The following is a 144179-nucleotide window of genomic DNA, read 5'->3' on the forward strand; positions in this document are numbered from 1 at the left end:
TGGGATTACTGGGTCAAATGGGAGTTCCATTTTCAGTTTTTTGAGGAAACTCCACACTGTTCTCCACAGTGGTTGCACCAGTCTGCATTCCCACCAGCAGTGCACGAGGGTTCCTTTTTCTCCGCAACCTCGCCAACACTTGTCGTTTGTCGATTTGTTGATGTTGGCCATTCTGACAGGTGTGAGATGGTACCGCATTGTTGTTTTGATTTGCATCTCTCGTATAATTAGTGACTTTGAGCATGTTTTCATGTGCCTTTTGGCCTTCCTTCTGTCTTCTTTTGAAAATATTCTATTTAGGTCCCTTGCCCATTTCTTAATTGGATCATTCATCTTCCTTTTATTTAGTTGTATCAGCTGTCTGTAGATGTTAGAGATTAAACCTTTATCAGTGGTGTTATTTGCAAATATGTTCTCCCACACCGTGGGCTTTCTTGTTGTTTTGTTGATGGTTTCTTTTGCTGTAAAAAAGCTTTTTATTTTGATGTAGTCCCATTTGTTTATTTTCTCTTTAGCTTCCATTGCCCTAGGGGCAGTATCAGTGAAGAAGTTCTTTTGGCATACGTCTGAGATTTTGCTGCCTGAAGATGCTTCTAGTATTTTTATGGTTTCCCGTCTGATGTTTAAGTCCTGTATCCATTTTGAGTTTATTTTTGTGTATGGTGTAAGTTGGTGATCTAGTTTCATTCTTTTGCATGTGTCTACCCAATTTTCCCAACACCATTTATTGAAGAAACTGTCTTGACTCCATTGTATATTCTTTCCTCCTTTGTCAAATATTAATTGGGCATATTGATTTGGGTTGATATCTGGGTTCTCGATTCTATTCCATTGATCTATATGTCTGTTCTTGCGCCAGTACCAGGCTGTTTTGAGAACAGTGGCTTTGTAATACAGTTTGAAGTCCGGTATTGAGATCCCTCCTACTTTACCCTTCTTTCTCAGGATTGCTGTGGCTATTCGGGGTCTTTTATTGTTCCAAATGAACTGTTGGAGAGTTCTTTCTAGGTCAGTGAAATATGCCCTTGGTATTTTAATGGGGAGTGCATTGAACCTATAGATTGCTTTAGGAAGTATGGACATTTTGATGATGTTGATTCTACCAATCCATGAACATGGTATGTTCTTCCATCTCCTTACATCATCCTCTATCTCTTTTTTCAGTGTCGTGTAATTTTCTGCATATAGATCCTTTACTTCCTTAGTTAAATTTATTCCTAGGTATCTTAATTTTTTTGGTGCGATGGTAAATGGAATTGCTTTTTTAGTCTCTGTTTCTGTAGTTTCACTGTTGGTGTATAGAAATGCCATGGATTTCTTGGCGTTAATTTTGTATCCTGCTACATTGCCAAATTCATTTATTAAGTCAATTAGTTTCTTAATGGAGTCTTTGGGGTTCTTTATGTACAATATCATGTCATCTGCAAATAAGGATAACTTTACTTCTTCTTTTCCAATTTGGATGCCTTTTATTTCGTCCTCTTGTCTAATTGCAATGGCTAGTACTTCCAGTACTATGTCAAACAGGAGTGGCGAAAGTGGGCATCCCTGTCTTGTTCCTGTTCTTAGAGGGAATGGTTTTAGTTTTTGCCCAGAGCACAGAAGTTTTTGTGTATAGAATGGCGCTCCAACCAATTGAGTTGCTCAGCCAGCCTGTCTCTATATATCTCTGATCTCACCTTTTATTTCTTCTTTGCTCAGTCATTTTTTTTTAGTAGTATGTTGTTTATTCTCCACATATTTGTGGGTTTCTTGACTTCCTTTTTGCAATTGATTTCTAATTTCAAGGCATTGTGGTCAGAGAATATGCTTGGTATGATTTCAGGCTTCTTGAATTTGTTGAGACTAGTTTTATGACCCAACATATAGTCTGTCCTTGAGACTGTTCCATGTGCATCAGAGGAGAATGTATGCTCTGATGTTATGGGGTGACAGGCTCTGTAAATGTCAGTTATGTCCATTTGGTCTAATGTGTCACTTACAACTGATATTTCTTTATTGATTTCCTGCTTGGATGATCTGTCTAGAGCTGTCAATGGAGGATTAAATTCCTCAACAATGATTGTGTTTTGGTCAGTGCTCCCTGGTTGAGTGTATGTATTTAAGAACGGTTATGTCTTCTTGATGTAGTGTTCCCTTTATCATTATAAAATGTCTCTGTGTGTCTCTTTCTACCTTTACTATCTTGAACTCTATTCTGTCAGGTATAAGTATGGCTACACCTGCTTCTCTATAGATATTATTTGCATAGGGAATCATTTCCCATCCTTTCATTTTGAATCTACCTTTCTCTTTGCAGCTTAGGTATCTCCTGAAGAGAGCATGTGGTGGGGTTTTGTTTTTGATCTACTCTGCTACACTGTGCCTCTTGATTGGTGTATTAGTTCATTTATAGTTAGGGTAATTATTGATGTATGAGAGTTTCCTATAGCCATTTTATCTTTTGTTTTCTAGTAGCTCTGTGCCTTCTTTGGTTCTTTTCCTTTGTGTTTTTATCTGTAATTTCTGTTTAGTGGTATTACCTACTCCTTTCCTCTTTGTTAAGTTGTTTCTCAGTTCTGGTGTTTTGTGTGTGGTTACCATTACATTTATGAAAAAGAAGTTTCATAAATACAGTAGTTTTTTCTTCTTTCGAATGCATCTGATCTTTACTCTCCTTTGCAAATTCAGACCTTTATCCTTTCCCCTTTTATATGTTTGTTGTCTCAAATTATCCCTGTTTATCTTGTAAGGTTGTTGGTAGTCTTACTTACAGTGTTGTGACCTTTCACTCTGTTTCAGATAGAATAAATTCCTTGAGTGTTTCCTGCAATGGAAGTCTTCTGGTGAAAAATTCCCTCAATGTCTGTATGTCTGAAAGAAGCCTTTATTTATCCTTCATATTTAAAGGATAACTTTACTCTTATGTATATTATTCTTGGCTTGTAATTTTTCTCTATTAGTAGTTTGAGTATTTGGTGCCACTATCTTCTTCTGACTTGTAGAATTTCTGCTGAGAAGTTTTATGATAACCTAAAGGACTTGCCTTTATAGGTTACTTTCTTCTTTTCTCTGTCTGCCTTGAGAATTCTGTCATTAATTTTTGGCAGTTTTAACACAGTGTGCCTTGGAGAAGGCCTCTTAGGACTGAGGTAACTAGGTGTTTTGTTTGCTTCTTGGATTTGAGGATTTACTCTTTACATGGGTTTGGGAAGTTTCCATCCACTATTTGTTTGAAAAATCTCTCTGTTTCCTTCTTCTTCTCTTCTTTTTCTGGTATGCCTATTATTCTTATTTTGATTTTTCTGATGTAGTTAGATAGTTCTCATAGAGATCTTTCACATTTTTTTATGCTCAAATCTCTCTCTTATTCCTTTTTTATCATTTCTAGATTTCTATCTTTAATATCATTAATTCTTCCCTACATGTGGCTGGCTCTATTTCCTATGCTCTCTATTTCATTCCTGACCTCTTTTATTGAGTTTTTCATCTCCAGAATTTCTGTTTGTTTCTTTTTTAAAGATTCAATATCTTTGCTAATGTACTCGTTGTGTTCATTAATTTGTTTTCTGAGTACATTAAATCACCAGTCTGTATTTTGTTACATCTTATCGAGTATTTTCAGAGCTGAAACCTTGAATTCTTTGTCATTAATTCATTTTACATATTTCCATTTATTCAAGTTTACTTTGTGGAAACCTCTTTCTTTTTCTTTTCTTTTCTTTTTTCTTTTCTTTTTCTTTTTTTTCTGCCTTGCTACCTTCTTTATTCATGATATTTGATGGGTTCCTTCTCCGTCTAGGCATCTATGTATAAGTGGCATTAGTCTAGCAGATTACTACAATGAGATCTTTCTTTTCTTTTCCAAAAGATGGCACTGAATCACAAGTTTTTTAGCTTTGTGGAATCCAAAAGCTGACCCCTCCTTACCCTCCCACCCTCCCTTGACTGCCATCAATGGTCAGTGTAGTCCCAATGCTTGGGAATGGGGTTGTCTGGGGGAAACCTGCTGCTTTTTTTTGTTTTGCCCTCTCATAAATGGTGATCTTAGAGGTCTGTGGGGGTCCTCCCTTCCCCATGTTCCCCAACCAAGGATCAGTCAAAGACTGCACCCTTTGCTCAGTGAAAATAGTGATTCTGTCATAACACTTCTTGGGTTTGCAGATTATGTGCTCTCCAACCCAATACTGAGAGCAGCAAGATGTGAGTTTTTGGGGTCTATAAGATGACAGGGTGCCCTGGCTTTTTTTCTTTGTCCAGAATTCCACTCGACAACCACGACAGAACCTATTCTCTGGGCAAGGACACAGCTGCACCTTGCACTACTCACTGCTGCAGGAGTGCTCATTGAGATTTTCTGATCCTCCTGGCTGAATAAAGCACCAGCCAAAACCAGCTTCCTCTGGGCTGAGCCCTGCCATGAGCTCTGGCTGCAGGGCTGCATCTGTGGCTAGTCTGATCCCTCCTCTGTGTCCCCCTCCCCTGTTTGTTCCTTCTTGCCCACTTTTAGATGCTTCAGTGCAGGGATCTTTGAGGCATGCCTGTATGTTGGGCAGGGGATCCTTGTTGAATTACAGCTGTTCAGATTGTTGAAATTTCACGGAGCAAGACCAAGGGGATTTCTCACACCGATTTCCTCTAGTAGTTTGTAAATTGCATTTTCTATTTGAGGAATCTTTGCCCAACAATTGTTATACATAATACAGCTGCATGTTAAAAAAATTGTCTTAATTATATGCTTTACTGGTTACTTGTTCTATTTCTTCTATTCTTGTTCTGTTGTATCCCATGTCATTCCATTTCTTGGATTACATTTTTACATTGAGTAATATTTTCAGAAGGTTATGTGGGTGAAAAATTTCTAAATTGCTTGCATATTTGAAATTATCTTCATTTTGCCTTCATTCTTAAATGGTAATTTGCCTGGGAGGAGTTTCCAAATGCTTTTTCACTCAGAATGTTTTGCCTGTTTCTCCATGGCTTTGTAGCTTTTCCTTTTGCCAATCAGTAGTCTGATGCCAGACTCATTCCACTTTTTAATTTTTCTTTCCTTCCACCTTCTCTGATTTTGAAACTTTGTGGCATTTTATTTTTATCTTTGGAAGTCATAAAAATCACCAAAAATGCATTGTTTCTTTATATTTTTATAAAGCACATGATCAGCCCTTTTAATCTGAACACACACTTCTTTCTTCAGCATATGGAAATTTCTTCCATTTTTTTTCTTTGATTTTATATTTCCTCTATGCTCTGTTCTCTCATTTTATTGGGTAAATATTAGTCCTCTGGATATTGCTCCATATTTATTAACTTTTCTCTCATTGTTTTCATTTTTCTTCTTTCCCCTGTGTTCTTGGTAAAGGTCTTATCTTAAACATCCAGGTTGCTAAGTATGCCTCCAGTCCTCTCCATTCTTCTAGTCAATCCTTCTACTGAATTTTCATTTGAGTAACGAGATTTTTTAATTTCCAAAGAATTATTTAGTGTTCTCATGCTTGAATTTCATAGCATTTTCTTATAATTTAATAGGATTTTCTTGAATTATCAGAAGACATTTCTGTAAATAACTTTTTAGTATTTACTTAATTTCTTGCATTAATTGTGCTTCCCTTGAAAGTAATTCCTCTGTTTATTCCACTAATTGACTTTCTTTTTTTTTTTTTTAATGTTGGGGCTTGGCTCTGTGGTGGTGGGGGGCCTGTGTGATGGGTAGGTTTCTCTGAAGGCTTGAATCTTTGGGGTTTCCGAAGGGGAGAGGTGGAGCATAAAGAGATGCCAAAATGTTAGACAAAAATTTAACCAGTCCTCTGATGATGGGGCCATATTTAGGGCTTCAGCAGTACAAGTTTGATTGTAGATCATGTTCCTACAAAATTCTTTCAAGAAGTCAAAGAATGTTTGGAAAATGATTTTCCCGTGAAATCCTGTGTGTAGTTCATGAAGTTATGAACTTCTTTCACAGATTGTATTGTATATGTGAATGTACTGTGAAGAACTAAAACTATGTAAGATTGGTATTAATCATGATGAAATTCTTTTGCCCTGTTTTTCTTTTTTATATTTCATTACCTAACTTTATAAAAGCTAATTAAAAAAAAAACTCTCCATATTGTAGGATTATGTCATACTTCACCCATGTACTTTCAAGTTCACAGACAGTAACACCACACTAAGCACTAAAGAGAAAATTCCAAATAACCTATAAAAATTATGGAATACTAATGTTATAATTTGATGAAAGATTATGAAAACAAAACAATACACTCAAATTTTTAAGCTGTAACTTTATTTGGAGCAGAATTATTTTTATAAAAAGTTAGCAGCTTTAAATACCTCAGAACAAACTATTCAAAAGGTAACATTTTATTTCAAAAGGGTCTTGCTGATGTGGTCTGCCCTCTTTTTGTTATTGTGAATATCTACTTTATAAATATATTCTCACTGTAATAAAATCAAATGACTACCTGTGCTGAGATATCTGATATCAGAAAACTTGGTTCAAGTCATTTAGGATTCACATCCGCACAATGTCTATAAAAACTGATAATACATATTAATGTGTAAAAAAAGAAACATTCACACAAAAAATGGCCAAAGAATATAAGCAAACAACTTTCCATAGGTTTTAAATATATCACTAAATATGTATTCAGATTTATGCTAATTAAAATAATGAAATACTATATTTGCTCACATAAAGGCAATTATTAAATAATAGGACTATCAAGAGTTATCAAATTATAGGAAAATGAGTACTCTTGTGTACTACTAGTGAGAAAATAAATTGATGCAGTGATTTTGAGAGTAAGTTGACAGTCATGTGTAGGCTGTATGACCCAGCTAGAAAAATATTTGCATATGTATATAAGAAGATGTGAATGATAGCTGCATAATTAATTGCAGCATTTTATGATAATAAAAATATTAGAAACAACAAATAACTCTGACTTGAGGAGTAGTTAAATGAAATGTGATAATTCATACACTGGAGTTACCATAATTAAAGCAATAAATGAAATCTTTATATAAATCAACAAAATATATCTTAAAAATTATACTGAATAAAAAGAAAGTTATAGAATAAATATACTATACAAATTTACATATTAAAAGGACACAAAACAATTTTATGTTTTATTTATGATATGAAAACATAGAAAAAGATCTGAAAGAGTCACGGAGAATGTGAAAGAAACTTCCATGTCTCTTAAGTGTCCAGAACTGGCATAGGATCATTTCAACTATTGGTCAAAGAAAGTCTCAAGGCCAGCTCAGATTCAAGGGGACTTCATTCCTTGATGGGAGGAGTGGCAAGTGTATGGACAGTGATGGTGGTGGTGTTGGTGGTGGTGGTGGAATTGATGGGACCCATCTTTGGAGACTATCTACCATATTTTCCTTTCCCTCTTTTAAGAAGTTAATATCCTCAAGTACTTGGCTCTTTAACTCTCCCCTATATCTCCATCAAAGCTAGCTTTGAAGAAGATTTTATAGGATTCTTTTACTTAAATTGTGAACTGGAAACAAGATAAACCATTCTAATGGAACATTTACATTTTATATTTCTCTCTGATTGTGGCAAGAAATGATTTATCTTTCTTAAGACAAGTTCAGGCATTAACAAGAGGGAAAAGTGCTTTTCAGAGTTTTTCATTTGAGTCACACGTCATGGTTTTCTAAGTGCTTCACCTCCTGCACCTTCTTAAAAGCTGGCTGGGATGAAAGGGTAACATTACCGTTCAGGGGCTGAGTTCTCCATTCACGGGTGCTGCCCAGACCTTGGCTCTGAGCTTCTGAAAGGTGTTCTGTTACCTGAAAGAGAAGTATACTGTAACCACTTTCCCATGACTTGCTGAGCCACAGACACTTATTGGCCATGTTAGATATCAAATGGAGGTGAGGGACCACAAGAAGTCAGTGAGTCATCTACTCAAAACTATTTGTTGAGGTCAATGTAGCTGGATTCTCTACATTATAAGGTGCTATGGGAAAACCGCAAAGGGATCTAAACAGTGGTATGCTGGTGTTCAACATCTAGCTCTACCAAAACAAATGCCCCCCAATCATCTGTAGCATTTGTCAACCAGTTTCAAGCAACCATCATGATGTCACTGATGGAGTTGTATAGAGGTACTTATCCTGAAAGCCAGCACAAGACCACTGTAGTACTCCACTGGATCTAAACGAGTTGGGGTAGGGGGAGAGGGACCTCAGCTGTCAGAAAGGATCTCTGAAGGAAGAACCGTCTAAGCCTTCAATTCTAAGGTGAGAACTGAAGGATGGAGAAGAATGTACCAGAAGGGAACAGCGTAGGTCAAGGCCTGAAAGGTGAGAGAGGGCATGGCACACTCGAGAATTACAGAGCATTAGTGTGGTTCAAGGGCATAGTACTGAGTAGTATGTATGTATGGGTCAGGGAGGGAAGGGGCACGTATGCATGTGTTGTGTGCAGTGTGATGTGTATGCATTCATGGTGTGGTGTGTATATGTATCTGTGTGCATGTGTATGCATGGGTGTTGTGTAGCAAATGTATCGATAAGTATACATGGTGCAGTAATGTGTGTGTATGAGTGTGTCTTGGCTCTAGCCACTACAGCAAAATACCATTGACTGGGTGGCTTAAACGGTAGACATTTATTTATCACAGTTCTGGAAGTAGGGAAGTCCAAGATCAAGGTTTCTGCAAATTTGGTATCTGAGAAAGGCCCTCTTCCTGGCTTGCAGAAGGCTGCCTTCTGGCTGGGCCCTCACATGTAAGAGAGAGAAAGAGTCCTGTTCTCTGTCTCCTTTTCCTAAGGCGCTGATCTCTTTATGGTGTTCATCCTCATGGCCTCAGTAGTGGAAGCCCTGAAAGTTGTTTTTGTTTGTTTGTTTGTAATGCAAGTGGCTGATTTAACACTTTGATCGCCAAAGCATCTATTTCAAAGAGGTATCCGCTTCTAATCAGGTATCTCAAACACACAGGAGCCAGGCGCTAAAAAAAAGAGCCAGGCTGCCTCCCTGCGCTAAGGATCCTTAGTTTTTAGACATCTTAGACAATTTCAATCTCTGATCATATGGAATTCTTGTGTGGTTTCTCTCTCTCTTCCCATGCTTTAAATTCCCACTCTTAATGTTTTAAATTCACAATAGAGAGTGACCTCACAAAAACTTAGTTTTTCACCCTTCACCCTAATAAAAAACAGAATCCCAGGCTCATCTATCTATCATCTATCTATCTATCTATCTATCTATCTATCTATCTATCCATCCATCCATCATCTACCTACCTTCCTTTCTACCTATCTCCCTCACTCTCTCTCCTCCCAGCCACCTCACTGTGTGGCCCCAGGTGTACTATGTAATTTTCAGATCCCATGATAATAAACGCTTTCCTTTCCTTTTAATTTTTTTTAATTTTTAAGTTTCCTGATGGTTACTTCTGAAGGGCCTCTTGCAATCATAATAAGAGTCACAAGGCTGGGCTGGCCACTACTTTGGTTATTGATAGGCTGAGACCAATACAAAACACCTCATCTAAACCTAATTACCTCCCAAAGGTCTAACCTCCAAATACCATCAGAATGGGAGTTTCAACATGTGCATTTGGCAGGGACACATTCAGTCCACAGCAGCATGTGTGTTGCTGATGAAAGAAACATGGGACTGGGATTTGAAGAGTTGTGTAAACCAGGACGTGATATCCTGGCCCTTGACTCTAACACAAGATTCTGCCCAAAGTGTGGGGCAATCTGTCTTTTAGGGAGATTTTGATAATATCACAAGAACCCAGCAATTTTACAACTTTTACTTGGTAGGTTTTCCTCCAGCTGAAGGCTCCTCTGTAGACTCAGAGGGTTCCTAGGGAGGATCCAGCTCAGTTCATTTGTGTTTTCTGTGGGGAGGACTGTGATGCAGGAATGGCCTTTCCAGGGTCGCCTGGCAGGGAGGAGAGAGATAGAGATAGATAGGTAGGTATGTAGGTAGGTAGGTAGATAGATAGATTTTTCTCAAACTTGCAACTCTCCCATGAGAGTTGGGGTTGGAAGTAAAATAATGTAATTTAGTTAGATCATGCTAAATAAATAGCCCAAATTCTTCCTAAGGCAGTACTTTATCTGATAGCATTATTAAATAGAAAACGATCCATGTGATAAGCATCCTTCATAGATATATAATCATTTGATGACATAGTCTGTCTTATCCTTTCTTTCCTGCAAGGCAAGGTGAGGACTATTGTCATCTTAGCAGCTACACCCTTTCAACAACCTATCAGTGGCTAACTAAGATTTGTACCTTTAGAAAAAAATATAATGCAAAATGGCAACTATTTTTGGCCTTCTTTAAATGTCAGAGTTTGCATAGGCTGAAAGAAATGCTGATTATACACCTGGGAATGGAAGTTTAGGCTACAGACCAGCTTTAGACAACCTCTTATTTTTTAAGTTTTACTTGGTGAGTTTCCAAAATTTTAAGTTAAAAAGCTGACAGTAATAGAAGAAATATGCCCATCACTTTATGGAGAACAGTCATGTTTTCCTGTTGAGACGATCATACCAGAGCCTGACTATAAAGTAATCACTCTCACATGATTTATTCACAGATAATCCTGATAAAATGCTCCATGACCCTGTGCCAGGGAAGCTTAACAAGAAAGAATTAGTTTTCTGTTTTTATCTCTCCAGAGCTGGTGGAAAAACCCCACCGTAGTGACACAAACGTAATGTCAAACTGAAGCAGGATAGTAAGAAGCTAGGGAAATGTCTTGACAAGTGAAATGAGGGAAACTGAGACAAAATAATTAAACAAGGCCTAACACTTTGAGTGATTTACAGCCTGCTGATGAGTCACAAGGTTTTGTCTTCCCAGACCAAGGTCACAAGGAGCAAATGGTTTACATATTCCAGACTCTCTCAGGGCAGACTAGCCTTGGTCAGGTTCCTCTTCAATATCTTTCTTTAAAAATGAAGCTAATCCTATCTAATAAAAGAATAATATGCAGATTGACCATCACTCCAACACACAAAATGGCTACCCCTATGTGGTCAAAGATCCTGCCCCCAAGTGAACACAAGATGGACAGGACAAGATGGCCAGAAGGGGAGGGCAGTTGGGAGGGACCAAGCCTGCAAGGGAGGGCAGTTGAGAGGGACCAGGCCTGTAAGGGAGGGCAGTTGGGGGCAATCAACCCTGTAGGGAAGGACAGTTAGGGGTGACCAAGCCAGCAGAAGAGGGAATTTGGGAGCAAACAGGCTCTCAGGGGAATAGTTAGGCATCAATCAGGCTGGCAGCAGAGTGGTTAGGGGGTTGGTCAGGTGGCAGGCAGAAGCGGTTAGGGGCAATCAGGAAGGCAGGAAAGTGAGCAGTTGGGAGCCAGCAGTCCCGGATTGTGAGAGGGATGTTTGACTGCCCTCGAGGGGTCCCAGAGTGGAGAGGGTGCAGACTAGGCTGAGGGCCCTCAAACATCTCCTCCTCCCTCCCCTCCCCCTCCCCCCCCCCCCCCCCCCCGTGCATGAATTTCGTGCATCAGGCCTCTAGTCATAAAACAACCCTGAACCCACACACATCATAGTGAATCAACATATGAAAGGACACACCTGGAAAGCTAATGAATATTCTGCTAAACCCTCCCCTGGACCTCCCCTAAGATTCCCAGGTGCCTCAAGACCAAGAATCACGGTGGAGCTCTCACTAGTGAGACATCCACCTTATATCTCTGCTCTCTTTCTCCTAAACTCTAAGGGTCACCATGAGACTTGTAACCAGGGGAGCAACTCATCCAGGCTAATCCCCTGAACCTGCCTTCGAGGCCCCCCTTTTTCTCTGGCTCTCCAATGAGATGACAGCAGCCCTGCCTTGGCTCACTTTTTCTTTTACTTCTCAGTGACTTTTACTTCTCAGTGAGCCAAAGCAGCCCCGCCCAGGGTCTCTCCTGCTGCTTCTTCTATCTTCAGCCTTTTCTTGGTTTCACTGTCCCCAGCTTTAATACACATCCTCTCAAAATCACATGGACTCATATTATAAAATCTTTCCTGCTTAAAGTCAAGAATCCACACATGATTGGCCCGCCTGAGGCATTCCTGCTCTGGGTCCAGTTCCCATCCAGTAACAAAACCAGGGCAGTAACGATTGCTGCCACGGAGCCTATTGCCAGAACCACACACTGCCCTGGCCAGGCTTGGACTTAAGAGACCAGGAAGTCAATTGCAGTGTGGTGACCATTTTGCTATTACTTCTTTATTTCTGGCTTCCATTTTCCTTTTATACAATGGATATAATAATTTCTTTCTAATGGATATAGTAATTTTTTTTTTACTAAGCTAATCAATTAAGCTAAAATCAGATTGATTTGGAAAATAGTTCAAATTGCAGTGAGTTTATGTTTTATTGGGTTACCTTCTGTAACCCTCCTTTGGTCTGGCCTGGCCCCCTCAATCCCACCTCCAACACACACACACACACACACACACACACACACACACACACACACACTAGAATTAGAGTGGCATATGCTGATGGCTACTATACCATTTTGTACTTCTGTGTTCAGAAACTCTAGAAAAAATGAGTCCCATATTCTTTTGACCACAGAAAGCTAATACTTTTTTAAAATTGACTTTAAGAATTTTTCTTTTAAGATGAACCATTATTTTATATGCCACTAGAAAAGGAAAACTGCTGCCAATTAAAATGATATAAGATGCTGTCTTTCCTCTTTTTATTTTTGTCAGTCTTCCTAGAGGTTTATCATGTTTATTAAGTTTTACAAAGAAAACTTTTGCTTCATTGATTTTCTCAGTTGTTTCCTATTTTCTGTTTCCTTGATATATGCTTTTATCTTTATTAATTTTTTTCTTCTTCTTGCTCTGGGTTTATCTTGTTCCTCTTTTTCTGGTTTCTTAATGTAAGAATTTAAGATATGGATCTGAGAGCTTTCCTCTTTTGAAATGTAAGCATTTAGTACTATAAATTTCCCTCTCAACACTGCATTAAATGCATCCTACTTATTTTGACATATGTATTCATAATTACTTTTGTGACTTCTTCCATTCTTTCAGAGGCACCTATCAAATGGTTCTTTCTAAACTGTCTACTGGTTATGTCTTGATTTTCATATTGAATTTTTTTATTTTGATGTGTGCCGCAAAAGAAAATGGCAACTCTTTTTGTATAAAAGAAATATGTCAAAATAATCTCAAACAATTAAAATATACTAGAAGCCTGGTGCATGACATTCCTGCACTGGGGCAGGGAGGGGGGTTTCTTTCAGCCTGGCCTGTGCCCTCTCGCAGTATGGGACCCTTCAGAGGATGTCTGTGGGGAGTGGGACTAGCCAGCAGGTGAACATCCCCCAAGGGGTCGTTAGGGCTGCTGTGGAGAGGCTACCACTGTACTTACCAGCTGACAACCCAGCTTCTGGCTGAGCAGCGCTCCCCCTGTGGAAGCCCAATGACCACTGGGGCAGCTCCTACACTGAGCATCTGCCCCTGGTGGTCAGTGTGCATCATAACAACTGGTCATTCCACTGTTGGGTTGATTTATTTATTAGGGTTTTATTATATAGGATATTTAAAATTCCAGGCCCCAAAAGCTTATTTCTAAACTTATTTCTTTTTTCAATCAGTTTCTTCAATGTTGTTCAATAAATAGTTAGTGCAAAATTTTTATTGGGAAAAGACAGTCAGGAAGGTGCATCCTACAGAAGCCAAAGCTGTACTTACTGCTTCTGCACAGGAGACAAAATGCTGAGTCAAGAGAAAATGGCAAAACTTCCAATCTGGTAAATAAAAATCAAATGAAATAATTTCTCCTATTTCATTTATACGTATCTGCAACAAAGGCTGAGAAAGCTAATAAAGCTGATTACAAGGAGCCAGTAAAGTTTTTTTGCTATCCTGGGCCTGTCTATAATATATTGTACTGGGTCTCAACTAAGATTCAAAGTGATTTAGAAAAAGTTACTTTTAATGAAATAGCTGTATAAGATAAGAGTTATATTAGCATACATTAATAAAGCAAAAAAAGAAAAACCAACAGAAAAAAAAGACTCTTACACTCCAAATTTGAAAATTTCAACATTATTTACAATAGCATTCCAATTTATTGTATCTGGTTAGGCAGGAGTTGTAGAGCTCCAAGCTATGCACACCTGGCCTCAGAAAGATGTAAATGAGACACATTAGGAAAATGAGCAGCCTGCTGTCTACTGAGAACATATATGTGCAGTCTGACAAAGGACATAGATCCAGAATACAAAAAGAATGCTGGCAAATCAACAATGAAAAGACAAGCTTCCTCATTTCAAAAATAAACAAAATACTCGAACAGGTGCTTTACAGAACGAAATGTGAGCGGGCATGGAACACATGGACATCGCCAGCACTAAACCATCAGGGAAATGCAAATGAAAAATCACAACAACATTATAGGGTGTGCCCCCCAAAATGTATACACACTTTGCATGACTATAAAGTCAGTATTTATTAACATACAGTTCATTTTCAAAATGTAAAACAATCTACAGTTGTGAATAATTTTTTTTTTTTTTTTGTCCATGCCTGCTTTCAAATTGATGACTGTCCTGGTCCAATCTCTGCTACTAATGTGAAGCAATGGAATAGCAAACATCAAGAATCATTTCCTTCGGTATTTGTGACCCTCAATTCATCAACTGTTGCCAGTTTTATACCATAAACGTTATCTTTTATGTATCCCCATAAAAGAGTCTGGTGGATAAATGTTCTTTGTTCAAAGCTTAGTCTAGTTTCACCCATTAGTTCACCCAGTTAAACCTGAAAAGGAGTGAACATTAAGTGAGTTATCAGAATTGGTTATAATTATAAAGGAAGTGTTTGTACTTCAACTGTGCTTTCAAACTTCCAGGAGCCTTTTAGGATGAATTTCCTTTGTTCAAAGCTTAGTCTGGCTGAAAATAAAGAAACATCAATTCAACTCTCAGCTGTTAAAGTACGACACATGTTTCTGGGACACCCTGCAGTTCACACTAACTTGAAAGGCTATCAAGTACAAACTACAACAGTGAGCGTGGGGGTAAGGGGGAGAGGTCAACCAAAGGACTTGTGTGCATGCATTTAAGCCTACCCAGTGGCCATGGACAACAGGGGGGTGGGGACATATGTGGGGAGGAAATAGGGGGGATGAGGACAATTATGTGATACCATAATCAATCAATTAAAAAAAAAATACAACAGCGAATGTTAGGGATGTGGCACACCTGGAGCTTGTATATATTACTGGGGAAAGGAAAATGGTAGAACCACTTTGAGGAACTATTTGGAAGTTTCTTAGGAGATTAAGCAAACACTTTACCATTTGACCCATCATTCCCACGAACAGTCCATTTCTGCCCAAAACTCAACACTTGCGTGTTGCTTTCCTCTCTCCCAAATCTTCCATGTCTTCATCTTACTAGTCTCATGTTTCTTCTAGCCCCTCTTTTTTTTATTTTCATCTCAAATGAATTCTCCCTAATTAAGCATAAAGGGATTCATTTCTTCCACATTTATTCTAAGAGGTATATCTGTGATGATATAAAATAAAGATGATTTAGGATTAGCTGTGTATTTTGCCTAAATAAGATGGCAACTATTTTTGACAGCTGCAGATGTTAGTTCTATGCCAAGAGTAACAATGAATATAGAACAAAGACAATATTTAGATTAAAATTTTTTTTCTTATATAAATAATTCAGAATCTTTAGCAAATGGGAAAAAAATCACATCAGAGTCATTTCGAAAAGTTCATTTATTATATACCAATATACACTTTCTGTAATAAAAAAGCCTCCCAATACATTGAACCCTCTTATAAATGAAATAAGAAAATAAAATTTTCATCTGTTTACAAATGGGGTTAAATTAACCATATGTATGTCTGCCCTGCAGTCTGAATTCATCCTGAAATGGCCATGAGAGAGAAATGGTGCTTCACTATAGGGCACTGTAGTATTGCTCTTGAGTATTTATATAATTACATATGTGGACATTTTTAAGTTAGTCATTTCAAATGTAAAACATTCAAAATATATACAGATTTTACAGTTTCCCATTTTTTTTTGGTAAATCATTGATATTTACATTTGAAAACATTAAAATTAAAAGTTTTTTAACACTCAGAAAGTACCTTTTCCACTTGCTATCTCTTTGGATGAATGACAATACATCTTAAAGATGCTGTTTGGAAATTTTTTTCCCAATAATAGTAACTTAAAAGTTATGATAGTTTCTAGTAATGTTCAATTTTCATAACAAAGTGCACCATTTTACAGTATTGTGCCTCTAGAAAAAAATACATAAAACAAATATATATATATATATTTTCTTATAGAACATTCCAGAAAAACTATTGGAATATGATTTAATATTATCATACTTATATGATACTTGTATTTCATACTTGCCTTTACTAAAATATAAAATACAGAGCAAATGTTCTTGCTACTGATTTGAAAAAAAAAAGTAGCAAATCCAGAAATCCCAGTAATACTTTTAAAATCCATTTTATGTATGTTGTAGAATTGAGCAAAAGTAATAATTTGCTTCTCTTTGTAGTGTTAGCATTTATTTTTATGGAGAACCACTCAACATTGTATTAAATGGCAAATAAATGTCAGCAAACACCTGTCTAAGATATAATGAACTAAATGCTATTGTAGTTATACTAAATGAAAATTATTATTAATAATTATTTGCAAATAAGAACTTATTTTCTTATAGGTGATTATGATATTACTGTAAACTTGAAAAGGAACATTACTGAGCTATGTATAACTTTGGTTTCAAATTTAAAATATCCCCAACAGACAGATACATACAAATGGATTTTTGAGCCCATTGACTTAATTCCCTGCCCTCACCCCAAATAATATAAATGTTTTTACTGTAATGAGAGAAAAACATGTAAAAAATAAAAATCAAATGTACCATACATTAAAATTCTGATGACTACAGAATAAGATTATATACATAAACATATAGCAATCACAGTTTCCTGCACTGACTGTTTATCAAATAAAAATGTATCAAACAATACTGGGTAGTGTACCTCCACATGAATTGTGGTCTTCTAAAAATTCTGAATGAGAATGGAAGACGAGAGGGAGAGCATTGTTCAATGATAAAAGTATGAAAAGAAGACTAGGACTAATATGAAAAAGCAAATGCTTCCAGAACAGGCATTTTGGCTTTAAACATTATTTTTGTTGTTGCTCTATAATTTAAACAAGACCCCTCTCTTAATGTTTAAAAAAAAAAAAAAAAAGTCTAAATGAAGAAGGCATTAATTCAATGTTACCAAGAGGATGGGTAAATATCCTTTTACTATTGACAATATGATATTCTAGCCGGGTGTCTGATCATTCATGTATCTTACAGGGACGGTTTGTAAGACACGCCTTTTGCCTCTGTTATTAAATAGATCCAAAGTGTTTAGTGCAAGATCAGGGGAAGGCATTATGTGGTGATAGCTCTGCCACCAGGGCATTTCGTTTGATGCTCTAAGAATACAAGTAGTTGGTACTACGGGAAGGGGATGGGGACTCTTTGATGACCATTACACTTAGCTACCCTTACTCTGCTTGTACAACAGCAAAAAATACATCATCTGGCAAAACCTGGGTAGACATGTGCACCACAGATTTTAAACACATAAGCAGCCACTCTTGACAAAAATGATGATTTTCTCTTCTGAAGGTGCCTGGTGATGTTACCGGTGAACATCTTTGGAATCTTCCTGTTATTTCCTATGAATAACATTCCAATCGTTGGGGTAAAATCGCTCACATGTCCTTTGGAGCATAATTTGCAACCACGTCCAGCAGAAAAGGAAAGTTTTTTTTTTGGCGGGGGGGGGGGGGGGGGTGTTAGTGATGCTTGGAGTTCGGGGGGTTGTAAATCCAGTCGGTGATAATGAGTGCCATGCTCCCACTCATGAAGATGATGCCAACCACGAGGAAAATCAACGCCTGGAAGTCAGAGAGACCTTGTTAGGAACACAGAAACCATCCTTACTTGGCAAAGCTCGTGCTAAGTCAGTAAACAGTCAATTGTTGGCCTAAGCCACCAGCCTAGTTTGCCTATTGAATTGTATTCTTGTAGCTCAGCTACCCATGCCTAGCAGTTCAAGTCAATTTAGAACCCCAGTTCAGGAAAGGGAGTGAATACATAAGAGAGATTTTAACCCAAGTGTTCAAAATATGGGAACAGTTCATTGATTTGGTACATCAAAATGATAGGAATACCCTGTAATCATTAAAAAGTCAAGCAACAGAAAACAATTTAATGACCAGGGGAGAGCTCACAATGGTTTAGGTGATAAAAAGGCAGGTCATAAAGCAAACAAATAAAAATAAAATCCTAATATATGTTGCATATTCCTTGGGGGGAAAATGAAGTGTGTATGTGTGTAATACAATGTTTTAGAATAGCAACACCAGAAACAGCCTTAGTTAGTACCACACAGGTCCACCTCCCAATTCTATCTATGAGGAGGCAGCTGCTAATTTCCTTTTAACTTGAAAGAATCTAGCATATCATTTGACTCATTTTTACATCTGACAAGCTGAAAATGGGCCACAAAAAGGACAAGTAACTTGCCAAGGTCACGCTGCTAGAAAGCCCAAGGAAGATGACATAGAGTAGAAGCTTGGGGGTGAGATGATTGGAGGAGCTATTGATACCACATTGTCCTGAAAAACCCCAGAGGTGAATGGCTCCCAGGCAAAATTCAGGGTACTTCAGTAAGAGGCATTCTTTTCAAGTCTTAATATAGGACTTTATTAAGCAGTCATATAGATAATATGTAATTATTGCAAAAACAATTATTTCTAGTATTTATATTACAGAAAAGAAGTATATACTTTTTAGTTTTATTATATTACAGAAAAGAAGTATATACTTCTGTAGTTATATTACAGAAAAGAAGCACCTCCTCTCTAGTTTCATAAAGCTGTATTTTATATCTAAAGAGGTTGACTGGAAAAGGAGTGCTTCTGCTCTGGATCTCCGTCCTGCCGTGGGGAAAACAAAAGCCACGTCTTCTCTCTGGGCCTTCCAGACCTAACGAATACAGCCCAAAGGTTTACGTTCTTTCTTAACACTGTCCTTCCTGCATCATTTCCCATAAAACAGTGCCACCAAAGCTGAGCAGGGGAGACTTGGATGCATGTGTGCCTGTGGGAGCGCTCCATTAGCCTCTGACAGGGAGGAAGAACTCAGGTATTTGAAGAGAAGGAATCCTGGAATCATCTGAGCCAGAACTCCAACCCCCTTTCTCTCCATTGCATCGTTGATGGTTCATTCTTGTTCAGCAAATCATTTTTATTTTTATTTTGAATCATATGTATTTTCAGGTTTATTCCGAGTAGTCAAAGAACAACTTACAATGGGGAAAATTGCGAGCCTTACTTACCCCAACCTTTTGGGGTGACCGAAGTGGTTCTTTCTTGACGAGTTTAAGGTAAAAAGCTGCAGGGAGGATGAAGATCAGCATAGTGGCGGAAGATGCCCCTGAGGAGAGAAGCACCGGACAGGTCAGCATCTTACACAGCAGGTCTGACTCAGCAAGGCAGAGACCGGGGGCACACACTTTAAAGACACCAGATCTAAAGCTGCCCTAGTCTTAACCCTAAATCCACTAAAAGATCCTCTGGGTGCTTATTCAAAGAACATATGTTTATAAGGAAAATTAAACTGTACCTAACATCATTGCTGCATACTAAGTACACATAACCTATAGTCAATCATAAAACGACCAAATGTTACAAATTTTCAGGAAATTAATAATAGTATAAGCATCTACTAAGGAGGCTGAACTCATCACACACCCTTCCTATTTACTTCTAACTTTTCAAGTAGATTATACCTAAGTTTTAGAAGTTTTATACAGTGTTGTACTTAAAGTTGTAGTAAACCCCCAAATCAGCATAATAAAAATATCAAATACTAGAGGCCTGGTGCACGAAATTCAAGCATGGGAGGGTGAAGGGGGTGTCCCTCAGCCCAGCTTGCACCCTCTCCAATCTGGGACCCCTGAGTAATGTCCAACCGCAGTTGGATATCCCTCTCACAATCCTCTCCCAACCACTCACCTGCCTGCCTGTCTGATTATCTCTAATCACTTCTGCCTGCCAGCCTGATCACTCCCTAACCAGTCTCCTGCCAGCCTGATCAATGCCTAACTGCTTCCTGGCTGGCCTGATTGCCCCTAACTGCCCTTTCCAGCCAGCCTGGTCACCCCTAACTGCCCTCCCCTGACAGTTTGCCCCCCCCCCCCAACTGCCCTCCCTTGCTGGCCTGGTCTCCCCCAACTACCCTTCTCTGCAGGCCTGGGTCCCTCCCAACTGCCCTCCCTTGTTGGCCTGGTCACCCCCAACTGCTCTCCTCTGCTGGCCTGGTCACCCAAAACTGCTCACAACTGCCCTCCCCTGCAGGCCATCTTGTGGCGACCATCTTGTGTTCACATGGGGGCAACCATCTTTGACCACATGGAAGCAGCCATCTTGTGTCTTAAAGTGATGGTCAATTTGCATATTACTCTTTTATTAGATAGGATATTAGCAGACCACACAGTAAAGGGAAATAATATGCTTTACAAAATCAATATCCTCATCCATCAAAGATATCCTTAATTCTCAGCTAATCACAGACCTGAGAGAGCATCCTGAAGGTAAAATCTGTCTTTCTTACTTTTTTAAACAGAGTTAAGACCAAAGTACAAACCCTGGGTGCACTCCAAGGTATAGAACTTGACTTCTATGGGGCTTGATTTCCTCGGCTGTCAGAAAAGGCAGCTGGACTAGATGACCTATAAGGTAGCTTTTGGCACTAACATTTTCAGATCATGTGAGTAACTTCCAGTGTCACCTGGGAGGGAGGGAAGGTGACAACTGGCACCCAGGGGACTATTAGGAAGCCTGGGAGCCTGAGACAGATGGGGATTCTTGGCCTCCCAGAAGAGGCTCCCTGTCTGCCATTTAAAGGGCTATCAGCTTGAGTTAACTACATGAAAAGGTGGAGGGATTAGGAAGTATAAGTTGGTAGTTACAAAATAGTCACAGGGATATAAAGTACAACATAAGGAATACAGTAAAAAAAATATTGTGATAACTATGTATGATTTCAGATGGGTGCTAGAAATTTCAGGGGGAACACTTTGCAAAGTATATGGTTATCTAACCACTATATGGAACACCTAAAGCTAATACAAATTAATAGTGAGTATAAACTGTAATTGAACAATATTTTTTTAAAAAAAGTAGATGGAAGAAAATAAAAGCCTTTCTGAAACTTACCTATGAATCCAAAGATGTATTTTATAGTTGGCACAAGGATGACCAAAATATTGTTAAGTGCAATAAGCATGGCTGCAATCAGGATATGTCTTATCCAGCTGAAGGGCCTTCTGGGAAATAACAGTGTTGTCACTGATGTACGAATCTGTAGCGAGAAAGTTCAAAGGCAAGGTCACTGCTTTGTTTTTTGCTTTATTATTTAAAACTAGAGGCCTGGTGCACGAATTCGTGCAAGGGTGGGGTCCCTCAACCTGGCAGGCGATCGGGGGGGAGGGGAGGGGGGGGTTGGGGCCGTCTCACCCAGTCAGGGAGGAGGGACCGTGGGAGGTTGACTGGCTAGGGGAGGTTGGCTGTGGCAGCATGCTGACCACCAGGGGGCAGCTCCTGCATTGGGCGTGTGCCCCCTTGTGGTCAGTGTGTGTCATAGTGACAGGTCATTTGGTTGACCTGTTGTAACCATCATTTAAACTTTTATATATATAGATATTCTCATTGCTCTGGAGCATTTTCTTTGTTTCTCCTTTTTCTCCCAGAAAATATCTACCTTGATGCTGATTTTTATTTATTTATTTATTTACTTACTTAGAATTTTCTTACTGTGGAAAAATACAAACAACACAAAATTCACCATCTTAACAATTTTTAAGTGTGCAGTTCAGTCGTGATAAGTAAATTCATATTGTTTTTCAACCTTGATGCTTATTTTTAATGTGTTCTGTTTCCTTATTGATATATTTATCATGTGCTCACTTTCATAATTTTTTATTAAAATCTCATTCAGAAAAAGATAAAATAACAGGCAAGAGATAAAACTCAGAGACAGTAAAACCCTTGTTGACTTCTAATTATGTCTCCTCAGACTGGAGCAAGCATTAAGGGTAAGCACTGAATTGATTTGCATGGGATTGCAAACGGGATCTTTACAAACCTGGGTTTTTCTTAACTTTGCCTTGTACTTAATGTTTTTCTCGATCTGATTTTTTTAAATGATACTGTATTTACTTCTTTCTCTTTCTACCCATTTAGTCCCTCCCCCCAATTATAGATTATAAATGCACAAAGAACAGGACCTAATAATGTTACCATTCCTGAGTTTCTAGCTTAGGGTTTAGCACAGAGCAGGCACTCAGTAAATGTTGAATTAAATGGAACAGAACAAATCTTGCCCCTCCCCTCAGGGTCCTTGACAGATTTCGGCCCAATTTTAGTGACTGAAATAAGTAGGTGAAGGGTCAGGAGAGGCTCCTCTGGCAGCAGCTGCTCAAGTTGCTCTGATGTAACTGGATGAAAAGGTCCCTTTGAGGAGAGGGAGCGCCAGTTATGTTTGAACAGCTTAACAAAGTTGGAAATACTTTTATCTTTGGAATCTTAGAAGACACGTTTGACTTTGTAGAATGAGTCTATTGGCTTTTCAATAAGCGAGCCCTTCATTTAAGCCGGGACGTCACATTTTTAGAAATGCTGGGATTGATTTGCACGTTAAAATTTTACTTCTGAAGTCTCTTAATGGCATGGAGAGGGGAATCCACTTTAAAGAGAAAATGTAAAATGAAGTATTTTGAAACACATGTATGAACGACAAAAACTTCGAACTGGATTGCTTGCAGTTTCTAATGTGACATTCCTTGCATACCGCTCCGCCAAAATGAAAGCCATCTGTTCAGGTTTAAAAAGCAATTTCATTTCCAGAATGGCAAACCAGAGTCTCTGGAAATGGTTTAAGAGCGACTTTGTAACGGGTTTTAAAAATTGGATTAGCAAAAATTATGGCAGTCATTGTGAAAAGGACTGAGGAAAGCAAATGCCTTGCTTTTGTTTTCCCAGAAGCTTATAAATTCTATATTATGTCCTATTTAGTACTGTCCAGTCTGGTCTAATTAGTGGGCTTGAAATGAGCTTTCTATGGTACATACATAGCGCTGAAGGGTTTATTTGTCTGCAAGTGATAAATTTATAGACTAAACAACTAGAATAGAGGTTATTTCCGGGCAGAGATCACATCTACGTGCTTTTTAGTCCTTTGTTAAAATAATGCATTTTAGCTGAATAAGCTGAGTTAGAGGCAATCCTGTATGTACAGTAAGAATGGTTTCTTATGGTCATATGGCTCCCAGAAGGATGAAGGTTTAACATAATGAACACTGGCTGGGGTGAATGGTGAAAGCTTGCTCCTCATGGTGAATAAGGAGTAACAAAATCCAAATGGAGCTCAAGATGTATGGAGTTGCCAGTGTATTCTTGAAGAGGGCAACAGGGAGTCAGCAGGCTGCTGCTGATGGCAGGGCGAGGTGGAAAGAATAGAAGGAAACCTGCTCACCATTCCATATGAAAATGCAGCCTTGAGATGTGAGCCTGGGATCAAAAGATCCTCAGCAATTCCGTTTACCTATGTCAGGATAGAGATCACTCTGGCTTATTACCCACAAAGCACTGCCTGCTGTTTCGCTTATCTAAGTGCCCTTTTCTCTCCAGACACAAACTGATAAGAACCTGGAAATGTGGGTCAGATGCTATGGCTGGGGGAAGTCTCCAGCAACCGCCATAGCTTCCAACTCTGAATGATTCCAAGAAGTTCCAGAGCTAGAGAAAACTTGTTATTTCCAGAGAGAGTGTTCTGTACAGCAGCCTTACTTAGGTGCTGTGTCCTAATGTGGGAACCAAGGTGAAAGTCAGAAATGTGGAAGGAGAGGAGAAAATGGGAGCCTTAGGTCTAAATTCCAAAAAAAGGAAAGAAAAAAAAAAAAGAATTCTATTGCTTAGGAGTAAATCACAGTTTCACTTTGTAGGATTGCATAGGACAATACCTATGGATCACGATTTGATTCCAGTTTTCGCAGCAATATCTGCAATATTTCTTTTTTTTCCTTAAATATATATTTTATTGATTTTTTTACAGAGAGGAAGAGAGAGGGATAGAGAGTTAGAAACATCGATGAGAGAGAATCATCGATCAGCTGCCTCTTTCACACCCCCCACTGGGGATGTGCCTGCAACCAAGGTACATGCCCTTGACCAGAATTGAACCTGGCACCTTTCAGTCCACAGGCTGATGCTCTATCCACTGAGCCAAACCGTTTTGGCCATCTGCAATATTTCTATGCCTACATCTACAAACACTTAAAAACAAATCTGAAGGCAACAGACATGAAAAGAATGACTTTAGTATGGTAAAATTAAATAGAAATAGCTAGAGAATCTGAGACTTGATCTCTCTTTGTAAGGTGCGGCAGGTGGAATTTGAGTCTCTATGTTTTCTTTTTCTTCATTTTTTTATTAAGGTATTATATGTGTATATATCTTACCATTGCCCCCCCTCCCCGCCCCCCACAGCTGTGTTCTTGATAAAACTGTTAGAATCATTTGTTTTTCTGTTTTTCATGGTGCTGTGTGAATTGTACTATGTAAAGGTAAGTGTAAGCTAAGATGCATTATTAGTCCTTGGGGAGGACTAATAGACACCTGCCCCGTAGCATCTCCCTTCTACTGCTAAGAAAGAGAAATGCTGGTCTGCCAGTGAAAAAGCTTGTGTCTTAATTCACTTCATTTATTCATCTGCTCAACAAACACTACAAGCTCTTACTATGTGCATTTGACTAAGAAGGAAAAAAAAAACACTAATATAACTAGAGAAAAGAATGATAATAAATGGATTAATCAGCCAAAACCAATTTGGCTCAGTGGATAGAGCGTCGGTCTATGGACTGAAAGGTCCCAGGTTCCATTCCGGTAAAGGGCTTGTACCTTGGTGTGGGCATATCCCTAGTAGGGGGTGTGCAGAAGGCAGCTGGTCGATGTTTCTCTCTCATTGATGTTTCTAGCTCTCTATCCCTTTCCCTTTCTCTCTGTGGAAAATCAATAAAATATATATTTTTTAAAAATGGATTAATCAAAAGAAAAACCATCCAACTATCATACAGCAACAAAACCATTCTCATACCTTCCTGGGTTTGTAGGGAAGAGAGCCCAGTTACATGTTGAAAGAAAAATAAAAAAATTAAACACACACACACACACACACACACACACACACACAAAAAAAAAAAAAAAAAAAAAAAATTCCCAAAACCCAACCCTAAAATTGACATACTTTAATCCAGATGAGGTTTTATTTGCTTGTTTGTTTTATTATTTATATGGGGATATTGAGGCAAACTAAATAAACTTATTGGTCAAGAGTTTGTTAACACATAGACACCTGTCAAGTGAACCATGCTGAGACTCGGCATTGGACACATTGAAAATCCTGGCTCTAAATTGTAAGAAACAAATAAAAACAACACTAGTGACGTCCTCTGTCACCCCTTGTGGCACTTGGCTGGGACAAGAAGGCTGGACCCATCCATCACACCCGCAGGGCTGGGTTTGTTCTGCCCAGATCCTCACCCAAACTGGAACTGCTGGCAGATGTGTGCAAGGGGCCTGGCCTAACATTTTTGCTAGAAAAGGGTGTCCGTGCATCTCAGGAAAAGGCAGATTCATTTGAAGACAGTGTTCCTTGGAAAACATTGCTGATACTGTCCTCCGCAAGTCATTCCCTAACCTCCAAGGGTTTACAACCAGGAGAAAGGAGGACAAGAATACAGATCATCTCAGGGTAGCAGTGTAAGGGCAAAACAGAGTGACATGCACCGTGTTTCATGAATGCAAAGGTTGAGTGAAAATAAATCATGAAGGATAGCAGTTATTTTTCTGAAATTTGTTTCTAATAGTCAACTCTGGTTCCAAAGGCATCGGGGGATCTTTCCAACCTACTGCTCTTCCTGATGGTCTTGGTGCCTTATCGGTCACATAGAGGGAGAATTTCCATGGGGGTGTTGGGATTATTAACGTCAAGGTGAAATGGTCACCAGTATAGGAAAAGCTGGCTTTTACTTTCCATGGCCATGATCCAGCCATCACGGTCACGCTATGAGTGCTACATTAGTTTAACTGGTTCTGATGATCTGTGTGACCACAACCACGTCTGTTAATCCCCTGACACCAAGACTTAAAAGCACTGTGTTCGGGGTTTTTGCATAAAGCAATACAGAAGCACATGCTAGGTTTCTCTTACAAAATGCTTCGATTCAACAGTGATGTGCCTACAGTGTGCCAAAATGTAGTTAGTGATCTCTACATGCAGAAAGAAGGGCTCCCAATATTCTTTTCCCAGTGATGTGGTTTGCTTAGAAATTCTACCCTGTAATACACGTTCTGTTTACAGCTGTCTTCTGCCTTGTCTCCATGATGGAGCCGATTTTAGGCTAAAGCTGTGTACATGTCATTTGAAATACGAGAGGCAAGACATTATTTAACAGTAAATATTAGCCAACATAGTAATAAGGATCTGATTTCATGCACTCATGAAAAAGGAATGTGCCAAAAAAATATTTCAGCACACACACTGCATTTAAAGTGACCACAGAGTCATTATATGAGCAGTCCTCCTCTGCTTGGCCCGGTATGGAACATTCTGTACAGGACAGTGCCAGTTACTGTGGCACTTATTTCTCCCCCTACAATGAATGAGTAAATTCAGTGTGTATGAAAGGAGAAGAGTTGGCAGGAGAGCACAGACCCATGTTTATCCATAGGTGGTGGTTTTAACTCACACAGCCCAAATCTCTACAACCAGCCCTGCTCTATGATCCCAGAAAAACTGACGCCAATGCAGATGCCAGGAAGGGGCACACCAATGAGGACATGTGTCAGCTTCGGGGGAGGGGGGCAGGGCAGTAGAAGAGCTATATGAAGGATAATGTAACCTTTCCAAAAATTTTGGTTTTAGGATGCCATTTACTTCACACGAACCCCTTTTAATTCATCTTCAAGAAATTAGGTTAAATAATTCAACTTTTAGATGTTACTGTGTCACAATAAACTGGGGCAGATGGATGAAATGCCTTCAAAACTGTGGTGAAATGTAATATGAGTTGAAAGTTATTGTGGTTTTGGCTTTCAAGTGCCAGAAGTTATATGAACTCCTACTCATTTCTACTAACCCACATGGTAGGAGTTCAAGATCTGTTTTATTTTATTTTATTTTATTTGAATTTAAAAATAAATGTCAACCTCAATAAGGCTGGAAAATAAATAAAAATAAATTTCATGATTCCCCCCCCCACCCCCCCACACACACACGCTTTAAAAATATCTAACATCTAAAAATTCTGTCAATTTCGCCAAAACCGGTTTGGCTCAATGGATAGAGTGTCTGCCCATGGACTGAAAGGTCCCGGGTTCGATTCCGGGCAAGGGCATGTACCTTGGTTACGGGCACATCCCCAGTGGGGGGTGTGGAGGAGGCTGCTGATTGATGTTTCTCTCTCATCGATGTTTCTAACTCTCTATCCCTCTCTCTTCCTCTCTGTGAAAAATCAATAAAATATTTAAAAAAAAAAATTCTATCAATTTTAAGTGGCTCCCAAAATGCAATTGCAAACTCATGTTATAATTAAGCCCATATCAAGTCAGAACATCTGTACTAATCTACGGAGTCGAGCAGGATCCCTTCATCAAAGCTCCATGCACTTACCGGGAACAGGACGATGGGCACAGTTAGTGTCACTGCCACGAGGACTGCCAGGCGTACCATGAGGAGAGGGGTGTCAAAGGTGTACACTTTGATGTAAGCATGAAGTAATTCATCTTCAACTTCTCCTACAAAGAGGAAGAATAGAAGGAGTCCATTTGGTTACCTCTGGCAACATTCTACAGAGGGAACATAGCACAGTAGAAGCAGCTCATGTCAGCGAGTCCAGACACTTCTGTGTTTACCATGTCTCTGAGTTTATTAGCTGTGTGACCACTGACCAAAGGGCCCTGAAGCTTCTACATTGCAGAAGCTATTAAGAAGTTGCTGAGGGGCTTCTCTAGCTCATTTGCATGGTGATAAATTTATTTTTGCTCTACTGAGGCATCACAAAACAGATGCTAGACTGAGGCGCTTTGGTTCAAGGTCATGAAAGGCCCAAGCACCACCAGTGTCCCTCACATCTTGTCACCACCACCCCCTTCTGCCCCTACCTGCCCAGTCAGCCTGAGGCAGCTTATCCTAATCCAGTATAAAAACCCTAGTACAAATGATCTATCACATTTTTCAAGCTCAGTGATTATGACTCGATGACAACACTAATACACATACATTTGGATTTTTCAAGTTTTTGCTTGTCTTATGAAACTCAGAATCAATGTAAGTAAATGCAAGGATGAGTTAGTATGAGTTTTACAGGGTCTCTGAATGAAGATTAAGATGGTGCCCTCCTGGAAAATACAGTCATTTAGAATTTCAAGCACAAATGACAAGGAGATGCTGATAGAATCAGATTCAGTCTGTTTTTCCCATTACTCTCCTCAAAATCAGACAAAGAGGATAAAAAATATATATTCAATGGTATTGACCGGACTTTCATTAACTCACCACCAGCAAGGACTTAATGCCCACTCTAAAACAAGTACTTGATTAATAGTCAAATATTGGTCAAATAGAATAAAACTCAATCAAATGGTGCATTCCCTCCTCCTATCTTTCCCCCCAACTTGTCTTGCAAACAATTTGATTTATGAAGTCACTCAGAAAAATGCAAAAAGTTAAATTTATATGAAAAGCATATTTATGATTAGTTTGAACAATACTAGCAGGCCAATGTTTGACTCCCCGAAATTTGTCTGTAGGGCTATGCTTCGTGGAAGGGAATGACAATCCTGTACCTTTTGTGTTCTGTTAAGATGCCACAGAGGAAGTGTTTTAGGCATAATCTGATGGGGCCATGTAACATTTTGTTTTGATAGTACATTCCCAGATTGAAGGGAATTCTGTCATGTACTTTTCTTTCTTTAGGAAACCTTCATTATAACAGACTAGAATAGGATGAGCAGAAAATGTTGCCTAATACTCTTAAGCCCTCAGATTCAACGTAACTGGTAAATGAAAAACAGGTTCTAACTCTAGAATGTTGTACTTTTTCTGCTATTTGTTTGATGGGTAATTATTCTACCAGTAGAGCTTTACAACAGGCAACTGGATTCACTCTCATTGCTTCTAGCGTGATTCACTCTCATTGCTTCTAGGGAGTCAAGCCAAAGAAATACCACCTATCCCAGAAGGAAAATACTTAAATTTGAGGAATTAAAAAACTATGTGAATATACAAATTGTTGTAACTTGTTAGCCAAGCTGGTTCAGGTCCTGTTTGGGGGGATTAAGTGATGTGGTTAAGAGAGCATGTTAACCAAGTACTTGTATCTACAGTTCATGCTGCTTAAGAGGGTACTTAAAAGAATGATACCTACTAGGGTTAATGACCAGTTCAGCCAGGATTTGCACAGAAAATTACTTTGACAGAGTGACCTACCATAAAATGTCAGGTAACCAAAGAGGGCAGCAAGCAGGTACATGATAAGCATCCCTGTGATGGAAATATTTGACACTGACTGCATCTTCCTCCGGGACCGACTGGAAAAAAAAAATGAACACTGAGTTTTGTTTCTTTAAATTTAAGAACAGGTTGCTGTTTAAAACTAGGAAAATAGTGAAAGTATGCATATCTTTCTAAAGCCTCATTTCTGGTGCAGAAACATAGCTTATTTAAATTTGTTTTATAAAGGATTTGTCTCCATTTTTCTAAAACATTACTCCTTCAGTCTTAGAAACAATCACCTTTCTAAAAGAGGACAAGTTTATTTCCTGTTGATAAGTAAGCTTGTCTACTGAGAATTTAACAATGGAATTAACATGAAAGCCTTAATATTTCACAGTGAGGTGGGTTTAATGAGGACAAGGACCTACATGAATCAGCAAAATCCTACCTCTAGGAGTTCTGGTATTATTACCAGAATACTTGGTATTATTACCTAGACAGCTTCTAGAAACCATTCAGGAAGGCACCCAGTGGCTTAACATCAATTGTCAGGCCTCTAGAGTAACTGCTACCTGTGATTTTCCAAGTCAGCCAAAGACATCGAAATAATTTAAACTTCCAAAAAAAATTTTATGGACGTAAATCAGAATTTACGGGCAAAGTTATTGCCATTTTGTAAAAACAAAGACTGAGATTGTTGATGTCTGTGTCAAAAAAACTGAAAATTATTATATGGCATTGTCCCGTAAAGGCAAAGAGGGAAGCTGCTTTAGTGGGCTCAGATCCAACTCATCCTCAAGTGGATGCAACAACCTCAAAGGGCAGAGTATTAATGACATAGACTATCAGCTGGAAGAAACAAGATTGTCTAGCCAGTGTCTCCATTGTACAATTAAGACAATGGAGGCCAGATATTGGCACATCTCTGTGGTCAGTGTCTTCTAGACAAGGGTTAGGGACTGACTACAGGTGACATCAGTGGCCTAGTAAGGTCACCCTAACCATAATTTTTTATCTTTAAGAGTGTGGTAGTTTCCAGTTCAAGTGACATCACTTCTTTCCACCAAAATTAAAATTTGAATTCTCCATGCCTGCCAAAATCCTTACAGCAACTGGCTTCTCCCCTTCCCGGGATCCTCTCCTGGACCATTAGGGTGGAGGAATAGAAGAGTAGGATGCAGAGAAGGTAGTGCGGTGAGGTGTCTGACTCACACCTCTCTGAAGAGTAGTTATAGCACAGACTCTCTGAAGAGAAAGCTATAAGCCATGCTACTGAATGAAGCACCTTTGAATATATGAGCCCATTTTCAAAGCAAATTAGAATGCTGAAATGATGACTGCCTTACTCTTTAAGTTCACTGTAGATGGGAAGGACCTCAGGGTGGCACACAAAAGCAAATGCTAGGATGGGAATTGCATAGGCCGTCTGAAAAACAAAGACAACACCGCATGTTTAGCATTCCAACACGGATGGCAACCCTGGGCCACCTCAGCTTATGAAATAAATGCTCAGAGGCCACACTGCTAGGCTCCTGAGAGACCCAGGCCTCGCGCTTACCCGGGAATTGAACACAAAGTATTTGGGTTGACACTTGTCATCACTCTGAGCTTCATACTCTACTCCGCTGCCATGAAGAGAGTCCTTGGCCTGGTTGTCATTGAGCCTGGCAGGATTCTGGTCGGTGTAATCCATCAAATAATACATTTCAGTGCTCTCAGAGTTGTTGGGTAACATTACCATGTGCATTGGCAATGTATTGTTGAATGTCAGATTTCCAGCATTGTGATCCAGATTGGGCAGAGGACAGGGTATTTGGAACTTCTTATAAATTACCTAGACCCAATTATAAAAAAACAATGTTAGCCTTTTGAATAACAATGAAATGAAAATCTGTATGTGTGCCTTATGGGATGAAGGTGAGGGGCCTCTGAGGATTCCTTTTAGACTAATGGAGACTCCCTCTGGTCTCTGGCCTATGGAAAGAGCTGGAACTATGTTTGGAAACCCTACCCCTTAGATTCAACAAGACAGTATTCTGCACGAATCCATCCTAAGCTTCATTCATACTCTTCCATGAGAAAGATGATCATTTCCTTGCTCTGCTTCAGGTCTTTAATTTTTTTCAAACTAATAATAATATGGGTTATTAAAATCTCCCTTCCCCTCCTTTACCTCTTTGGAGAAATGCTGTATAAAATCTGGCACCCATGATATTACAAGACATTCCTTTCTGGTGGGGATTGTGGAGAGGTGAGGAGAGGGACTTCTTCAATCCCACTGTGGTTGCCCTCTCTTCATACGTAGGATGATTAAAAGAAAATGGCTAATTCATGCAGATATGGCTAATTCTGTAGCCTACTCATTTCTCTTCTGGGACTCTTCTGCTTCTTCTGCAACCTTCTAAATACTAGGTTATTGTCATGTTCCCACTTGAAGTATTCTTTTGGTCCAAATATACATTGTGTGCCTAAAACATACTATTAGCAATAGTCTTGACATTCTAACTCAACTATTTTTAAAATCATGACTGTTCTTTTCTCATTCCAAATTAGAATACAAAAAAATTATTGTTTGTGATGCAAGAACTATTTCATGCTAGTGAAGTGCTTGAACAACAACAACAACAACAACAAACACACGAATCCAAGCCCTGGGTGCATCTCATACTCCCCAAGTTATAAGAAGCATGTCAATAAATCACTTACCACACTGACAAAAAACACCATACAGGTAAGAGAAAATCCACTGGTATAACCAAGGTAACCTAGGAGTTAACAGAGAAATTCTGGAAGGTGAATTTGGCATCTACAATCATCTTGCTATAAATATAAAACAAAAAATTAAAATTAAAAACAACTTTACCTAAATTTTTAAGTAGAGAAAGTGGGAGAATGATTCCAACAGACACAAATATGACGAGGTAGTTGCCATTGAGGTACCATTCTCTAGAAGAGAAAGACAGACCAGAATATTGGGATTGAAAAAGAATTCTCTAGAATGAGACACTTGACATAACAGAGAGAACATCAGACCTACCCGGTATTTTCTTCAAGTCCCATGAATGCTTTAATTACTTCAGGTAGTTCGTATTTGATGATAAAGAGGTAGCTTGACATTGCTAAAAACGAAAAGCACGACAGCTTAGTAGAGGGCACAGCATTAACGTCACAGACCAGTAGTGAGACGTTCTTGAATTTGGGATACACATTCTTCCCCATAAGGTGCACATCTATTCCCCCAAGTGGCAAGGAAAGTTACGTACTGTGTGTATTCTGTACTGCTTCCAAGTTCTTTCCCAAAATAGCCCTTTGGCCCCCTGGCTCTGGCGCCTGGAACTTCGCAAACAGTATCAATACGATTCTGTGTTCATCCTGCTCTGAGGTTTTCAGTGAAGCTGCACTTTGAATATTTTCCCCTCAGTAGTTACAAGTCACCACTGCCTGCGCTGAGTGATCCCGTCTTAGTGTCTATAACCCGAGGAGGGGCCTGGCCACAAAAGGGCTGGGGGCATCAGGCAGACTGCGTGTCACTCTAGCTCTCCCCGGGTGATACCAGTCTAGTCCTCTGTATCTCCCTGAGGGGCACACCAAACCTCAGACCACTGTCTCAACATACTTGATTGATGAAAGAATACAGGAGTGGATGGCTCCTCCCCCCGTGGTCAATGAAGTTTTTCTCCTCTGCATCCTGGCCTTCCTTTGGCCAAATAAGAAATTATACAAAGTGGCAACATGTCTTGAGTTTTTAGAGAAGTGATAGATGTGTGATCATGCTACTTGTCTAAACCCCGAGAAAAATCTAAAAACCCAATCCCTGGAAAAACGTACAGTATATGTGCATATATGCACAATATATAATTTTGCCTACAACTGTAGGGATTTGTGCAACATCCCTTTCTCCATTCCATCCCCTCAGTGATTTGTTATTTGATCACACCGTCAAAAGTCTCAAAAATAAACCGACGGGTTTTACATTGGCAGCTTCAGTTGAATGCTACATCCTTCTGGTGAATTTTTGCTAACACATCTTAAAGCAGTTACTAAGTTGTAAATTAAACTATTAACATTAAACTAATGAGTATTAAAGATATCTCCTTAACTTCAAATGGAAGTAATAACGGGGATGATAATAATCCCCCACACTTTTAGTTCTGCACATCACTCATTTAAACAGCAAGAGGCACATTATTATCCCCATTCTGCAGCTGAGGGCAGAGGGCTTACATGGCATGTCTGAGACCATGTAGCTTGAAACTGACAGACCTCATCCAAAATGCAAGTTCCCTGCTTTCAAGCCAGCGCTTCTCCCCTGTTATGGAGTAAAGTGATTCTTACAATACCTGCTGTATCTTCTGCAAACACTATTTGGTTAATCTTTACAAAGCTTGGCTAAAGCGAAATCTTACAGAGAGTAAACAGAGGAGACATTTCTGATGAACTGGCTTTGTGTGGTCCCATTCAGTGTCAGAGAGCTATTATTGCTGACTTTCAGTGACGTTACCACTGTTAATGTGTTTGGTCTTCAAAAATTCAGAATGATCCCGACCTGTCTGGGTAATGTCAACATTATTCTGCCAGTGTTGAAACATCCATGGTAAATGTTAATTTTCAGGGGACTGAGAAAATTGAACGTTCTAAATGTGGAGTTGCTAAATACAGAAATACAAGTGATTCCCCTCAGGGCAAAATAACCACTCATCAAATAGAGTAACCAAAGTGAGAGCATTTTTAGGAACTATATATATAACATTTATCTTTTTCCCTTAAAGCCACACTTCTTGTCACGTGTGTGGCTTCATCATGAGACCACTTTATACTGATGCCATTATTTAGAAGCATAATGGTAGCTATACTTTGAACAATAGACGGTGCTATTGCCACTTAGCCTGTGGTAGTCAAGGCTAAATATGTGTGAGGTCATTTCCGTTGTCCAAACAAATACAATAGATCAACTGTAGCTAATCTTATGAAATGATTGATACTTTAAATCCTAATAAGGCTAAAAATTTGAACCAAATGTAGAGCAGTCTATTTGGTGGAGGATGGGGGGCTTACATGCTTATGACCCCAAACCAGTAAAATGAATGAAGCAATCCTGTCAACACTGCCAAATTCTGCCCAAGATTGTAGTCTTAATATATAAAAATATGAGAAGAAACAAATATAAATCAATATATCCCTGGATTTTATCTGCCTAACAACTAACCATTATCAGAAGCAGATATGGTTAGATAAGGTTATTAAAATAATGGCTGCATTCCAGAAATATTAGACAACTCGAGTGATTTTATTTGTCAAAAAGGGATGCCTATTTGCAAGATCTCTGTGCAAGTTTATTTACTGCAATATCATCTGTAAGAGTAAAAAACAGGAAACATCCAACTGTCCATCAATAAGGGATTCAGTAAGCCAATTAAGCTACACTGGCACGATGAAAAATGCAGAAGCCATTAAAAAGAATAATACGTGAATATAGTCAGGGCATATTGTTAAATAAAAAAAACAAACAAACCCTGCTAATCAGTATTATAAGGAGATCCAATTTTACCGTGTTTCCCTGAAAATAAGACATCCTCCGAAAATAAGACCTACTTACAGGGTTCCTTCTGAGTGAAATATAAGGAATCCCCAAAAAATAAGGCCCCCCCTCCCCCAGGCTAAACATGAGAGATTTGGTCCACTGATTCTGAAAGAAATGGAATCACAAGAAATTCACCAGGAAATTCAGGAATTGGATTGTTATGATGATGTTCCAGAAAATGATGACATGATTGTCATTGAATAAATGAGTAAATTCTTGATACTGTAGGATTCACAGTTTGTCTGGTTTGTATTGACAACTACCGTACTACCGTACCATATACAGGCAATAAATTTCCTTTATTTTCATTTAACAATAAATGTGTACCGTATTCTTCTTCATGGGAAAATAAGACATCCCCTGAAAATAAGACCTAGCGCATCTTTGGGAGCAAAAATTAATATAAGACACTGTTTTATTTTCGGGGAAACAGGGTAGCAGAAACAATATATTCATTAAATTTGGCATAGAGAAAAACCTGAAGTTGTTATTTCTAAGGGTAGCTTACATAAACATTTCCTGGTTATCTATATTTTTAAGTAATGTTTTAGTTTTTCACAGTTAGCATTTATTTGTTTTATAATAATTATAAAAATGCCCATTTAAAAAATAATCAGAAGGGCTCCAGAGACATGGACATCGGATCCGAGAACCAGGGAGGAAGGAAGCATGTGCCATATGTTGTCTTCTTTCTTTCACCCTTTCAGTGACCTTGTGAGGATGGAATATTACTCCCGTTTTCATAGACGGGAAATTAGACTCAAAGGAGCAACGTGACTTTCCCAAGGTCACAGAGAGTGACAGAAATGGACTCAAATTCAGGTGCATCAGAATCCAAAAGTCTATCATCTATGCAAGAGTTTTAAATACCTTTTAAAAATAGTAACAGACAAGTTACCTATAAAGAGGCTAAGGGAGCCCAGAGGACTAGGGAACACTAGTTCCTAAAAGTCTAAAAAAGTGGTGGGATGTGGAGGAGAGGGAGGGAGGGAGGGAGGGAGGGAGGGAGGGAGGGAGGGAGGGAGGGAGGGAGGGAGAGAGAGAGAGAGAGAGAGAGAGAGAGAGAGAGAGAGAGAGAGAGAGAGAGAATCTATGTAATTGTGTTTGTGTGTTAGGGTAGGGAACTACAAAAACAGGGGAACTAAATATAGTTTGTTATGGATGACACAGGACACATAGAAGATAGATAGGTAAGATATATGATAGATAGTAGATAGATAGATAGATAGATGGATAGATAGATAGATTTGAGGGGGTTGGCAGGAAAGGTATCAGAAAGGTAGAGGAAAGATGATGAAGGCCCTTATATATCAGGCCAAAGTGTTTAAATTTTACCTTGAAAATAATGAGGAAGAATTTTATGCACAGTAGAAGCAAGAATAGACTTGATCTGAGAAAGCTAATCTGTAGGATGAATTAGAGACAAGAGCAAGGGAAACTCAAGTTCAGGTGATCACTGTAGTGGCGAGAACAGAATAAGAGGAAAGGCTGGAGAGGTAGGTAAGAGATAAAATGAACAGGAGCTGGTTGGTATTTGACTGAATGTTCGGAGTTAGAGAAGGAGTGAAAAACTTAGGCTGACACCCAGATTTCAAGGAAGGTTTTACTCTATATTTTAATTCTAGAAGTCATCGGTAGGGTTTTACATAGTATTTCATTGTTACATATTGTTATTTTTAATTAAAAAGGGATAGCAAGTCTATTTTTAAAACTTATTTTTTTAATTTAGAAACTACAAATCAACTATTTTCTGTATATAAAGTGCTCTTGTATTGCCGTAAGAGTTTTCTTATATATTGTAGTAAACATTCTTTATAAAGTTTAAGTAGCCTGTTGAAGGCTATTTCTCCTTACCTCCAATGTTCTGCATTGTAATGGAAATAAAAGCTGCGAGTTTCCCAGGCCATCCAAATGCCTTTTCCCCCAATTTTTCATAAATCAAAGACCCTATAATCAAAGATAAAATAACCTTGTTTAAAAAAGATTGTTTTAATGGCTAAAATATTTCTGTAATATAATTCTACACTAGAGTCCCAACTGTATGAACAAGAACCATATATAAATGATAAACTCAAAAGGTATAATATAAAAAAAATGCAAAATATGTTAAAATATTCCCCACATAAGAAGCAGTGGCTTCATTCATGTGAGCTCCATGCAGCAAGTTGAAACTTTTATTATTTGGATTATTCACCAAAATCTTTTTATCTATTTGGCTTCAACTTGAGCCAGCTGACTTTTACTTTCTCAGTTGCTCAAATAACTAAAAACATTGAGAGACCATGTCATTGGCCTCAGGAGAAAATGAAATGTGAAATTGACCAAAATCATCCTATAGTTATGGAGCTATAGACTGAAATACCCTTTAAAGAGAATCAAAATAGGACATTTGGGCTTAATGGGTAACATACCTCCTTCCTTTGAAGTCTTCAATAGGAGGTGAACTGAATAGAGTGATAATATTGCCACTGCAAGCAGCATGATTCTGTGAGGAGAATAGAGAATAGGAATAAGTTTCTATAATGCATAAGACATAATAACAAATGTTACAATAAATTATCCCATTGGTCTTTTCAACCATTAACTTTCCAAAAGTATGGATTTGGGGGAAGCTTTAATGTTACAGAACTGAAATGTGTTATTACTTATTACCAAAACCTACTACTTTTTTTTTTTTTTTAATTCTACCCAGTAGTAAAATCTGGTTCATAACTTAGATGCTAAATTAGCAAATACCATATCTGCTTACTCAGCACATGGCCTATATACATCCTATTTGCATGATAATTGTACCAGCATTTATAGGGCTATTCAAGTCTGGCTAAAACTTAATCTAAAACCTAAAAAATAGAAAAGGCGAAGCGAGCAGAGTGTGAGCTCCATTACTACTATTCCCGCAATTAGGGGTCATGGGGTGAACGAGAGGGTCAGGCAATAGAGACACAGAAAGGTAAGTGTAGGGTGCAGGGAAATGGCTTTCTCATATTGAAAAACATCATTTCTGGTTCAGGACCCTCCACATGTCTACATGCATATGTGATTTCTTTATCGAGATAGTTACCAGTGTCTCTCCAAAAGCAAAAATAGTATAGAAGCATTAATGTAATAACAAAGAGCAGTGCTACATGTTATCTGACATTTAAAAAAAATCACATTATTTGTCTGTTTTCACATGAAGAGAGCACACTGTTCCCACCGTTGATCATGTCCTTTGGGAACTCCCGCTGCAGTCAGTGTGGCAACTGTACATTCAGGCCACAAGTTACTAATTTTTTAATGACTCTAACTTTGCTGTGCCGGAACTGACTAATCAATTACTTGTTTGTGTGCTTCTCTGTATGCCTTATGAACTTACCCATTCTTAAAGAATTATATAATGCAGATGACATTATTCTGTTTCTTGGGAAAATACTGGACATTCCCAGTATGCTAAACACAGGCTTGCTTTGGCAGGAAGTACTCAGAGCAAAATCAATGAAATACTGTGTCATTTGCTGTGAATTAAGGGAGAGAGCTGAATCCCATCTGTACTGCTTATACACAAAATGTACCCGCAATGTAGAGCAATTTAGCTTCTCTGGCCAAATTCATCTGCCACATGTTTGTAAGCCTGAAGGGAGGCCCTTGGTTCTAAAACTGAAATATTCTCCTCCCTTGAAAATGACCCGTGGCTCTAGCATTGGGGGAAATGTTTACTTTTTCTGTTCCTCGGATATCTGTGCTAACTTCCTAATTATTGATAGTATGTGTAATTAACAAGAAGACATTATATATGCAGCTATCTATGTGAATACATCTCTAGCTAGAAAGATTCAGAGAATTTTTTTAAAAAAATGAGTTTATTTCAAACATGGCTTATAAAAGTAAAGTGGATATAAAAACCCATTCAGTTAAAAAATATTATAACTAAAGCACTTCAATGAAAGCACTAACTCAATATAAATATTTATAGTCCTGCCTGATCCTTAGTCCTCAGATAGCTGTGCGATTATCTAATCATAAGTGATGTTCAGAACATAAATAGCATATATTTGTAATATAAATATTGCATTCTTAGACAGTTATTTAATGCTGTAGCATTGCATTAGAGATTGTGATCTGCATTCGCACTGATGCCTGACCCATATCAGACTGGACTCCTGTGAAGAATTCCAATGCTGCCAACTGTGTCTTGGAAAATGCCAGGCAGGACGTAATGCACACAAGCATCTGTGGCTGTCTGTCACCGACAGTGCCGTGTCCTTCCTCCGGGTCAGCTATGTAACATTACTAATCTTAGGCAGCTTTTAACCATGTTTAATTAAAGTGCAAAGGTTTAGGAATGAACTTGGGCCACTTCCCAAATATTCCCTGTGCCAGGTCTGTAACAGGTCTGGGGGTACAAATGTGTGATGAGCAAAAACAGACCTGGACTCTACTCTTTGGAGGTTATAGTGTAGCAAGGGAGATAGACATTAATCAAATAAATCATACAACTATACTGAAACATTGAAAATGGTGAGTAAGTGTATAATAAAGGTGGTAAGGTGGTTTGTCCCAGTCATGGAGGTCAGGGAAGGCAGCACGGATGTGAGGCTGAGCTGAGATACCAGGAGTTAACTACATGAAAAGGAAAGAGGATTTCCAAGAGCATGTGTAAAGGCCCTGTGGTAAGAGGAAACATGGCGCCTTCATGGAGTGGAGAGCAGGCTAGTGTGCCCAGTATATCTGGGGCCCAGGGACATGAGGGATGTGGTGTGACACAGAACCAGGGTATGCAAGGCTCTGGTTTAAGTGGGCCTTTTCCCCAAAAGTGTTATAAAGTCAGCTTTGCTTCTGAGAAAGATCTTTTGACTATTAAATATCAAATAATTTTAAGCATCCACTAAATAATGAATTAGTGGTGTGTGTTTTTTTAATGGTCCTATGGGCTGTGGTATGGAGATTCTCCATCGCTATGGTTGGTTGAGAGCATAAAGTTTCTGCCATTTGATTAGGGACAGTTGGTTGAACACATACCAGGATTTGACTACTCTGATTCTTCCTCAGGTTGCTGTTTTAGCTAAAAGCAAGAGGAATATGCTAACTTCCCAGATTATTTCTGTTCACAAAGATCAAACTTCCGATTGTTAATTAAAAGAACACCACGTAGATATGGGCTTCAAACCAAAAGTGGACATGTCCATGTACTTACACAAACAGTATGATCCCTGTGTTGGCCATGGCATAGGACAGGCCCAAGATTCCACTGCCCATGATGGCATTACTCAGGTTAAAAGAAGACATTCCAAACGAGGTGTGGCCAGGATGCTTGAAGAAAAAAGGGACACATTATAAGCAAATATCTTCCAGAGAATGAGCCAGTTTTGGATAAAAGCATGTAATTTTCAATGGAATTCAGTGCTTAGCTCCAGCAAGGATCTCAATAAAAAAAAAAAATAAAAAAAAAATACAGGTTGAGTAACACAAAGAAAGGAAAACATGTATGATTGCAGATTACATTTGGGTTATAATGATTTCTCCAAAAAACAAATAAATTTCATAAATGATTTATGTAGCCATATGGCGAACAGGAAAAACAAGCCTTTATTCCAGTAAGGGCCTGAATAAACAGAGAATGTGCTGATCAAGGCTTGGAAAATTTCAGTCACACTGTTTTCCCTCAGAGACCTGGGTAGATCAGACACCCTCGAGTCCTGTTTATTGCCTGTAAGCAGAGATTCACTTACATGTTCATCACCATAATCCGACAGCTTCTTCTTCCCCAAAAATCCATTTGTCAGGAATTTCTGACTTTCATCATCTTCATTAGTAAATTGACTGAATGAGAATATAAAAAGGGAAATAAGAAAATAAACACATCTAAGCAAATGCTCTGAATTATATATGTTTCAGGTGATTTGTGGAACTGAATAAGGGGAGAAAAAAACAGGATGCTTAAAACTTTTTTCTCTCTTCCTCCATACAAGTGTCCCTTCCAACCCAATGACTGAGCTCCAGTTAGGGGAGGGAAGGAGGAAGTTATGGAAGAAGAAATATTGGTGCTTTAGTTGGAATTTTTAAAGCCACATTTCTTCTCCTTATATTAATTATGCAATAAAAAGAATAATTAGAGCTCACTTTGTTCCCACTTAGACCTTTTCCAAAGAAAGATAAAGACCCATAATGGAGGTTTTTCAACTACTCCCACACTATAATCAAATCATTTTGTTAATTCAATAAATGCTTATTAACTGACTAGGCACTGTGGTCCTCAGCTCACTTGATGCTCAGATATACCCATGAGAGGGCTTTTTGTGCCCTGAGTCTAAGGACAAGGTGACTATGGCTCATATAAGTGAAGTCACATGCTTATACCCACCAGACCCCAAGTCCAGCACCTTCCACATGCCGTCCCAGGCAGGGGCCTGTAGCTGTTATTTTTCTCTTTTCTGTCTCTGCCTGTTTATTCATATAGCCCTCTCTAGAAAGTAGTTCAGTGGTAGCTCGATGTTGTGTATGGTTTTTGTTGTTGTGTGTGTTTGTATATTTTAGTCACTCTGAAAATAGGGTTGGGTGATTAGACAATGGATGAAACTAAGAAATCATTAAAGAAACCCAATGAATTATTAGATGAGTTGGTAGGAAAGCAGGCCATTAAAATGTCACTCTTGATAGAATACGCGATTATGGTTTACTTGTGCACAAGCTGGACGCCACACACCCCTAGCTGTGCTGGTTGGTTCCTATAGCTGCTTGCCTGGGGCTTTGAGGGTATGAACCTAGTACCAGCCAAAGGCTTGACTAATGAGTCAGTTGCCACCATTGCATATGGATGCTGCACAATATCACACAGGGTTGTTGTTGTTGTTTTTTTTTGTCATATGAAATGTTCAACTATGCATGCTTCTTCAAAGTGCCTTATAATGAAATTGCGAGTTTTAGGACATTTCTTACATATTAGAGTAAGATAAAACAACTGGAGAATATTTTATTAAAATAAACATTATAAATAAAAAAAGTGGAAAATAATTATTATGGGAGATCTATGCCAATTATCTAAACTACTAATAGAGGAATATGCAAATTATCTGAGACATCATCATGTAACGACCAATCAGAATGGGGACAGGGCCACAGTGGAGAGCTTTCAGCATGCCTACACTGGGGTCTGAAGAGCGCAGAGAAGAAGGGAGAGCAGATAGGCAGTTAGGAGAATCAGGCCAGGAGGAAACTGCAGATAGGCAGTTAGGTAGTTAGGAGGATCAGGCTGGTAGCGAAGAGCAGATAGGCAGTTAGGGCGATCAGACAAGGAGGGGAGCACAGATAGGCAGTTAGGGGGCTCAGGCCAGCAGGGAAGAGCAGTTAGGCAGTTAGGGTGACCAGGCTTGTAGGGGATGGCAGTTAGGGCCATCAGGCCAGCAGGGGAGCAATTAAGGGCATCAGGCAGACAGGCAGGGGAGTAGTTAGGAGCCAGTGGTTCGGGATTGTGAGAGGGGTCCCAGATTGGAGAGGGTGCAGCAGGCCAGGCTGAGGGACCTCCCCCCCATGCACAAATTTTGTGCACCAGACCTCTAGTATTTAATAATAGGAACTAATCCTGAAATGAACCTTGTGAGGAAGAGGGATGATGAGGTTACTTTTTGAGAATAGAGAACAATTATCACAGGTGTCGACAGAACAGCATACAAAAATCACAAAGTTCTATGTGCTTTCTAGAACCTAAGGCGTGGGTTTACAAAACCTTCAAGTGTACATCCAGGTTGGAACATTTCCTGGCATTCTCCTCCTATTTCCCATAGGAAGGGTAACTCCCTCAGATGCTGCCTTCTTCCATTTCTGTACTCCACCCCTTTGTGTGTGTGTTAGTCTGTAGTTAATATACTTGCTATGTGGAGACTGGTATATAATATTCATAATTGGAATATGAGACAATAAGATGAAAATGAGCCTAAAACGGGTGTAAGTATAAAAACAAAAGTGATTTAAACTCTGGAATACCCAGCATTGTACTTTTTACTTTAATCAATAAACTAGAATCCTTTAGTCTGTGAGTAGTTTTTAAAATTTAGAATGTGGAAGTAATTAGACTTTTCTCTAAGGCATTTGCATGCTCTTATTTTGGCATGGGATGAACTGTGCTCAAGAAACATGCCAAGATTGTACAAAATATGAGGAATGTCCCCAGTGTCTTAAATGTTTTGATACTGAACCCTGCATGTATTGAAAACACAGTGTAATGATTCCAAATAAATGTATTACGTTGAATTTATCAAAAAATTACATTTCAAACCAAATAAAAACAAACCCATTTTAAGGTGATTATAAAATTGGAAACCAATGACCCATGTTTGAATCAGAAGTGCAAAGGTAAGGCTCTGTGAGTGGTCCAGAACATGTTGTATGAAGCTTAACAAAAGTGCTCCTTCTCTTTCCATTATGGCTTTTAGAGGAGCAAATGGAATGGCTCCCAGGGGCTGTTCTGGGACAGTGTCTCTTTCAGCGTGGCCACCTCTGCAGAGCTCCTCTCTGTGTGCATCCTTCTCAGAAACAAAAGAGCCCTCAGACTTGAATCAGTTTACCAAGGGTGATGTAGTAGAGGAGAAAAAACAAGTTTGCTGAGTATCATCAATATTCTAGGCATTCATTTTATGCTCAGAAAAGTGGGTGTTTGTTGGCCATTCTGCATTTTCTACTAACACCCAAAGGAGATAAATACCTTCTCCAGTGTTAGGCAACTACTATGCAGACTCCAAAGCCCCATGCTTTATCACATTGTTTTTTCTGCTGTAGAAAATACCATCATTTACTTCTCCAAGGTCTTTCTTTTTTATTTATTATTAATAATCCTCACTCAAAAATATTTTCCCATTGATTTTTAGAGAGAGAGGAAAAAAGGAAGGGTAGGAGGGAGGGAGGGAGGAATGGGGAGGGAGAAGGAGAGAGAGAGGAGAGAGAGAGAGAGAGAGAGAGAGAGAGAGAGAGAGAGAGAGAGAAGAAAGAAGAGACTGTGAGAGAGAAATATCAATATGAGAGAGACACATCAATTGATTGCCTTTTGCACATGCCCCAACTAGGGCTGGGGATAGAAACTGCAACTAGGTTTGGCCCTTGAACTGGAATTGAATCCAAGATCCTTTGGTGTACAAGTCAACACTCTAACCACTGATCCCACTGGCCAGGGTTCCAGGGCCTTTCTAGTCCACCAACTAAACTTCACTGCATTGACTCCTTAGAGGAGTGGTTCTCAACCTTTCTAATGCCACAACCCTTTTCCTCATGTTGTGGTGACCCCCCAACCATAAAATTATTTTTGTTGCTACTTCATAACTGGAATTTTGCTACTGTTATGAATCATAATGCAAATAAATATCTGTGTTTTCCAATGGTCTTAGGCTCTACAGCCGCAGGGTCGCCTGGGGGAAGGCTTCATAGGAGACCTGCCCTTAAGCTGAATCTTGAAGGAGAGAGGAATCACTAGAGAGGAAGGGAAAGGTGGCTAGGTGATACTAAAAGAGGGCATTCCGGAGAGAAGGAGAAGAATGCACGAAGACACAAGGATCTGTGAGCGGCTCATCAAGGCGAGATAGGAGGGTCACACAGGGAGCAGGCAAGAGGGAAATAAGGAACAGATTACAAGGAGTTAACATGCCAAACAATGTATAGTCTCATCTTCATCTTATAGTTAATGGGGAGCCGTGGAGAGACTCTACCCAAGGTCGAAACATGAATCAATTTGCATTTGTAAAAGATTACTTTTGCCCTAGCTGATTTGGTTCAGTGGATAGAGCATTGTTCTCCGGACTGAAGAGTTCCAGGTTCACTTCCTGTCAAGGACACATGCCCAGGTTGTGGGCTTGATCCCAGTGGGGGGCATACAGGAGGCAGCCAATCAATGATTCTCTCTCATTGATATTTCTCTCTCTCTCTCCCTCTCCCTTCCTCTCTGAAATCATATATATACATATATATATAAATTTTAAAAGATTACTTTTGCAAGGAGGTGGAGGGCTAGTTTGAGGAGAACAAAATGTATAACAGGGAGCCCAATCAGGTGATAGACAGGTGAGAGAGGATGAGGGCCTATAGTAGGTAACAATAGAATGCATACAGAGAAGAGAGTGAATTTGAAACATTAATGAGGTGGATCCAACTGGATGTATTATTTGGGATCGGAGATGTGTGGTTTTACAACTGAGGTCTTTTGGTTGAGTTGTTGAATGACAGTGGGGCCTTTCACCAACATGGGAATTACTGGAAGAGGAGCAGGGTTTGAAAGGAATCGCAGGAGTTCCATGTTAGGCATTACAACTTTGACTTCATAAATAAGGCAGTTCAGATACATGAGTCATCTAGTCGAGATGTGTAATCGACGAGGGATATAATGATTTGGACTTCAATTAAGAAGTCTAACAGGCTAAAGATACAGCATTTAGTGGGTAAAAACCATGATAGTTATGAATGAGCTTCCTGATAGGGCACTTTTAGTGAGAAAAGAATCTTTACAGCACTCTGGAGATGGAGCAAATGTTAAAGGGTAGTCAAAGAAGAAGACTCTAAGATAGAATTGTTCAATAGGTAAAAGAAGTGTTAGGCTAATATCATTTAAGTTATTCTATATCATTAATGAGGATAAGAACAATGTAACTTCAATTCTAAATTAGCCACACAAAGGATTGACATATAAACATGGTGTAATAATCAGTACCTCAGGATGAGGGAGTTGATGTGTTAACATCAATAGCATTGTTCTCTCTCAAACAGGTAATGCATTCAATTCTTCCTGACAAACACCCTTGTTTTCCATGTCCATAAACCTGTCTGATTTTCCCATGGATCCTGATCATTTTTAACCTCATACCTGCTCATTACTGCCTTTTCCAAGTTTCCCATCTCGGAGTAGCTATCCTGAGCACTTTCTCCACTGCTGCTCTCGTCATCGCGTCCCATGTTGACATTTGTCAGTTCCACAGGATCCATTTGAGCCGTCAGTGCTTCCTTGTCAACACACGAGCTCCTTCAGTGTCAACAATATACTGTACCTCCAGCTCAAGGCTCTTCCTCTTTGAGTTGGTGTTCAGTACACTCTGTTCTGCAAATAGAACATAAAATAAATCATTATAATTTTCTTTCAATGATAAAAGAATATGAATAACCTATTTTGTGTATATTCTCTATACAAACATGAAAAGGAAATAAACTCCTGAAAACTTCACATAAATATTCACAGAAAGATTGACTTGAATTGCAGGAAGAAGGAAAATTATTAGTAAATTGCCAAGTCAGCACGTGTTTATATAGTGCTTATGTATGTGAACTTGGCAGGTGCTTTGCTAGTAACTGTGGGAAGAAATAAATAAATAAATCTTAAGATGTAGCAACAGTCTTCAAGAAGCTTTATCTATGTTTCTTTATTTTTATTGAATTTATTGGGGTGACATTGGTTAATAAGATTATATAGGTTTCAAGTGTACATTTCTACAATACATTGTATATTGCTTGTGTGTTCACCACCTAAAGTCAAGTCTCTTTCTGTCACCATTTATCCTCCCTTAACCCTCATCTACCTACAAACCTGTAGGTATTTGTAATGAGATTGCATGGCATTAAAGAAAGGAATACAAAAGTAAATTAATGACAAATGAGATCTACCAATGCAGAATCTATCAATGTCTCTACTAGGAGTAATATCCAGACATTACCATTTTAATTTGCTAATCATGCATGAAAGAATTAACACCACCAAAATGCTTGTTAACATGCAACCCAGCGTAGGATTGGGCTCAGGGAGCTACTTTCTAGGCACTTGGATCATGAAGCCAATGTTAAGAATAGAAACAAAAGGAAGCTCAAGTTTATCTTTGAATCAGCATCAGTCACCATCTACGCAAAATTAAAATATTTGAACAACAAAAATATTTAGCTTTTAGACTCCCCTCTATCTTTAATCCATGAGATTGCAGCACAAGTTATTTAACTATTTGCCCCTTAGTTTCCTCAGTTGTAACTGAAAAAGGATAGTCTGGCATTGAGTAAAAAAAAGAAAAGAAAACATGCTATGAATCCATCATGATGTTGATACAGTTTCATATGAAATTTCTGTCATTAGAATCATTCATTTCTTGTTGAACCATTATATTGGGGGAAATACTATTACTCTTGGAAGGTGTGGTTTTTGGATGTGCACTGCCGATTTGTAATGAAATCCTGAGCAGAGAAACAAACATAAAAATACTTCAGAACTCATTAAATCTATAAACCCCCTAACAAATATATGTATATATATAAGCACTTGGAAATGCTTACACAATGTGGTGTTGATGCTGCATATTTGTGAAAGGCAACTCATCTACCCAACACATATGGAAGCTCCTTGGGAGAGTGTCGTAGGCATGAGAACAATGGCATTCACACCTCAGTTAACTACAGATAGCAAAGCAATTAAAAAGGGACTTTAAATTAATATAATAAAAATAATAAAATATTCAAAATAATAAATACCATCTTTAGAATAGAAGATCAGGCTGGTTTTTAAAAGAGCCAAAAGAGAATTCTAAAAATAAAAAAATAAAAACATAGTCATTAAAATAAAGAAAACTCCACTGAAGGGAGAGTAAAGGAACTGGAAGATAGATCTCTGGAAATCACTCAAATTATATCACAAGGAGAGAAAGAAAAATATGACGTTAAGAGACATGGGGGTGGGGGTGGAAAACAAGAATAAGAAGTTTAAACACACTGTAACAGATATTCTAAATGTGAGACTAGAGAGTCACAAAATAAAAAGACACAATGGTAGAGAATTGTCTGGAACAGAGAAAAAGATGATAGTTCTTAGAGTTTAAAAATAACACATAGTACTTCAAGCAGGAGCAAAAATGAATATGTTCATTAATATGACGTAGTTCAAGACGTCATATAGAGAAACATCTTAAAAACCAAAAAGAATAGAAGTCAGAGGGTTGGAACTTTCAGCGCCACACCCTCAACCTCCTGGGTGTGGGAAGAGGCTGAAGGTCGAGTGAATCACCAGTGGCCCATGATTTGACCAATCCTGCCTAAGCAATGAAGTCTCCATAACAATCTTAAGGGATTGTTGCCAGGGTGGGACACCAGGAGAGAGTGTGGAAGCTTACACCCTTTCCCCATGCCTTGTCCTAGGCATCGATGCCATCCAGCTGATCTTGAATTCTATCTTTTTATAGTAATCCAGTAATCTAGTAAGTAAACTGTTTTCTGGAGCTTCTGTAAGCAACTCTAGCAAATAATTGATTCAATTTACAGCTGGTTTGTCAAAAGTACAGGATGCCTGGACTTGCAATATCATCTGAAGTAGGAGCAGTCTTGTGGAACTGAGCCCTTAACCTGGGGATCTGACAGTAATGCCTAGTAGATAGTGTCAGATTTGAATTGAACTGTAGGATATCCAGCTAGTATTAAAGAATTGATGAGTGTGAGGAAAACACACACACAGACACACACACACACACACACACACACACACACACACACACACTTAGTATCAGACAAAAGTATTGAGAATAGGAAAAAAAACATTATTTACTTTTAACCAGTATCCATTTTATTTTTCAACCTGCCCACTAATTATTTTTCACAATCATGTTTTTAACTTCTAATAATTTATTCCTACCCCCTTTCTCTTTTTTCATATTACCTTTGTTGTTTGTTTTCAGATGCAATTATTTTCTTAACTCTTTCTCAGAATATTGATTGGTAGTTTCCAAGGGTTCTTTTTGTCCCTTACATTATGTATTTTTTTTTCTTTCTGGAGTTAGTTATTCTGCTTGTTCATTCTCGGCTCTTCTCCTTCATGCTGCTGGTTTTCCTTACATTCTTAGTAATCCTCAGTTGTCTAGTCATATTTATGAATGGAGAGCGTACCGTTCAACCGCTGGTGCTCAGGCTGCTCTGTCTTGCAGGCGTGTCACGGATGGCTGCTCTCTTGGAGGGCCTGTCTGTGTGGAGTGCCCTTCGTGGAGCCCAGGCCCAGACACAGCTGGCCCTCTGGGAGAGAGAGGTTCCTCCGGGAGCAAAATGCTGTGACGTGTTTTCCTCTTGGTGGAGCTTCCAGTCCGCTTGTTACCCATCTTTGTCTGCTGCGGTGGCCCTTAGACCTATTCTAGAGTCCATCTTCAGATTTTCTTTACAACCAGCCTTATCCCATGGGCAAAAGCGGCAGCCCCAAACTGACCAAGATGTCCAAACAGAGCTTGCTTGGTGAATACTGGTCAGTGGGGAATACTGTGATCCAATCCTCCTCTTTGTATATATTGACTTAACTTGAACTGTTACCAGGCTCCCACGGTCCCTCACACTCCATACAGTGGTTTACCCTGGCCTTTTCTTTCACAGATTTCATAGATTTCCCAGCTCTTCTGGTTCAGAGGAAGTCTTCAGATTTTCTGTTCGTGAATAACACTGCTGTTATTTTTCAGAGCTTTTGTTTTGTTTTGCTTTTCTTTTTAAAAGTCTCATTTTTTTTTTTGAAGTTTCACTGCTTGAATTCCTCAAGGCTAGGTCCTGAGACCCCCTTCTTCCAATCCACTCCTAAGATTCCATACACAAAGGATTCCTCAAGGTCATCTTCCACCCAGGCCGCTACTCTTGTCTCTAGGTTAAGGTGACCAGACGTTCTTTCCAAAAATCGGGACTGTTTTAAAACACCGCTGGACGCGGGACAAATTGTTAAAAATCGGGACGTCTGGTCTCCTTACACTAGGTGCATGTGTCCTGGGGCCTAACTGATGTATACACTTTAGTATCTCAAAGGTAGTTTAAACTCAGTGGGTCCAAAATCTAACTGGTGCCAGTTTCTTCCTCTTCCAATGTTCCCTATCCAAAGAATGTTGTCACCCCTTATCCAGCAGCCTGCTATTATAATGTTTTCTTTCACAAAGTCTGTTTGACTTAACAAATAACTAAAGTATTTCTTAAATTAGTCTGCTTGCATTTCTTCCAATATCACTCTTGGCCAGTACTATTTTTGTCCTTATTCCCATTTTACAGCTGAGGTAATGGAGGCACAGAGAGATTAAGTAGCCTGCATGCTCTGCCACCTCTGGACTACTTGCTATCTCTGTGACAGAGAACTCAAGCCCACATCGGGGATAGAAACACTGGTTTTGATGATAAATAAAGTGGGTATAAACCCTGGCCAAATTAGCTAACTTCTTACTTGTGTCTTCCCACGTGTAAAATGAGGAAAATATCATTTACCGTGAAGCAGTACCCTGAGGGATTAAATTATACAATGCATGTCAAAGCTTGGTATGTAGTGGGCCCTTAATAAATGTAAATCCCCTTTCCCTCTTCCAATAATCAGTATTTTATACCCATATCTACACATGCATAGAACTATACCTTAGGCAATTACAAAAGGGAACTTTATAGTTCTCAGAACTCTCACAAACATTGTAAGAAAGGTAGGTACCCTTCACAAATAAGAGAATTGAGACCTAAATTTAAAGCTACTTTACCATATATAAAATACTTATTCCACTCTCTTTTGAGGTGATATAACATGATGTTATGCCCCTGGTAGTTTAAGACCTGGGCCCCTCATCCTAATTTTGGCCCCAGTCAAGAGATATCTTCTCACAAAAGTTGGAACACTTTTTCAGAGCTCACATATTTAGCTATGAAGATTCTATTACTGATCTATTTTAAGGGAACAACAGCTAAGAGCAAAATTTAAAAAAAAAATGAACATTAGGAGAAACGAGATATTCTGAACCATTTGCCTGCAGCACAAAGTACATGCTTTGAAGCATTTACACTACATCAGTGTTTTTCAACCTTTTTTGGGCAAAGGCACACTTGTTTCATGAAAAAAATCACGAGGCACACCACCATTTGAAAATGTTAAAAAATTTAACTCTGTGCCTATATTGACTATATATAAAGTAATTCTCTTGAATAGGAATCAAATAAACACAAAGAAAGTATTTTATAATTACTTTATTATGAAATATTAAGTAAACAAAATAGTGAAAAATTATAAAATTCTTGTCTTGTCTGCACCTACGGCACACCAGGCAACATCTCGCGGCACACTAGTGTGCCGCGGAACAGCGGTTGAAAAACGCTGCACTACATCATGATGGCTAAAATTTACTTTCATGATTAATTACACTATTCTAATTCAATGGAGAAGTATTTTACAGGTGGCATTTATTTATTCATTCAGCAAATATTGAGAATGAAACACGAGCCAGAAACTGGAATTTCCCATTCCACCTCAGGACCTTTTAACATTCTGTTCCCTCTGCCTGGGATGCTCTTCTGAACCCAGGTTTCTCCAAAAGTTAATGAAAAGAACCTGAACATCTCTAAATGCCACGTGGTCACAGAGGCCCCGCATTGAAACTAACGCCCCTGTTACACATTCTTATAGCATGTTCTCCTCTGCCTCAGAGCACTTGTCACACTTCGCACTTACATTTTTAGTTGTGCTTGTTTAATAAATAACTGTCTCTTCCTCTAGGCAGAAAGCTTTGTGAAGGTGGAAACCATGTCCAGTTTGTAGACTCTACATGTTCCCAATATCTAGCACGTTGCCTGGTGTTATATTCTACTAAGATCAATGCACCTTTACATGGTTTCCTTTGTAGATACAAGTGTGCATGGGTTAACATTTCAAAGCGATATGGAAAAGTTTTCCTCTAGTTACCAGAAGAATAGCTTTGTTGCACAATGAATGTTCAAAATTATTCTAAGAGAAAAATCAAATTTGATTTGGTGGAGCTTTGTGTAGTCTAGTCTTTCTTTCTGATGAAGTTGTTATTCTGAGATACAGAGATGTTTTGCAGAAACAGATTAGATAATCCAGTGCAGAATTATTGCTTCAGTTCACTCATTCACGGAGATGCAAAATCAAAACTTCAAAAAAAAGTATTTAGAATATTATCAGCATTAGAAGGTCTTGTTTCATGACATTTATTAAGAGATGTCTATATATCCCAACTAACTGATTCCTTATATTCAAGGTTTTGTTTTTTAAACACTATATTGTCCTGCTCTTTGAAAAGGTACTTAAGAAACTCAGTATAGAAGATTCTCAAAAAAGCAAATTTCTCATGTTTTTACTTATGTTGCTCAAAGAAGAACATCAACAATTTGGAAGCAAGCCTGTCCTTGAGTCAAGAGACAAAAGTTATGACCTTCCCTAGTTACTGCAAACATTTATTTTGCCTGATAAGTGAGAGTGAGAAGGGAGCTAATGTGGCCAGAGCATTTCCCACCATCCCTAGCTGTTCTGTCTTTCATGCCAACCAGCTCTGACGAATCTACCCTGAAATCTAGATTAAGGTAGCAGACAGCCTCACATGCCATGTACCCTTTGGCTGAGCAAACAGGGTGTAGCTAGTCATGCAACGTCTAAAAGCCAGCTATGTTGGATCCAAGGACCTGACTTAAATCCACATACAAAATGTATCTGAGATCTATGAACATAGCTTTGGCAATGAAATCAACCTAATATCCTTTTTTTTATTTTATTAAATTCTCTTAACCTCCCAAACAATACTGTTAGTCTCTGACATGATTTATCACAGAAATTAGCTTCCAGAGAAGCATTCACTACAGTCAGTCTGAGTTACATCTTAGAAAAGAAACGACGGCCAGTAACAGCAGAACTGTGTTCACTTGACTGCTCCCTATTGCTGGTGCTAATATTATAGCATTTTCATTCCTTTCCTCTACTTAGACACAGCTCAGAAACGATATCTAGGGAGAACTAGAAAAGTTAAAATAACCCCATATTGAGGTCTTTTTGCTAAGAATATTACATGCTTGCTAATATAAGATTTAAAGCAACCATTTGAAGAGGTATAAAGGACTGTTTATAAAATCTTAATATGTTGTTTTGCTTACAAACTTTCTAGATCTGTTCTTTAGAAACATGGATTCTTTAGTCATCCTAAACATGAAGAACCATCTTAAATTCCTGCTTAATTATAGTTCCTATTTCCCCAAACAGTAGTTTCCATAAATTTACAGGGATATGTAGCATATGTATTAACATAGTAAACAAACTCTATACATGCTAATGCATGATATTCAATTACTTATAATGAATTGTGGGTACAGTAAATTCCAAAATGTTCATTCTACATAATTGATAGTGAGCCACCCCTGGAGGTAGTTTTTCTTTATGAAAATAAATTAAATAACATGGTTAAAGAAAACTCAAGAGTTTAGCCACAATGTTATACACTGAATGGCCAGATTATTATGATCTCTGAATGTATAATAATCTGGCCACTCAGTATATATCCTCTATAATAAAAGGCTAATATGCAAATTTTCCCCTCGACCAGGAGTTTGACCAGCAGGCAGGCCATCCAACTGCCCATGTGCCCTCCCCATGGCTAGGCTGGCCAGACACCACCCATGCATGAATTCATGCACTGGACCTCTAAAATAAATAAATAAATAAATAAATATTGCACAAACACACACTGAGTGGCCAGATTATTATGTGTTCAGAGATAATAATAATCTGGCCACTCAGTGTAAGTATCAATACTTAAACATTGAAGTGTTTATACTTCTTAAAAATATAAATAGAAAGACTTGCAAGAAAAAACCCCAAAACATTATCTAAATATAAATCTGAATGAGCAGAAGAGGTTGACCTGTAAAATAAATGCCAATCTTTTCTAGAATACACACCTAAATTTCTTTACTTTGTCAAAAAATAAAATTTTCAACCAACTGTCCATGAATATGATGTAGGTCATAAGTCAAATTAAATTTTCACTGAGTTACAAAGCACTGTTCATTTTATCATCTGGGCATTTAATAAAAGTCATCACCATAGGCCCTATAAGATGCCCCAAATGCAAAGATACCCACATCCTCTGAGAATTCTCCCCCTGTCTAATTAATAAATGAGAGTATAGCTCTATTTTTAGATAATTGATTTCAGTCCTTCACAATCTAAAGCTGTGCTTCTATTCTATTCAATTTACCCATTTCTTCCAGTAAATAGCTCTAAAAATACTATATAAAATGGTCACACAAGAAGATAAGGTAAGACACACTCTTTTTCACTTAACAGTGACACCAGTCCAAGTCCTGACTTAGCCTTTCCCACCTGCTGCATGCAATGTCCTTTCTTTGTTACTCTTTTTGTTTTCAAGATAAAATCTTCAATGGTATAAGTTGAGAATATATTTTTAAAATTTTATATTTTTGCCTAAGGCAAATTGTGTTAACTCTTCACTTTATTCAGTGATTAACCAAAAGATCTAAACCTTTCTACCACTGGGTTTGGGCTGTTTTCCTTTCCTATTATCAACTGTCCGGATTTTATGCTCAAACTGAAAATTATCTGTACAAGAAGGCTGCAGTCACAATCTGAGTAAATAATTCCAATGTCTGACATTATATTAAGTGGGCCCTTTTTTTATATATTGAGAAAAAAAGTGACCCAAACAGTATCTTTAAACTTTTAAGTTTGTAGTAAACAATAAACACTATAAAAAGAAGAAAGGAAGCATTATTTTAACACTGCATATATTCATGTAAAAACAGCTTTACCTTAATTATTCATCCAGTCCTGGGCAGTCTTTCCAGAATTGTTTGGAATGCAGAACCCTGAAACAGAGTTGACTTATATGAACCTTTGGGCATCTAGACAATGATTTAAAAACCAGTGGGCGTAAAGGAGACAAGCCAATCACCACCACCACGTTGCCCCAACACCTCCCTCTGTCCAACTTGCGTCAGTTCTTTAAAAAAAAAAAAAAAAAGAAGAAGAAAAAAAGAAAGAAAAGCTAAATCCGTTTACTGTTTTTCATTTGGATTAAAGACTAGTTTTACCAATTTCTATTTGTTTTTAGAATTTTGGCTTTTATTCAACAAAATACCCATTTACTGAAAGTTCTACCTTGATCATTGTCATTCTGTATCAAGATTCTGTAATCTGGTTGAGTGATAAATCTAGAAATGTTAATTTTTCCAAAGGTTTATGAACTGAAGTCAAAATAAAACAATACACTACAGTTAGACTGTTAAATGAAATATTATAGCCTGAATACATAAAAAATTAATTACACAGCAGAAGAATGGTTTTCTTTTGAATTGTTGACTTATTTAGAGAAAATGTAATAGAATGACAGACACTTCCAAATGGCACAAGTTACTCAAGGTGCCCTGAGGTTGGAAATAAGCCCTCTCATTGCTGCTACCATTCCAAAGGAAGTGTGCTGAGTAAGCAAAACTTTACTTGGAGTTTTTAAAGAATTTTTAAACAGACATTTAAAAAAAACAAACAACAACTTAGTTTTCCACCTATCAGAGAAAGAATTAAAATATGTTGGCAAATAATTTGTTCTGTTACTAGAGGCCCAGTGCATGAAATTAGTGCACTTGGGGGGAGGGGAGGGTCCCTCAGCCCAGCCTGTACTGTCTCACAGTCCGGGAGCCTTCAGGGAATGTCCAACTGATGGCTTGGGCCCACAGGGAATGGGCCTAAGCTGTCAGTCAGACATTCTTAGTGTTGCCACGGAAGCGGGAGAGGCTCCCGCTGCTGTGCTCACTAGGATAGCTGGCTTTTCAAACTATAACCATTAATGTTAGTAGAATTGCACAATATTCCCAAGACTCAAAAATAGTCCCCAGGGGCTGAGGCCATCCACAAAGCTTTCAGGGAGCCCATGTACCTTGAAGAGGGCCTTAAAGTCCAGGTGAAATTCCAATTGATAGAGAGGAAAGGGAGAGGCATCCTGGATGAAAAATGCAGACAGGCTAAAAAGATATTCTGGCAGCAAAGAGAACCAGTCTGGCTGCAGTGCAGATTTTCTGGACCAAAGCAGAACCAAATGGAATCATCCAGACCATAAAAGGTATTAAGTCTAGGAAACCCAGATTTTTAGTGATGAGGATCTCTTGAAAGCTTCTAAAGGAAATCAGGGAAGGAATACAAGTGGGATGATGGGGTTGAGACAGAGGCTGAGACTGATAGATGGCCTTGGCAATGTTTGCCCGTCTGAGAATGATGGCCGAGGAAAAGGCACGTGGAAAGAATTTTAATTAGGCTCAAAGGTAGTTTGATTCTTTCTTGTAGTACTGTTTCTGTTTATCACTTTCACTAGCTATCCTAGTACATGCTATGAAAACTTTTATGTAACCATTCAATAAGAAACAGAAACTTCCAATAAAACCTTCATTTTTATTGATATAGAGAAAGAGAATATATGGTATGATTCATGCACTTCAGCACCCCTTTCCTCTGTCTCTGGTTGTCATTTTCATGTAGTCCAGAGAAGGTTCTAGAATGTAGATTCCAATATACTATCTATTGAATGTACAAAATTGTTTGCTCTAACTAACAAAGTGATTCAGATCATACCTATGCCCATATTTAAAAATTACTGATCATCTTGTTTAAAATTTCTACCTTCAATGATGTCCTCGAAGAGAACGTGCCAGCTGGACCAAGTCAAAATGAGTCAACAATTAAAAGTCCCTTAGCCAGACCATCATGGCATTTTGCAATGACACAGGGAAAGATAACCTCTTGTTCTAATCGCGACTGTACCCAAATTTCTAATTTTAGTCACAGAACAAAATAATACTTGGAAACAGAATCTAGTTATAGCCAAATTAGAAGAAAATAGGTAGAAATAATGATAACTAAGAAACCAAATTCCCTAATTTTTAAAAAATTTCATATCCCCTTTGTACCTGCATTCACTTGCTTATTTTATTTTTTTTTCCTTCTCCCACTTCAAATACCCTGTAGGTCACCTTCCTTTTTTCTCCTTTCTGTTTCTTTTTAACCTTTCTATACTCCCCTGTTTTATTATGCCTCACTAGAGGCCTGGTGCACAAAATTCATGCACCGGGGAGGAGGGTGTCCCTTAGCACAGCCTGCACCCTATCCAAACTGGGACCCCTCAAGGGATGTCCAACTGCCCGTTTAGGCCTGATCCTACTGGATATCCCTCTCACAATTCTAGACTCCTGGCTCCCAACTGCTTGTCTGCCTGCCTTCCTGATTGCCCCTAACCACTCCCCTGCCAGCCTGATCAATGCCTAACTGCTCCCCTGCCAGCCTGTTTGCCCCCAACTTCTCTCCTCTGTCGGCCTGGTCAACCCCAACTGCCCTCCCCTGAAGGCTTGGTCAGCCCCCGCAACTGTCCACCCCTCTTTCCCTCCCACTCTTTCTAAAAATCAATTTGGGGGGGGGGGGGGGGAAGATCCAAAACAGGATTACTAAGTTGTAGTACATTTTCAATGTTCCTATTTAACAAAACAACACCTTAACACACTTATACTACAAATGATGATACCTTCAAAAATTCTAAACTTGGGACCTTCCTGAATATGAGGCCCCTGTCCAGGCCCCTTGGGAGAGGCCTTGCTTTTCAGTTCTGAAAACTTCCCTATGAGAAATGTGATGACCCAGGTGCGCTGAGGACATTGCAAAGTGAATGGCATCCCCTCTCTTTAGCCCAGCCTACCCCACCTTTACAGTTATACAATGGTGCATTTGGGAAATGTTTGAATAGTCAATTGCTACGTTGCAAAATTAGCAAACAAGTTTGGTGAGGGTTGACAAACTTACTGACTTTGCCACAGACCTAAATAGAAAATTCCTTTTAGCCTCAGCTGACAAACAAAACAGCTCATGTTGTTGATGATCCTAGCTCTCTGCCTTTCCCTTTTCAAGCAACTCAGATCCTTCTGGTCAATTCCATTTCTTGATCCCACAACGAAAGGATGGAGAGGAAAGAGTGTCACAAGTTCATTCCCAGCATCTGCCTAAGCAGATAGACCCTGGTGAAGAAGGAAAACAAGGTCTGTAAGCCTCAAGGCTGAAGTAATGTACTAATTCTAGATGTTAAATTAGAGCTTTTAGAAGCTTGCTTTAAAGAATGATTCCTACCATTTAAAATGCCTGCTTGAGAAAATGCCACCACTAAGAGATATATAACTATACTGATAACTATAACAAAACTTCCTAAACAACTAAATCATCTTGTTAAGTTCTTCATATAAAATGCTATATGAATGCAGTGCTAGGTTGATGTAACTGCCTTGCTAATTCATAATAGCAATGGATGATTTTTTTTAAAAATTGGACACAGCACATTCATTTCCATCGCTCTCTTTCATGTTGCTACCCATCCCTTTCCTTTAAAACAAATTCCCTAACAGAATGGTGTCATTGCATTTTGATTTTGTAGGTTCATCGGTGATTGTACTTTGTAAACCTGCCATCTTGCTTAAATTCGGACCCCTGACAGTGTCTTGAGCTGTGACCTGCTAGGCTGAGTGGCTAGACTGGGATGAGACAGGGCACAAGCGAGGGAAAAGAGCACTCAGCAGGCTCTGTAATGGGGAGGCTCTCCTAGGAGGTGATAGCACAGGCCTATGCGGGAAAGAAGCAGTGTCACTGATAAGGGATGGTATGCTAGGCTGGCATTTTCAGCATCCTACTCAGAATGTTGAAATAAGGAATGCATGTCAACCATAAAGTGATCTTCAAAGGAATTTGAGCAGAATATATAGAATATATATTAGAGATTAACATTTCTTAATGGACTTTTTGGTGACTGTGAAGAAGGATTTCCTGAGTCAGGTCTCCTAACAAAGAGGCAGGTTTCCACCTGGCGTGCTTGCCTCTCCTGCTGGTCTGTAAGTGGTTCCAGGGCTGGGCCCTGCTGTGGGCGGAGCTCCAGGGCACTTTGCTACAAGGGTCAGCAGTGCCCAGCATGGCAAGGTTAACGGAGCTTGTCGTTGTCTATGGGTTGCACGAGTTGGGAAGTTTAATTCCTGGAGGGCTGTAAAGTTGGTAGTATATTCTTTCTGTAAATATAAAAAAGCTGACTCAGAAAAAGTAAATGTCTTGACCTCATTCAGGAGGACCATGGCAGAGGGGGACATCCGGGCAGATGGTATATTTAGTAGGACAGGGATGGATCCAAGCATTCCAGACAGCCAGTTTAGATCAGTGGTGAACAATATCTTTTGTCTGTTTACCTTGATTAGCATTAGGCCATGCCTGGTTCATAAGCAGGTACTTTATAAACATTGAATAAACGAAAGTCTTTATTAAAGGCACCGATTCAATCTGTACCTCCAAAACAATTCTTCAGAACTTATTTAAGGGTTTCAATAAGAAATATTCTAGTAAGTATCCCAATTGGTGGATTCGGCCTTGTATGAATGCGGTAGTCCCTCCTTATGCTCAGAGCCCACTGTGAGTTGATAGTGTGAAAGTTCCTGCTACATGCACGGAGCCATTAGTCCCTGTACAGAGACCTGCCTTCTCAGAATTCTAAGCAGTAATTACCAATTATGTGTTCAAAAAATATTCAACGACTAATAGAAGCATGGCAACGTTATAATTATAGTAAGGTTTTAAAAGCAAAATACAAAATCTAATAGTAAAATTATGCTCCTTTTTAAATTATGCATATGATATATAAAAGCATTTGCAAAGGGAAAAAAATTGACTGAAAGAACACATACCAAAACATAAATAGTGGTTATTTCCAGATTGTGAAAATGTGGATCTTTTTTTTCATCTTTATTTGTCAACTAACCTTTAAAAAGTATGAATTGCTTTTACTCCAAAAAAACAATATGTGTTGTTTTTTTTAAAAATCAACAAAACCAAAGAGTTCTCCCTTAGGTTTTATAACAATTGTTAATCAATCCCAGACATGAGCCACTAGCTAAATCCCCATTTTTAATGCGAATGTTTCACATGCTTGACCAGCAACAGCCAACTCTCTAAAATCATCTTCAATTCTGAGTGGGCATTTATGTTATTTAGAACCTACATAAAATTATATATGTCCAATTTGTTCTGGAAGATGGACTGTTTTTTCCATCAGCAAGAGGTACTCTAATCGATCTCAAAATATTACTAAGAAAAGTGGAGATTTTAAAATATATTTGGAGCCTCACTATTGTTCATACTGCTGTGAGATCATCAATTTTTATTATAGCATAAGGAATAATCCTCATTTATTCATTCAATACGTATGTGTCAAGCTTTACCGGAGGGACTAAAGCAAAAGAGACAATAAAACAAATAAGATACAGTCTCTGCTCTTAAGAATCTCTGGTCTCTCATTCTGCTGTAGTGTGGTGGGCGAAATGCCTGGAGTGTGGCACCCAAGTCAGAGTGAACAGGGCAGAGAAGACTGATCAGGAAGGTGATAGCTGGGCTCTGATTAAAGGAATACACAGAGCTGGCCAGGAGCAAAGGGGTGGGGAGCAGATCACATGTTAGAGGGGCAGCGTGAGCAAAGGCAAGGAGGAAGGGAGCCGCTCCTGGCCACCTGGTGTCCCCAGAATGCTGAGAAATGCGGTGTGAGAGGTCACTGGCGGGATCACAGGGTGGGTGGGTGCCATGTCCTGTCTTTGTTCTGTCAGTTCAAATCAGTTTAGAAAAAAGGCCAGGCGAGGGTGCCACATAGAGCTCCATATTTCAGATAGGTAAAGGAATGTGCTTGTTTGTTAACCACTGTGATAATAAAGAGTAACACAAACTAAAAATTAGCAAGAGGCAATTCTTGCCTGCATCGAGTCCATGGAGAGAATATCTACCTGGTATATGGGCTGGGTCTCTACTTTGTGCTTGGACCATTAGAATTGTTGTATTATGGTTTAGCTATGGGCAGAAAAGTTCAGGTCATGAGGTATTTTGCTTCAAATAATGTAAAATATATGAAGGGGAGCTAAGTACAAAATTTTAAAAAATTGAATTTTTAACTACAAAAATCTTGGCTCTTTCTCTAGTCCTTTCTAGATATTTGAAGGCTATTTTTAAGTTAAATTTTAAGGTTCAACATAGTTAAACTTTTCTTTATGATTTAAAATACATCTAAATAAAGATTGATGCCTAAATAAATAAATCATGAGTAATTTACTGAATAGTATTAATGTCTTAATTTGCAAACATTTATAGTCTCTAATTCTTTTTTATAGTGTCTAATGTAGTCTAATTCACAATTGAAAAAATGGTATGTGCTTTTTAATGATGTATGATTTTATGTGTGCATAAGACAATCTTATTGGTGCATATAATTTTGCTTATGCCCTCACCTACAGTTTAAAAGGCTGATGGCATGTCTTTTGAAGCTTGCTTAAGATTTTTAACATTAGCTTTTTCAGAGGAAACCTGAGAGCTCACTTTTTCATATTGAAAGTGTCTCTGTTTATCCCTTCTAACCGATATCTTTCAACACCCAAACGTTCTACTTGGCTGACCAGGGTCTTCCTCCTTTGTTATGCCAACACTTAGCAGTAGCTTTCCATTCCACAGATTTGAGTTCAAGTTCTAACTCCATCACTCACTAGCTATGGGACTATCAACAATGTGGTAAATTCTCTGGGCCTTCATACTCTCATTTATAGAGTATATAATTCCTGGGTTAAAACAGAACCACTGGGAGAAAGAAATGAAATTCACTCTTTCATTTATTGAGCATCTACTATGTGTCAAAAATACATTTATACACATTATAGATCAAACTGGAAAAATAGTCATTTCTGTATTCATGTGGGGCTTCTTTTGCCACTGTTTGGACTACAAAACTTAGAAATGTAATTAGGTGATAGCTATACTTAAAAGAGGTAAAAGAAACAGCAAAGTGGTTGTCCAATAGAGGTATGTTGGACATACAACTCTGATAATGCTGTCATAAAATTCTGATTCTAAATATTTCTTCATCAATATTTTTACCAAAGTTAAAAGGTGAACAATGGACTGAAATGTCTATAGGTGTTTTTTTTTTCTTTCCCTTTCCGGTTTTAATCAGTTAATTAAGCAAGTAATCACCATAAGTAATTGCTGAGCATTTATTGTGTCTGGTATGATGGTCACCAGTGATTCCGTGTCTTCAGGCTTTCCTTCTACTTGGAGACATCTGCCTTTGTTTTTTCTGACTGGCCATAAACTTTAGAATAACTGGGGAGCTATATAGTTGATTTGACACACAAAAGAGTTCTGTCCACATCTACATATATATTACATAGTATTTGCTACATATATGAAGAGAGAGATCTGCATACCTGTATTGATGTCTACATCTACATCAATTAGGAGTCATAGTGGTGATTTTTCCTATTCAAAGAAGCTCAACTTTTATCTGTTGGTTCATATTCTATGTTCCTATAAGTACAGTTTTGTTTTCTTACTGTGACTCCAAATTCCTCTTATCAAATACGGGGCTGCCCCATGAAATGGAGAGCGCACTGGAGTTCAAGCTCAAGAGTACAGATGTGATTCTCATCTTGCTGCCTACTCTCTGAGAGGATTAAACAGGCAGGATTAATCCCTCCCTCCCTTGAGCTGCACACTTTGCTATTGTGCTACGTGCTGAACTAACATATTTGCCAATAGGTCTGCCTTCTAGACTTGGAAGTCCTCAGGAGCAGGCATCGTGTCTTGTTCTGTATAGCACAGGGCCAACTAGTATAGATTCTGGAGCTCACATGACTAGACTTAACTCTGATTCCCATCACTTATTATTGTCTGGCTTCAGGCAAGTTGTTTGCCATCTCCACACCTCAGTGTCCTCCTCATCAGTAAAAAGAAGATAATAACAGTGCCTCCCTCATACTGCTATTATGAGGACTAACTACATTAATATTTGTAGAGCATTTAGAAGAGTGTCTGGCACACTGTAAACATTATATATTTATTGTACGTGTGTATTTAAAGAATTGTCTCCAAACCCTAATTATGGTTCTGATGTAGTAAGTCTTTTTTAAGTAAAACCATATAAATATTCTGGAATTCAGTTTTCTCTTTAAAATTGGGTCTAAGAAAAACCATGGTACAAAGTTACTGTGCGGGTTAGAGGAGGCCATGGATATTTACGCATTGTAAACATAAAAGGTATTCTCATTACTGTTCATTCTTAAGGGCATTATGACATTAGCAAAATTGATCCTAGAACTAAATTTGTTTCAAAGCTTTTTGCTTCAGAGGAGTATTGCCACTGTTCAACGGACCATTATTTCATGTGTTACACTATTGATTAGTGCTGCAGAAAGGCTAGAAAAACGACAGATTTTGACCCTGACCCATGGAATCTCAGAAAACAACCACGTAATAAAGACATGGTTTGCAATGTGTTTGTTTAACGTTACCCAAACTGTGAAGCTGGACAGCACCATGGTGCATATTTACCCCTGAACTTGTCCTCAGAGCCAGTGTTTACACATGAAAATGTGCTGGCAGATTTGGGGGGATTTGGTTAGGCTTTCTATGGTTCTTTTTCTTCTCAGTCAGATTGGCAAACACGAAGACCCAAAGATGTACCAAGGCACATTTTCCAAATGCCGAAGTAAGTGACCTACATTTTGCTTACATTCTAGGATTTTGGATTGCTGGGCATTTTAGTACTCGTTTCCAAGTTGGCCAGCCACATAATTTTGATCTAATCATAGTTTATTCAAGTGTAAAATCTTTTGAATCATCCATGGATTAGTGCATGGACAAACTGGAAATAGGAATGGATGACTGGCTCTCTTGGGGGCAGCTTGCTGATCATATAGGACTCTGTAATTGATGGGTGTCTTCCATCTTTCCATCTCTTAGATATAAGGAAGTCTCATGAGCATGCATACATGCTACTTCTCATTAATGTGAGGTTAACCTGGATAACACTGCTTAGAACTGGAGTTGACATCTGACAGCCTGTAGTGTTAAATCTTTGTTAGGTCCAGCCAATTCATCCTCTAAAATTTAGAAATGAGGAGACATGTGTGCAGGTGTTTTCAAATAGGAAGCTTTATAAAAATTAAAAATAACATTTCTTAAAAACCTTTAGTGTTCTTATAAAATGTTCTTTGAGAACTATAGCAGTTTATTTACCTATGAGGTGGTATGGGTAAAAATGGGGATAAATATAATGCTGATGGAAATTGGTGATGTCCACTCTGGTATGTTACATCATTTTCATCTCTTCCCCTTTCAAACAGTTGGTCTTGTAGTTGCTGACATACTGAATTGTCCTTTCATGAGTGTAAATATACTGACATAAATAAGTGCCTATTTTCCTCCTGAAAGAATAATATTGAAGTACATTTGTTACAGAGGTGCAGATGTCTCTAGGCTTAGTACCTATCTAGAGTACTAAGATTCATGGTCTCAACAATCCAGCTTCATTTGTAAAAGGCAAATTTAGTTTTAAAAAGTCAGTAACACTATTTGGTGGAAGGATAATAATAACTAGTCTGTAGAATTATTCAGTTGTCTAACGTGTAGTCATTTAGACTACTTTTCCTGGGGCAATCGTTAAGTAAACAAGATTTTTATTACTCCCATACAATCCACAGAAGCAAGAACTGCAATATGAAATAGAGAAAATGAGCTTCAGTGTGATCTTGAAACACCTCCTAAGACTTTGCTCCATGTTATCTGGTCATAGTTTGATCACAGGAAACATTATTTAAATATTTCTTTATTAGTCAGCATTACTTATTTTTATCACACTAATAAAAGGATTTAGAAATATGCGGCCAAAAGATGAGATACATCTTTAGATGTCCTCTCAACAGAGAAATCTCCTTAGGATTACCTCAGTAAACTAAATCACCCCAGCTATAGTGAAAAATCTGAGGCTCTGTTTATTCTTTTTTCCCTAGGACTTCAGCAAATAAAAGTGCTCCTGTGTATTATCACAATATTTAGATATACCCATGAGAAATATTAAGGCATATATTTATTTATTTTCAATGTGCAGAAATAGATGAGGTCACATGACTGTGGCACATGAGTTTTCTAAAATGTTAAAAAAAAAAAAAAAAACAACACAAAACTTTGCATGATCTAATCACACTTAGGTATTCTATGTTGTTACCGCTGAAATTATTTGAGAACAATTGACACAGATGTGCATGAGATAGTATGCCTGTATTGAGTACTATTGGGTGGGGTCGGGGGATAACTTTTCAAGAATTTTAAGTAGTTAGAAGGTATCTATCTCACTCTCTATATGTGGCTCTATGAATCTTGAGTAGATTGATAAATTAAGGCCTATTTTTATTTTTTATTCTATTATTCTTTTCTTCCTCTCTGTCTCCCTTCCCTTCCATTCCTTCCTATTTTCTTAATTTTGCACAGAAAAGTACCATATTAAAGAAGGAAAGTGTATTCCTTATTTCCTTTTTTACAAGTCAGGTAATACATGTGAAGAGCTTACAACACGGCCTGGGATATAGTAAGAACTAAGTGATATTAATTGCTGTTCTTGGTTGTATGTATATTTTTAAATCAGTGAACACATAAAATAGCTTAGGTACTTAACATTTTTATGAGAACCTACTCTTAAACAGTCTGTTATTTTTGTTCAGAAGAATAATTATCATATATTAACTAAACCACAATTCAAAAATTTTGTTCTGCATTCTTGGCTGAAAACTAGATGACAAATTTAATTCCTAGGCAAACATTCCAGGAATGGTTCCAAAACTTCTGTTATTTTCAATATTCACAGATTCCCAGGAGATATGGCTTCCTTTAGTGGGCCCCTTAAAATATTCATCCACAAAGACATTAGCATTCATTGCCTTGTGTTAACTTGTTATGAAGTTATCATTCCATGCATATGAAATCCTGAAAATATACATATTTATAGCAGAAATAATGACATAGTCTTGATATCTCCAGTGCTACCTCAGTCTGATGCAATATCTGTTGATTCTGGTCTAGTACTCAATAAAATATACAAACTTACCAGAACAACCACTGCAACATGGGCTTATAAGTATTTCTAAGTTTTTAAAAAAAACTTTTTTTTTTAAAGAAACATATAGAAATATTAGTTGTGCCCGTACAAATTAGATATTCTGCAAAATGGAAATGTGTGTGGTAATAACATTTCCATATAAAACCATAAGAATATTTGTAAATACAATATTTCTAAGTACTTATTATTATTTACAAAAGGAATCTTAAATGTGTAGTGTATTTGGATGCATAGCAATGATTCTGGCAAAGAATGCATAACCATAGCAAAGAAAGAATGTGGGTTAAAGACTGTCACTTTATAAAAAACACAACATGTAGATATAATGCCTTATTTTTATTTTGCTTAATGTTTTCTGAATATGTTTGTTAAAAGTGAACCTTGAGGAACCTGAAACAAAATCACTCTGAGACACCTGTTCCTAAAGAACAAGTATGAGACATTTCTTCTATTTTTATTGTGTGAAAATGATTGGTACTGTATTCTATTATCAGGTGGGCAGGTGACTAGGTCTTCTTTCAGTCTCAATATCCTATAAAGCTTAATATGCTAAGTGTCCAGTCATCTGGTCAACCAATCAAAGCGTAATATGCTAATAATATGCTAAGGCCACTCAACTTCTCATTATGATATGCACTGACCACCAGGGGGCAGACACTCCAACCGGTTAGCTTGCTGCTGGAGTCTGGCTGATCAGGACTGAGTGAGACAGGCCGGGCATACACTGGAACCCTCCTGCAGTCCCTCCCCAGCTGGCCAACCTCCTGCATCCCTCTCTGCCCTGATCGTCACCAGTGGGGTCCCTCAGCCTGGCCTGCACCTTCTCGCAATCCAGGATCCCTCAGGGGATGTTGGAGAACTAGTTTCAACCTAATCCACAAGCCAGGCCAAGGGACCCCACTGGTACACAAATTTGTGCACCAGCCCTCTACGTTAGTATATTTGGTGGCTTAAATCCCATGAAATTTGAAGCCCATCACACTTGACTATTTTCTTACTTTTTCTATTCAAAAAGTTTCTGCCTTCATTTATATTTCTCAGTTAATTCTGATGGAAAATAAATGAGTAAAAAAAGTACCTAGTCACCTGCCCACCTGATAATAAAATACCAATCATTTTCACACAACAAAAATAGAAGAAATGTTTCATACTTGTTCTTTAGGAATAGGTGTCTCAGAGTGATTTTGTTTCAGGTTCCTCAAGGTTCACTTTTAACAAAGATATTCAGAAAACATTAAGCAATGTTTTTTAATTGATTTTCTAAATTTTTTCAAAATTTAAATACAAATTTGGAAACTCAGAAATTCATATATTAGTTTTATTGAAAAATTTACAAAGGGACACAAATTGGCTTTTTATTTCAATTCTGATAAAAATTTATGTGCAGGAAATGATAGCTCCAAGGGATGGGGAATATAGAATAACCTCCCACCAGATAAGAGGATCAAATTCCTGAAAGTCCATGACAAGAGAATTCCAGGTTGAGTAACTTAACAGATTATGGGGAGGATATGGTTATAGGGTTGGGTTCAAGCTTGTGTGAATCTGTAAAATATTTTTATATTCATAGAAGGAAAATATTATGAATGATATTGTTACATATTTTAAATTGGTAATAAGAAATACAATTACATTTCAACGTTCACTTTTAGTTTACTAAAATGTTTCTTGAGTCTTAAACTTTGCTGTTGCATAGCTAACTGCAGTTAAAATTTAATTACTATTACTTAAATGCAACACTAGTGACATAATAGAAAATAATTCACAAAGCTCAAGATTCTTAAAATTTATTTTCTAGTATATATGGCTAGTGAAACCATAAGTCATTAAATTCTCCTGTCTTTTCAATGATTGAACAGAATAAAAAGAACTCAGACTAAAGTTAAAAGCTGGTAGACTTTCACTTTGGAAAATAGGGCCTGCATGTTCATCTGACATAACAGCAGGGAATGCTTGTAGGTGTGACCTTCATAGTCCATTCTCCACATATATGTAGTGTGACCTTCATATCTCATATTTTCTTATGAGATAATTGACTTGTTTAGGTCATTCCCCTTCTAGGAGGCTTGTCAGCTATTGGTAGACTACAGGTGCATGTCAATGAGTTTTGCCACATGAAAACCCTATAGGAAGCTTGGGTAGATCACAAAACATGGCTGGTGTTTTCAATAATTCCAAACCATTTCTTTAAATATTAAATATTTCATATACAATAATAAGCACATAAAATAATGAAAATAATATTTAACATAAAATGCTGATTTTTTTAAACTTCAAAACTGACGTGTTTTTAGGCAAACCAGAATTGCAGAATAAGAAAAGCAAGTGCTTTTTTGTTCCTTTAGACATTATTATTTTTTATTGAATTTATTGGGGTGGCATTGGTTAATAAAATTACATAGAATTCTATAGTGTATAATATTATCTGTATGCTGTATTGTGTGTTCACCACCTTAAACATAATTTTTGATGATTCTTGGCAAAAGTGTTACAATATAGACAGACCCCCAAAATGGAAAGATTCATCGTTTAGCTTAGGTAGAATGATAACTTCATTTTTATTTCTTATTATGTAAATTTTCAGATTTATACAAATATAGATGGAATACTATAGTGAAACATCACATATGTATTATCTAGCTTCAAAATTATTAGCCATGGCCATCTTATTACATCTAAACTACCACTCCTCCCACCATTATTTTAAAGCAAATTCCAGATATATATTTTACCTAGTAAATATATGCTTATATAATAGGAACAGAAAAGTACTTTTTAAAAAGTGGTCATGAGACACAGTGGTTAAAATCAAAACAACTCCTACTGTTTACTGGTGATGTCTTTCAATCCTAGAGAAAGCTGAGTAAGCACTGGTAGACCAGTACACGTTTTGAAACCTGATTGAAGGGTCACTCCAGGTCAGTGAGGTTCTATCAGGAAGAAGTGTTAGGTCAGTCATGGAAGATTTACTGAGGAGGAAGGATATTTGGGCAAAATGTAAGCCCTCGGGAAAATGAAAATCCTCAAGGAAACAGGCAAAGGAGTGACAACAAGGTACAAATTTTCTTTAAAAGAGAAGCAATTCTATGAGATTGAAGAAGCACAATACTCAAGTTTGAGAATGACATTTTAAGTGTTGTATAAGCAGACAACATTTGTCTGTTGTATAAACAGACAAAATTCAGAATATGGGAAATTCTATAGGATACATGATTTGGTCTCATCATCAGATAAATTGTAAAACAAAATGAGAGAGAGGGAGAGAGACAGAGACAGACAGAGAGAGAGAAAGAAAGAGAGAGAGAGAGAGAGAGAGAGAGAGAGAGAGAGAGAGAGAGAGGGAGAGAGAGAGATTGGTTGAATCTATGGACTAAAACAGACTTAAGAGACATATCAACCAATAAGTGTATGAGCCCTGTTTGGATTCTGATTCAAACAAACTAAGTGTAAAACAAAAAATAGAGATAATCAGAGATATTTGAAAACTGCCTGAAAATGTCATGATGTTAAAGAAATGTTTGTTTATTTAAGGTGTAATAATATATTAGTTATGTATTCTTCAAGACTTCTTTTCCTTTTTGAGATACATACCAAATCTTGTATGGATCAAATTATATGGTGACTTGGAAATAATCTAATAATGATTACAATAGGAGTAGCAGGGAAGAGAGGTGTGGGTATAGATTAAACACAACAGACAAGTATTAATAATTGAACATGGGTAAAGATGGAGTCTTATTATACTATTTTTTACTTTGGAATAGGTTAGAAATTTTTCATATTAAAAAAAGTTTAAGCTTCCTAATTTAGAACATATATATTCCTCAATATTTCTCCCAAAAGTTTGAAAGCAGAAGGAAGATCCTATAAATTTCTCCAGCCAACAAGAAGTTTCTATTAATAAGCACTTTTGAGTGTTGTCATTATAGTTGACTTTAACAATGCTGAACCTAAGGCACTCTGAAACACCAAAAGATTATATTATGTTCAAAAAATTATGTAACAGAGATTTTCTCCATACCCTCAGCTGGACAAGGGAGACTTTTAAGCAGAATTTCCCTTTTCTGTGTCTGTGAAATTTATACATATCCATGTGCACATGTGCACCTCACCGAAATTTTGAAACGTTCTGAAACACTTGCCTACTTAAAACTCCAACCATCTAACAAAGAGTAATTGTTTAAGGGTGACCTTGGGAAATGGAATCAGAAGCTGCATGCCTCATCCCAAACCCAATCTGCCTGGCTATTTATTTAAAGTGTTGCCTGTTCTGTTTGTAATTGCACGCTGTGGCACAGACAATCATTTTTAGAAATGTAATTCAAAACACAAAAGGGATTTGTTTAGACATCAGTGTTACCAAAAAAAACTGCTAATGGTTATGCCCTGGGTTTGATTGAAGCCATGCTTCAGTGAAACATCAACCAATTTGTAGGGAAATATCCAGAGAACCTAATGAGTTTGCATTTGTAGATCAAACAACCAGTGAAGTGACATTTTCGCTTTTCTAAGCCTTCAGGTTGGGCTTGTAAAATACTTCGAGGATAGAGGACTCATCATGAAGCTATTTTAATTACTCTTTGAAGCTACTATCTAGCATTTGTTCCCTTCTTTATTGAAACTCATTCATCATTTGATTACCTCTTACTAAAACAAAATCTCTGCCAGGCCACACATATTTCTGTTCTATCTAAGAAGGAAAGGATCATTCCATTTCCATCTGTTTGTGTCCAATCTCAGGGGGTGGCGACTGGAGACTCTTCCTGGTCGATGGGGGTAGAGGACCAGGCCCTTCTGATGACAGCAATTAGGGTTGACAGACACAGAGAAGCCTCGACAGTCACGTTTTATGGTCTGCATCCGCCCCTCAGACCACAGTGCTGTTACTCTTGTAAAGTCTGAAATCTCATTTTGTAAAGCTCTCTTTCGTAATCATCATATTCATGATAGGCCAGCACTGTGCCAAGCACTTCACACGTATCACATCAGTAATATCCTCACCTTTCCCGGGAAGTGTAATTATTATCCCGGTTTTACAAATGAGGCAACTAACACTCTAAAAGATTGAGAAACTTATGTGAAAACCAAAGCTGGTGAATGGATAGCTGAGCTAAGACTCACACCCCCATCTCTGACTGCAGAGCCCCCTCCTAATGATATTCCATGACCATTGGGGACCTTCTCTGTGCTGGACATTATTCCTACAGGAGCACCATCCCGGAGCATCACTCCATGGAAGTGAACGGAGAGCTTAGCATGAGAGCGAGGGCAAACATAGCAGGTTTTATGAAGGAAGAATGGTATGACTTCAGAGAGAGGAGAGGGCCGCAGCAGGAGAAATGGGAGCAGAAATTTGGCCACAAAACAGCTAGAGTTGGCTTTAGCACAAATGGCGTGTTTGTAGAGAGTCTGGCTGAGGTTGACCTTGATGGCCAGGTTAACGACTTAAAACTTCATGGAATTCTGGTGTGTGTGTATGTGTGTGTGTGTGTGTGTGTGTGTGTGTGTGTGTGTGTATGGTATAAAGCATTGTGTTTGGTTTCATTCTTCCAAGTGTGAATACAGCTATAATATTAAACAGTTGTTTGAAAGTAAAGCTAGGACTTGATTTTTGTCTACATTGATATAGTACATAAGGCATTTCTATTTCACTTTTCTTTCAGAAAAACTATTTCTTTTTGTTAAAGAAAAAGTTCAAAAGGCAGATAAACCTTCTCGTTACCCCTTAAAAGAACAATGCCTGTGAGATTAGAAGCCATAGCCAATGTGTTTACATTTCCTGTCACCCTTCCACCCCCATCCCCCCACTCTTCAACAACACCCCCCCTCCCCACCCAACACCACCACCACTCCCCCCCCCTTATTGACTATCACCATTAGTCAAATGAGTAAACAGAATAACATCAAAGAGGTCCACAAAATTCAAGGGACCTTTTGTTCAGTCTGAGCATCTGCCCAGCCACAGGCTGTGGGATCTTACAGCCCACACCCAGGGGAGAGAACCCAGAAGAACAGCCTGCAAAGCGACATGAGGCGTCTAATGTTTACACAAAACTAAATAAATCGCACAGACAACACATTTGATTTTATTCCATTTCAAAATATTCAGAGAAGCAAGTTTGCCTATAAAAGGAGTTATAAGTTATTTTAGCTATGCCTGTTCTTCGAATGTTTAGACTTTGGACCAGCTTCCCCTACCTACGCTCCATCCTTGAGAGGGTCTGGGACAAGCGCTATTTTTCGGATAAGAGAAATCACTGAAATGAAGACCTAGGGCAGTGCCTTCGGTTAGACTTGGGTCTAGTAAGGGCTCCAGACTGATAGCTTATATGATTTCATGAATCGACAGTATATCTCTGAAAGCCCAAAATGTGAAATTCTAAAAACTCAAAGGGGTGTTTACACTTGCTGACAGCAGTGGGAATCTTATCCTCTCCTCTGCTTGGGGGGGCGGGGGGCGGGGAGAGAGCTTTCCAACGGGTGCTGGCTAAAGGGAGGGCTTGCACCTAAGGGTTCCAGGTGCTATTCAGAAATGATGCCCTTCCCTGAGCTAACTACAGCCACCAGTGTCCAGAGTCCCCGTGCCTGTGAGAACTCAGTAGAAGAATGACATTCTCATTTGAAAATCCGACTGAAGCCACCTCTGGGAGCAGCTTCTCCCACCGGCAAGTGGGTTGAGAGGACAGACAAGGAGAGCACTGACCGTCTCTGGACTCTTGACAGTTGTCCTGGGACTGAAGATGCTGTTTGACTCTCTGAGACCTGTGTCAAACTGGACAGCCACCTGCTGTCATTTCCAGCCATGCCTGTCCCTGGCTGATCATCTGTGTGACTGCACATAGACCTGCAGGGAATTTCCTATAACAGAGGCGATGTTCTTATTAATATTTAAGAAATATAAGTTGTCTTAACTAAAGGTAAGATCACAGACTAGATTGTCATATGGGTGTGGAAATTTTTAAAGGTGCTTCTATACCTTATTGTCTGAACACATACGCATCTCTGTCCTATTCTGTTTCTTCTCTCCAATCCTCCACTGGCCTCTGTGTTAAATGGAGATGTAGCTTATACATCTTTTTTCCCTAGCACATACTAATTGTCATTTTGAAGAGGAAAAACCTATTCAAACTTTGTCCCCACACTTTTTACATCACCATAAGTCAGGGGTTCTCAACTTTTTTTAATGCTATGACCCTTTAATACAGTTCCTCATGTTGCGGTGATCTCCAACCATAAAATTATTTTCGTTGCTACTTCATAACTGTAATTTTGCTACTGTTATAAATCGTAATGTAAGTATCTGTGTTTTCCAATGGTCTTAGGCGACCCTGCTAGCGATTCTCAGCCTGTGGGTCGTGACTATAGAGCCTAAGACCATCGGAAAACACATTACATTATGATTCATAAAGGGTCGCAGCATTAGAAATGTTGAGAACCACTGCCATAAATGATGTAAGAATATCTATTCAGAGAAAAAAAAATACCATTAATATAGTCAAGCAACTGAAATACTCCTTGGCAATAAAACAGACACAACTATTCCTACAACCTGAATGTATCTCAAAAGCTTTATGCTTAATGGAGAGGGGAATCACAGAAAGGTTACATGCAGTATACCATTTATGTAACATTCTATACATAAATAAGTAAGCAAGCAAACAAATAAATAGATGGAAAACATCTGTTTGCCAAGGACAGGAGGAGGTGGTTTTGACAAAAGGGGTAGCACAGGGGGGTCTTTGTGGCGGAAGCAGTTCTGTATCTTGGTTGCGGTGGTGGTTACACTGTATGTGATAACATGACATATATATTGTGCCAACGTCAATCTCCTGGTGTTACTGTAAGAAAATTATGTCTGAGGAATGATTAGAAGAAATGGAGCAAAAGGCATTTGGAGCTTCTCTGAGTTACCTTTGCAGCTTCCTGTGAATCTACAATTACTTCAAACTAGAAAGGTTAAGTGCCTATGCCAGCCAACTGTGTGGACTGCTGAGCAGCAGGTGTGACTACAGCACAGCAACGCCTGCCAAACAAGTGTCAGGTACATGTTCAAATGCGCTGTTACCAAAGAATTGCTTCAAAGACAGAAAGGAATAAGACAGCGCTGAAATGTGCTCTCAGAAATATCACCCCTGTTACGTAGTGCTCTGAACCAGTGGTTGCTTTTCAGGCATTCCCAAAGCCAGGCTTGACACATGAGCCCTGTTAGATCACGTTAGCACCCAAGGTCAGTATGGCCATAGAGTTTACAGAACGTTCGCGTGCATACCTCACATTCCTGCTATGTGGAAACATGCCAGAGAAGACCAGAGCCTGTGTGGCCACACCGAAACACTGCTTAAAACAGAAAGGGCTCCTACAGTCTCCTTCATGAGCCTCCCCCTTCCCTCCTTTTCAGGTCTTTGCTCCTCCTTTCAAGCTCATCGCATTCTCTCTCTAGCGAAGGCAAGCAAAAGCAGACAAACCTGTGAGCAGTGCTGTGTCCCCAAGGCGCTGGCCTCCCGTGGTCCTCCCTGTGCACCAGGACGCAGCTCATGCTCAGGCACTGTGCACGGTGCACGCCCAGGGGGTGGCCCGCAGGACACGCGTGTCAGCCGGAGCCAGAGCCAGGCGACACCAGCCACCACCGCCCGGGATGCTGCTGGGCGGGAGTGCCAGCCCTGCAAACAGAACAGCAGCCCGCCAGCTGTCAGCCAAAGCGGCGTCCTGCTCGGTTTTACATTTTTTTCTTTTTCTCTTTAACATTTTTATAGTACCACGAGAGTACCCAGTGTTATAAAATTATGCCAAAACAAAGAGCAAAGTCCTTGTCCTGAGAAGTATGTGATGTAAAAGGTGCCAATGACGCAAGGCACAATGACAGGACAAACACGGGGTGTTAAGTGTGAAAGGTAGGAGAGAATCAATAAGACTTTACATGGACCCAAAAAAATGGAAAAGCCAAGTCAGAGCCCAGACTCCTCATAGCAGATGATAGAAGTAAATATTTGCAATCAAAGCAATAGCAAAAGTAACATTTCTGAGTGTTTATTATGTATCATGTAGAATCATCGAATCAATTCTGCAAGGTAGGTACTGTTAGGATACCTAATTAGAAAAGCAGAGTTTTAAAAACCTGTTGAACAGACACTTCTCATGCTTCCAAAGTGCCAACTGTCAACCTTTACACATATTAACTCATTTAATCCTCAAAAAACCCTTATGAAATAGGAACTATCCCCCTCACTTTACAGATGCACAGAATGAAGCAGCCAGGTTCAGTGACTCGCCCAAGGTCACTCAGAAAGAATGTGGGGGAGCCAAAACGTGATCCCAGGAAGCCCAGTGACAGAGCCCAGATCTGAATCCAGGAAGCCCCGCTCCAGGATGACACCGGGACTCAGTGCCACACGCCCTGACACCCAAGACTGCACACGTAATCTTGTGCATAGTGAATCCTGAGCAAATAGTTTAATTTGAAAATATTTGTATTGACAATCAACAATGCACAAATGCACTCTTCAGAGGCCTTAAGCACTGCAATGAAGAAGTGTCTCGTTGAAGAAAAAAAAAGAAAAAAAAGAAAGAAAGAAACAGGTTTTCTTTCCTCCCTTCATCCTACAAACATGCACGAGTGTCTGTTTATTCCAGGCACAATATGAGGCACCACGGTGACAGCAGTGACCAAAAGAGACAAAAACAAGAGAAAACAGGAAATTGGAGATGATGTTCATTTTAGTGATGGACACACATTAGGTTTATCAGAAGCAATAGGGGCAAGTAGCCAACAGGAAATAAGTGGCCATTTCAATCTTATTATATAGGAAATGACACTATTGTGGACTAGACGGTTCTACATATGTGTTATGCAGCCCTTTTTTCATTTCCTCTCTTCTGTTTCCTTCATTTTAGTTACGACCGTTAGAGGAAAACACATTATCAAAAAACAGTTAGCATGGACATACGTTAACATTTCAAATAATGCTGCGGGTGGCAGAAGTAATACAAATAACAGATATCTCATATTGAGTGCTTACTGTGCATCAGACATTAGCCTAAGCATTTTACACATGCTAAATCATTTCATCCTTATACCAATCTCACATGGTAGATGTTATTATGATCCTGATTTTATAGATGAAGAGATTGAAGCTCAGAAAGATTAAGAAACTTGGCTTGAAGGCAAGGATATAATGATAAACACTGGAGAATTTAATCTATTAACTAAATTAGGCTTGGGGTTATTTAAAGGTTTCATTTACCCTTTGAATTCCCTTCCCAATAACAATGCAACTAACAGCATTTTACAAGGCATGCAGCCCTTTGAGCCTGGAATGAAAAATTGATATAAAAGACTCCTAAAGAAAAAGCGGCATTGGGTATTAAGTTTTCAAAGTCTGTTATCAAAAGCCAGAATTCTAACTGGCATAAACATCTATCCTTACTGTTATTCCATTCCCCATCTCACTTTATTTTTAAAACACTTTTACTTCCTGGCTCCTCTGTAACACACTGAAATAAAAAAGAAAGCTATCAAAAAACAAAATAAGGAGAGAAATCCTTCCCCCTCCCTCCAGTTACCCCCCAAGGAAAAGCACAGAAGAGCGTTTGCCTGGAAGTCTCTTTTCAGAATTGCGTGGATTGTGTCCACGCTAAAATAGGATATCCCCTGGAGAAACGGAAAAAAATAATTGGGTTTTTCCACACAGAAGACAGCGGAGTCTAGTCTGTCCACTTGAGTATGGGTTTTAAAACACTATCTAGGAGTCTAAATAACTGTAGGTCTCTATTCTAGGGCCACAATAAAATGATAAAATAATAAAATGCATTGCTAATTCCTGTATAGCAGGCACTCAAATAACATCCTTTTGTCCAATGTCATTTTGGAGAAACTTGGCTCTTGTGTAGATCAGTTAGCCAGCATCAAGACTGGTCCCGTAATATGCCTTTTTGTTTCAAGTTGCAGAGTCTATGGGCCACATGAAGTGAGGACATACTATGTTCAGTCTTCTTGTTCCCTAGAGCACAGCTCACTTGAGATCGTCAGGGGAGGGGCAGAGCAATGGGACAGTCACAGGGAGAATGTGCAAAAGACCTCCCAGCCCGCATGTCCTTCCCAGCCCCCTCCCTCCCAGCCCACATGTCCCTCCCAGCCCCCTCCCTTGCCTCCTCCACTTTGAGAACTGAACTTCTCTATTCCCACAGTGGCTCCCATTTTTTATTTTCTCTGTTCAGACTGATCTCTTTGTTGAGCATCCTCCCCCACTTCCTTTGTCCAACTAACTTTTATTTCTGCTTCAAAACCTAGCTCAGGCATCGCCTAGTCTTGGCGTGTTCTCAGATCCCTTGGCGTGTACTCTGCTCAGCGGCAGAGTATTCAAATCTGATTTCCCCTGGCCCTTCACATGCTGTTAGTATAACTGGTTATTCTTTCCCTCACAGAACTGAGTCACTTACTTAACAAACATTTCTTGAACATTTAATATTTGCCCAGGACTGTGGTAGGTGTCAGGGAGACAGAGATTTAAAAAAAAACAACAAAAAAAAAAACTTCCTAATACCATTTCTGGAAGATAATGATACTGGATGGCTGTCTGTGGAGTGAGTGAATAGAATTAGGTCATTACAGAAGTAGGGAAGGAAGACCAGAGGAGGGTTAGCAGTCACAGGGAAGTGATTCGGTTTTTCCATTCTCCCATCTCTCACATCATACTCTGCTGTGCAACACCGTTCTAAGCCTCTGCTTTCCTTGTTCTCATAGTAGTCTCTCCTACACTGTCTTTCTTGGAAGCAAACTTTAACACAGGAGGGACATATCTGATGCCAGCACTGTCGCTTCCTAGCTGTGTTATCCTTGACTCTTTCCTCAGTTTTTCTGAGCTTCGATTTCCTTCTCTGTTAAATGGAGATAACCACCACCTATAGCCTTGGGTACAGGTGTGAAGATTAAGTGCGATTCGCATATGTAAAGGGCTTAGTGCACAGTCTGACTTAGAGCATCCTCCTTAGCTTTTTTTAGTCTCTTCCTGTTGCCCACCCCTTTCCCTTCCTATGGGGTGTCATCGTGGCAGGATGGTATGTGAAATGAGTTCAGGTGATACATGGAAGCAATTTTTTTTAAAAGTATGATTATTTTGATATCTATTAAAATATGTAAATAGTCATTAAAGCCCATAAAACTTGATTTTTATAGAAATAATGGTGTTGGATATGTAAAAACTAAAAGAAGAGTTTAGGTTTTTTGTGGTTTTTGAAATATGCTTTATTGATTTTTTTTACAAAGAGGAAGAGAGAGGAATAGAGAGTTAGAAACATCGATGAGAGAGAATCATCGATCAGCTGCCTCTTGCATACACCTACTGGGGATGTGCCCGCAGCCAAGGTATGTGCCCTTGACCGGAATCAAACCCTGGACCCTTCAGTCCGCAGGCCGACGCTCTATCCACTGAGCCAAACTGGTTTCGGTGAGTTTAGGTTTTAAAAGTAGAAAATATCAGTAAGTCAGTACAAAGAATAAAGGGGAAAGGAATAGGTGCTTGAAAAACACATGAAAATGAACAAAGGCAATGGTATAAGAAAAGAAAAATATTTAACACAGAGTCCACAAGCTGCTATGTTTACTAAGCCTGCTTTCAGTATTTGGCAAACTGACAGGTAACCATCGTTACACTATGCATTTCTCAAAAACCACTTGTTCAAGCAATTCAGTCTTGGGGCTGCAAAGAGTTAGTCTGTAGCTGCATGATTACGTTATTGTCTTTCTCAGGCTAGGATTAGTCTGTCATAGACCAAGAAGTCAGCTTTGGGTCCCTAAGAAGTCACCTATCCAGGTCTGCTCATGGTAAAGTACAAAGTGAAAGAGAATTCCTCATTTACATTGAAGAATAATTAATGTCCAAATAGAACTTCCAACGGTGTTCTCTGTTCCCCACACTGTGTCCCCATTTCCTGGTCTTTAAAATAGGTGTAATAATGGAATCTGTTCCATAATGTTGATGTTATGAGAGTAAGGGATAACATAAAAGAAGCACCTGGTAACAGATGAGGAGTACTGTGTCTGTGAGCCTCTGATTGGAGGCCTGGTGGACACTGGCTCCTGGAGCCCTGAGCCTGGCACTCTGTAGCACAGAGCTCCCTTCCCCGGATGCCAGTCTTCCTGCTGGTAGATGTTTGGGATAAAATCAGCTTAAAAGCTTCCTGTTTCTGAACTCAGAGGGCATTCGGTAATTTGGAAAGAGCAGGTGTTTTCTTCAGTGTCTCTATCCTTATAGACTTCCACCAGGAACACGGATTATTTTTTTTTTCTTCTGTAGCTTCATTTGTTAGAATGTGAGAGGCTCTATTGCACACACATTCCATCTAAGACAGTCGACCAACCTCACTGACTCTTCAGAGACTTGTTTTCAGCGATGCGGGGGAAACACACTCATGGGCTAATTTTCCCACTCCAACCCTCACCCCAACTCCCAAAAGGTAAGGTCTACAAAACGCTAGAATCAAAACTGAAACAAGCCCATGCTATCGCCCTGGCTACCAGGCCCTGGGAAGTGTGATCTAGGTGCCGGATGCTCTCCTTACAAGTAAGACATTGTAATCATCATGATTGATTGCGCTGCGCAGAAGCCAAGGCAGGTGAAGACTGGGAAACAGGCCATCCAAGGGCCACAGCCTGGCGGCTCTCCTCCCTGTATTTCAGGGTGAGAAGCTGCATCTCTCCAAGGGAATGACAAGGAAGGCAGGTCCAGGGCCCTGGGGAAGGGGCAGCCTGGAGGAGTGCCTGGCCAGGGTCGCCCACAGCTCTGGGGCTGAAGCCACGGGCCTCGGTTCTGGGATGTAAGATCCCCGAGGCAGATAGAGGTGCACCTTTTGCACTGAAGGCTTAGGCCGCTGGACTCAACCTTCCTCCTGAGGAATCAGTGACCTCAGGGGTCTTAAGTAAGGTGACCAGACACCCGCTTTTGGTGGGACAGTCCGGGTTTTTAACAATTTGTCCTGCGTCTCTAGGTGTTTTAAAAAAGTCCCGATTTTTGGAAAGAATGCACGACAAGCTAGGGAACTGCGGGAGAAAGGGAAGGGAATATACGGTTTTTGGCGGCCATGTGGCCATTTAGCCAGGATATGAGTGTTATATTATTTTTGTTAATTTTATAATGTTAAACTTTAATAATAACAAATAATTGTTGAGAACTGGTTATCGAGAACTGCTTATCAAAGTTCACATTGTTGATCAGTTGTTAGAATTTGACCACCGTTGTTTGGACTTAATGAACAATGGCATTTTTTGGGACTGGCAACGACGAAAACATTTTGTAACTGTCTCTCAGATGATACACATCCCACTGCGTGCTAGTAAACTATTTAAACAAGTGATGTCATTACAAATCAGCTATTCAGATAATTTAGGTAAGTAATTTTTTTTATTTATTTCATATATTGATAAGGAAAAGGTTAAATCTTGGGCATCAGCAAAAATCACAATAGAGAACAAATGGTTAGAAATATTTCATCATTTTGAAACATACCATGTTCCAAACAATAATGCACTAAAAATTGTGGAATACGCGCTGTTCTTACCAGGAACTAATGCTGCGACTGAACACGTTTTTTCTATGGTAAATAAAGTGTGGACATCAGAAAAATCACAATTCAGTGTTGAGACTTTGAAAGCCATTTTATGTGTGAAATATAATTTAACAAAGTCTTGTGAAAAATTTTATGACCTTTTAAACAACGACAGCAATCTACAATACTAAAAAAAATTCACTCAAATGAGAAATATGCCAAAGAATAAAATAATACTATAGATAATTTTTTATTATATTTGTAAATGGTACTTATGTTGAAAATTTAAAAAATATATTACAATACTATTTTTGCATTCTATGAAAATTTTTGTTGCTTCATATAGACCAAATTTTTAATCAAAAACACCCCCCTCCCCCCAACCCCACCCCCATCCCCTGTCAATGGTGTCCCGCTTTACCAATGTTAAAATCTGGTCACCTTAGTCTAAGGCTCTGCGAGGGGCTGCAGCTGGGGCCTCTCGCAACAACCTCAAGGCTCCTAACTGCTTGCCCCTTACTTACCCGCACAGCCCTGGCACCTGGGGTCCCCAGGTTAGCAGTTCAGCCCCTTTCCTCTAACCCAGAGGGCAGCTCGCTATGCGGGCCCCAACGTGCACATTAGGACACGCCCTGCTGAATCTCTAAGAGGAACAGGGGGACTCGCAGGTCCCCCCACCCACCCACACACACTCCTCCGCACCTCCATCCCCGCGGCGCCCACCTGTACCCCCAACCGGCCAGGAGCCCCTCCCCGCACGCCGGCCCCGGCCCGCACCCCCAGATTCCTGGGCTCCGAGGAGCTCCCGAAGCACTCTCCCAGGGGCTCCCCAAGTCCATGCCGCCTCCTCTTCGCCCCATTCATCCTCTTTTCTCCATGCTCCTCCCGCTCCCACCCTCTCGGGGTTTGGACTCTCATCGCTCTTGCTTTCCCCCTCTTCCCTGACCTCCTCTCTGGGCTCCACAGGCTGCATCCCTTTCCCGCTCGCTCGGCGTTTCTGCCCCGGCCCTGCCTCCTCTCCAGCGAGACCCTGACCCCACCGCCAGGGGCGCCTCCCGGGATGGGGGCCAAGGACCCCGACCCAGCACGGCTCCGGCTCTCATCCTCCCTAGGAGACTCCCCAGGGCTCCTGGTGCCAGATCCCCCACCCCCACCCCCAACCCCGCCGGCCTGGGGTGGCCCAGCTGTCCGGGACGCCGGGTCTATTTTAAGCCCCGCACCCAGTGCTCCCGCCCTGAGGACGCGGGCGCTGGTCCTGCCAATCGGGGGGGACACCTTGCCAGCTCCATCCTGAGCGGAGGCAGAGCCCGCTGCCCCCGTGGGTCGGACTCCTCCGATGGCCAGTGAGCTCGGCCACCGGCCATGGAACTCAGAACCCCAGCGCGGAGGAGGGAATCCCGGGGTGCGAGCGCCCCCCGCCTCCCCACACCTCCCCCTTCCCCCTCCGCCCCCCGGAACCGCCCGCCTGGGCGCAGCCGGCTCTCCATGGCACAGGGAGCCACGCGAGCCCGCCCAGCCAGACTCCTTCACCTCCGAGCGAGCGTCCCGGGTACTTAATTTCTATCCGGCCACTAGCCTGCAACGACCCACCCAGAGTGTAGCCCTTTGGGAAATAATAATAATAATAATAATAATAATAATAATAATAATAATAAAGTTAGAAAAGCCACAGCGCCTAACCTAAGCCCCAGACGAGATGCACACGTGTGCGGGTTTCCACGCGCGCTCACACACACACATCCCTGCGGGGATCCAGCCACAAGTGTGCACACTGAGAAGGCTCTAAGATTAACAGAAAATAGAAAAACGTCCACTCACCCACCTCTCTTTCCGCCCTCTAGGGACTGGGGTCCAGGGGAAGGATCAGAAAAGGGCGGATGGAGAGACCCTATTCCTTTTCTTTTCGCCCAAGAGTGGAAATTTCCGTCATGTGATAGGGGGCAGCATCCCCAGTGTCGCCTTTCCAGAGGACCTTCCCTTCCAGCCCGGCCGCCAATCGCCGGGCGGCAACCTGATATGTAAACAGAAGCATCCTCCCAGGTGGGCTGAGCCGCCCTTTGTCCCCCAAGAGCAGAGCCGGGCAGCTAGGAGCCCCGGCTCCCTCTCTCCTGGGTGCCCCCAAACACAGAGAGAAGCTCTTTGTGTGACTGGGATTTTTTGTTTGTGTTTGGGCGATTAGGTTTCATTAGTTAAGGTTGCAATTATTGGATCTGTTCAGGGGGATACCAGTTGATCTTCATTCTGCAGTCTGTTGAAGTCTTTCTGGTAGGTGACCAAACTTCCTCTGGGTTTGGGGGTGTCACTCCTGAACTTAACATCAGGGGGGAAAATAAATAAACAAACGGGGAAGGGGTACAAATGAAAAACCTGTCATTCACAGCTAAAGCCACCTTAGGCAAGAGGAAAGTGGGAGATAAGTTGCTAACACTTAAGGGTGGGTAGGGGGCTTTTGTAAGGGTAATTTTTTTTTCCTGGGAGTTCAGTATCAGCATAATCCTCAATGTGAAAAAAGAAATTAGGATAGAATAAATGACATTTCCATTTCAATTCTATTTGTTGAAGGCACTAACTACCATTTTAAGAAAAAGAATGTTCATATTTAAAACCATTTTTTTCTGATGTTAACCGCAACTCTTGTTTCAAAAAAGCCCATGTAACAAATATGTTCACAACCCCCTGTTTATTTAGCACTCATGTCTCATTTTTTAGGGGGGAAATATTCTCCTATGGAGACTCGATCCCACACTTTAGCAAACTCATCGGGCAACAAAAATTACTTTCTGAATTCTCAAATGTTCAATTTAAGTTTATTCAGAAGGGTCTTACTGCTTGTTCATAAAATAAATACCTAGAACTCTTTCATTTCACAGGTCCCATAACGAAAATTCCAGCAGCACCTAAGCATTTTAAGAAACAGGGTATTAACAACAAAAAGCCATTCAGATAATTCACAATAGTAAGGAATATTAAAAACATGACTAACACACACACATCAAGTTGTACTACAGCCATTCGACAATGCAAATTCAGTAGAGGGTGTTGTAATAAATATTTTCACTGAAGTTATTATTTGCAACTTTAAAAATTAATTATTAAATGGAGTATATGGGAAATATTTGTTTTGTGAAAGCTGATCATTCCCCATCTGACCAAAGACAATATACCTCTTCAGTTTCTCATAACATTTCCATTTTGTAAAATTAGAATACATCAGAATAATTTTGAAAGTCCTTTAAACCTGTTAAAACTATATTACTTTTATACTAGCACACTTCTCCGTTTGATTCTTGATAAAATATAAGCATCTTTTATAAAACTACTAAAATGTCAAAAACAGTACATTTGGGAGAAAATTCGTGAGAGGTCATGACAGATATGTATTTCTCTCTGTCTAACCTGAAATTTAGTCAAAGTAAAACCACAATTTCTAAAACCTCTTCCAGAAAAAAAGCACAAATGAAGATGGATCAATGCAATTCTAAGAGAGATACTAACTTACGATGCACAACTTTGTAAAGCACTGCTTATTTAATCAGCTCTTGGCATCTCTATCTGAGCTAGTACAGAAAAGATAAAAAACAAGGGTTCCTTTCCCAGAGAACTATGGGTTACTCACCCATATATGCTGTTAATATTAATTATTAACAGGTTGTGGGGTGAGGTGACATGAGTTTCATTCATCCATAAAGCTATGGAGTGCTGAGTAAAGTTCAAATTCGTCATCTTTTGTAGCTACATCATTAGAGTTTTAGAACAGCTCAAAGCAATGTCTGGGTGGTGTGAGACAACTGATAATCCATTATCTTCTGTGCTACAATAGGAAAGTTGAGCCATTGTCTGGCCAATGAGGTCATGGTTCGATTGTGATCAGGGCACATGCCCGGGTTCTGGGCTTAATCCCCAATGTGGGGTGAGCAGGAGGCAGCCCATCAATGATTCTCTCTCCTTGTTGATGTTTCTATCCCTCTCTCCCTCTCTCTCAGTAAAATCATATTTTAAAATTAATTTAAAAATCTTGAATCTACCCAACAATTCTTAAGAGTTTATTTTAAACTGGCATTTGAAAGAATGTGAAGCAGCTCTAATCAGCAACAATGATTATCCAGGCAGGACCACAGTGTGAAACATTTTAATTTATCATCAGATCATTCTCTAGCTTTGGAGCAAAATAGCTTGAGTTCGAATCTCACAGCCTCCACCTTGGCAAAGGCGCTTAAATTCTAAGTGACTCAGCAGAAACTGGTTAGGCTCACTGGATAGAGCCTTGGTCTGGGGACTGGAAGGTCCCAGGTTCCATTCTGATCAAGGGCATTACATTGGTTGTGGGCACATCCCCGGTAGTGGGCGTGCAGGAGGCAGCTGGTTGATGTTTCTAGCTCTCTATCTAGCTCTCTATCCCTCTCCCTTCCTCTCTGTGAAAAATCAATAAAATATATTTTTAAAAAATTCTAAGTGACTCAGTTTCTTAATAAATTCTTTTCCTGACTTATTTTCAGAGAACTGCAAACTCACCTAGGGAAGGAGAAGCATGAACTGTTTGTAATCAAGAAAAGAAAGTTTACAGAGCAGTTAGAATATATTACCATTTTGGCAAAGCTATTGTATATTGATTGAGGCTTTCCACTCTAAAATTATATCAACACACTGTTCCTAGAATTGGTTACTAGTTTTTTTGTGGATGCTTTCATGTGTTCTAAGAAAAGTCTATATTAAAAATATTCCTGCTCTGGCCAGTGTTGCTCAGTGGTCCTCCCAAGCACCAGAAGGATGCTAATTCAATTCCCACTCAGGGCACATGCTCGGATTTCGGGCTCCATCCCCAGTAAGGGGCATGCAGGAGGCAGCTGATCAAGGTCGTGTTCTCACATAGATCTCTTTCTATCTCTTTCATTTCCTTTCCCTTCCTCTCTCTCTCCAAAAATTAGTAAACTATTATTTTTTTAAATTCCCAAAATAAATTCTTTTGAACTAAAGCTAATACTTAAAAATGGAGTTCTATGCTCCAAGAAGTTTAGAAGAACATTTTATTAAAAGTTATCTTGGAGCCCTAACCGGTTTGGCTCAGTGGATAGAGCATCAGCCTGTGGACTCAAGGGTCCCAGGTCCGATTCTGGTCAAGGGCATGTACCTTGGTTGTGGGCATGTCCCCACAGGGGTGTGCAGGAGGCAGCTGATGGATGTTTCCCTCTCATCGATGTTTCTAACTTTCTCCCTCTCCCTTCCTCTCTGTAAAAAATCAATAAAGTATACATATATTTTTAAAAAGTTATTGTGGAGTTCCTCCAATGTTTTAACTAGTCTCTCTGAGTTGCAGTGTGCAGTATTTCTCTGTGATCATGAGCCTTTTTTGGAGGAGTAGCTCTAAGGTCTAATGGTCTAGAGAACAGCCATTACTAATTTTAACATAAACAAATACCATAAAAAGGAAGGAGAATACAATTATTATTCAAGCACCTTTTGTATGAAGTTCTTTGGCTTATGGGTTATCATTGCAAAGTTTGATAGCAGTAATTTTAGTAGACTTTTGTATAATATTTTTCTCTGATATGAGAATTTTAACCTGGATTATTTTTCTAACTAATCCTATATAATGAAGGGCAAATATACCTTCCAGAACAAATTTCATGCATGAGGCCTTAGTAATTCTTATAAATAGTAAAATGGCTTTAGGTTACAAAGCACCTTAACACATGCCATGCTACTTGATATTGACAAAGGCCAACCACATAGGTATTATTATTTTCTCTATTCAATGGGAGGAAAAATTGAGATTCGGGGAAGTTAAGTGGCTTCCCCAAAGACACAGAGCCAGTAAATGACAATCTCGTGAACCAGGTTTCCTGTCTTCAAAATCAATGTCTCCATTTCCATAGCTCACCTTTCTTCTCTTCTGAGCATTTTCTTTACTAGGACTGTTTAATTTTTTTCTGCCTACAGTGTAATCAACTCTAAATGGCATGCTTACCTATAAAATTATGATTTTAAAAATAACTGCTATAAAAGGGATTATCTTCTTATCATAATTAGACAAGCCTCTATGAACTAATGTCAGCATAATGATTTGCTTTTCTGTGGGTTTGAATTTGATTTATGTGAGAAACTGAGTAATACTATGACTAATGTTTATGGTTGAGTGTCCTCAGTTCAGGTTCTCTAAATGGGCTATTATTTCTTACTGGCACCAGGAAAAAGATACTTGAATAGGTCGCTCACCGTCTCAGTTTCACACATAATGTAGCAACTAGATATTGGGTCTCAAAACAAAAATAGATTTAGGGTCTTAGAAGACCCAACTCTAGTGTCCAGGATTGGAATGTCAGGGCCCGGACTCTGAGGGCGCATCCAGGAGGTGAAAAGGGAGAGCAGGGCCACGCTGTTCCTGGATTCAGCTCCTAGAGGAGAGGGTGCTTCCTGCGCAACCCCGAGCTACACCCAGCCTCAGGGAGACCGGCTTCTGTTTCTCTGGTCAGGAAATAGCACCACATGTTGGCTGACCAGTCACGTCCACCTTTCTTCTTCATCTTAATGCTCATGGACTGGTCAACTGCACTCCTCTGACAGCCCATATTTTAAGTCACTCACCATCCCCTTCTCCCCAACATCACGGAATCTTCCATGTCTTAGTGCTTTTGAGCACACTGTCCCTACCTCCTGGAAGACCTTGCTACTGGCTCTGCCTGTCAACTTTACCTGTTACTCATCTTTCAAGCCCCAGCTCACATGTCACCCCTTAAGTGAATGAAACCTTCTCCAACTCTGCCAGCTGTTATTTTCCTCTTGGTAGGCTGGGGGCATGGAGTGGTGGAGAAGTTTGAAGAAGGGTGATAAAGAGAATTAAACTCCATTGGACCTGGAATCTAGTACTTACAACTACCCCAGCATCTGGATTGTTCCAAAGCTGTGGTACTGTTCCAGGCTTTTTCACAGTGTAACTGGTTGTTTGCAGGGTTCCTCTTGAGACTAAGTTCTATAGGTGCTTTTTCAAATGTATTTTCTGAATAGATAAATGAATGAATGGGCAGGCAAATCAATTGATGCTTCTCTGTGTTTTTTCTTTTTAAAGAAGTTGAAAAACTGAGTGATAATTTTCTTAAAGGTAAGGATGGAATTTAACCAAACAAAAACATTTCAGATTGAAATACTCTTGTGAAGAAGATTTTAGAACTTACTGGCTTGAAAATTATAACTTGGTTTACTGGAAGACTAATCTTACTTCAGTCGGGAGGGGGATCTTCGTAACCTATGCGGGCCATTGGAGAAGTTGGATCTTCTTCCGGTGTTTGTGCCACTCCGTGCGACTGCCACTGACCGAGAGGAAACCCACCTTCTGTTCCACCTGGGAGGCCAGGACTCTTCCAGCCTCCTCTCTGATGGGGCTCTCAGCAAAGTGATGGAGGTCTACTCCCTTCTCTTTCATGCCATCCTGCTTGGTCAGCCTTCAAAAGCCCACAGACGCAGGACCAGGTAGATATGCCAAGTTCTGAAAAGTGAAGCTGTCTCAGAAGGGTATTCCAAAATGGGAGAGTCAAGGTTGAAATTCTGGCTAATTTAACTGCACAAAGGAAGGCTCTGATGCCCGGTGAATGCTACTTCATTTGCGACACCTGTCTCCTCTGGACTCTGCATGCCCACAGGAGCTCCCTATTCAAATCTGGTGAATCCATCTTCTCCCTCAGCAAACCCAGTTCATTCCATATTTGTGCATCCTCTGTTTTATTTTTATTTTTTTTAATTAATTAATTTATTTTTTTTTACATATTTTAATGATTTTTTTGCCCCCCTCTCTCCCTCCCCCATATCCCCTCCCTCCCCATAGTTTTATGTCCATTGGTTGTACTTATATGCATGTATACAAGTCCTTCAGTTGATCTATTATCTCGCCCAGATCCTCCTCCCCTCCCCGCTGTAATTTGACAATCTGCTTGTTGCTTTACTGTCTCTATATCTATCTTTTGGTTCATCAGTTTATAATGCTCTTTATTATCCACAAATGAGTGAGGTCATGTGGTGTTTCTCTTTCATTGATTGGCTTATTTCTCTCAGCATGATGTGCATCCTCTGTTTTAATGAACATTTTGGGGGACCTCCTAAGTGCTGTGTTTTAGGGACAGAATCATGAACAAAACAAACAACTGTTATCCTCTTAGAGTTTATATAATAATTTGGCAGGAAGAAATGTTTTTATCAAAATGTGGCGCTAGTAAATATAAAATGACAAACACTGCAGTGAAGGAAGGAAGCACTGGGCCTAGGCAAAGACTTCCCTGGGGAAATGACTCTTGAAGATGAGTGAGAGGGAAGTTTTGTTTCTTAAGGGCGCAGCGACTTCAGCATATTTATATGCCTATGGAAAGCTCAGGCCAGCGATTGAGGCAGGACACAGCTGGTGCTCCTGAGATGGCAGCAGGGTTGGATCCAAATCAGGTGGAGCAATTGCCTTGGTTGCAAGTCCTCTTTCCTACCCAGTTCTTCTCTACTCATTCTCTCCAGCTGGGATAAATACTGGACTCTGATTCTAGTTTTGTCTCCTGCTAGTGGGAGCCATGTGCTGGCTGGTCTGTGTTCCTAGTTCTGTCAATCAACAGGCCTGCAGAGATAGGCTCCACTCATCTAGAGGTAACCAGAGTTACTCCTCCTTTTTCCTGATCATTAGGAATAACAGGGGATCCCATCCCATCCCAAATGCAGTGCTTCTGACTCTTTCTGTCCTGCCTTAGGCCAGCCACATGGCACAAACATCATAGCATGCTGGTTGTCAGTTTGCTTCATTTGCTGTCTGGGAGGAATGATCTAGCTTCGTGGAATCTTTCTGATACCGGGTCTTCTGCTGATGAGCGAGGTTGAGGAGGGAGAAATCTGTTAGTTGCCACAAAGAGTTCAGGAGGAAAAAGGAGTTTAGTTCTTATAAGTCAGATTGTAAACTGAAGGCAGTGTCTGAGTGAGTTCGTAAAGAATGAGCCTCACACTCGGGGCAGTGAGCGCCAGCATTTTGAGGAGGGCCTGGTACATGAAACACGAGAGGTTCCTTTAAACCTTAAACATAAAGCCCAGCTGGTGTGGCTCAGTGGTTGAGCATTGACCTATGAACCAGGAGATCATGATTCAATTCCTGGTCAAGGCATATGCCAGGGTTATGGGCTTCATCCCCAATGTAGGGTATGCAGGAAGCAGCCAATCAATGAGTCTCTCTCATCATTGATGTTTCTATGTGTCTCTCTCTCTCCATTCCTCTCTGAAGTCAATAATATATATATATATTTAAAATATATAAATAATAAATAAACTTTAAACAAAAGAACAAACAAAAAAGTGGGAAAGTTAATTTAAACTGAAATTTACAGCCAGTTCCCACATTTCTTCATTGATCTATTGCAGCACGTAGTATGTTAGGAAAGTTGTGTCACAATATTCTGTAGTACTTAATGTGTAAAGGACAGAGTCTCACCTCGATCATGAGTTCTGGGTTTTGTGTTTTTTAATGTAACCATCACTCTGGCATGTTTTCACTCAAGCATTTAACTTACAGAGTAAGGGGGGGGGGTCCCACCAGGTAAACATGGTCACCCCCATTCAAAGGTATATGGTAGTGCACAGGTTGGTCAAGATGGCCAAGACAATTGGTTTCCAAACATCAATTCCAAATATCCTTTTCAAGTTGAGCCTTCTGCTCATAGACCTAGTATTTTGCTTGCTCTCTCAATAAAATCCCACTTCACAGGGCCCCCACTCTTCACCTAAGCACATCCCTCTTTAGGTTGACCTTAGACAGGAGACTGAATCAGATGGAATATGACATTGGCACACTGGCCTGTTTTCCCTTGGAGTGTCCTCTGGTCCCTGCATGCCTGTTCACTACCTTATTCTGATTTTTGCAAGACTAGAAAGAGCATTCTGTCCAACCAGGAAGACAAATTCCATACTTTTGTCCCAATCTCTAGACACCCTATCAAACTTAATGTATTTTCTTCATTTTACCAGGAACTTGTTCTTACTGAGATATGAGGCAGATTGAATATTTAGGGCAAGCAAGCCTTTAGGTGCAACCTAAACCACACCCACAGAGAGTTCCTCCCTCTGCCTGCTGGCACAGCAAGCCCTGGAAAGAGCTGTCTAGTGGCAGCCAACGTAAGAGGTCTCCTCAGATGGGAGAGGCACCACCTTTTGAGAATTGACCTCAGCACAAAACACAACCATTTGATGTATCTCATGCGTCTTCAGCTTTTTCCTGCCCCATGGGAAGTGGTGTGTGGGGAGATGGGGGTGGTCCCAGTGTCCTCATAGTCTCATCCTTCTCCATATCAAAACCTGCTCAGAGGAAAAGGCCTGATAAACTCACTGGCTTTAAGACGTAGGATGTAAGGTACTATCTTGTGTTCATTAAGCAACAGCTTATTAAACATTTACATGCTGGACAATAAGATACAGAGACAAATCAGGCGTTCTCTGTTCTTCGGCATGTGTGGGTTAGTGGCAGTAGTTGTGGGGATGGGGTGGAGGACAGAGGTGAGGAGCATGTGTGAAGAAATGTAGAACCAAGTATCCTCATGGTTCCAGCTGGGACATATCTCAACACCCTCCTTCAAATAACAGGTAGTGTTTAATGTTAATCACTCCTGTTCTTTAGCATTGGAAGGAGTCCTTTTTCCCAGAGATGCTTAATATTAGCAGAATAATCAAAACAACTGTTAGGCCAAAGGTATGCATCTCTAACTGTGGAGATTCGGGTGCCAGGAAGAAGCATAACCAGGTCCCTCCCCTGCAGTCCCTCCTCACTGACGGGTCCACACACAGGTGTGTACCAGGTTCACCTGGAGCACACAGTGAAATGCAGACTCCGAGACTCCATCCTGGAGAATTTTATTTAGTAATGTCAGCTGTGGCCTTTGAATCCACATTTTAATCACATACCTAAGGTCATTTCAATGCGTGAGCAAGTTTGGAAACTACTCTGCTATCTCTTGAAATGCCTGAGGTTATGCCAGGTTGGGCGTGTCTATTGGAAGGCAATCTCTCGCCCTTTCCTGGGGCCATCACCTAATGCCACAGTATGACGTAGGATTGGGTTCCTGTGTTTCAGTGTCCATACCTATTACATGATGCTGCTTGCTCTGGAATTCTGGTTCATGAACTTCAGCAGGACGGTGCCAACAGGCATGGGGCCTGGAGTCAAATCAATGTTTTGCAAAGCAGGGTCCCTGGACAGCCACCTGAATGAGAATTCCTTGGAACTTTTGACAAATTCCATAATCCCACCCCACGCCTGCTGAATCAGAATCTCTGGTATGAGCAGTGGTTCTTGCTGCTGCTAAGACCGAGAACATCTGGACCAGTCTCCCCACGGAGGAGATAGATTTGAGGGCTGTGCTGGGAGGGTGGCAGGCCCAGCAGGCCAAACAGTGCCTGAAGGATCTGGTGATGACCCGGGGCAGTATGAAGGAGCAAGAAGGCAAGTGGTGGGAGTAGCTGCAGAGAAAATTTCAGAAGATGGTGTGGGGAGGGTGGAGGGAGGCCTGATGTAAGAGACTTCGACTTAGGTCATAGGGCTCTCTGAGCAGAAGGACCATGGTGTGGCACTGGGAAATTAAGGCAGGACACCAGTCTCTCAAGGAAATTGGAGTCCAAAGCTGGTTCCCAAGGAAGAATTTAAATGGAAGAAAAAAATGTAGGAACACACTGTGCACCAATGACTGGAGAGGGAGTCCCTGAATATAAAATTCCTCTGACCTGGGTTGAAATTGATTCTGTACATGGAAAATCAGGCGGCCACTGTGAGTGAAGAGTCGCTTAAACTGGGGAATTATCACTAAGGCCAGTGCCTAGAGGAGCCGGCCCCAGTGTCCTCATGCTCGGAGAATCAGGTACTGGACTTCAGGCAATCATCCCAGTGAACCATTTCAGCCCCACAATAAAATAATTATAAGAAAATAGAACCCGAAGGAATTGAAAAAAATAAAAGCATTCACTTCTATTTTCAATTATGAAAAGCCCTGCTTTATATAGCAATAAAATTAATTTGAATAACTTGTGCCCATTGTAATAACAAAAGGAAATTAAATAAAAGAATGAAAAGGAGTGTACATAACTATGAGAAGTACACAAATAGACTTTTGTTAAAACCATCCCATTCTGGCCCTAGCTGGTTTAACTCAGTGAATAGAGCGTTGGCCTGTGGACCAAAGGCACTTGGGTTTAATTCTGGTCAAGGGCACATTCTTTGATTGCAGGTTCCTTGGTTGCAGGCTCCTACACTGCCTGGGAGGCAACCAATCAATGTGTTTCCCAGTTTTTCCCTCTCTTTTACACTCTCCCTAAAAAAAAAAAAAAAAAAAAAATCACTGGAAAAATATCCTCAGATGAAGATTAACAAAAACTGGAGGGGGCGGGGGGAGGAGAATCCCATTCTGGAGGTGATTTAAAAAAAAATAATAATACTTCACCAACAATTTGTATTATGTGAATTAGAACAAATAAATTTTTTAATGTAAAATTAAGCAAAAGGATAAACTCACTCCCTGTTTCTATTTTGCATGTCTATTCATTGTATAAAGGCATTATTTAGACTTTAATGTCTTGAAAAATGTATGTGTTTTTTTCAGTCATAAGTATTTATTGCCTCTTTATTCTAAGATACAAAATTCTACTCCTATATAGGCTTATATTTAACTAGAAGTCCCTCGGCCTTCTAACCAAAACCAGGATCAAGCCAAAACCAGTTCTCCAACATCCCCCTAGGGGTCCTGGATTGTAAGAGGGTGCAGGCCAGGCCAAGGGACCCCACCCATGCACGATCGGGGCCAGGGAGGGGCATAGGAGGTTGGCCAGCTGAGGAAGGACCACATCCAGCCCATTTCTCTCAGTCTCTTCAGCCTAACCCCAGCAGCAAGCTAACCTACCGGTCAGAGTCTGCCCCCTACTGGTCAGCACATGTCATAGTGACTGATCGACCAGTCTACCCGCTGGTGGTCACTGCATGTCATAGCAAGTGGTTGAGTGGCCTTAACATATCATTAGCATATTATGCTTTGATTGGTTGAACAGACAACTGGACAGCCAGACACTTAGCATATTAGGCTTTTATTATATAGGATGGATGGTAATATAATACCATATGATCTGATACAATATATAATATCATATATAATATTACATAACATCAATAGTACTATATATTATTGACACATAAATATATCCTACATAATAAAAGCTCAACAACCGAAATGGCAGAATGACCAGAATGACCAGAGACCAGAACAACTGCAGCCCCTTAACCTGGCCTTAACCAGATATGGAGCCCTGATATGGAGCCCCCATCGGGGCAGGTTGGCTGGTCCCCACTCCTGTGCTCTGGGCCTCTATTCTATATAATAAAAGGGTAATAGGCAAATTGACCCTAATGGCAGAACAATTGCTCGATCAGTCACTGTGAGGCGCACTGACCATCTCTTAGCTGGCAGGCTTCGATTGCCTGATGGTGAACAGGGAACCAAGGATGAGTGTCAGGGGATATGGATGGTGCCAGGCCAAGGTCCCCGCTCCACCAGTCACCCCACACACAGAGGGCAACCCACAGTGGGGGTGGGGCCAGTGAGCAGGCAGGAATGGCTGACTCCTTGGTCCCTTCCCCTGGCAGTCAGGCTCTAATCACCCAGTGACAAATAGGGTACCGGGGTGAGTGGAGGGGAGTGGGGGTGGAGGTAGGGCTGGCTGTGGGCAGCCAGGGAAGATGGCCCTGATCGCAGGCCAGGTCCAAGGATTGTACCCATGAATTTCTGTAAGGGCCTGGGGTCTGGTTCTTCTCTTTCAGGGTGCTCCTACTTATTTCCAAGTATGTCCAATGGGGGCACCTCACACATGCCCACATACCAGTCAGTGTGATGAACTGCAGTCACTATCCTGTTCCTCCTTCCTGCTCTGTACTTCCTCCACCACCGCTGTCCCAGGAGCCACGTAGTAAAGCTCAGAGAAGGACATCCTGGTCCACACCCACAGGATGGCCTGCAGAATGCCCAAGCGTCCACCTGGGCCTGGATGGCGGGGACAATGGGGGGGAGAAGGGACTTCTCTGATCCTTGAGTCTTTGGGCAGAAGCAGAGGCAGCACTGGCTCCTGCATCCTCCTCCTCCTCTCAGCCTCCAACTCTCCAGATGGTGGTTGTGATGGGAAGCAGTGCTGGGGAGGGAGAGTGGTTTCATTATTCTCTGTACCAACAACCAAGGCCATGTCTGATTAGAGGTCACTTGTAGATCACCACTCTTGTTTCAGACATAGTTTGCTTCCAATTTTTAAATAATATCTCTGCTTATGTTATCCCACAGAGTAATATCCACTCATTAAAACAGACTAATGACTTTTATGTGCGGCCAAGGCAAATGATATTGGCCAACTTCCTGCTTCGCATTATCCTGAAATATAAGTAGAGCCAAGATTTTATTTGTTATTGTATCTACAATATGGGAAATTCCTACAAAATATCAGCAGAATCTTTCAAGGCACGTCTTATCAGGTTGAGCCTAAAACCTTTCCTATTGGGGCTTCTTGGCAATATTGCTGATTTTTTACTGCTTCTGGTATTTAATTTTCTGACCTGACTTTTTATTAGCTTAGGCTTTAATTCCTGGAATATTTCATTGTTGCTGTTGTTGTTTCATTATGAAATATTTCATTCATACAAAAAAATACAGAAATAGCCGAAACCGGTTTGGCTTAGCGGTAGAGCGTCGGTCTGTGGACTGAAGGGTCCCAGGTTCGATTTCGGTCAAGGGCATGTACATTGGTTGCGGGCACATCCCCGATAGGGGGTGTGCAGGAGGCAGCTGGTCGATGTTTCTCTCTCATCGACGTTTCTAGCTCTCTATCCCTCTCCCTTTCTCTCTGTAAAAAATCAATAAAATATATTTAAAAAAAAAAACAAAAAAAATACAGAAATATATAAAACACCCATGTACCCACCCCTGGATTTAAAGAAATGCCAATATCTTGTATGCCTTGGGATTTAAAAATAAATAAATAAAACATTACTAACGTATTTGGGGTCAAATAGGTATAAGGTATTTTTTTTAACGTTCTTATTGATGTCAACATTTTAAAATTTTGTTAAGAGACCATTTTTTTTAGAAAATGTTTTCCTTTTAAATGACTGTCAAGTCCTTTATATCTCTGAGTCCTCTCACTGGGTCTTGAATTGTGTTTCCATTCCTGGCCTACTACTGAATTCCCTTGACCTTTAACTTGGCCTCGTATTTTCTTTCGCCTGCACTCACCCTTAAGACTTGATGACTCATTTAGCTGCTCTGGCACCCGGCCACTTTCTCCTTGGCCAGCCTACTGCCCTCACCCTCAGCTGTTGCAACTCTCGGCCACGCTAAGCAGCCACCCCACCGAGCCCCTCCCTGACTTGTCCACGTGGAGGAGAAGTGGCTCCTAAAACAAATCACAGAAGATGAAATCGGGGACTTAGGGGTTTGCTTCTTGGGCTGGAGAGAAAGGGATGAGGAAGGCACCAGGGGAATTTACCAGGGAAGCCAACTTTGACATTTGCTTCAACAGAATTCTGTACTATTTTGTGGCGTGTGTTGTTTTTTTTTTTTTTTTTTTTTTTACTGTAACAATATATGTTAAAAACAAAACTTATAAATGAGGAGAAAGAAGTTCATTTATTCAGGCCATGTGCTGGGTGCTGGGGACACTGGGGAACAGGCTCCATCCCTAATCTCACAGGGAGAGCTTTCTATTGAGCAGGAAATGTGTGCAGACAGTAAGCAAATAGTTACACACCTACTTACGTCAGTGCAAAAGTTGGGACTCTGGGAGAGCTGGCCTTCTTTTTTACTGAAAGGTGGGAGGCAAGGTCACTCGCTGAGAAAGGGAAGGGAGTTGAGCAGGGGGCCTGGAAGGAATGAAGACTAGAACAGGAGTTGTAGGGAAAGAGGAAGCAGACAGACCAGGCAGATGTAAACAAGAACAGGGCTTGGCAGAACTTTCTGCTTGCATCTCTCTAAATTCAAGTCCCAGAACTTGACTTTAAGCTGGCATGTCCCATATTTGCTTTTGAAAAGCAAATTCTCTTTTTTTCAGAATCTGTTAGCGACTGCTATCTTTTTAACATGGCCAACAACTATCTCCTTTTGTAGAAGTACCTCCAATGCACAGTAATTGTAACCAGTAATGGATAAACCTATGGCTTCAGGACTGAAGTGACAAGGTAGATGTTTAGATTACAAGCAGTACAACTGTCTACGTCTTCATTAGGTTCTTAATTAGATTTTAATGCCCTGCTCTTAGGAGTCATTCAGCCCCTTCCCCTGGGCTTACAGGGAGGGCCAATGCCTTCCGGGCGGAGGCACCACAGCCAGACTTAGTTTTCAAGTGTTCCTAATTAGCTGGCTCCAACTGTATCTTGCATATTTAACAAATATGTCTAATTAAATTCTTGTGCATTGTAACTATCCCAGGACATTTTTTCTCAATCTCAAATGCACATTTCCTATTATCATTTACTAATTTATGAGGATATATTTACTGAATGTTGAAAAAAAAAAGTGAATCAAAAATAAGACAGACATCTCTAACATTTTCTCTTGTATGAAATAGTGTAAAATAGCTTACTTTAATTTACCCATCACGGGTTTTATCTTCTCTATAGTGAATTTCTAAGTGTATGTAGAATTTGCTTTCCAATGTTTGTGCTAAAATCAGGTGTTTTCAGACATTAAAGAATAAAAACGAAAAAGTTGTGACAAAGAGAAGTATTTTACTGACACACTGATGGTTTATAGATAATTGATGCATTTGTTTTCTCTGTATCTTTTCTATATTCCCTCTTTCCTCTCATTTGCTTTTGTAGGGTATCTATCTGGGGCAGGGTGATCTGTTATGAGCTGTGAGGGGGAGGAGACAAAGAGAGAGAAAAATATGTTGCTTAATTTCTAATAACTATCAGTTATTATACAAATAGTAGAAAATATTTATTCAATTGAATTAATTGAACCATGATCAAGGACTTGTGGCTGATGGTTGAAATATATATTGCTTTGGTGTCAGGTTCAATCAATAGTACTGGGGGTTGGGGGAGAAGAGGAGCGAGAAAGGAAGGAGGAAAAATACAAGAAAAGTGAGTAAATAGAAGTAAGATTAAAAGATCACAAGCACAGAGACTGATGCATATATGCTATATCGAATATATGTTACATTGTATATATACACTACTACACACACATACACATACATACATACTTCTGCCCCTATGTACATATGTGTAATGTAACACTCTCCATTCTTGTGTGTGTGTATAGCAATAACATTACAAGGACAAACTTTAATAAATAAGAAATGGTGTTAATCTTAATCATATCTAGTCTTTTCATTTTATTTTATTTTATTTTATTTTTTAAATATATTTTTATTGATTTCAGAGAGCAAGGGTGAGGCAGAGAGAGAGAGAGACAGAGAGAGAGAGAGAGAGAGAGAGAGAGAGAGAGAGAGAGAGAGAGAGAGAGAGGGAGAGAAATATCAATGATGAGAGAGAATCATTGATTGGCTGCCTCCTCTGGGGATTGAGCCCACACCCAGGCAAGTGCCCTTGACTGGAACCGAATCCAGGACCCTTCAGTCCACAAGCCTGATGCTCTATCCACTGAGCCAAACTGGCTAGAGCTAGTCCTTTCATTTTAAACTAACACATAAATTGCCACATCTCCTCATGTCACACAATGATCCACGTAAATGGAACGAATCTCAGTAGACTGAAGGACAGTACAATTATTAAATATATATATATATATTCTAATTTCCTCTTTTATCCATGGGCTGACCTCTTCCAGCTGATTTCCTTAATCTTCTATTGCACGTGGCACTATCTCATCTGTCTGTGCTTAGAATGCCAGAAAGGCAAAACAAAGACTCAAAAAGAAACAGTGGAAACAGCAACAACAAATGAATGTGTGGCAGCCCTCTTAGCTGCCCAGCCTCCACACCGCTGTCCCCTGTCTGGGGAATGCCTCACCTTTTGAGCCTTGCTGGGTGGGTCAGACCCTGCTCATCATTAAAGGGGAATATGTCAGGGACTTGCTTTCCCCACTTCCTCTGAAGTGAGAGCCAAAAGTAACCCAGGAGTTACCAGCGTACTCCACATGGGGACTTGGAGGATTCTGTCTCTGGCAGCAGTGACAGCAATGCCTGCTCTGTCACCTGCAGGATACTGGGCTCAGGGAGGCCCACCCTCTGGTGTGATGGGGTCACATCATATTGTCCACCCAAGCCTCTGTGAGCCTGCTTAAGCTTTTGTGTGAGAAAGAAAAGGTGCCTACTCCTAGCGGGTGCTCGGCGCTGCCAGCACATATGATTTTTATTTCCAGCAATTTTGCTTAAACTCTTCTTATTTCTACTAGTTTTCTGAAGCTTCTTTTGAAATGTTTTTGCACAAAATAGCATCATTTGTGAATAACTTTGTTTCTTCCTTTTTAATTCTTTCAGTTTTATTTCTGCTCGTCTTCTTTGCAAGCTTCAAAAGGAGCAGTGCTGCGCTAGCCAGTCTGGTTCCATGGGCCGAAGGAGCCAGTCAAGGGCATGTGCCCCACTTGCAGGCTTCTCCTGGGCCAGAGCCCTGGGAAAGCTCACGCAGGAGAAAACCAATCTATGTGTTCCTCTCACATCGATATTTCTCTCTTGTCTTTCCTTCTCTCTTCCACTCTCTCTAAAAACCAATGGGAAAATATCCTCGTGTGAAGATTAAAAAATAACTTTAAAAAAAGGAACTGTGCTGTTGTAACTACACAAATCTCACCATTATTTGTACCCATTTGCAATAGTTCATAGGTAGTAAGTGAAGAGGTAAATATATAATGTAGAATGTTTAACAAAACTATTCAATGTCATGTAATGAAGATTTCTAAGATGTTGCAATGCTATATTATTTTTATGCCAGTAAGTAAACTTTAAGAACTATCGAATTGTACCACATTAAAAATTTCATTTGAAGATTGGCCAATTGAACTAATATATCTGATTATCTTGAACTAGTAAGTAAAACTTTGATGTTGGTAGCATCACTTTTTACAACACATTTGAGAACAGGCATTTACATTTATATTACTAACTCAGCTGGAAAAAATCAGCCCATGGATAAGAGAGGACCTTAACAAAAAAACAAACAAACAAAAAAACCACACCACATTTTCAACTACTAGATCAAATTTTAACGATTTATTTTTCACAAAAGAAAACCTTCTATAATAGTATAATCATACTCTAATTTTGACTTACATTTTCCCAAGTGTTTCATTTGTAAATTGATTTTGTTTTATAATAGTATAAGAGCTATAAGTATACATTATTTATGCCTAGTTGCATATTTCAGTAACATTGTCATTAAAATAGGTTTAGTAAAGCCTGCTCACCTATGAGGGTTTTTTTCTTTTGAAATAGAGTCTCATCTTATTAGTTACATTTGAGAGATTCTGTTCTAACAACATAGGAGACTCTCCTTAGTCTCGCTTGGAGGACCCTGCTTTTGCAGGTCTTCCTGAATGTGTGGGCTTCCTGCTTGGGTGGGTTCTATGTACCTTACTCCATCAGTTTCACCCCTGTGTGGGCTCCTGAGTGCTTTAAACACACACACACACACACACACACACACACACACACACACACACACACACACAAATCTGGTTCTAACCTTAGCCTACTTAAAAGTATTCAATAATTGTCCTTTATTTTTGAGATCATGTTCAAAATTCTTAACATAAGAAAGTTCTGTATAATTTGGTTCCTACTCCTCCCAGGGTGGACTCAGTTTCAATGAAAACTCCATTTAAAAAAAAAATATATATATATATACTTTAGTGATTTCAACAGAGAGGAAGGGAGAGGGATAGAGAGTTAGAAACATCGATGAGGAGAAACATTGATCAGCTGCCTCCTGCACACCCCCTACCAGGAATGTGTCTGCAACCAAGGTACATGCCCTTGACCGGGATCGAACCTGGGACGGAACCCCCTCCCTGCTCCTCCTCCACACCCTCCCCCCTTAGTTCTTGGCCGATGCTCCATCCACCTGGCCAAGCTGGCCAGGGCTGAAAACCCCATTCTTTTCATCTGGAGCAACTATTGGCTCCTCCCAATCACACACCAATCAGCAAATCATTCAGGTTCTACCTTCAAAATATATACAGAATCTGACCATTTCTTACCTATCACTTGCATACTGTTGTTGCCCGGACTAGTAATTTTTGCTAAATTTTTATAGTAATCCCTTGTTAGTGTTCATGTCCTTATTCCTCTATTAGTTTCCTGTTGCTACTGTAACAACTTATCAGAACTCAGCATCTTAAAACAACACTAATTAAAATCTCACAGTTCATAGCAACCCAACAGGCTTGGCTGGCTTTCCGATGCAGGAAGGACCTACAAAGTCTAACGTGCTGGCAGGGCAGCATTCCTTTCTTGAAGCTCTGGGCATGAACCCACTTTCAAGCTCATTCAAGTTGTTGGAAGGATTCAGCTCCATGTGGATGTGGGCAGCACGGTGCTGCTGTCCTGAGCAAGACCTGCAGGCTGAGGGTCTTTGCAGATGGTGCCTGATGCTCCAGTGGCTGAGTTGGCTCTCACTGAGCACATGCACATGCACCCACACTGCACTGCAAGAGTGTTTTATGCATAATGTGCTCTGTGTGTGTGTGTGTGTGTGTGTGTGTGTGTGTGTGTGTTTTTAAAAAAATATATATATTTTACTGATTTTTCACAGAGAAGAAGGGAGAGGGATAGAGAGCTAGAAACATTGATGAGAGAGAAACATCGACCAGCTGCCTCCTGCACACCCCCCACCAGGGATGTGCCCACAACCAATATACATGCCCTTGACTGGAATCGAAGCTGGGACCTTTCAATCTGCAGACAGACGCTCTATCCACTAAGCCAAACCGGTTTCGGCTGTGTTTGTCTTTTAAAGAAAATGGTTCAAAGATAAATGGTGTTATAACAAATCAATGCTGCATACACAGGCTTGCTTTAAAGGACGTGTGTGTGCATGTGTATGACTTCAATATAAGGCTCTTTCCCTGCTAAACTGTGAGCTCAAGAAGGCAGAACCCCTGCTTATGTTGTTCACCCTCTGTCCTCAGTGCCAAACAAAGTACCGGCACAGAGAAAGTTCTCGGGAAGTGCATGTTGAATAAATAAAGGAACAACAGTTTTATATTGGTCAGTGGAGTCAGACTGCAAACATGTTTTAAATCCTAGTAGTAGCTAAATGTTACCTTCCTAAGCAAGATGAAACTGTTGGGGCTATCATCTGTTTCTGAGTGAGTTTAGGAAAAATGAGTCCGTGGGAAATACACTTCTTCTGCTCCTGGCGCAATAGTCCTGGGGGAGATCAACCGGAAATGAGGAGGTCCTGTTTAATGGATGGATGTCGGGGGAGGCCTCGCCCTGGGCAGGTTGCAGCAGCTGTTGTATCCAGCTCACTAGTTCAGGTGATGTTTTGAGACTGGCCTGTTCCCTCTGCCTTCTCCCTCTGGGCAAGAGGGGAGATCAGCAGCAGTCTAATCTTGGTCTACGAAGGAGCCCTAAAACTACATTTGTCCCAACCACAGCTGCCCAAAGGCAACTATTACATAGACTCAGAATGTATCGCCTTAGAGATAAAAGAGCAGGCTATATGGGGGATGGTCTTCCTATATAGGAAGAAAGTCTTCTTCCGGAATTTTCGTTGTTGTCTACTATTCCCTTTGAGTAGGCCCTTCTTCCTTTTCTAAGGGCCCAGCAGTGAAGGCTCAGGTTGATCTGACAATGTGGATGGATTACAATGGATGTCTTTAATTTCACTCCAACCACTTACCAGACAAGAGATCCAGATGAAACTTTGCTAAATCAAGAGAATGAGCCAATGCCATTTGGGAATATTTTCCTCTACTCCCAATAGTTCAGAAGCTGTAGGGATGATATTACTGCTTTGTGGAGTCCATTCCATAAACCAGAAACTATTCAGTGAGCTAATGAGTAGGCCTTCTAATGACCCTGACACTTTAAACAAGAATCTTAGTTCCACATTTAAAAAGCACATTCCATAGACATTTGAAATAATCATCATTTGATTTTTGTGAATGGTCCAAAAAGAAGTCTATCGGATAACCCCCTGATGTCATGGACTTCCCAGTACAGTGAGCAGTTACACACCACGGCCAAAGCCAAGGAGACAGACACTGTGTGGCGAGGCTAATGATCTGCCACATGACTTTAGATGTGGTTTTCGGATCTCTCTGAGCTCAGTTCCCTAATCTCTGGGAGAGGGCGAACATTTCTCCTTAAGAGTTTTTGGAAATAATCAACGAGCTAATTACAAAGCACTTTGCCAAAACACTCTGCCACACAAGTGCTCAACAGTAAATGTCTCTTTGTAATTGCAGAATGTTTTGAAAGCGGATCAGAGATGATGAGGGTGATGTTCATTTCAGAGCTAAAGTTTGGTTAATTTTTTCCTTCTTTGTGGGTGGTCCTATGAGGAGGGTTGCACATCAGGGCGGCTGGGGACGCAGGTCACCGCAGCCTGTGTGGCGGGCACTTTGACAAGCAATGCAGAGACATCGATGAGTAAACAGTTCTTGCCTTCAAGGAGCTTAGAGAACAGGGAAAACAGAAACATATTCCAGGTGGCAAGCACCAAGGACTACAGAGAAGGGGAACCATAGTAAAGCAGCTAACACCTGAAAGAATTATGGAGGAAAGGAGCGTCTAGCTCTAGAACATGGTCTCAGGAGAATTGTGGCTTTTCTTCAACGTTTCTTTTCACAAAGCCCGAAACTTCCATGCTGGGCACCTGCAAGGCTAGGTGGGGAAGACTACCCAGCTCCTTAGTCTTCTAGGGCAGCTTGGAGATACTGGTTAGAACAGCAGTTGCTTAAGATGTACCCCCGTCAACCCCCATACTCCTTGCATCAGCATCACATGGGACCTTTTTGGAAATGCAAGGTTAGGGGCCATACCCTACGCCTGGTGCATAGGAAGCGTTCAGGACGGGGCCCTGCAAGCTATGCTTTAACCAGACCGCCAGGTGGTTCTGATGAAGCTGAAGTTTGAGGATCACTCGACCAGAGGGCAGCAAGACAGGATGTTGAGGAGCCATTTAGGACCCTTTTAGTTAAAACTAACAAGTGCGAAGGGCCTCCCGGGTGAACATAACTACAAAACAAGATGTGGCCCAGGAAACAGAGATGTGGTTTTCTTGGATCGCGTAGAGCCTCTAGCCGCCTACCGGTGGAGGCAGAGGCAGCCCTGGCTTACCCGCTGACTTTGCTCCTCTGCAGCCAGTGCTGGTCTGATTAACCAATTAAGGGATCATGGAGCACGCAAGAAAAACAAAGCCCAATGGCAATTAGCGGTATTAGGCCGCGCCCACTATGTGCTCTTAAACAAATCAACAGGCTGCTCTGAGAAGGGAGTACAGCCAGGAGTGCGTGAACTGCAGGCTCTGGGGGTCCCTACAGTGAGTCACAGGATGAACTGCCTCTCGAAGCTTCAGGATGGTTTCATTCTGCCATCTCGCAACTTAATCTCTCAGCTGCCCGTTGAAGACCAGCTTTGGTTTATGCATGAGGCTGCGAGGGTCCTGGAAGTGGAGAGCAGTACAGTATCCGGTTTCTCGGTTCCCTGCTATTCCTAGCTGTGATTTTGGAAGTGACTGGCTGTCAACATTCAGAGGCGCGGTAAGTCCTTGGGAACCACAGGCCAGGGTGCATGTGTGAACGGGTGCGTTTGATAACAGAGTCTGTGCATGAGAGCCATCGGCGCTCTATTTGTGGAGCAAGAGGCAAAGAGCTCAGGCATCTTCAAAGCCTGACTTGGCTCCGTGTCTAAGTGATGTTGAGTTAAAATAACTCTACTCATTTACTGCTCTGCTTGAAAATTAGCCGGTAAAATGTCTAAAACTTTTAACACTTTTCAACACATTTTAGGGGGAAATTGACAACTCTTAAAAGTGCTCCTTTCTTGCCCTAGTTAGCATGGCTCATTGGTTGAGCATCACCCATGAACCAGGAGGTCACAGGGTTCGATTCCTGGTCAGGGCACATGCCCAGGTTACAGGCTCCATTCCCCAGTGTGGGATGTGCAGGAGGCAGCCAATCATTGATTCTCATCATTGATGTTTCTCTCCCTCTCCCTTCCTCTCTGAAATCAACAAAAATATATGTATTTTTAAGTGCTCCTTTCTTGAGAACTTCCTTAAGAGCTGAAATTTCTTGACAACTACTGTCTTCATAAAGAGATAGTACTGTGGAGAGGAAAGAAGTTGAGTGTTGGAATGAAACAGATTTGTGTTTGAATAACAGAACTGCCATTCAATAGCTGTTTGACTGGTCAAGTGACTTAAATTCTCCAAGCCTCAGGTTTCCATCCATAACATGAGCTAAAACCCCTGCTTTATGTTGTTAATCTGAGAAAAACAAAACAAGACACGTACACAGTTGGCATGTATCTGGCACAAAAACCTCTTGGTTTCTTCCTCCCAGAATTAAAGATAATTGCTTGATCTTGATATGAGTTTCCCCTTATAAGTTTAATAGAGTGTGAAAAAAATCCAAGTGATTTATGATTGTTTGCCTTTCCCCTTTTCCCCCCTCCACTGCTTCAAGTCAGCATAAAGTTAGTCCTGAGGCTTAGGTAGTTCTACTCCATTTGCCAAGTCCCTGATCACTCCATTTATGGCCTAAAAAGTGACATTCATATCTGGAAAGCATCCAAATCATAATGATACTTCAGTTCATGTTTGTCAGACAGGACTCCAAAAAACTAGCTATAAAATATTAAAAGGAACACAATTCTTTTCCTATACCCTTAAGGGCCCAATCAATAAAGAGCCACTCAATAAAACAACTAAATGCTTAAGCCAATGTGACCAAAATCATACTGTGATATATGATTATAACAAAATGATAAAACAGGATACAAATTGCTTTTATTCAACTCAACAAATAATAATAAACTCACTCTCAATGGAGTACATTAAGCCTTTGTTCAATCTGAAAGTTAGTTTTTCTTTTAAGAAAAGTATTTAACATGTTTGGGGTGAAAGAAAACCAACAAGCATAGAATCTAGCTGAAAATCAGTCTTGTTAGACAGAATAGTATTTTGTAGAAATTAAATCTAAGTGCCTTTGGCCAGGCATGCATTCTCCAACTGGCCTCAGTTTCTACCACCCTTGTAATTCCATGCCCACTGGCCCACCTGCTTCTCCTATTATGGGGCTTGCCAAGCCCCTGAAGGCATTTAGGTTTGTGGACCCCAACCCCAACCACTTAGATCAAGTTCCCACTCAGACAACTGGGTTCCACCAGCAGGAGCCTTAGCGGCACTTCTGACCTGGCTTTTGGGTCAAGTTTCCCTCTTCAGCACAGAGATGGCAGCAGTTTCCTATAGTTATTAATCTTCCAGTAACTTGACCTTACTGTCTCCTGCTCCTCCAGAATCTTCAATAATCTTGTAAAGAATCTCTATATTAAATTTGATCTGTATTAACATTTGAAATACCTAATGTGATTTCTCGTTTCCTGTGTGGACTCTGGTGGATACAGAGCCAGATTGAACACAGCTATAAAGGAAGCTCGAGCTCAGTATGTGCACTTACCAATACTCATATAAACACAAGCAGAAGATCGAGGGACACTAGGCATTTGAGGAAAACAACACCATGGGAGAGAAAGACCAAGGTGAACAAAAGAAACACTAACCCTAGAGAAAAAGAGATAACTTGGTAAACAAAGAAGAGCTTACACTTAAAAAAAAAAAAATTAGAATTAAGATGATTTTGCAGCCAAAATAAGAAGAAGCAACCCAAAAATGGAAAAGACTTTGTTGCCATTAAAAACACAATTACCCTGCCCAGCAGGAGAGGCTCAGTTGATTGAGCTTTGACCTATGCACCATAAGGTTACCAGTTGATTCCCAGCCAGAGCACACACCTGGGTTTAGGGTTCAGTCCTGGTCAGGACACACATGAAAGGCAACCAATAGATATTTCTCACATTGATGTTTTTTTTTTTTTCTCTCTCTCTCTCCCATTTCTCTCTCTAAGCATGTCCTTGGGTGAGGATTTTTAAAAAATACAAATGCCCAATGGAAAAATTTAATGAATCATTTGAATAATGAATTGGATAACTGGAAAAGTTGATGGTATGGATGGAAGGAAATTCAAGGAACTCTTTAGAAAACATAATCAATGAGGTAGAAAAACATTGTAGCGCTTAATATGTGTCATACCACCCTGAGTGTTTTGAGTGCTTTAATTATTATAGCTTATTTACTTTTCATAACAACTCTCTGCTAAGAGTTATATTCACAGAGATGTTAAGTAACATGCCCAAAGTCACATAGCTGATCAGAGAGCACAGCTGAAATTCAAATCCAGGGAATCTGACCCCCAGAGACATACTCTTAACTAGTATTCTACATTGCCTATTTAAAAAGTAGGATGTAAGAGATGGAAGATATATTCAGGAAGTCCAATAGCCACTTATCTGTAGTTGCAATAGAAACAAACAGGATAATAAAATGAAAGAAATTATTGAGAAACAATTGTAGAAAATATACAGAGCTGAAGAAAGATTTGAAAGGTGCTGAGAGTAATAATTTTAAATATAAATAATATGTAAATATAATAATTTCTAAATTAGTAACATATCAAGACGTACACTTGAAAATTTTTAGAACTCTAAGAGAAAGAGAAAAATTAGCTAGCTACAGAGTACTGTAAATCAGATTAACATCAGCTGTTTCACATATGCAATGGCATAATGGTTTGTAAATTCTGAAATTTTGGATTTAAAAATGTATATGTAGATAGATATTAATCAAATTGGTAGTTAAAATAATTTTGGACATGCAAGATTGTGATATCTAGCATCCATTGGTATTCAAACAGACAAGCCAACAAAGTATAAAATGTGCCTCAGTCAGCTTGGGCTGTTGTAACACAATACCATAAACTGGGTGGTTTATGAACAACAGACATTTTTTTTTTTTTCCTCACAGCCTGGAGGCTGGGAAGTCCAAGAGCAAGGAGCCAGAAGATTCATTGTCTGGTGAGCCTTGGTGACCTCATATAAGCCTGATTCCTGATTCATAGACAGCCGCCTCCTCCCTATGTCCTCACATGGCAGAAGGGGTGAGAGCTCTGAGGGAGTAAGAGCACTAATCCCATTCGTGAGGGCTCCACCCTCAAGACCTAATCACCTCCTAAAGGCCCCACCTCCAATACCAACACACTGGGAATTAGGTTTCAACGTATGAATTCTGGGGGGACACGAACATTCATCTCATAGCAAACTAATTCTTAAAGAACAGGAGGTCTTGAGATACAAGGAACATCAGCAGTTAAGTATGATTCAGAAGTAAAAGACTCCAGAAAAAAATTAAAAGTGAATTCATTTGGCTGGGGCTTGTGAAAAGTTCTCTTAAAAAAAAAAATTAAAAAAGACAATAATATATTTACCTCTGATCAGTACTTGGTGCTACTAGCAAAGTACTTACATAATCATAGTGTAACTACGGATGTGAGGGCGATCTGGCTGCGACATCTGTCACCCCATTGATCGCCAGGGTTGATTCGGCTGATCTGGCTGGCTAGGCGGGTGTCCCCCTCCTCCCTCACCGATCCATGTGCGTCCCTCCCGAAGCTGCGCGCTCGGTCGAAGAGGACGACTTTCCCCCAAGAGGAGAGGACCGGTCTTCGGTCAAGGGTATACGAGTAGCTGCGCTCCCCTGCTAGAACCTCCAAACAAGCTCTCACGGTCCATAATCATAGTGTAACTAATATAATGTAAATGAGTTTTCTAATTCTCACTTGAGATTTTTTTTAAAATAATGCTCATATAATTTTTAAAATACCCAATAATGACAAAAAAAAATCTCTATGGGCCATTAGTTACAAAGAGATTTAAACCAACCAACCAACCAAACAAACAAACAAACAAAAACAGTTATCAAGCAGAATTTGACTGAAATCAAACAACCCTTCCCCACTTTGGGAAGGGTGGGAAACACTGCTTCTACATTTTTATTTGTTTGTTTGTTTGTTTGTTTGTTTATTTATTTATTTATTACTAGATAATGAGAACAAAATTTTTCAAGAACAGTGCCTCAACTATTCTTGAAAAAGACAAGCAACAACACCTCCCAGCCACCACAGAAAATTGCTACCCAGTAATCCTAGCAATTTTCTTGTGGCTTGAGACCAATTTAACAATTTAGATGTGCTCTATCTAAATTGACAGAGTAAACAGATTAAATTAAGATGTAGTAAATATATTGGCTAATACCATAGAAAATTATAATCATATATGATAATGTTTTCTGCCTATTTTTCTCCTGCTTCCTCAACTTCAATAACTTATTTATAGCTATCATGGTATCTTCATAAACTCCTACAAGAAAAATATCAAACTCAAAGCAAATGTTTCAAGGCGGTCTGAATCTTCACAATAAAATGAAAGCAAATCTCACTCAAAAGAAAATATTCCTTTTATCTCTTATATGTCCTACTAGGCTTATAAAGATTAATAATTTTAAAGTACTGTTACAAATTTAGTTATCTCTTTATAACCACCAAAGTGGATTGAATTTATTATTCAATTTCAGAGTCATATTGGCGAACAATATCTCTTTGTCTTCTGGAGTTGGTGGGAGGAAGGACGTGGGAAGATGATTTAAGAGTAAGTTTAACTTGCTTTGAAGTCAGAGTTCTTTGAACTAAGAGTATATTCTCATACCTCATATGTCTGGGTTGACTTGCATATGGGTAAAATTCAGCTTAGCTTTGGAGCTATAGTTGAGAAACTAATATACTTCATCTACCTCCCCCAAGTCAGGATGTAAAAGTCAAAGTCAGTATATAATAGAAGGCTACCAACAGTAATTGGAAACTTTGATGGGTATCATATAGTTGATTGCTCATTAATCTTTCTATTCATTTACAAAACATTTATTGAGAGCTCCCTGTAAATTAAACAGTGTTAAACTCTGAGAAATCAATAGTGAAATAAAAAAACAACACACACACCATGTTATATCAAGGGAACTTAAACTTGTCAATTAGATGGCATCGAATACAGAATATAGACTCTAACTTGGGAAAATTATTCTCACTCTCTTTTTTACTATAAATTTACATTTGTTAAATTAGATTCTCCTCCTGAAATTTGCTATACTCTGATTTCAAATGAAGTTCTCTTGAAAGCTGTGCAAACAGAACTAAAGAGAAATTGCCTATTAAATGTAACATACTTATCACTTGGTTATCTTCTTTTGCTCCTGAACACCATGAAATGATGACTAGTGAAACAGCAAAGGGAGATGAGACATCAGAAGCAAAGGCTTCCAATAGATTTTCAGGAGACAGCATTAGAGGAGGCTGGTTTGACTTGGCAGAGTGCAAGAAGCCGCCACTGAAGTGCCCGCTGAGAGGGACACTCTGATAAGGAATGAGTCAATTTGCTCCACTGAAACATACAAAGTCTCAAGACTTGGAGGCACCAAAGCATGACTATAGTGTAAGGTTAAAATCAGCAGAATAAGTTGGAAGTCTGCATTTGAAGTGGTTGAACACCCATAGACCTTCTCCTTCAACCCACACTGTACACATGACCAACTTCTCCTAACCACCTACCCATCATCTCTCTCTAAGTGACCACAGCCTAATTCTTAAGAAATTAAGCAAGAAATGTTCTGGCCTGGAAAGTAGCACATGCAGTGGGATAAGGTGCAGCGTTGAGGACAAAATGAAATATCTCTGAATATTTCTCTTTTAGGGAATTCATGGAAAAGGCCAGCTCACTGCATGATAACCCTAGAGAAAAGCCTGCCAGTTGATTAGCCCCTCTCATGCACACAGCACTCCCAATTAGACTTTTAGAATGGTGATGGGACAATTTACATCCACATGCAAAAGAATAAAATTGGACTGCTTCTTCATACACACACACACACACACACCAAAAACAAACAAACAAACAAACAAAACACAAACAAGCAAACAAACAAAAACCTCAAAATGGATCATGGCCCTAAATGTAAGAAGTAAAACAATAAAACTGATAGAAGAAAATATAGGATTGAATCTTTGTAACCATTGGTTAGGTTAATGGTCGGCAAACTGCAGCTCAGGAGCCACCATTTGCCACTCTGTTGACTAATGAGTTTGCAACCACTGGGATAGGGGCTTAATCACATGGAACAACAATAGCCTGTAATTATTGGAATCGAGAGTCTAGGTCAGTTTTCAGCAAACTCATTAGTCAACAGAGCGGCAAACTGCAGCTCGCAAGCCGCATGTGGCTCATGAGCAGCAGTTTGCTGACCACTGGGTTAGGTAAAACCTTCTTATGATAGTAAAATAAAACAAAAATAAATTATATTTCATTAAAATTAAAAAAGTTTGTGCTTCAAAGGATACCATCAAGAAAGTGAAAAAGACAACCCACAGAATTGGCGGGGGGGAGTGCAAATCGTATATTTGGTAAGGGACTTGAATCTACAATATATAATAAACTTTTATAACTCAATAATAGAAAGTAAAAGTCAACAAGGGCCCGGTCAGTGTTGCTCAGCAGTTGAGCATTGATCCAGTAACCAAGAGGTCACTGGTTTGATTCCCAGTCAGAGTACATGCCCAGGTTATGGGCTTGGTCCCCAGTAGGGGTTGTACAGGAGGCAGCCTATTGATGATGTTTCTCTCTCATCAATGTTTCCATCTCTCTATCCCTTTCCCTTTCTCTCTAAAAACCAATAAAAACATATTTTTAAAAGATGCACAAGAGACATTTCTCCAAAATAAATATTATACATATCCAACAAACATGTGAGAAGATGCTCAGTATCATTAGCAATTAGAGAAATGCAAATCAAAACCAAGAGATTCCATTTCATACCCACTAGACTGACTCTAATCAGAAGGACAGAAATTAACACTATTGGCAAGGATGTATAATAGAAAAACTTTAAACATTCATACATTGCTGGTAGAAATTAATGTAGAATGGTGCATCACTTTGGAAATACTTCTGGCAGTTCCTTAAAATATTATTCTTAGAGTTATTATGTGATCCAGCAGTTTCACTCCTACATAAAAAGTTAAGAGAAAAGAAAACATATATCCACATAAAAGCTTGTACATGAGTATTTATACCAGCTTTATTCAGAATAGTCAAAAGTGGAAAGGATCCAAATGTCCATAAATTGATGAATGGATTAAAAAATGAGGCCTATCCATATGATAAAATGCTATTCAGTAGTTAAAAGGAATGAAATATTTTTAATACAGGCTGCAACATGGATGACTCTTGAAAACATTGTAAGAGAAAAAAGTCAGTCACAAAAGACCGCATATTGTGTAATTCCATTTATATGAAATATCCTGAATAGGAAAATATATAAAAATGGAAAGTAAATTAGTGGTTTCCTAGCGCTGGGTCAGGAGTGGGCAGGGGAGAGCAGATTGAGAGAAAATGGTAAATGACTACCAATGGTTATAGGGCTTCTTTGGGGGTGATAAAATGTTCTAAAGCTTATTGTGGTGATGTAGTCACACTATACTAAAAGACATTGAAGTGTATTCCTCACATGGATGAATTGTATGGCATGTGCAGTATATCTTAAGAAAGCTGTTGAAAAACTGTTAATGGACACCGACATGTTACCAAACACCTGTGGAAAACCTACAACACAAAAAATGGTAATTTAGAGAAAGAAGATACAATATAAGAAACAGAAGAAAAGGTCTAAATTAAACATACTTTATTAGTATCCTCAGAAAGATATGAGAAAATATTGTATCTCAATATTTAATAGCAGACCAAGCTGTTATTGAGAAATAATGAAAATGCCCCTGAAAGTAAATAATAATAATAATAATAAGATTACTGTCCCAGAAAGTGAAACAAAAAGACAAAGAATTATAACCTGATAGAGGATCAACCCAGGAGTTTCAATAATAAGATTTCTAAAAAACAAAGAGCAGAGAATATGGAGTAATGGAAGGTAAAATAGCAATAATAATAATGCCTATAACTAAAGGACAGCTTCCAGATTTAAATACATCACAGAGCACTTTGAATAACACATTATTAAAATTTTTACTTCAAGGCATTTTGATATTTAAGAACACCAATATATATATATATATATATATATATATATATATATATATATATATTTCCTAGAGAAGATTTAAACACCTTGAATACATCTATCTTAACATGTATGCATATGAGCAAACATAAATTTCTATGAATTTATATAATAAAATCCTAAGCAACCATTATGGTGGAATGGCCAGAATGACCAGTCACTATGATGCACACTGACCACCATGGGGCAGAAGCTCAACACAGGAGCTGCCCCTTGTTGGTCAGTGTGCCCCCACAGGGGGAGAACTGCTCAGCCAGAAGCCGGACTTATGGCTGGTGAGTGAAGTGGAGGTGACAGGAGCCTCTTCCACCTCCATGGCAGCACTAAGGAGCAGCGAGCCAGGTGGTAAGGAGCAGTGAGCAGGGTGGCAGTAAGGAGCGAGGGTTTCCAGACTGCAAGAGGGATGTCCGACTGCCAGCTTAGGCCCAATCCCAGAAAGTGGGCCTAAGCCGGCAGGCAGACATCCCCCTAGGGCTCCCAGACTGCAAGAGGATGTAGGCTGGGCTGAGGGACCCCCGCAAGTGCATAAATTTTGTGCACCGGGCCTCTAGTATACATATAAAATCAATAACATGTCATAGACCTTTCAATTGTAACACTGGAAACTATAAGACAATGAATCAATGCCTTTTAAATCTGAGAGGGGAAAAGACTTTTGGCCAAAAAGTATGAAGGCAAAAGCCATTTTTAGATAGACTAGGACTCAGAAAAATAACCACCCATACACTATTTCTTAGGAATGTACGGGAGAATATGCTTTAAAAATGAGGAAATAAACTAAGAAAGAAGAAGTTCTGTGACCCAGGACACCAGACGCCTGACACAGTAAAACAGCCAAGGGGAGGATCAGGATGAGAACAGCACTCAAGACTAGAAAGTGACTCATGTAAATTACTTCAGAGAAAGGCCTCAGGGGTGGAGATTTGGGGTGGGATGAGGGATGAAATCAATAAATATGTGTTGTAGGGCAACTTAATAAGTAAATGCAGATCTCATGGAGCACTTGAATAGACATATCAGAAAAAAGGGAAGGAAACTGAAAAGCTATTTATACAGGAATGAAAACATCAGACTATGATGTTTGAGTCAGCAGTGGCCAGGTTTAAATAGCTGTCATAGTGCAATCATGAACTAATAATTTAATTTTAGAAACTGTGCTATAGTTGCACTGGGGCAACGGGCAAGAGAAAGTGGCTAAGCAGATGGGACTTTAAGAGAGCTAAATAATTCCAATAATAACTATTGGCTGAAGTTGAGAGATATCAAGATGGAGAAGTTATAATTTTCAAACATAAAAATAAAACCCATAGAAACAGTTAAAAAAAATTGAAATTTTTTTCGAGGGATGGATGGAAAGAAGTGGGTTAACCAACTACTGATCTTAATAAACTGTTTATAGTATTGCTTGTTTTTTTTAAATCATGGACATGAATTAATTTGGATAAACATTTTTAATCCATTTGTAATGATAGCACTGAAAAAGCATTGTGTGGGGTATAGACACAGTTTGTCAAAATTTTAGAGTAGAAAAGACTTTTTTTTTTTTTAACACAACCATCAAATCAAAAGTCAAACTGCAATAGTATAAGTTTTAATTCTGAGCTCTCTTGCAAAAACTCCTTAACCATCTAAAATAATAAAAGCACAATATGCTAATTAGACAGGATGTCCTTCTGGGACAAAGCTGGGGCTGCAGACGCAGGATCAAGGCAACCGCCCAAGGCTGCAAGGGAGGGATCCAGGCAGTCACCACAGCTGTGAAGGAGGGATCCAGACAGCCGGCTGTGGTTGTGAGGGAGGATCAAGGCAGCTGCAGCTGCGAAGGCCTACTCTTGCACAAATTTCATGCATCAGGCCTCTAGTAAGATATCTAGACCTTTTGTAGACTTCTTTGCCATTCAAGGATAGTAGTTTAACCTTGCAAGAAAAATATTCCAAGAAATAAGAACTCTCCTAATACTGGCTTCCCAAATGTGTCTTAGGACCAGGAAAAGATTCTCCATAACCAGCCAGCATACCTTGAAAGGAAACCCAGGAAAAAAGACTGGAGGGCCATGCTCATGTCTCTCAAAGCCCCCTGGAAAGACAGGCCTAATTGAGTGAGAGTATTCTGGGCTATTCTGGAGAATCTGCTGAGGGTTGTCCCCAGGACTGTGTGCTAAAGGCACCAACGCATTAGGACAGAGACTGTCCTCATCCCATCCAAACCTCGCAAAGACAACATCCCAGGGAAAAGAGAATTCTCTTCAAACCAAATTTTTGAGCCCACCTTCAATCAACAGTCATGCACCTTCCTTTCAGCCCTGCTTTCATCCTAAATCCCTGCATAGGGACAGAGTAAGCAACCAACTCGATTGCAGTAGGAGGAGCTCTGTGGTGCAAACCATACTCAGCCACGCAGAGCACAGGATGAAGAACCTGGTGTTTGTGTGAGCTGACACAGTTATCTGCCTCTGCCAGGTTGCCAGTCAGTTCTCATGGTTCTAGAACTGGGAGGGATTAAGTCCATTCTGCCTTAATGGAAGAGAAAATGTGGGTCCTTCCACAGCTCCCAAACTAGGAGGAGGTTGTTCCCATTCCCATTCCTCAGTCTCTTGGTTGCCATGCTCTTTGAAGACCCCTGTCTACATACCCTTGTTAGTCATATCTCATCCTTATTAGGGCTCCTGATGTTCTCAGTCTCATGCCCTTATTATCTTGTGATCAGAACAATGAGCTTCTCAGACAAGGTTCTCACTTTCCACTGTCTGGGACTCCCAGGTTTCCTCTTTCAGAAAACCATGGTTTGCTACTTATTAATAGACTAGAGGCCCAGTGCACAGATTCATGCACTGGTGGGGTCCCTTGGCCTGGCTTGTGGGGATCAGGCTAAAACTGGCTCTTCGAAATTCCCCAAGGGGTCCCAGATTGTGAGCGGGTGGTTCTTGGGTGATGCACCCCAGAATCAGGCTTCCTCCTCTCTGGTTCCGGGTGTGTCACCCAAGAACTGGAGCTGCCAAGTCACCACAGCTTGGCAGCTCCTGCATTGAGCGTCTGTCCACTGGTGGTCAGTGTACATCATAGCTACGTGTCAGATGGTCAGATGCTTGGATGGCCACTTAGGCTTTTATATAAATAGATGTCAAAACTTCCATAACGCCGAAACTGGTTTGGCTTAATGGATAGAGCATCGGTCTGTGGACTGAAGGGTCCCAGGTTCGATTCTGGTCAAGGACATGTACTTTGGTTGCAGGCACATCCCCAGTGGGGGCTGTGCAAGAGGCAACTGATCGATGTTTCTAACTCTCTATCCCTCTCTCTTTCTCTCTGTGAAAAATCGATAAAATATATTTAAAAAACAAAACAACAACAACAAAAATTTCCATGACCATAGAACCTCTTGGCAGGGCTCTTGTCTAAAATGGAAAAGGGCAGATTTATCAGGTGTGCCAGTTAAGAATGCAAATTTTTTTTTAATAGATGGGGTTACACATGTGTTGATATATATGCAATTTGATATGTATGCTATTTTGCTGTCTTGAGAGCAAGCTTCAAAACTTCATATGTCAAATTTTCTGAAGGTATTAACATCATAGATATTTTTATGCTTAAAAATGTCAAATTTCGTGCCCAAAACAGCATTTGTGGGAAGTTTTAATTCATTACTTTATTTTGAAGAAAAGTGCTGCTGAAAGCTTTGGGAAGCTTATGGTGAACATGCTCCATCTCAAGATACTTGTGAATGCTGGTTTAAATGCTGTAAAAGTGATGGTTTCTATGTGAAAGACAAGTGTCCAGGTCAACTGAAAAAGTTTGAAGACCAACAACTACAAGCATTTTGGATGAAGATGCATGTCAAATTCAAAAACAACTTGCAGAAAGATTAAATGTTGCTCAGCTCAGCAAACAATTTCTGATTGTTTACAAGCAATGGGAAAATTTTTAAAGGAAGGGAAATAGATGCCGCATCAACTGAACAAAAGACAAATGGAAAACAAAAAGTCATCAATAAAATGTCGCTTCAATGGCACAAAAGAAAGTCCTTTTTTGCATTGAATTGTGCCTTGTGATGAACAGTGGATTTATTTTGAGAATCCCAAATGCACAAAATCATGGGTTAACCCAGGTCAATCATCAACTTAGTCTCCAAGGCCAAATCGCTTTGGAAAGAAGACAGTGCTCTGCATTTGGTGGGATCAGGAAGGTGTGGTGTATTATGAGCTTTTAAAGCCAGATAAACCATTAATACAAATAATGACAACAAATAATCAATGTGAACCATGTTTTGATTGTAAAACAACCAGAATGGTCCAGACAACACAGCAAAATAATTTTGCTTCATGATGATGCACCATCACACACTTCAAAACCAGTGAAAGACACGTTAAAAGATCTTGCCTGGGAAGTATTAACCCACCCGCCATATTCACCAGACCTTGCTCCTTCAGATTACCACTTGTTCCAATCGATGGCACACGCACTTTCTGAGCAGCACTTCAAAATGTACAAAGAAGTGGGAAATGGGGTCTCTGAATGGTTTGCCTGAAAACAAAAAAATTCTATCATGATGGTATCTACAAATTACCTGATGCGGGAAATGTGTAGCTAGTGATGAACAATTACTTTGAACAAGGCACTTTTGATGTTTCTCTTGAAATTATTATGTTTTCTTTAATTATAAAATCCGCATTATTAACTGGTACACCTACTATATTGTATGTGTAATTATCCAGCTAAGTAGAGCACAGGGTCATTAACAATCTGACTTAGGGGATATAATTAAGAAATTGATTATAAAAATGTATCTCTTTAGGACTGTGAATGCTCTGACAGAATGATGCTCCCATCCCTTCACTTCAACACACAGTTTCCAAGCCATTGCTTATATGCAGGTTTTGTGTCATATGAACCAAATAAGGACCCTAATGTGAAGGAATTTAAAACAGTGGGAAGAAACTGGACAAGGATGAGGGATTCAAAATGGTAGAAAAGGGTTAAAGTTAACTGATATAAGAGAAGCACTAAATGTATAAGAGAAGATGGTTGGAGGAGCTTTAAGTTTTATCTAGTTGGAGTAGGTAAGTACAGAGTTTATTAAATAATGTTATGCAGGAGGTTTAGAGCATCTGCTGAGTGCTATGCCAAAAGCTGTATCAGAGGAAATGGACAGTATAAACACAAGTTCTACTGCAAGGATGAAAAAGTGCTGGGAGATCCAGGATGAGGAGATCATTCATTCTCCTGGAGGTGGGAGTCAGGGTGGAGATATCAGGAAAAGCTTTAGTGAGAATATTGGTTTTTGAACTAGACCTTGAAAACCAGTGGGATACTTATGTGCAGAAATGCCAAAATAGAGAGAGCATTGTAGGCATGTGTAACAATGAGCAAAGGCTTTGCCATTTACCATAGCTGTGTAACGTGAGGCAAATTATTTAGCCTCTCCATGTCTTGATTTTCATCTGTCAAGTGAGGATAATGATAATACCAAACACTTTGACTTTTGTAAGCATTAAATGAGCTAGTACATGTGAAATGCTTGGAATACCTGCTACATAGTAAGTGTTCAGTCCATAATGGCTATTATTGTTGTTGTTTTTCTGTACATATGAAAATGTAAAATGTCAGTGATCACAAACTTAGCCACTGGCATATAATTTTAGGGAGAGAAGCAGAGCGCTTCCAGAACAAGTTTCAGTAGAACAATGGGATATTTTTTTTAAATGTCACTCAAAAGTTGTGAATAATAATTCATTTCCTATGTTTCTGATGCAATAGTTCACATTAGTTCTAGCAACATACTTTTCAAAACTACAAACAAGTTTAGAGGGTCTTGATACAGTAAACTTTATGAAAGCCGCCATTGGTCAAGGAAGTCTTAGGGTCTGAAGGATACTTTGACCTTTGGAAGTGGTACTGTATAGATGTCTGGTCTACCATTATCTACTTTGTATAGTTTTACATATGACAAAAGCATTTTAAGTTTTTAGCATCTAAAGCTGTTTATTAAACTTTTAACTATTTTATTTTTTCAACAGGTTGGACAAAATGTGCTAACAAAAATACTGTACCTCATGCAAACTGGGAAGATGGGTATTTCTTCCGGTACTTTTTATACGGGCTTGTTATAATGAGGCCTTAATGCCTGGTGGCTTTCCCATCCCAGAACACCATAACTTTGAGCTAGATTCCTGCCTGTGAGACTCTGCTGGGGGCTTTGCCTGGAAAGTGTCCCCTGATCCTCTTTCTAAGTGTGTCTTCTCTTCTCTCTGTCTCTTCCTCACTCTCTCTCCTTATCTTTCCTCACCACCTCAATTATTTCCAAATAGTTGGGCAGTTCTAATTCCATAAACACTGCCTTTTCTAGCTGCCTGCTGAAGACCCTTCTAAAGTGCAATTTATGTTTCCACCTGAGTAATAATGGGGTTTCCCCGGGCCACAATGAGGCAAATAGTTCAGTGAGAAGGAATCTTTACCAATGTTCTCAGTTGGCATTTTTGCTCCTTTCTCTGCTTCTTTACCTCCATTTTTACATGTTTCTCCTTTTTATTCCCCCATCTCTCTCCACTCTCAAAACAGAAGAAATATTTCCTTAGTCTCGCTGCATATATTGTGGTTATGATGTTGATAACAGTAATATTATCAAAATGTACCTTTTATTTCAGACTTTCTTATTATAATTGACAACTATTTTGAGACTGATACAAAGACTCCAGGAAATGAAATATTCCTATGGAAATGTTGCTTAGCTATCTTAGCCATTAAAATATTCCGACCACCACTTATAAAACATAATTGCAATGATTCAAGAGTTATCTTAAAGATCTTGAATTTGCAATATGGCTTTCATATGATAATCATCTCATTTATCAGCCCCTGAGCTAATGTGGATTAAAAATGTTAAAGCTTTATTAATAAAACCAATAGTAACATAAAATAGATTTTAAAATAAGTCAAAGTTTATAAATGTCATTAAAAGTGCAGATTATTAGAATCTCTGACATGTAAATATGATGAACAACATTTTAACAACTAATTTGGTTTAATTAAGGAAAATGAGGATAATGTTTAAACAGGAGAAATAGCTGAGCAAGATATGTAAATTGGGGAAGTGTATGAATGAAGGCGGGGGTTGAAAGCTATGAGAATACATGAAATCATTCAGTTAAAATAAATCCTGGGAGAAGAAAGTAGAGATAAGGATGGAACCCCAGAGAATATCAACATTAAGGAATGGAAAGAAGAGTAATGGCCGAAACCAGTTTGGCTCAGTGGATAGAGCATTGGCCTGCGGACTGAAAGGTCCCAGGTTTGATTCTGGTCAAGGGCATGTACCTTGGTTGTGGGCACATCCCCAGTAGGGGGCGTGCAGGAGGCAACTGATCGATGTTTCTGGCTCTCTATCTCTCTCCCTTCCTCTCTGTAAAAAAATCAATAATATATATATATATATGTTTTTAAAAGAAGAGCAATGAATGAGCATGAGCTGGAGCAGCAGAGATGGGCAGAAGGAGAGAGAGGAACTAAGATAGTGTCTACACTCTCTCAGAGCAAGGGACAAGCCTGAAGTCATGTATGCCTCTTCCAACCTCCAAGTACAAGAGGTTACAAAAAGAAATAAATACCAAATAAATAAATTTAACACTGCCAGTTGCACTGTCAACTGAAGGTGAAAAAAGAAAAGTTTCTGCTAACTTAAGTATTGATGAGGATAGGTTGGGAAATGGAGGAGGCAGAATTTGAAGTTGGCTGTTAAGATTCCTGTTCATTGGTGTACACGCCCTGCATAATGTCCTCCCCTTGAGTGTGGATGAGACCTGTAAGCAGGTCTCACTTCTGTGATTATTAGGTCTACTAATAATTAATGTCGTTTTCTAATATTTTTTAAATCGAATTTATTTAAACAATACAACAAAATTTAATCAACAATATAGTTGCCGTTGTTTTCTACTACTTGTGCCCAACGCTCAGGAAGCATTTTAATCCCTCTGTTGTAAAATTCTTGTGATTTTGATGCAAAAAATTCGGTCAATGCATTTTTGAGGCATTCTTCATTATTAAATTTTTTTCCAAATAGAAAGTTTTGCAAAGAACGAAACAAATGGTAATCGGAAGGGGCAATATCAGGAGAATATGCAGGTTGAGGGAGAACTTCCCATTCCAACTGGCGCAGTTTTTCAGCAGTGATTCTTGCAGTATGCGGTCGTGCGTTATCTTATCGTGGTGAAGAATTACGCCCTTCTGATTAATCAGCGCGGGTTCTTTTTCTCTTAAAGCTTGGGCTAACCTTTCCAATTGGGCACTATACACTACACTTGTAATGGTTTGGGTAGATGGTAAAAGTTCATAATGAAGAATTCCTTTAAAATTCCACCAAACACACAACATCACTTTTTTCGCATGCAAGTCAGGTTTTGGTGTGGGCTGCGGAGCCTCATTTTTGTCCAACCATTGAGGCCGCCTTTTCAAATTAACAAACAGCACCCATTCTTCATCTCCGGTAACAATTTGCTCTAAAAACGGCAAACGGTTTTGACGAGAGAGGAGCGAACTGCAAATTGTGACTCTTTGATTATGGTTGTTGTCGGTCAACTCATGAGGAACCCATTTTCCAAACTTTTGGACTTTGCCAAGTGCACGCAATTGATTGGAAATTGTTTTTTGTGAACAATTTAAAGTTGTCGCAAGCTCTTGTTGGGTAATTTGAGGATTTTGCACCAAAAGAGCTTGAAGAGCTTCTTGATCAAAATTGGACACACGGCCTCGACCACTCTTGTCATCTAACGAAAAATTTCCCTCGCGAAATTTCTCAAACCAACGCTGGCATTTTCTGGCGCTAACTGCATCTTGACCAAGAGCACTACAGATGTTTTTTGCAGCCTCACTTGCTTTTCTTCCTAATTGGAACTCGTAAAGCATGCAGTGCCGAATATGCTCTTCATCCGCCATCTTCTTAGCCCTAGTTTTGCAACAAAAACCAAACCAAACAAACTTTTTCAAGCAAAACTTGTTAATTGCACTTCACACATTCTGTAGATACCACGTGTTTGAAGGTTATGTCGATACAAGTCAACGCCAAGCAAGATTTTAAACGAATGTTTAAAAACGACATTAAGTATTACTAGACCCGATAGATTAGGTTATGTGGCAAAGATAATTGTCATTATAATTTTTCTTCTAGGTAAAATATCTCTAAGAATAATAAGTCTATTTTTAATAAAGTCAATGAATGTTACATCTGATTTATACATAAATGGATTAATGTAATTTTTATAGAGAAAAACTTTTTGAGATATATTACTTAATAATCCTGACCCATAATATACCAAGAATATCAATAAAGAGTTTTAGTTAAGTCTGAAGCAGGGCATAGACAATATTGTTACAAAACTCCATAACTAAGTTGGATGTACATCCTCAATTGAGAGCCACTGACCTACATTAAGATACTACATTAAATTAAAGAAGTGGAGTTACAGTCAAGTAAACGTTGAAACAGTGACTGAAATTATAGCTGATAACATGATGGTTGCCTAACAACATCAGGTCATCAGGCAACCGTTAACAGCAGGGCTCATAAACAGGAAACCCGACACAACTATTTCTTAGAGTTTTGATCAGTATTATCCCTGAAGGCTAACATATTTGTGAACAGGGGAGATACAAATCTCTAGAATTTCCATTAAAGCATTCAATTTCTGATCAATTTATATTAACAAAATCTACTTACAACAAAATTAACTTAGGAATGTCTGAGTGTCTGATTTAATAGTTCTCCCATGCAACTCAACAAACCTAGTTATTTCCAGCACCCCTCCTTTTATAAGGTGAAAGAACCAATATTTGTAGTTTTTCAGAGGCCATCTTGGAAATCTCAAAGATAGTTTTAGGTATAAAAGATAGCTTAAATTTTGGGCTTTACTTTTTATAGATTTAGGACCCAATTTTTGGAAGCAAAATTCAAATAAAATTATCGGAGGAAATTTGGGCACTTGGTTAAGACAGCCATGGGTCTCTTAAAAACAACACTTGGTTGTCTGTGTAATCATAAGACAATAAACTATGTTTTAAAAAGATTGTGACAATAGATTGTTAACACTATTGAAAAGAACCTTAGCTGCTTCAAATGTGAGCATGAAGAACCTTTGTGTTTTGTCTCCTCTGCCCCCATTATAATCAAGGATTCAGGTAGGAAGAGAATTTGGGAGGTTGGGAGAGGAGGGAGAAAACCAAGAGCAGACTGGGGAGTAAGGAAGAAGAAAGATGACCACGGGGCTTGCCGTCTGGGCAGTGACCCAGCATGTGAACTGGGTGGAATTAGCTGGACACAAAATTCCAAATGGAGCCCTGGTGTTCAGTTGCTCTCATAGGAACAGGAGTGACCTGAGGAATCAGGGCGTTAGATATTTGAGGACCTGGACAGTTAAAGCCAAATTAGAGTGTTGCTGAAACAGATCAGCGCTTAGAGAGGTGGTATTATTAACACTCAGTATGTTGATGTGAGAAAACTTAACTCAGAATAGCCTGTACTTTTTCCCCCCTTAGGACTATTTTATACTCTTTTAAATTTTTGACCTGACATATACCATTTGTTTTTAAGAATACAATGTCTGTTTATTTCTGTAGCAATTTCTGAGGCTTCGTCTATCCTATTTCTCTCTTCTGACTAAGTTAAGTAATAAAAGTCTGAAATATAATTCCTGCTTGAAGAGTACGCTAGGGAAAGATAATGCAAGTCTTTAGGACACAGAAAGCCCTTTCCAGAGTGTCACCCTAACAACTTTGGATAGCAAATGTGGTTTGGCTCTTAAACTCAGCAATCTGGCTGCAGCTGCTGTGCCCTGCCAAGGTATCAAGAGCAAAATGAAAAAACTGTCACTGGATGTTCCACAGATTGGGGTGTTTGGCATTATTTATTTGGAACATCTGCACCATTGATTAAATTCTTCATCTGGATATTTTGGCATCATGACACCAACAGCTTTGGAATCCTTCTTTGTTCGCTGTTAATTTAGTCAGGAAAACACACACACACACACACACACACACACACACACACACACACGTTCAGTGCTAGATGTGTGAAAGATAAGAGGGGCTGCCATCCCATTTCTTTTCCCACTGAAATCTTTTTCAGAAGTTAGACACAGAGTGAATAAGTTAATATACTTTCACATTTCTCTACATGGAAAAAGTATCCAAACCATCCCATTTCCTCCTCACCTTTCCTCCATCTTGTCACCTTAAATAGACAACACTTGATTGTCTATTTGATCATAGGTGATATAAGCCCAGCATGTTGGAGGGTGGGAGGAGGAGAGAGTGGAAGAGGACACAGGGTTACTGGGCCATCCCAAATGGAGAACGTTTGTCCTTAATGGAGGAAGAGACTTTTGTAACTATGCTGGAGAGCACTGGTTAGCTTAGGTAGAGAATATGATGGGGTTTTTTAGAAGAGTCCTTAGGATCCTTTTCTATTCTATTGCATGAACGTGACTCTGAACTTCAAACCTCCCTCAGGCTTACTGAGTTGGGGGATACTCAGTCACTCAGTGAGCTCCTGCTATGAGCTCCTTTGGAGTTTACAATCCAGTGGAGAGTCAGACCTTACAACAGGAAAGGACAGACGTGCACCATGATCTCACCAGTCAGCAACCCAAATCCCCTTCCCTCTCCCTTCCTCCATGAAAAAGAACCTGGGGATAAATAGGAAAGGTAGGTTGGAGTAAACAGCAGGAGCTTGAAACTGACTCAAAAAGACGTTGAGATCAGGATGCATGGGTAGAAACCATATTTGGTTTTGATTAGACGAGAATATGGCCAGAAATAGGGAAAAAATAGTCAGTGGTGGTGGTGGTGGTGGTGATGTGATGGATATTTTCCAAACAGGACAGGCTTGAAGATGTTGAAATGAAAAGTACCTGTGGAAGGGACCTTCCTAACCAGTGTTCCTATTTCCAGGTTTCCCTCCCTTTGCCTGTCTTGGTTAAGCTTAGCTAATTTTTCTAAAATTCAGCTCAAAACACACTGGATTGTTTCCTATAGCTCCTTAGTAAGGACCCTAATCTGCTGTTGTCACATCTCTACTTGTGCCTCTTTGGTATTTAAAATATCTTCTCCCTATTTCTAGCCTAGAAAGTGCCGGTAAACTTTAGGCTGCATTTCAAAGCAGCTTTCTCTTACATTTTCCCTGAGGACAAGCACGTGAACTTATTTCCTGTTTGTTTGCTTTTTCCCACACTGGCCACTCAATAACTATCCTGTGAGCCTTCCTTGATTCTTCCTGCCCAAAAGGGCTGTCACTTTTCCTGATGTCATTTGTTGGACAGTAATCCACGTCCCCCTTCCCATGCACAGACTGGCTGCTGCACCCAGCACTCCAGGAGATGCTGTTTGGAGACTCTCCTATAAGCTCTTTACTAATTCAGAGAACACTTTTCAGGCTTTTGACCCTTCATCAGCTTTCAGCAGGATTTGACTCTCCAGACCACAATTTTTCCTTGAACAATCTCTCCTCTTGATTTCAATAACACCCCTTTCCTGGCTTTCTTCTGACCTCTCTGCTTTTTTTTTTTTTTTTTCCAGTTGAATTTTCAGGATTTTCCCCCTTGTCTTCCCTCTAATGTCATACTCAGGGCTCCAGCCCAGCTCCTCTCCTTTTCTTATTCTGCCTGCTCTGCCAGGGTGTGCTCAACCATGTCAATATCACCAAGGCCATCTTTCTCTCCAGCCTGGATCTCTCTCCTAAGTGCCAGACCAACAAGTATAATTGTTCCCCCGACACCCTGTCTTGAACATCACAATCACACTTGAAATTTAAAATGTCCCAAACTAAACTCATCATGGGTAATCTACTCTTCTCCACCATCCCTACTATCACAAACCATTTTATCATCTTATTCTCCACTCTTATTTCAGTGAGGTAAACCCCCAGACATCTAATTTTTGTTTGTTTTTTAATTGGATTTTTTATCTGGGCACTACCCTTTATTATCAATAGATAAGTTTACTTGTGTACCTTGGAGAACAGTGGTTCCCTTAACAGTAGCTGACACTTTCAGGAAAAATTTTGCATTGTTTTGTTTATTTTCTATGGACCAGGAAAGAGGGACTTATTTAAATTAGAGGGGTTGAGTTTGAAGCTACTGGGATAGTGATGTGAAAAATGTCGATTGGGCATTTGAAAATGTAGGTACTGAAGTTATGAAAATATTTTTAGAACTAAAGTTAGATATTTGAGAATTATTTATAGTACATAGAGACAATAATGGAAACCATGTGAGAAGATGAGAACATCATGAAAAAGAGTACATAAAAACAGGGATATGTGGAAACAAGTTGTGGAAGCAGGTCATGATTCTTTTAAAGCTGATAGGATCTTACAGATCATCTGGCACAGAATTTTTTATTTATTTATTTATTTATTTTTACCTAAAAATTATACTGAGACTAAGAGATGAAGCGAAAAATTAGATTCTAAAGGAATATTTACTTAGAAGGTCTTTGATGTCAAGTTACTTTAGAGTTTCAAAACTCAGACCAAGAAAAGATTCAGAGCGAGTTGACTCTATTAAAATTAAGAACCTCAGAATCACACCAGCAGCACAGAGAGCCAGAAAGAACTTTGGATCTTTTATGAGTTCCATGACCCAATAGATAAGAAAGCCCTAAATCTCACCCTACTCCAGATTTCCCGTAATGTAAGCCAGTATCTTCCCTTATTATATAAGCCAGTTTGATTTGTTACCAGGAAATGCTGGAGCCAGCGCATGTGGTCTCACTAGAGTTGACAAACCACATCTCTTCCCAATTGTCTTCAGTGATGTTACCTTGTTAGCTTGAAATTAACCATGAGAAATCTATGTACAACTTGGAAATTGACTAATTTTCGGTGAACTGGAGATTTTTTTCTTTCACTGAAAACCTGGTTGTTAAACATTTCCCAGCACATCACTGATTACAGCCAAAAGCACCCCTTACTGATACACATGTTGAATAAAAAAAACTTCTGGTCAGTGTTTTTCACTTAATAATTCATTTGGAAAAGTATCAATCAATGTCATGTAGCGGTAATCCAGTTACTACAAGATATCTGTCTACACATTTTGTAATAGAATGTTTAGCATTGATTGGGAAGTTGGAAATCTGAAAGTTTGCATTTCCTTTGAGGGGTTGTTGGTATAAGGACAACCCTCTCCATAGGGGTGCAGATGGGGGTGTTACCTTCTTACCCCAAGTGAAATGAGAGATTTCATGAGACCCATGTGGAGAACTTTATGTGAGTCCCATAGAGATTCAAGGACATAGACTTAACACTTGAAAATTTAGAGGGAAGTCACTGTGTGGCTGAAATTACTGAGAAACAAAAAGATAATAGTTTTGGATGGGCACCAGTTTAGAAGTATTTGCCATGGGCCTCACTAGATACTTCAGAAGGGAGCTGAGTAGACCATCTCAAGGATGGTGTGGAGGACCAAGGTGGCCCAACATGTGGGCTGCCTTGGAAACAGGGGGCTTCTGGCGAATGACAGTGGCCAGCCAAGGAGGCATCTTCATCTAAGTCAAAGAGCCACTGGGGAGAAACTCTTCAGAATGGTGTTGGGAGTTGGGTCAAGGGTAAGAGTCCAGAATTATGCATCTGACACATCCAGAGAATACTAATACCAGATTATGACCAAATAATACTAATACTAGTACAATTAGAATAGATTCCCACCATTGTGTCTTCCTTTTCCCATATACTCCAACTTTAAGGGGTCCAACAAGGCAGCTAGGGAGTGAGTATGAATAGCAAGGAAGAAGGTCAGGTGGGTCTCCTAACCCCACAGATTTCTCAGCCACAGACAGGGCTTGATGGGAGTGGCTCAGGCTTTAAAGAATAAAAGATGGAGTAGTCCTGTCAATTCCTCTCTGTTGGGAAATGGTGAACAACATTGACTGATGAACAAGAACAGATCCAGAAATAAGGAGCCATGGGTTAGTTAGACTGTTGGACCTCAAAGGGAGGGTGGGGATAAAAAGGAGAGATCAACCAAAGGACTTATGTGCATACATATGAGCCTAACCAGTGGTCAAGGACAACAGGGGGGTGGGAGCATGAGTGGGGAGAGGTTGGGGATTAGAATGGGGGGTTGAGGACAAATATGTGATGCCTTAATCAATAAAGAAATTTAAAAAAAAAGAAATTCATGGGAATGATCAACATCAAATTCAGGAGAGAGAAATGGGATGTGAGATTTATGCAAAGAATTTCAGCTGGTTTTGTTATATTTTATTTCTTTAAAAAATCAGAAGCAAATAACACAAAATGTGCAGTTAACAAAGGTGGATTGTTGTTAGCTGTTGGTTATGTAATTTATTTTCTGTCCTTTTCTCAATGCTTGACATATTTGTTTAAAAATAAAATTTTTGGCTACTAAAAAAAAAAAAGAATAAAAGATGGAAATTTCAAGGTTAGGTTTTGAATCTGTGGTTGAGAAGCCGAGGCTGGGATTGTGAAAGTAGCATTTTTCATCAGTGTTTCATTGAGTCCCCAGCTGCAAAACTGCAGCTAGAACTGACTGTATGTGTTGAAAAAAATCTGCCTGTATGTTGACCTGTGTAGTTCAAACCATGCTGTTCATGTGTCAGCAGTGCATTTCAAATCTGGTAAGCTTTTCCTTTTTGCATGCATCCATTTTTTTTTTTTTTTTTTTTTTTTTTTTTTTTTTTTTTTTAGCCTTTGGCAGATAAGGCTTAGTTTTTGCTGACCAGGGATTTGAAGGGTGACCTTGGTTTGAGATAGCTACACTGAAACTCTCAAAATACTGTTTCTGGGCTGCAGTTGGTTGAATTGCGATGCAAAAGGCCAACTGTAGAGTCAAAAGTTATATGCAGATTTTTTTACTGGGGGAGGGGAGGGTCAGCACCTCTAATCCCCATGTTGTTAAAGGGTTGACTATATTTTCAAAATAGTGTATCTTTTAAAACTGCTGTACATTTGACTCATTTTGATGTAATGATTTGATGGTCGACAAGTCCAGGTGGGAGACAAAAATTACTCCTTTATAGTTACCCTGCAGCACTAAGTATAAGTATATGTAGATAGTGGAATAGTATTTTGAAATACAAACAATTTTGTCTCCTGGTCTTTATGACTGTATTATTTTCCTCCCATTCAAAGAGAAAGGCAGCATTAGACCCCACAGTCTTGGGACATAAATGTGACAGGACGGAAAACAAAAAGAGGCAACAATATGCAGAAACGCAGAAGCGGTAGACGATGGTAGTCTGTGGGGTTAGGTGGAAGAATGAGAATGAGAGAATGAAGTGCAGGAAGAACCAGCATGACTTAAAGGAAAAATGCTTCCCTGTAAACATAAGGTCTTTCAGGTTCTCAGAGAGGAGAGGAGAGGAGAGGGGTCTGTGGTTTCCAGGGACAAGGAGACCAAACTCAGACTCCTGGGGGTGCTTCCCAGAGGCTTAGCAAGACAGCTGAAAGGGATGAAGCCTGAGAGCAAAGCGGGAAGTCATGTGTCATCACGACCAGGAAGGAATGCAATGTGTCAAGTGTGTATGTAAGCAGTAAGGTGGCAACTGGGACTAACTAAAGAGCACATGATCTGACTAAAGGCAAAATGGGTTCCGGTTTGTTGTTGTTGCTGTTGTGGTTGTTTGTTTTGGAGGATGGGAGGTTGTGGAAAGCTTTGCTTGTCATAAAAATATGCGTGAGCCAAATGTGCCTCTCCTGGGCCCTGGGGGCCATATAGAGACATAATTTGCTTTACAATCAAGCCTTGTGATATGGAAGCCACAGAGAGCCATCAAACCTGTTCAGACAATGGGAACAAAGGTAATTGTCATCTCAGTGGGAAGGTGCAGACAGGAAACAATCACTGGAAGAGAAGGCTCTCATCTCTCCTTGTTCCTCCCTCTAGTTATTTATCCTTGGGCACTATTTATAACCCTCAGTTCTTGACATGAACCTAGGCAAGGCGTAGGACGTTCCATGAATGCCTGCAGTCAGGTTTCTCGATTGTCTCCATATTAATTTGAAGGTGGTAGGACAGATGCTTTTGTGGTACAGTTTGAGATTAAGAGGGTTACACTACTTAATAAACTAATGAAAACCTATTGTGAATTGTCAGTGAAGCAGACCAGATTCCAAATGGACAGGTGGCCAAACAATGAGACAAAGACACTGCACAGGTGGGAATGGAGGCTGGAAATACACTTGGTGGGTTCCAGCAGTAGACAGGAGGTGTCCACTAAAAAGGGAACCTGCTATTTTATTCCAGAATTTTGTTCCTACCAACCAAGAAGACATTCTCAATTAGAAAATTACAATTTGGTTTCATCACATCCTGACAGCTACAGTATAATTTTCTCTCTTCTTTCATTTTCTCCCTCCTCATTCTTTTACTGTACATAAAATAACTCACTTATGTGCACAAGAGAATTGGTTTTTTTCCCCAAATGACCAAATGTATGAAAAAAAATAAATTGAATGAGATTCTCCAAAATGACTAATCTGTTGATAGTTACAAAATAGTCATGGGGATATAAAGTACAGCATAGGAAAGATATTCAATAGTATTGTAATAATTGTGCATGGTGCCAGATGGGTACTGGAAATATTAATGGGAATATTTTATAAAGTATATGATTGTCTATTCACTATTCTGCACCCCTGAAACTTATACAAAATAACATTAAGTGTAAAATGTAATTTTAAAGAACGTTGAAAATAAAAAAAGTAATGAATTTGTTATTTAAATTTTTTCAGGTCATAAAAAATATGAAGAACCATTTCGTATTAAAGGAGACTAAAGAGACATGATAACTAAATGCAATAGTGATTTTGAGTTGGATCCTCGACTAGCAACTGGGCCAGAAAATGACATCAGTGGGACATTTGGAGAAATTTGAATGAGGTTGGTGGATTATATAATATAGTTATATCACTGTGGATTTCTTGATGTTGATAATAGTACTATGATTATGTAAGAGAATGTTCTTGTTTTTGGGGGGGAATGTGCACTGAAATACACATGAGAATGTTTTGAAGCAGAGGGGAGTTGTGTCCTTAAACTTACTTTCAAATATCCCAGAAAAAAATATGCATTTATATAAATATATATATTTATATATTTAGAGAAATAGAGAGGGGAGAAGAAGAGACTATAAAGGTCCTATAGAAAACCTGGATGGGTGGAATCCAGGAAATACTTAATACTACTTTTGCAACCTTTTTAAAATGGTTATATTATTTTAAATTTTTTTAAAAAATAGTTTTAAATTTAAAGTACTGGTGCCTGGTTCCCATTCCGGGGGCTCTGACTTCATCAAGGGTGCGGGCTTCAGGAATTGAAATTCTCCTTTGATTTTCATGTGCACTCAGGGCTGAACCCATCACTTTGGTAACTTGTTGGAGAGAAGGGCATTACGATTGGAGTGTGCGTGTTTTAAAAAGCATCTCTGAGAAAAACAGTTTATTAGGGTCCAAGATACAAACATCTCAAGGGCCCAGCAAGTTTAAATTTGTAAAGCAGCAAACATAAGATAACGGTATGGTGGGAATATGTATGAATTAAAGGCATATCATTCAGATTTTAAAATATTCTCCTGAACAATCCAAAATTGGCAGGTTGATTTGGGAGCAGTGGGTCATCAGATTGGCCCATCTGGACCTGAAAGAACAGAGAACTATGGTCATGGTTTGTAAGCATAAAAATTAGTGCTTAGAATTCTCTGAAAATAGCCCTATTATGGACTAGATACTATATTTAGGCATTCGTTTATAGTAAATTTAAGAAAAGTATGTATCAAAGATAAATTTGAAAATAAGATTATATACATTTGATCATTGTTTCATTAGGCTAACTAGCTGCACACTGCATAAAACCTCAACATAAACTGGTCAAAACACAAGGCAATTCAGTATCTAACATAGCAGGAAATCTAGCAGCTTAATGGTATCCTTAGGAGCTGGGTCCTTTTCGTCTATGTGTCCCACCTTCTTCAGGGGTCACCTTGGCCCTCAGGCTAGCTCTCCTTACCCCACAAAAGGCCAACAGAAGCTCTGGGCCTTACCCTCAGTTGTGGCAACCAGGCGTTCTTGTTTTTACCTCCAGGAATAAGGAGACCTTTTCCACAAACCTCCTCCCCTATGTCCCAGTGCCCTGAACTGGGTCACATGTTCATTCCTAAGCTACACATTGGAAGGAAAGTAGGACTTCTAGGAGGAAACAGTATCCTCCTTGAGGGCGGGGCCCCAGTCCTCTGAGACATGAGAGGCAGACTGGGTGCTGCTCCACACTGGGGCGGAGGTGGGAAAAGAGCATTAAGTAATCAAGCAGTCCAGCCTGCAAAAGCAAACTGTTTTTAATCAGACATTTCTCTGAGATTAAATCAGACTTTTACATAGAACAGTGGACCGTGTGAACCCCAAGTCCAAGTAGAAAGACTGGCAAATAAAACAACTTAAAAGTTGAGGGACGTGGAGTATAGATTACAAAGCACAAAACCAACCAAGAGATTGGGCTCTGCGTTGACCAGCTGAATGACCTTGATCAACTAATTTAATTTTTCTAGCCCTCACTTATTTTTTTCACCTACAAACCTAAGAGTTGAACTAGATGGTTTCTAAGATCACTTCCAATGTTAATAGACTATTAGCCTGTAAACACTGTTTACTATGCTCTCTATAAAATAAGTAAAATGAACGGCATGGTATTTGGGAGGATGCCTCTCAGAATAAATAATTCTACAGGGCAGACATCAAATAAGGCAAATGCTTTAAAGGTATAAGAAGGATTTCCCAGCTTTTGTCGGGCATGTGAAGAGGCTGGAAGTTGTTACTCCATTCTAGTAACAAGTAAAGAGCTAACCAAGTGGAAAAATCAGCAGTCCTTCTTATATCTGTCAGAAATGAGATCAGAGGCAATTTGTTGCACCTAAAATTGGAGAGACAGACAGGTGATACAGACAATCACAACTTTCTGGAACAAAAACAACAAACACACCTATGAATAGAGAGCAGAAACCTTCACCTATGAATAGAGAGCAGAAACCTTCGTGGGAACCAAAGCCAGGGTATGAAAATTTAAATTGCAAATGACAAATTGCTGAAGGATCCATGTGGACATCTCCAGTGGGAGGGGCCCAGTTACAGGGGAGCTGCTCCCCATGCACACACAGGTGTGTGAGTTGTACCTGCAAGTGCTCTCCCAAGTTCTCATAGTGAAGATCAGAGAACCTCCCCCTTCTCACCCCTCCATGCCCTCCCCCCCCACAAGCACACCTCTGTGCTTCCTGCAGATGGATGGGAAAATACTTCAGAGTTGTCTGTTCTTCATAAGTCTGTCCTCAAGAGAGAAACTGTTTTATCAGAGCATAAATTATTGAAATTTTATCAGAGCCTGACTAACCTGAGAGAAGAGAAATACCTAACCCTAGCCTTCCGTGTGGGAGAAGGAAAATATCCAATTCCAGCCAACTCTCTTCATCCTCTATCACCTTAAGGAGGTAACCAAGATGCGCTTGTGATATTCAGAGCACAGGGGCATAGGCTCACTAAAAGACTGAGACCTAATCATAAGATTAAAGAACATTTCCTCTCAAGCCCCCTCCACCACCACCACCACTATACCACTTACCAGAATACCATTTCAGAATACCATTTGTCAGCTTTCAACAAAAATTACAAGGAATACTAAAAGGCAAAATAATAATAATAATAATAATAAGTATTTCTAATGCAGTTCGATAGACAGTGCAAGCATTAGAACCAGATTGAGATATGACAGTAATGTCATACTTATCAGAACTAGAAATTAATATCTTAATAAACTAAGATTAATATTGTAAGGGCTGCAATGGATAAAATAGATAACATGCGAGAACAGATGGGAAATGTAAGCAGAGGGATGAAAATCCAAAAAAGAATAAAAAAGAAATGATAGAGATTAAAAAAAAAAAACACACACACACTGTAACAAAAAGAATGTTTTTAATGGGCTCACTAGTAGACTGAACACAGCTGAGGAAAGAATCTCTGAGCTTGAAGATATGTCAAAATAAACTTCCAAAATTGTAAGCCAAGAAGAAAAAAAAAAATAATGGGGGGAAAAAAAGATCAGGATATCCAAGAAATATTGGATAACTCCTCATACTCCCACTGGGAAGACCAGAAGGAAAAAAAATTATTTGAAATAATAATGACTGATGATTTCTCCCTAATTGATGTTAGATATCAAACCACAGATTCAGGAAGCTCAGAATACAAGAAGATAAATTAAGAAGAAAAAAAATACAAAGCAAACAAACAAACAAAAAAAAACCACCCCTATACCTAGATATATCATATTCAAATGCAGAAAATTAAAAACAAAGAAAAAATATTGAAAGAATGCAGAGGGAAAAATACTTTGCCTATTGAGGAATGAAGATAAGAATAACACCTAATTTCTCAGAAATTATGCAACCAAGAAGAAAGTGGAGTAAAATTTTTATTTTTTCATTAAATTTATTGGAATGATACTGGTTAATAAAATTATATAGGTTTAAAGTGTACAGTTCTATAAGAAATCATCTGTATATTGTTTGTTCACCACCTCAAGTCTAGTCTCCTAAGTTGCAATGACATTTTTAAAATGTTAAGATTAGTAAACACCAACCTAGAATTCTAAAGCCCTACAAAATTATCCTTCAAAAGTAAAGGAGAAATGAAGACTTTCTAAGACAAACAAAAATTGTTGCCAGTAAGCTTGCAAGAAACTATTTTAAAAGTCCTTGAGAGGGAAAGAAAATTATACAGGTCAGAAACTCAGGTTTGCATAAAGAAAGGAAGAGCAATCCAAACAGCATGGCTCAGTGGCTCAGTGTCAATCCATGAGCTAGGAGGTCAGTGGTTGGATTCCCAGTCAGGGCACATGCCTGGCTTGCGGACTCAATCCCCAATAGGGAGCACACAGGAGGCAGCCAGTTTGTCTCATTAATGTTTCTATCTCTCTTCTCTCCCTGCCTCTCTCTCTAAAAATTAATAAAAACATTTTTTTAAAAAAAGAAGAAGAAGAAAAGAGCATTAGCAGAGAAGGAATAAATGAAAGTAAAATAAAAATTTTTACTTTTCTTATTTATTATAACATTCTTAGTCTTCATTGACCTGGTAAAAATTTGTTCAAATAATATCAACAATACATTTAAATATGTATACTTCTATATAAGTGAAATTAATAGCAGCAATTTTATAAGAGAAGGGAGGGAGGAATTAGGATTATTTGTTATTATATAAGGTACTGAACTACCCATAAAGTCGTACCGTATACTATTACTTGAAAATGGATTTGGATTAATTGTAAGTGCACATTGCAAACTCCAGGGCTGCAACTTAAAAACAAAAACACAGTTTGATTCCTGATCAGACACATGTCTGGGTTGCTGGCATAGTTCAGGAAGCAGCCAAGCAATGATTCTCTCTTATCATTGATGTTTCTATCTCTCTCCCTCTCCCTTCTTCTCTGAAACTAATAAAAATATATTTTAAAAATACATACACAATGGACAGGAAAAATGAAAGAAAAAAACAGGAATAAAGAATGAAGGAAATGAATAAAAAATAATAACAAATACAGTTGTTATTAATCCAACTATATCAATAGTCACTTTAAACATCAATTGTCTAAGTAGGTATTATGTATTAAAAGACAGAGGTTGTCAGAATTGTTAAGAAAAATGAGACTTATCTATATGTTGTCTACAAGAAACTCATTTTAAGTATACAGATACATATAGAGTAAAAATAATGTTTGCTAACATTAATCAAAAGAAAGGGAGTAGCTGTATTCATTTTAGACAGCAGATTTCAGAGAAGGAATGTTATGAGGGATAAAGAGGGGAATTACATAATGATAGAGGGATCAATTCTCCAAGAAAACATAACAATCCTTAATGATATGTTCCAAACAACAAAGTGAAAATACATAGGACAAAAAATAAGGAGAAATAAATTATTATAGCCACAGACTGGGAGAAAATATTTATTAAAGACATATCTGATAAAGAACTGTTATATCCACAATTTACAAAGAACTCTTTAAACTCAACAGTAAGAGAACAAATAACTCAATGTTTAGAAACGAGCTAACTAGGAATAGAGAACTTCCTCAACTTAATGAAGAATACCTATTTAAAAAATCTACAATTAACATAATACATATTGTTGAAAAATTAGAACCTTTCCCACTAAGATTAGGAACAAGCCATGGATATCCCTTCTCATCATTCCTTTTCAAATCATACTGGAAGTCTTAGCCAATGCAATAAGATAAGAAAATAAAAGTACACTGATTGGGAAGGAAGAAATAAAACTATCTTTGTAGATGGCATGTTCATCTATGTAAAAAATCCAACAATTGACAAAAAGAGAACTGGAATTAGCAAGCAATGATAGCAAGGTTGCAGGATACAGTCAATTGCTTTCCTTTATATAATCAATGACAAAGTGGAATTTGAAATTAAAAACATAATATTATTTATATTAGCACCTCTCAAAAATGAAATTCTTAGGTATAAATTTATATATGTACATGATAGATATGAAAAAACTAAAATTCTGATTAAATAAATCAAAGAACTAAATAAATGGAGAGATACTCTTTATTCATTGATGGGAAGACTAATATTGTCAATATTTTATTCCTTCCCAACTTGACTATAGATTCAACACAATCCCAAACTCTCTGAGAGTTATTTTGTGAATTTTGATAAACTAATTCTAAAGTTTATGTGGAGAGGCAAAAGATCACAATAATCAACATAAAATTGAAGAAGAACAACAAAGTCAAAAACCCAATGCTTCCTGACTTTAAGACTTACCACAAATCTAAGTAATCAAGACAGGGTGGTAATGGCGAAATAGAGAAATAAATCAATGGAACAGCATAGAGAGCCCAGAAATAGACCTACATAAATATAGTCAATTGATCTTTGACAAAGGAGCAAGGACAATGCATTCAACCAAATATAGTCCTTTCAACAAATGGACATCCATATGTAAAAAATAAACCTAGGCACAGACCTACATCCTTTACAACAATTAACTCAAATAGATCACAGGCCCAAATACAATATAAAACACAAACTATTAAACTGCCAGAAGATAGCATAGGAGACAATCTAAATGAAGCAGGTATGGCACTGACTTTTTCATATAGTGCCAATGATTTATAAAAGAAAGAATTTATAAGCTGGACTTTATTAAAATTAAAAACTTCTGCTTTGCAAAAGATATTCTACAGAGAATGAGAAGATTAGCCACAGACTGGGAGAAAATATTTATTAAAGATCTATCTGATAAAGAACTATTATCCACAATTTACAAAGCACTCTTAAACCTCAACAGTAAGAAAACAAACAACTCAATTTTAGAAATGAGCAAATGATCTTAAAAGACACTTCACCAAAAAAACATGCAGATGTCTTTCAAATAAGCATTGCATCTGAAAATATGCTCAACATCATATGCCATTAGGGAACTGCAAATCTACTAAAAAGGGTAATGTGCTAATTAGACCAACGTCTTCGGACGTCATTCTGGACATCCTTTCTGATGAAGCTGGGGCTGGAGGGAAGCCAGCCTGGGTTCCTGCAGGCTGCCGGAGGAGGGAACCAGCCCTGGTCCCAGGTGCCAGAGGGAAGCCAGTGCCGGCAGCTGGGGGAATGAAGGCCTACTCTTGCATGAATTTTCATGCATCGGGCCTCTAGTTAAACAATAATGGGATACCACTACACACCTATTAGAATGGCCAAAATTCAAAACACTAACAACAGTAAATAGTGGTGAGGATGAGAATCAACAGGAACTAACATTCATTACTGGTAGAAATGAAAAAGCATGCAACCACTTTGGAAGATACTTTGGAAAACTAACTTTTGGAAGTTTCGTTTTCTTATAGAACTAAAGATATTCTTACCATGTGACCCATAAGTTGTACTCCTTGCTATTAACCCAAATGAGTTGAAAATGTATATTCACACAGAAATCTGCACTTAAATGTTAATTTCAGCTCTGTTAATAATTGCCAAAATTTGGAAGCAATCAAGATGTGCTTCAGTAAGTGTATAGGGAAATTAACTGGTACATTCAGAAATGCAATATTATTCAGGGCTTTTTAAAAAAATGAATAGTCGTATACATGCATATAAGTACAACCAATGGACATAAAACTCTGGGGAGGGAGGGGATGTGTGGGAGGGAGGGAGGGGGACAAAAAAATCAATAAAATGTGTAAAAATAAATAAATAAATTTAAAATAAATAAATAAATATAAACATTAAAAAAATTAAATTAAATTAAAAAATGAGTAGTCAAGTCATGAAAATATATAGAGGAAACTTAAATGCATATTTCCAAGTGAAAGAATCCAATCTGAAAAGGCTGTATACTGTACAATTTCCAACTATATGACAATCTGAAAAAGCAAAAGTATAAAGACAGTAAAAAAGGATCAGTGGTTGCAAGGATTAGGGGAAAGGAAGCTCAAATAGGTCAAGAAATTTTTAGGGCAGTGAGTGCTATAATGGGGGATACATGTCATTATATACTTATCAAAACCCATAAAATATACATCACCAAGCATAAATCCTATGAATTTTGGGTGACAGTGATGTATCAATGTAAGTTTATCAAAAGTTCTTCTCTGATGAGGGATGCTGTCTAGGCAGAGGACATATGGGAAATCTCTGTATCTTCCACTCAGTTTTTCTGTGAACCTAAAACTGCTCTTTAAAAGAAGTCTGTTTCAAAGAGCTAACTAAAGCTAACTTAAGACTCTGAGATATAAATTTTAAATAATAAAATAAGAATTTTTCTCTTTTTGACTCCAAGCCTCCAAGCCTTGACTGATGTTTTCTTCAGGAATGTCATAACAAACAGATTAGTCTGGGAGTTTGATGAGCAAGAAAAGCAATTTTCATTTGCATTTCACATGCCTCACTCGGTGAGTGTGGGCAAATTCCGCAACCTGTTTCTTCCCAAAAGGACATTTGGATTTTTTTTTTAAAGGTAAGCATCTTGTTGCCTATTTTCTTTCAAAAGAACAATTTCAGTATTTCTTGTCCTTAAGACGTTACCACTGAACAGATAGCAGCATGATTTCTGTGTGCTGAAATACATGCGAAACCAAATGAGCAAGGTTAGTGCTGACATCTACTGTTAGAACTCGGGTGTGAGTTACTTTGCCACAAGCCCCCTTTGTAAGGAGCTGGGCGTTGGCAGCAATAGCTGTGGATGTAGGAGTAACTGAAGGACAACCATACCCACAGCTCCAGAATGCTGAAAAAGGCAGCAAGGGAATCACTTAACGCTTTGTCAGCTGAGCATGTTATAGATTCCGGAGGCAGAAGGTAAATTAATGTCAAGAGGTATTTATTAATTCTCATCCAGGAGTCTTGTGAAGGCTCTGGCATCTTCAACAAACCTCCCACTCTGTTTCTCTTGTAATGTTTCTCTCCCTGGACTTTTAAAGAAAACAGATATGGCTTCTGGGTCTCAGAGCAATCTTTAAGGGAGAGGGGAACACTTCCCTGACCTTGGTCTTTCTCCTGTCCTGGGGCATTGCTCCTCTAGATTACAAATTGGCTATATACCTTTTGTTTTAGTTATCTTTTTATATATATATATTTTTATTGATTTTGTACAGAGAGGAAGGGAGAGAGATAGAGAGTTAGAAACATCGATGAGAGAGAATCATCTGTCAGCTGCCTCTTGCACACCCCCTACTGGGGATATGCCCGCAACCAAGGTACATGCCCTTGACCGGAATCGAACCTGGGACCCTTCAGTCCCCAAGCCGATGCTCTATCCATTGAGCCAAACCAGTCTTGGCTGTTTTAGTTATCTTTATCTTTCTCTGGGAAATAGCTATTGAATTAGGTCATATACCTATTTTAAAAGGTGTGCATCCTGTGAGGTCTCACACTCCATCACCTCACAGTTACTTAAGTGTCTCATGAATAGCTGTTGCCTAGACTGGTGAGAAAAGACCCAGGATGAAAATTCTCCCAGTTGGAGAGAAATACATTTATCCTCACTATGTGCAAAAGATACTAGCTGTGTATTGCCACTGTTGGTAGGTAAGGAATTCTGTAAAAATAGAGAAATAGTGTCAGTGCCCAGTGTCTGTTCGTCATTATTGTCAGCCCAGGGGAAGGTTGGACAGGCATGAGAGGATGGACAGGAGGACTCCAGAGCTCCTTAAGGAAGATTATCAACGCCCTCCCAACCTGCATCTGATGTTCCTGGGGGATCTTTTGGTCTTGCTCGCAAATTCTTGTCCCTTATTATTGCTTATCTGATAGATACACACTCACAAAGAGCCATAGGCTTATTCCTAAGTACCATGAAGAACTAACTGTGCCCCCATGTGGTGAACATAAAGAAATCAGCCATATTTTTGCCCTCTTATGCACTTGTTTTCTAGATTATTCAAATAGGCTAATTTAACTGCCACTTTTCCCCTATATTTACTATGTTATTTGAATATTTAAGATGAGATTCATTTTTTTAAAAATTGTTGGTGGTTTAAATAAGCTAAAGGATTTGTGAGTTTGTTTTGTTTTTTGTTTTTTGGTAAAATTATAAAAATACTTCTTTTACCCATACAGATATACTCAAAGTACTCTGTACAGTGCTCTTACTTGGTTGGTGTTTTGGAACCCACAATCTATGATAATAAAAACGTAATATGCTAATTAGACCAGGCATCCTTCCAGACTTCCTTCCAGATGAAGCTGGGGCTGCAGCCACAGGATCAAGGCAGCTGCAAGGGAGGGATCCAGACAGCCGCCACTGTTGCAAAGGCCTACTTTTGCACAAATTTTGTGTACTGGGCCTCTAGTATGTTATAACACCCCTACCCAGGTGATAAAAAAAAGTGTGAAGGTGGCAGAATGGGGAAAGATCATTATAGCCTTTAGCTGCAGGTATTAATAAGTGTCTGCTGTCCTGATCCATTTTTTGGCTTTTGGGGAACAGAACCCTGAAGATCTGGATTCAGGTCAAGCCACATGTAAACAAAATCTGGAGTCTCTATAGGTTATTACATTTTAAGCCAGTCACTTATATAGAGAATATTAAATTAAACAAGTATCCTCTTTATTTAAAACGAACACACAAGGAAAAATAACACCATCTCCCCCATGACTTCTTTTCTTGCTATCAAATTTCAATTTCTGGTGATTTTTGGTACACATGTTGCATGTTCATCTCTACATGAATTATACGTAAAGGCACACATAGAATTTAAGCTGTAAATGGATTATTAGGAGAGTAGCTAAAAGCCATTTACAAAATTGGAATGAATCCAAGATGGAAGATGAAAAAACCCAAGTTTCAATAGATGTTTCCCAGGATTGTTCAAATTCAGACACCTCTTGTTTAATTCCTAAAGCAGTGATTCCTAGCAGCATAGCATCCCTGAAACCTGCCAAGAAGATGATTCCTCTGAAAATAATCAGAATCAGGCCTGATGTCAGAAGGTAACATGTGGATGTTCATTTATCTGACAAATGTTTATTGAGCATCCGCTTGATAAAGCATGCGGTCCAAACATGATTTCTTAGATGCATCTGTGATGCAACATTATTCATTCAGTAACGTCAGCACTTTGTGTGCGTAGTCCAGTTTGAATGAGCATCAAGGGCAGTGGTGAAAGAAAAAATGAAAAAGTTGCAACATACAGTATAAGGGGTGTGTATGTGTGTGTGTGTGTGTGTGTGTGTGTGTGTGTGTTACAAAGAAACAAAAACAACCTGAAAAAATATAAAGAAAAAAATAAATAAATGCTATTGAAATGGCATTTTCTCACCTATATCTATAAAAGGTTAAGTGTTCATCCATCCTACTGGTAGCTATGATGCTCACTGACCACCAGGGGGAAGATGCTCAATGCAGGAGCTGCAATGATGCACACTAGCCATTTAAAAATAAATGGCACCATGGACCTGGCGCCAACAAACCAACACTTGGCTTCCCCCAAGTAGGACACAAGCACCACAACCACCCTGGAGCGACACACCACCAAATCTCAGCCAATGCTGCCAAGACCCCGTGGCACAAAATGCAACACCCAGCCCAGCCCAAAAATGGTGGCTGTGGGCACAGGGTAATGATATCATGTAGCAACACCTGGCTTCCTCTCCCTAGCGACTAGCATCCTTGGAATTTCTTCGGCCTAGGAACCCGTCTTGCTTTATAGCCAGGTGCAAATATTTTACAGTTTAACCAAATGTTTATGAAGCATTTTCCTATGCTTCATCTCATTTGATCCTCACAGAAGTCTTGGAGATAGGATATTTGGTAGAATCCTATTTTCTTTTCAGACGCTAATAGTAATATTAAAATATTTTTTAACTAATTTCTTTCAATGTTCACAAATCTGTGCACCAGGACACTAGTACATTTCATAAAAGGAATCATTAGGCCAAAGTGGTTTCATATGGATTAAACTATGCTACCTAAACTACCAGGGGTTTAAAAAAAAGCAAAAGGCAGCTCAAACAAAAGAAGAAGTAAATGGGTCAAAACAAAGTTAAGTAATTTATCTGAGGTTTGAAAATAAGCCAGAAGATAATCCAAGATTCTTATATTGCAGATGGTATTTTTTGCTGCTTCCCTTGCCTCTTGGATGCTTTGTATTTCACATTGTTTTAAGAGCAGCCTATCCCCGGAGGGTCTGGATGCACAGTCATTTTGGTCTAGCAGCTGAATCCATGTGTGCACATGTGTTCTCACACATCATCTCTCCAAAAGATTCACTGATGAGGCAGAAGGAGCTGTGCTCGGCACATTCTTCAGATGCTATTTGGACAGTGTTGTAAAAATTATGTGCACTGTAGTTTCACCCATTCTCAGTACTGAGAGTTGTGGAAACTATTTCTGAGGACAACATCTGTTCTCATTAAAGAAACTAAAGTGTTCTTAAAACCTAGCTAGGTGTTTCATTAAATGTGACCTGTGCTGTAAGGTATAAGGTGTATCATTTATTCACCTTGATATGCTATTTCAAATGTGCATTTGCGTATGTCTACTGGATACAACACAGGGCACTAAAACAGGATCCTTGGATTGAAGAGTTATTTTACTATGGATTTGGGGAAACTTACAGTTCTCAGGAAGTGTTTAGCTTCAATAGCTTTCTCTCTTCTTGTAAATGTGATTGTATGTCTTAAATACATATGTGTTGGGGTGTTTGTAGATATAATAGGTGCATAATATAAAACAAGATAGGTATTATAAATACTTGGAGATCAAGCCACAATGAGGATTCTTCCAAGAATAAGATATAAAATTGCCTCTGGCAGTTAAATTTTAAACCAATATATTACCAAAATGTGCAAGGGCAGCTTGCAGGCTGTGGCATGTGGACCACCAGGAGACCTCCAGCTACTGGGTGCATAACTGCCCAAGCGTCTAATTGTGTTCTGAAATCCTTCACCGTGTCAGCAATGAGGCCTAGCCTCCCACAGCTGCTCTCCACCGATGACCGATGACAAGGTACAGCAGGAATGCTAAGGCAGATCCATTTCTGGGGGACTCCTCTTACAGCCTACTTTGCCTCTAGCCACACCTCCACTTTATCCCTGCTCCCAACCAGCCTTGATAAAACTGCCTTAGACAGTGTGGCAGTCTGGGACACTTCTACTCTCCCTTCTCACCCTTTCTTCTCCACTATGGGTCAGACTTGCATCATGATGCAATGGCTTTCCCAGCCATCCTGTCTCCCTCCTCTATAAAATCCATGCATTTTCATCCCATCTTGGCATCTGCTTCTTAGACTAATACACCAACCACACTGTAATTTGACTGATTAGTATCCTACATAATAGAGAAGTGATATGCAAATTGACCATCACTCCAACACATAAGATGGCCACCCTTATGTGGTCAAAGACAGCCATATCACCTCTCTATTATGTAGTATCCTACATAATAGAGAGGTGATATGCAAATTGACCATCACTCCAACACATAAGATGGCCACCCCCATGTGGATATAAGGTAGGCACCACAAGATGGCTGGCAAGGGAGCGCAGTTAGGAGGGATCAGGCCTGCAAGGGAGAGCAATTGGGGGTAATCACGCCTGCAGGGGAGGGCATTTAGGGATGACCATGCCACCAAAGGAGGGCAATTGGGAGCAACCAGGCCTGCAGGGGAGGACAGTTAGGGGTGATCAGGCCTGCAGGGGAGGGCAGTTGGGGGGGACCAGGTCTGCAGAGGAGGGAAGTTGGAGCCAACCAGGCTTACAAGGGAGGGCAGTTGGGGGGTGAGGGGACCAGGCCTGTCTGTGAAGGCAGTTGAGGGGTCCAGGCCTGCATGGGAGGACACCTAGGGGCAACCAGGCCAACAGGGGATACCAGTTAGGGTTGACTAGGCCTGCAAGGGAGGGCAGTTAGGGGCAATTGGGCTGTCAGGGGAGCAGTTAGGCATCGACCAGGCTGGCAGGGGAGTGGTTAGGGGGTGATCAGGCTGGCAGGCAGAAGTGGTTAGGGAAAATCAAGCAGGCAGGCAAGCGGGCGAGCTGTTGAGAGCCAGCAGTCCTGGATTGTAAATAGGCTGTTGGG

General features: G+C 39.5%; 1 protein-coding gene across 2 annotated transcripts; it reads right to left on the reverse strand.

Annotated features, from left to right (window-relative positions):
- Window positions 1–15706: 15706 nt before the first annotated feature.
- SLC38A4 (solute carrier family 38 member 4) lies at window positions 15707–74604 on the reverse strand. Of its 2 annotated transcripts, XM_036456262.2 has the most exons (17): window positions 74355–74603; window positions 54710–54766; window positions 46008–46238; window positions 40897–40987; window positions 40362–40477; window positions 37600–37673; window positions 37043–37135; window positions 32645–32726; window positions 32471–32553; window positions 32314–32372; window positions 31166–31441; window positions 30954–31033; window positions 29602–29702; window positions 27784–27908; window positions 21270–21414; window positions 19388–19485; window positions 15707–17942 (listed from the first exon to the last, which is right to left on the reverse strand). In XM_036456262.2, the coding sequence occupies exons 3-17, from the start codon at window positions 46124–46126 to the stop codon at window positions 17841–17843; spliced, it is 1644 nt and encodes a 547-aa protein (XP_036312155.1). In that variant the 5' UTR covers window positions 46127–46238; window positions 54710–54766; window positions 74355–74603; the 3' UTR covers window positions 15707–17840. The 2 variants fall into 2 exon arrangements, with proteins under 2 accessions (XP_036312155.1, XP_036312156.1); XM_036456263.2 differs by lacking the exon at window positions 54710–54766 and having other exon boundaries at window positions 74355–74604.
- Window positions 74605–144179: the final 69575 nt, after the last annotated feature.

This window comes from Pipistrellus kuhlii, unplaced genomic scaffold (assembly GCF_014108245.1).
Source record: "Pipistrellus kuhlii isolate mPipKuh1 unplaced genomic scaffold, mPipKuh1.p scaffold_m20_p_3, whole genome shotgun sequence".
Classification (NCBI taxonomy): domain Eukaryota; kingdom Metazoa; phylum Chordata; class Mammalia; order Chiroptera; family Vespertilionidae; genus Pipistrellus; species Pipistrellus kuhlii.

Excerpts from the sequence above, each read along its gene's own strand:
- SLC38A4 (XM_036456263.2), bottom strand. The coding sequence starts at position 46,126 with ATGGATCCTGTGGAACTGACAAATGTCAACATGGGACGCGATGACGAG. Across the intron at positions 40,988-46,007 it reads GAAAAGGCAGTAATGAGCAG|TCAATTTACTAATGAAGATG; the intron begins GTATGAGGTTAA and ends ATTCTCATTCAG. Across the intron at positions 40,478-40,896 it reads CGGATTATGGTGATGAACAT|CATCCTGGCCACACCTCGTT; the intron begins GTAAGTGAATCT and ends TTTTTCTTCAAG.